The 144,179-nt window shown below is 37.3% G+C and overlaps 7 protein-coding genes across 12 annotated transcripts; 4 read left to right on the top strand and 3 right to left on the bottom strand.

Moving 5' to 3' along the window:
• The first annotated feature begins 42,407 nt into the window (after window positions 1-42,407).
• On the top strand, window positions 42,408-64,765 carry LOC124159011 (acetyl-coenzyme A synthetase). Its single transcript, XM_046534491.1, has 12 exons — window positions 42,408-42,591; window positions 43,234-43,764; window positions 43,898-44,093; window positions 44,175-44,301; window positions 46,253-46,407; window positions 51,677-51,792; window positions 53,432-53,624; window positions 56,094-56,227; window positions 59,602-59,791; window positions 61,143-61,332; window positions 62,587-62,832; window positions 63,734-64,765. Exons 2-12 carry the CDS (start codon window positions 43,463-43,465, stop codon window positions 63,940-63,942), a joined length of 2,058 nt encoding a protein of 685 aa, XP_046390447.1. The 5' UTR covers window positions 42,408-42,591; window positions 43,234-43,462; the 3' UTR covers window positions 63,943-64,765.
• Window positions 64,766-65,150: 385 nt separating this feature from the next.
• On the top strand, window positions 65,151-67,513 carry LOC124159012. Its single transcript, XM_046534492.1, has 3 exons — window positions 65,151-65,572; window positions 65,963-66,187; window positions 66,526-67,513. The coding sequence occupies exons 1-3, from the start codon at window positions 65,426-65,428 to the stop codon at window positions 66,916-66,918; spliced, it is 765 nt and encodes a 254-aa protein (XP_046390448.1). The 5' UTR covers window positions 65,151-65,425; the 3' UTR covers window positions 66,919-67,513.
• Window positions 67,514-67,632: 119 nt separating this feature from the next.
• LOC124159709 (putative nuclease HARBI1) lies at window positions 67,633-68,999 on the bottom strand. Its single transcript, XM_046535620.1, has 2 exons — window positions 68,553-68,999; window positions 67,633-68,436 (listed from the first exon to the last, which is right to left on the bottom strand). The coding sequence occupies exons 1-2, from the start codon at window positions 68,997-68,999 to the stop codon at window positions 67,633-67,635; spliced, it is 1,251 nt and encodes a 416-aa protein (XP_046391576.1).
• Window positions 69,000-70,450: 1,451 nt separating this feature from the next.
• LOC124159008 (telomere length and silencing protein 1 homolog) lies at window positions 70,451-76,107 on the bottom strand. Of its 2 annotated transcripts, none has more exons than XM_046534488.1 (6): window positions 76,084-76,107; window positions 74,574-74,688; window positions 74,227-74,375; window positions 73,874-74,095; window positions 70,856-70,989; window positions 70,451-70,769 (listed from the first exon to the last, which is right to left on the bottom strand). In XM_046534488.1, the coding sequence occupies exons 2-6, from the start codon at window positions 74,670-74,672 to the stop codon at window positions 70,594-70,596; spliced, it is 780 nt and encodes a 259-aa protein (XP_046390444.1). In that variant the 5' UTR covers window positions 74,673-74,688; window positions 76,084-76,107; the 3' UTR covers window positions 70,451-70,593. The 2 variants fall into 2 exon arrangements, with proteins under 2 accessions (XP_046390444.1, XP_046390443.1); XM_046534487.1 differs by lacking the exon at window positions 76,084-76,107 and adding an exon at window positions 75,063-75,325.
• On the top strand, window positions 75,420-111,346 carry LOC124159006 (ankyrin repeat domain-containing protein 11). 3 transcript variants are annotated; one of them, XM_046534482.1, is made up of 10 exons: window positions 75,420-75,506; window positions 76,048-76,193; window positions 94,497-94,709; window positions 99,289-99,431; window positions 102,105-102,234; window positions 105,102-105,210; window positions 105,508-107,275; window positions 107,925-108,137; window positions 108,218-108,469; window positions 110,375-111,346. In XM_046534482.1, the coding sequence occupies exons 2-10, from the start codon at window positions 76,052-76,054 to the stop codon at window positions 110,552-110,554; spliced, it is 3,150 nt and encodes a 1,049-aa protein (XP_046390438.1). In that variant the 5' UTR covers window positions 75,420-75,506; window positions 76,048-76,051; the 3' UTR covers window positions 110,555-111,346. The 3 variants fall into 3 exon arrangements, with proteins under 3 accessions (XP_046390438.1, XP_046390439.1, XP_046390440.1); XM_046534483.1 differs by lacking the exons at window positions 75,420-75,506; window positions 76,048-76,193; window positions 94,497-94,709; window positions 99,289-99,431; window positions 102,105-102,234 and adding exons at window positions 103,973-104,271; window positions 104,601-104,735; XM_046534484.1 differs by lacking the exons at window positions 75,420-75,506; window positions 76,048-76,193; window positions 94,497-94,709; window positions 99,289-99,431; window positions 102,105-102,234 and adding an exon at window positions 104,742-104,863.
• LOC124159009 (transmembrane protein 70 homolog, mitochondrial) lies at window positions 110,922-123,574 on the bottom strand. Of its 2 annotated transcripts, none has more exons than XM_046534490.1 (3): window positions 123,338-123,574; window positions 122,883-123,254; window positions 110,922-118,162 (listed from the first exon to the last, which is right to left on the bottom strand). In XM_046534490.1, the coding sequence occupies exons 1-3, from the start codon at window positions 123,470-123,472 to the stop codon at window positions 117,926-117,928; spliced, it is 744 nt and encodes a 247-aa protein (XP_046390446.1). In that variant the 5' UTR covers window positions 123,473-123,574; the 3' UTR covers window positions 110,922-117,925. The 2 variants fall into 2 exon arrangements, with proteins under 2 accessions (XP_046390446.1, XP_046390445.1); XM_046534489.1 differs by having other exon boundaries at window positions 122,883-123,257; window positions 123,338-123,573.
• A 78-nt stretch (window positions 123,575-123,652) lies between these two features.
• On the top strand, window positions 123,653-142,106 carry LOC124159007 (tyrosine-protein phosphatase non-receptor type 2). Of its 2 annotated transcripts, XM_046534486.1 has the most exons (10): window positions 123,653-123,842; window positions 124,126-124,287; window positions 124,357-124,491; window positions 126,407-126,540; window positions 129,403-129,628; window positions 131,385-131,537; window positions 134,146-134,395; window positions 137,539-137,695; window positions 138,584-138,697; window positions 141,171-142,106. In XM_046534486.1, exons 1-10 carry the CDS (start codon window positions 123,759-123,761, stop codon window positions 141,202-141,204), a joined length of 1,449 nt encoding a protein of 482 aa, XP_046390442.1. In that variant the 5' UTR covers window positions 123,653-123,758; the 3' UTR covers window positions 141,205-142,106. The 2 variants fall into 2 exon arrangements, with proteins under 2 accessions (XP_046390442.1, XP_046390441.1); XM_046534485.1 differs by having other exon boundaries at window positions 138,584-142,106.
• Window positions 142,107-144,179: the final 2,073 nt, after the last annotated feature.

Genomic DNA, 144,179 nt, shown 5'->3' with positions numbered 1-144,179 from the left:
GCAACAGTCTAAAGTGTACCAGCGCAAGCGTTTTTTTCTCGAAACTCCAGTTTAATCATACCGCCCGTATCCATATGAGATGGAATATTTAAAAAAGACTATTGTTACACCTTTTAAAGGTTTTCATGAGCAGTATTACATATTTAGCTAATAAAGCTTTCGAGCGATGTTTTAGACAAATCCTTTAACATGTCATGTATAAACAATTTAAAACAACCAACATCTGTCGAATCCAATCGTATTTTTGGTATCCACCGGTCTTAGTAGCGTAATTTTCGTTGACATTGAAGTCTAAGTTTAAAAAAGAATTATTTATCCTCACTACATTAGCGGTAGTTGAGAATACTTAAAATCAATTGCAACTTGATTTCAATGTGACTTCATAAATGCTTTAAACATATAGTAGAATGGAGACATATACTTAGTTACATATTAAACACAGACACATAAATCATTAAACACAGACATATTAAACTTACAGTTTACTTCGCCTAATGTGAAATCAGTTCAATCCAACAAAATGGATAATATTCATCAGCTTTGTCGAAAAAATGCTTGGAATTGATAAATCCCTGGCTAACGCTGTTAAATCATAAAGTCCTCTTTATAGCTGGGCTCATTGTCAGATATTGTGTTCTATTGTTTTCGTACGTGCGGTAAGATTCGCATCCCACAGTTCTTCGGTAGCAACGTTTTCGTAGACCTAATTTTGGAACCGGACGACTGCCGATCGAGGAGACGCAAGGACAACCGGGACAACCTCTGTGCTCCGTTTTTTGTCCTTCTTCCTTCATCTGAACCCCTTTCACTTGATCGCAAGGCTTCCGTTACGTTTCGGAGCCGACAATGAGAGCGTTGCTCTTAAGAAATCGTTTAAATTCGACCATAGGCTCAATTGAGATTGGACTCGATTTTCTCCGCGAAACTTTTCTCAGCAGATGCATCCCTAAATTCACCCTCATCCTCTCAAACCTGTCATCCATACCCTTCCCTCATAGCTTATACTCCTTCGACGGTCATGATCAGTTATATTGAGGAATACGCTTTGAAATAAATGCATGCCACGTATTATGAACTGCTGTTTAGTGGGCTTAAATACGCTCTCGGTAAAAGCCAATATGAATGAATTGCGACGAAATATCGGAATCGGAAAAAAATCTTTATGTAAAAAATCTCGATTTTCGGTCCAAAAGAGGATCATTTAAGGTTTTGCGGAATGTCTCAAATTGATTGCAGATTTTACATGTAATACTTGGTTTATTCCAATATCCGCAACCTTTCCGCCATAAGTGGACGGTTGAGCACATTTAATTTTGGAAAAAAGTTAATGATGAATTATACAATAGCGTTCAGAGAACATTCTGAGGTATTCGAGCAAACTTGCAAACAGTGTAATGATTTAACATACGGAGAACTTCGTATATATTAGTAATTTATAATTTATTCTTCATAAATTGAGTGATTTAAAATAGTAACTGAATATTAAAGAGAGGAATACATAATACCTTATGATATGTATAATAGCAATGTAAGTTTTACAGCAAGGTATTACGTACGTTAACATGATTTATTAATTTGCTATTACTTACTGTTCGTCTATCAAAGAAAGTACCCTCAAGCTAATCTTCCTACTAGTTACATTTGGTAGAACATTAATGGTTTTATGTAAAATATTATAAAATATACTAGTAAGTTATACCGGGATCTGTTGAAGGCGTGATGTAAGGTTGATCCGGTCTTGCTTTCATTGTACTACTTTTATTTTGGTTCTGTGTAAATTACCCTCCAGCCTCAGGTGGAAAGGTCATCTTTTCTATTTCGATTTTATCTGACGATGAGATTCAAGAGTCTCGGAAATCGTATCTTGTGACTCATATGATAGATACGCCGTCTGGAAGCTATCCTTCATAGATTGAAAAGAAGTCTACGCGATATTTATCTCTCACTGCCAATATAGGTCCTTATCAAAATCAAGAAACTCCTATCCCAAACAATTTTCCTTCGGAGGTAGAATATGGGATGAGATAAGGACAAAAACATCTCATGGAGGCGTATTATAATCTCAGCTGGTCGCTCTTGATAATGGTTTCCAAACTATGGTTCGAGAAATGTTCCCTACTCACGTTTTGATGTTCTGCAAAGTTCATATGCATGGGATCAAGTTTTACTTTTGCAGGTGGAAAGCCAGTCCATATAAAAAATCTTTTGGTTGCCGTGAAAATTTGTCATTGTGTATTGAACTGGATTTGCTCTGTTCTTGGCCAAATAAAACTTCGATCGCGATTCTTTAAATAGTATTATTATTTATCACTGTATTCACTCCAAATTACCAATCACTTCATCATTCATTACTGACAGTTTGCGTTTGAATGATCCTCAAATTCGCAGTCTTTCAACTAATTTTTCTCAGGTTTTTTAATTTACATAGCGCTACAATTATGATTAGAAATGCGATTGTTTGATACTTAAATTGAGCAAGGCAAAGAATCCGAATGGCTTCAATTGAAATAGCCTCGTCTTCTTGAATCTATTTTATTAAACGGAATATCTAATCTTCTTCTTATATATAAAAATGAATCGCAAAATGTGTTGGTAAGCGCATAACTCAACAACGCCTGGACCAATTTGGCCAATTCTTTTTTTTAAATGTTCGTTGAAGTCCAAGGATGGTTCTTACGGCGAGAAAAAATCGAATAATTGCCGGGAAAACCCTAAAAACAGCCCTTTTCTTTTTCACATACAAACGTTTTCTAATCTAAAATAAAAGAAAGTCGAAAATCGTGTTAGTTATGCCTCGTTCACATTACGATCGTCCGAGCCGTCGTCGGAACTATCGTGCATTCACATTACGATGGTTGAAACCTGTGCTGCTCTCTAGTGCTGACATCTAAAGTGAACGGGAAATTGATGATTAGCAAAGCTGTTGTGGTTTGCATTGACAAGATATCACTGTTTTCAACGTGTATTTACCGAATAATTTTTCTTCCGCCCATATTCTTCCTTCCTAGGACAAATCCATGAAATGTCCATGAAAAAAATTGAGCTTCACGAGCATTTCGTCTTTCTCTTGTCGCTTCCGTTTCCGGTCTCCCAGCGCCTAACCATCGTAAAGTGGCAACGTTCGGAACTACGTCAACTATAGTCAGAACTTGCATTCACACGGCTAGTTCGGTCAACTATCGTTAGGACGACGGCTCGGACGATCGTAATGTGAATGAGGCATTAGAACACTTATAACTCGAGAACGGCTGCACCGATGTCAATGAGATTTGGTTCTTTGGATTCGTCTCAGGCGGGGTTAACATATAGGCTATTAAAAAAAGGATAATTTCACAAAAAAAATTCATCTCTTTCATATGGACATGCTTTTAGGAGTTATAGTAACACAACAATTGATAAGTCGGTCAAAACTACAAATAAAATAATTTGTTTTGTTTTTACCACTTCAATGACTGAATTTCGTAACAAAATAACATTTTAATTACTACATATATTCAAAATATTAATTAAATTGAAATTAAATTAAAAAAAATTAATTCGAGCTAATTGTAAGCCCAGCCGTGGCCCAGCTCGAGTTGACACTTCACTACCGTGTTTGTAAACAAATCTCCAAGCAATTGTTTACAAACGGTAATGTCCGTGTTCCTGTCGACGAATCGAGTAGTTTTAACTCATTTCCTTGGAATTATTGCAAATTATTTTCAGCGGAAGGTGAGCTCATCGACAAAGCGTTCCAGAATATGATTGATCACCAAAAGAATCAAAGATGGTTTATTTAGCGAGCAAGAACGAAGATGTGGATGACTAAAACGAGGTAAATTCAAATAGTTCGTACTCTGCATTGGTTCGAATCTTTTAAATGTGTTACAAACGAAGACGAAATCACCAACTATCTATCTGAATATTTTAAGTCCTTGGACGTACCTGGCTTACCAAGGCACGATTCACAGAAAAAATGTAGTTTCTGTGTTCATGATCTTTCGAAGCATAAACCAACCATAGCTATCCAACGGAACGTGTTTGGTGATTAAAAAAATTGGTAATGAATGTGATTCACGTAACTTTACTCAAAGGAATTTCAAAGGTGAGGAAGTCCTCATTCCGAAGATTCCATGATCTCAATTCATATGCCCTTATGAGCTTAAACGTATTCAATTTCCAATTCGTGTTACATTCGTGATAACGATTAAAAATCGCATGGTCAGTCTTTCAGTTTTTGTGTTGTTTGTGCTCATGTGCTAATGAAAACCCATGATTTTCTCATGGTCAATTTAACGTGCTATGTTCACGAGTCGATAAACCATCCTCTGTATTTCTTCCTTCACCTCAAGTGCGTAGCTAGGATAGGGGGTTTTGGGCGCAGCTAATACTACGGGTCTGTAGGGTATAGAAAACTCGCTAAGGTAAGCGGGAAGTGTGGGGGCACTTCCCCCAGACATTTTTTAAGATAAATGGTTCAAAATAGTGGGTTTTGCGACTGTGTGATTAGTTAAATATGTTTTGTTTGTTAGTCATCCGTCCCCCTAATATTAATAACAAAATCTTTCATAAAAAAACTCTCTTAAGCTCTTGGGGGGGGGGGGGTTTATCCCCAAAACCTCCCCTCGCTGCGTCACTGCTTTGCTTCGCTATATTTATTTAGCTTCATCCGCTTCATCTTGCGCCTGATAACAGAACAAAAACTGTTGTTTCTCAGAAGGTGCTTGACGCAAGACATTAAACCCGAATGTGTAGGGCTCACCGTGGTGCGTTTACGCATGCAGTACGTTTACGCATTGCATTTTTTCCAAACAGAGATACTAAAACTGGCGCGCCTTAAGTCATTTAATAGGAATGCTGCTTCATAGGGGCTTTTCTTTCACGATTTTGAGCATCAGTTAAGCGTCGGTCTGGGGTTGTGTCAACCTGCCCCCTGAATGGGCCAAGTGTATGCAACAGACTTGGACCTAAAAACATTTTTTACATCTAATAGCGCTAATAGCCAACAACTGAATGCGTATAATTTTTATTTCATGAACTGCTTCATTAAACCACAATGCCCAAAATTTCTTAAGCTAAAACGTAAGAAAATTTATTGAAAAAGATCCGCGTAAACGTGCTTCGATCCACCATGTGTAGATTCAAAAAAGAAAATATCTTTCTGACAAGCAATTTTGGTACTCATTTACGTAGTTTTATTGAATTTGTATCCTTATTTTATTATAATAAATTAAACTTGATTAAAAACGATACAGCCGCTCTTGATTTATAACTGGTGTAAGTAAACTGTAAGTTCATTGATTGTTAGGCGGTACGAAGTTCGCCGGGTCAGCTAGTATATAATAAAATCAACAGATTTAGGCGTTACTTGGTGGAACGATGAGATATTCATGGTTAAATAAAAACACAGTACTATTCCACAACCTTATATTTTTGCAGTCTACTAGTTTCAACGTTACAACGTCATTATCAAGACAAACTGAGAAAAGCATACAACATCCAGCCTTATTTATCCAACAATAGTGTGAGGGAAGGAGGAGGGGGGGGGGAACTAAATGAGGAGGAGCATTGAGCATTGTTGGTTGGGCATTGTTGGTTGGATAGGAGGTTCAAAACAAAAAGTATAAAAGTTTGGGGAGGTGGGGTGGGGGCAGGCAGATAAAAGTCAGGTGGTAACGAGGTTAATGAGAAGGGGAGGAGGAAGGATTGTCAAGGAAGAAGTCAGATTTTAAAACAGTAGATAAAAAGTTAGAACATTTGAATACAGTCATATCATTAAAAATTTCGATGTTACGTGCAAGAGTGCATTTGGTGATTTCTAAAATTTCTAAAATGTCCAGTTTTACACTTTTGTCATGTACATGTAAAATTTTAATATTAAAATCACTGTTGTGGCCGGATTCGGACAGGTGTTTAGAAAAGTGGGAAATGGAGTCTTCCAAACGAGCACTTCTTTTGTGTTCATCGACACGAGTTTTAAACTTGCGGCCCGTTTGACCAACGTACACACCGTTGCACTCGTCGCATGTCAGGGCATAGACACCACTTTTGTCTTCAGGATTCACTTTATCCTTGGAGTTAAAAATCACTTTACCAAGGGAGGTCGGGGAGTAAAAACACACTCTGTATTTGTCTTTGGGTATGAGGTTGTGAACACTGTAAGACAGGGGGCCAAGGAAAGGTAATTTGCACCACCGTTTGGGTTCTGTTTTGGGGACCGGCAGCAAACTGGTTAGGGTGGGCGATACTCTTATTCGGGTTTTTTTGGCCAGTAATTTACGGATGAGGTCATCATGATAGCCGTTATTAGAACATATCGATTTAATAACATCAAGTTCCTGGTTGAAACTTGAAGCAGTCATTGGTATACAAAGGAGTCTGTTTAGCATAGAGTTAATGCCTGCAATTTTGTGGGAGTAAGGATGGTTTGAGTCTGCGGGGATAAGTACATCCGTAAAGGTACTTTTCCGGTAGATTGAGAAGTCATGTTTGCCTTCTTTGAGGGAAATCGTAAGATCTAGGAAGTGGATTGAGTCACTTCCAAGTTCAGTTGTAAAATTGATGGATCGATGGAGGGAATTGAGTAGCCCAAGGAAGGAGGCCAGTTGTCTCTTGCTACCGGTCCATAAGCAAATAATGTCATCCACATATCTAAAGTAGTAGCACAAGTTTTTTAAAAGAGGGTGATGAGAGCTGAACAGTTTACTTTCCAGGTTATCCATAAAGATATCAGCCAGGATAGGCGAGAGAGGAGAGCCCATAGAGAGACCGTGGTTATGTCTATAAAACTGGTTATTGAATTGAAAATAATTTTGGTCCATGCACACTGATAATAGTTTTTTGAAGTCACTCACTAAGTCGTCATTGACGGATGATTTTCTGAGCCAATCTAGAGTTATATCTATGGCTTCTTTGGCAGGTACGGAGGTAAAAAGGTTGGAAACATCAAATGATACCAGTTTTCCATTTGGTGGGGGGGTTATTGTTGAAAGACGTTTTGCTAGCTCAGAGGAATTTTCAATGCTGTGCGTAGGCTTGAACCCCGAGAGGGACCGTATGAGTGTATTTTCTCACCTCGAGAAAGGAGACATCTTATTAAAATGAATCCATTGCCACCGAAAATGTACGGCTTACCCAAAACCCACAAGTCTAACGTGCCCATACGCCCTGTGGTTTCCCATTTTTCTGCTCCCTCCCATCTCCTTTCTTCAAAGCTAAACAATATTACTTGATGTAACGTTACCATTGAAAGTAATTCAAATGCCCAAATATTATAAGAAATAAATAAAATGATAAAACTTAGAGCTCAAAAAAGAGAGCTGATGTTTTCCATTTAATTTCTCAGTATGAAGCCGCCCAAAATCAGTGGCTATGAACTCCTGATTAAGTTTATTAAGTATTTTATTATCACAATGAAAAGTAAAGAAACTTTTGTAATCCAACATAAATAATATTTAAAGTATGACCTAGGTTTCGACGTGGCACGTCTGGTACGGCTGCGCAGAAGACAGAGAATTAACAGTCAGACACAAAATTATTTCAAAAAATCTTAAAAACACACCCACGTCTTGCACCCATTCCCCACCTCTTTGGCCGTACTCCTCCCCTGGGAATTCCACCCCTTGCCCCTCTCCTCAGACCGATGAGTTTTTGAGATTAAAAAAAAATAAATTTGAGAGTGACTGTTTATTCTCTGTCCTCTATGCATATGTACCAGACGATGACGTGCCACGTCGAAACCTAGGTCGTACATTCATGTGGAATTACTGAGTTTTCTGTACTTTTCATTATGTCAAGTAGATTACATAAATTCGCGCCTAAAACAACCAATTATTTTATCATCAGTTATATCAGCAAAATTTTTGATAACATCTTCGTCTATCAAATTTAAGAATGTCAAATTCCTCCATTTTCTCTGTTATCTCGCACATGCATATGGTTTTCTCTTAAATGGGAACTCATTGAAAGAAAGTCTCCGGAGCCAATCTCGATCAAATAAATATGCTTCTTGCCCAACCTTTTAGATTTAAAACTATACGACTTGGAGAGTTATTAATAATTTCCTTGAATTATACATGCCCATGCAATCTCGCAACCACTCTGGAAGAGTGAACACGGGGAACCCTTCCAAATCCCTATCAAGATGTCGCCTTACCATTGCGAGAATTCTCTTGGGTAGTGATTTTCTGCATCCAGGGTAAGAAGTAGCGCACTTGCTCTTGGCAAGGAATTTTCCATATGAATTATTCATGTGCTAAAGAAATCAACCAGAAAAGGCCCCGCCTCGCGCACTTTGAAAATCGCAACCTCGGTAAGCGCCTATTTCATAGGTTTCCTGAGAGCTTTATTCGAATGTATCTTTATGAATTACTTTATGGATTTATAAAAAATCATTTCTTTTTCCTGCAATTAAAGAAATCACTGTACAAACTGTGTGAGAAAATGCGCGTGGTCAGATCAGAGCTGGATTTAGATGAAAAGAGAGAGGCCATAGGCTTGGGCATAGGCCACTCATGAGGCCCTTCAACCTCCTATTTTCAAGTTCGTAAATTACCCGAGAGATAAAGAAATATGTACTTCATTTCTGTTATATATATCAATTTGTTAAATGAAACATGTGATCGATACCAACCATTATAAAATATGTGGCATGGATAATAAATAAAAAATGTCGAGAATGTAGAGTGAATGTGGACCCCTCTTAATCATGAGGCCCTAGTTAGCCTATAGGAAAATCCGGCCCTGACTATGATGATCAATTAATTATACACAAGCTCACTTTATGAAATTTTAAATTCTTGTAGAAATAAAACTCAAGAGTGAGTGCTTTGTCCAGTAATGTTACCTTTGACTAATTTAAGATTACCGGGACTAGACACGGTGATATCTTTACGGAGTCACCCGCAATTCACAAATAATGCGAAAAATCCACGGAGAAAACATCATTCGCCTCCTTCATTCTGGTCAATGCGAATGATTTTTTTCTCTTTGGATTTTTCGCACAATGTCACCTTCGCTAAATGAAGAATCTAAACAAAGATGCGGAGCAGTTGCACGAGGTTTTATTAGATATACAGAAAAATTTACTATTTATCACGTGGCGAGCTTGTTTTCTTATGTGCGGAGTGAGAGGGCTGTGGACGTTTCTATCAAACGTCGCAAGTAGTGATCATCCACGTTTCAACCGCGTTTAAAAATAACTTTGAGTAATTTTACGAATTTTCTATGAGTATTCATTCTCAGTATTACCGTTCGAGTTTCAAAACAGGTTCAACGTACCTTTAAAGTAATGCAATAAATGAGGTAAATACCATAAATTGAAGTACTAAAAGACATTGAAGTACTTCATGAAGTACTGTAATATGTGTGAGTGGCACTGTAAGGGTCAAACCCCCCAGGCAATTCACACTGCACATAAAAACTAGTTCTCACTGTACTAAATTGTATATAAATCTATATCTCTAATAACTCCTCGTACAGCTCTACCGCGTCCTTATTTAGATTCTCCATTCAGCAAATGTAAACTTAACAGACAAACAACAAACTCTTGTGTTTAATTTCTGCGAACACTGAAGTGAGAGGGTTGTGAGGTGGTAATGGTTTTACTATTCACTCTTTAAAAGGAATTACTTTCAAATTTACTCCGTCAAGGTCTTTTCGCAAACTTTCAACGCTCGAAAATAAAAATGACTGTGTCGCCTTCAATTCGCTGTTTTCATTGTTTAATGACCTTGGTGTCATTGAAAAGGAGAGCCTTCGTAGCCATGCAGCAGCCTTTTGCATTCGGTGTTGTCGTTTCCCGGGTGCTTAATTACACGCTCAAGCAAGAGGTAGTCGTCGGTCATTCTGAAAGAGAGGCAGGGATCGCTTGATTTTGTAGGTTTTTCGGCGGGTTAGCTGCTCCGCAAGTTATTATTCTGAAAGGCAGTGAACCGCACTGATTATACACAGTAACTTAGGGGTGATACTAAATATTTCAATAGGTGTATGTACAAGGAAAATGGAATGAGCACAAAGAAAAGAGTACTTCGCAGCTCTAAGCTCCCACCTACGAACGAGTTAGCTACTTCGGAATTTTTACAATTCTGCCTATTTCAACTTTGCCGTAGTTCCTCCTTCGGAATCCCTGTACCAAATCCTTTCTCTAACATCGTAACCATTTCTGTGGTGTAAAAAATATTCTTGATAGAAATTAATGGTCGTACTTTTTCTTTTGTATCTATGTGGTGTTGCCTTGTTGTATGTTTGAACATTGGCAATATATCATCAAAATGTGGCTATAAGCCGTAGCAAAAATAAAAATCCTGCGAGGTATAATACTCACTCTCCACTAATTCCTTTTCTTTGTCGTTACCAAATGGTATTTAACTATTGACACCCAAATGTTTCGGGCACCGCTTTGATGGAATTTCTTAAGTTAATGTGGAGGCACGTATCCATGCATTTGGGAGGAGGAGGTTTTAAGTGGAAATTTGATTCATTACTCGATAATAATTTGAGAACATCTGAATATCAGTACTTCGGCCAAAGAATGAAACGTTGAACTACGATGTCATGTCGTCATTCGTTAAAATTAACTTCATAGGTCAACGCTGAGGGCAGATCAATAAGGGTGCCTGGTTTCTTTCCACTCCACCACCAGTCTCGGAAAACTCTTTTCCTCATTCTTCTATTGACAAATCCTTGGCATTATAATTGAAACCCCAAAATCATCAACAAGCAAATTACCGAACTTTATAATTGCCCCAATAATAATTACCCTCTATCAGGAGTCAAACCATTGGCCTCAAGGTAACGAAGTTAATGTGCTGATAAGTACGCTATCAGGATTCACAATTTTCTATGCATTTTGAATCATTTATCGAAGCATCTATGTTTTCTGTGTAATAGCCAAATAAGATCAGGTTCATGATACCCCTATTGACCCAGATGAATTATTTTTATCGTTGCAGTTGATTTGCATTTCTTCGCCGCTGAAGCGGCATTTACCGGAGAATATCACAAACAATCGCTAGACTTTATTCTACTTTCAAGAGTTGGGTCCATTGAAATTTTATTCCTGCATTTTCGTACCCTTCCCCTGTTGTAGTGTGATTTTTCTCCCTTGAGGTCAACATATTGTCTACCATTATGTCATCAAAATTATTTGAAATGCAAAATGCGCAATGCGCTCATTCATGAATATACTCTAGAATTTTTTATCTAGTCCTTAGATTGACCGAGCAACGTACCCACTCCCTACCAAGCTCATCTCTCCTCGGCTCCTCTTCATCCCTTAGAATGCTGGCGCCACACGTTCGGAACGTCTCAACGCTGGGTCATGGCGTGAAAGCATCCCGTTCTCTTTAAGGAAGTAGCTCCGATAGGGAAGTATGCATCATTTCTTTTTTTCGAAATATTCTCTACATGTACCAAGCTCATGGACTCATGGTCACAAAAATTGGCTTTCCGGGATATCTACTCTGGAAATTGAAAATCCCTATTTTTATGCTATACCAGTCTTAGCACAGGAAAGAGGTTTATTTTTTTCTGGATTATATGAGTCATTTTGACGAAAAAACAGTGTCATAATTTATATCTCGATACACCTCCTCGTTACGTTCAGTCGCGTTATTAGTATAATTTAGGATTTGCAATAAACAAATATATGCAAAATTACGCCCTGATGAAGGTTTTAATATAAACCGAAACGTTGGCAAATAACTTTTGCATTATATATGACCTATACTCCAGGAATTTTTTAATCATTAATTAAATGAGGTCAAGATAAGAGAAAAAGAAAATCTAATTATTTAAATCATTTTTCCCGAATCGAATCGTGCAAAACGCGTGCTTACATTCTTAAATGGTCAGTTCGTAGAATTACGTAGTCATTCGAGGTATTGAGTTACTTTTAGCTATCACCTATCCATCAATATGCACTTTTGACTCCTCCTCCCGATTTCTCTCTCCTACTTTACTGTGGGCGTTTTGTGAGGCGAGGAAAAATATTCATTAAAATATTCTACCCGATAAGATATATTTACTTAGAGCATTTTGCGAAGCATCCCAGCTTACCTTCCCTCCCAAGTTTTACTTCCCTTTACAACTCAAGATAATTCTCAAGTATTCTAAGTCCTTTCCCATTTCATTCAATGCATAAATCCTCTTCTCTCCCTTCTTCCTTTCCCGCTGGCTTAACATTCTTCGCCCTGACGCGATCTTAGCTTCACTTACCCGTTGACCACTCACTCCATCCATGCCCTTTTATTTCTCCATGTCTCCTCAAGTTGTTTCCTATCCTCGCTCACCATATCGTCGATCTTCTTCTTCTCCGTCACCTTCCGTATTCACACCCACATTTCGAACGCCCCCAACATTTTCTCGGCCTCAATCACCAGCGTCTACGTTTCCGCAACGTGACGTGCTTTACTCCAGATCAGACTTCCCTTCACTTGCCCTTTCTTACATAAAGATCCTTTCATTAGCTTTTTCTCATCCACAAACGCCTGCTTATTCGACGCAATTATTTTCCTGATGTCCTTAATGTTGACCTCTCTGCGTAATTGATTTACCCAAATATTTGAACAGCTCCACTTGCTATAGTTTCTGCCCGTTTACGTAACTGAATATTAATAAACAAAAATGAAATTCAACCGTCTCAACCGAGGAAATGAAATGTTTGTCCGCCTCATTCGGGTGACCTTTTTCATCCCTACCTTGGAGAATACCCTCGCGAGATTCTAGAAGCAAGGATAGGGCGTCCGCGAACGAGTGAGCTGAAGAAGGGATAAGCGAATTCATGCGATAATGGGCGCGCTCCGTGACGTTCTTTTTTTTCAACGCTACGGGTACATAGGAGTGCTGGAAAGGATGCAGCGACATGTACCCCTTCCAACTTGGCGGAAAAACTGAAAGAACGGGGGCTTTTGTTGCATGGGTGACCTACATCTGTCCCACACCCCACAGGGGCCAGGTCGAGTCCATCTTTAAGAACGTCCGACTTTAAGAACACACATCCCCTTCATATCGGAATCCGCGGGCAGCTAGCTCCTGTGCCAAGAGTTTGAGGGTTTCCGGCTCGAGACCTCGCAAACGAATATCAAACCGCTCCTTCGGATCAAACTTGTCGAGTAGCTCTTTTTCTGGAATTCTCTTCATTTTGAGTGGTCAAAAGATTTTCCTTCCTCTTCAGTCTTAAACGTCGTCTGCTAAAGATTTCAAAATTTCTTGCGAGAGATTATTACATTATCGCATGAATTCGCTTATCCCCTCTTATCCCTCCAGGGCAGAGAGGTTATGATATTTAGAGTAAGCGGAGGGGAATTCAGTTGGGGGTATATTGATCAGGGAAAAGGGAGGAGCGACTATTCTTCGCTATCGTGGGCTGGGTCACTACTTAAGTGGGATGCTTCCAATTTTGTCAGCACTGCAGATGGTGGGTCATCACTCCGATTCCATCTAGGGTTTCCCATCCTTGGTAAGGGCATCATTGTAGAGATACGCGATTATAATTCAGGTGGTCCTGTGCAAATTTTTCTAAGTTTGGTGTATAACTTGCAATGTTTATACTTTTCCTCGATTTGGGCATTGCAAAATTATACTGGAGCTGTAGACTTTCTTTTAATACCCAAAACATTACTATGTCGGGTGGTACACGACCACGCCAAGAAAATGCCATTTCCCTGTAAAGTGGTCCTACTTCCCTCAGAAAACTCCAAATTTCACCGTTGCCGACACTCATGATTTTCATTGATTTTTCGGATTTTGGTAGTCATCTAAATTATATTTTAAATTCCAAGTGGTATAGAGTGAATGCATGTTGAGAACTTCAAGCTTCACCGATGTCGGTGGGCAAAATTTGTGCAGCTCATTATAAAATGATTCTCTTGAAAGTATTTTCCAACGCAAGTCGAATATTGTTCCATAAATTGGACTGGAAATTTGACATTAATTTCCTGAATGATGCAAAATAGAATAATATAAATTTAAGGCATGTGGTTTGAACTTGAGGTTACATTTAAAGAATTCTCTTCATAGTTAAATTGTTTACCATATATTTTATTTACCATAACTAATAAAATCTTATTCGACCGCCAAATAATATAATCTTTGTACCAGTGATTTCGAATTCGATTTGCAAACTTCTTAATATTCGAAATATTAGTAAACTGTTTTTTCTTTCCCTGTGTGAGATTATTTTATGAAATTTTCATGAATCACTCACTGAAAGACAACCTTTACGCATTCCATGGGAAAATTCGTGATAGATACTGAAAGCTTTGTGAGCTGAATTTTGTTTGTAGTGAAAATAAATTTTGCATGTCACTTACTTATTCGTGGCTCGCATAAATCATTAGAAGATCTTGCAAATCATTCGTTTTGCATTCGAATGAATATTTCATCTTCCTTTCGGTGGTGAAAAAAGGATTTTTATATATTCTCTGACAAAGTAAGTGAACGACATGCTAAACTCATGAGTGACGTTTGATTATGATCGGTCCGGCATCTTCAGCTGCAAAATTTCACTGTCCGTAAATCAATGCTCTAGTCTATTTCCATAATAATGACGAAGATGTAAATTCATTATTTCAGTCTTAATTTACACATTTCCATTCAAAATCTTTCACATAGTAATTATCGAGTAAAATTAATGCATATATATTTTCCTGAACTATGAAGAATGATTTGAACTATGAAGATGCATTTGTATTGTGGGAAACAAACGCCGAGTTAAATAATTTTTCTCGACTCATCTGTGCTATTATGAAAGAAAAATTTACTGTATTTTAATAAACGTTCATTGGAAATCAATTTAACCTTGAGTGGTTAATGGTCATTTGACATTTGTTGTTAATTGCTTAGTGGTGAATAAAATTTAAACGGCTAGTACCTTCACTCTTTATCTCTCATTAATATTTATTTATTTAAGAAATTGTTATTAATATTCAATTTTTTCCTCCATGCATTTAATGAGATTCGGCATCCCAACGTTACATGCATCAGAGACAGTGAAGATCATTAATTACCCCAGCTAAGAACCTCATTTTTTCCATCAATTTTGCTTTGAAGGCAAAAATTCTAAATATACTGTTTGGTATGATAATTTTCTCGAAATTCAGTAATATGCGAGCAGTTCACGTAGTTGGTATGTAGATTTCAAGCTTTGAAGTACGTGGGCAACACAGTCCTTCAGAGTCACACGCAACCCGTCTTTATTGAGGTGGGTATATATCCAGTCTCGGCTGTATGAATTAACATTCTCGTTGTTAAACAGGATGACTTCCCATAGCCAAACGCTTTTGGCATCTTTCATTTCGGGCGCAAGCATAATTAATCACGGTCATTGCATTATGGTGGGTTATTGCCTTAGCCACAGTTGACGTAACACACGCCAAGCTAGACCGGATTCGCGGATTACGCATATTGTATCGCTTAACGTTGGCTTTGTCTTAACCAGGCCTTCCTTCTGATGATCAATAATAGTTGTGGATTATTTTTCAGCGGATTACCAAGAAAAATAACGCCTTGTAGATATACGATAATACGATCAACAGTGAGGGTAAGGCGTAGAAAATGTATTGTTGCGGTTAAGTGTAAAGATTACAATGAGGATTCTAAGGACATGGTGACCGGCATGGGGATATCGAGTGCTTGAAAATGTGCCCATAAATAATATGTGACAATAGTAGTCATTTTCTGCGACTTTACTTTGGCGTAAAGAATAACGCTTTAAAATTTGGTACAAATTGTGGCTAAAAAGAATTTACTTTATCTGAAAAAGTAACTGAAAGATATACTGAAGTTTCGACTGTCTTTTTACGATAAAAGTATGATACTTACATAGAATTAGCTCACCTTCATTCTCATTTTCCAATAAATACTCCCGTGATTCCTGATTTAGGATGCAGCTTCCTCTCTGGTTCGTATTTTTCGATTTCAGTCGTCAGTGAGTGCATTGAAGTAAAACCTTGTACGTAAACTTCCCTTATTAGGTTAGATTTATTTTTAGATCGGAAGGCTTTAGATAAATAAAACTTTTTTATCTTTGTTTCAACTCATGTCTTAACTTTGCATCGTTTGGACACTAGAATATCCTCCTTTGGAATGAGGAGCGTGGATCGGATGGAATTTGAGGCCTAGGCCCCGATTCTTACTGTTTTAAAACTTCAAATCGAACTGCAGTTACTTCCAAACAAAAATTGCCCGACGCTACGGATCTTAAATGCTGGTTTGCTCAAATTTTAAGCTTTTTGTGATAAAATAAAACGTTAGGGTTTCGGAATTTGGAACGATCATCTTATCTCGGCCTGACCATAATCCTTCCTGTCGTTAACCCGCCGAACGGGATTTTGGCGAACTGATTCCTGCTCTTTTAAAAATTCAAATGTCATTTAACACCAAGAAAATTAATGGACTTTGCAGATCATACCTACCAGCTATATATAATTCTCAGATTTCGTGATCCATCAGTATTTTATAATCGTCGAAACTATGGATTTTTCAATACCTTATGTGGGCCTAAGGTTGATCTTTCCTGTAGTTTTCCTGTGGTAAGGGAATTTGGGTGCATGGGGGTCCTGATTCCTAATATTTAAAAAATTAAAATTTTTCTGCAATTGCAACAAAACGATAATTACTGGGTTTTCCCCAGTTTCCTGGGTTCATCCTGAATTCAAGCTAAATTTAAATTGACGGCCATTTATGGCGAGCATCTTTCAAATTTTCAATCATCAAGCGTTAGGGTTTCGGAGTATGGAGCATTTATGGCAACTCTTCGGTCCATAGACTTTTAGGTTCAATTGGGTCCCTATACTCCTTTCAATTAATATGCGTAATATGCAACGAGTCGGTCATGTCGGTCGGGAGTGCGGCGAGTATTCATTGATTTCATTCTGCCGTGACTGGACGCCCGCGGCGGGGATCGCCATTCAACTAGGGCGGGTCTATTTGAGGAATGTCATTTATTCTATCCTAGACCTCGCTGGCTAGGACGGGAACTGTGCGCAGGATTGCGGATGAGGCGTGCAGACCTTCTTTTCGACCCCAGAATTCAATGAAGAGTACGACCCACGACATTTCCCATGCTCCGCCTTGGACGCCGCATGAATTTAATCAGAAAAATATAGAATTTCCTCTTTTTTCGGGGAAGCGAAGAATTTTAGGCTTGTTTACAAGTAAAAGCATCTGGGGGGGCGTAATGGAGTAATAAAAAAAGAGTAGTCATTGAAATTGGGTAGTGTTTGGGTACGGTAATTTGCTCCGATGACGCTGCGTTTTGCTGAGATTCCGAGTCATAATTTCTCATTCCAGGGTCAACGCTAGGGATTACACATCTCAGTGACCTCAAATGCTTCATATTACAGGCCCGAATCCTTGAGTTCCAGTTTTTCTTAGTGTAGTTCCTTTTTATTGTTAGTGCTATCAAGAGCAAACTTGAACTACAGCACTACGTCCATCGGATTGTTACAAAAGTTTGTATATTATTTTGTTATGTAGTGGCGGATCCAGGACATGTACAAGGGGGGCTAAGAGGGGTTAAAAATTCCAGCAGTAGTGGGGGTAGGAAAAAAATTATAATTCTTTGTAGTGTAAATTGGATACCTATAGGAGGGGCGATAACCCATAGATCCGCCACTGATATTATGCATTGCTTTATCTGAGCCAAGGCGTTAACAGTTAGTTTCCAAGGTTTCCATTACAGACATTTAAAAGATTATATCATCCCTACGCCACACCACTATTCTCAGCTTTTTATCTTCCGTTTGCCTCCGTAACCTTTACCTTTGACCTACTTGTCCGAGTTAATGAAATGACGTAATTGTTTAATACCTACCCACGTAAATATGATATCCCGGTATGGGTTACAACGATTACAATATTATTTCTTCGCTAGGTCACAATATGCAACATACATAAATTCTAACATCACGGACATTTAATCTAATGACTAATTAGGTGGTATAGAGATATTTATATTTTTAATAAAACCATGCTCAAATGCGCCGATAGTGAATAAATCTATCGCCTCTAAAATCAATTGCAATAGGAATAAATTGGAGTGAACGATTTTCACTTTATATATGAGTGAGCTATTTGTATTCAAATTATATTCATCCTCCTTCCAAAAAAATATTGGATTGTAAGAGAATATTGGCACAATAAATTTTTTTGAGAAGAAAAATATTTGAAAGAGCAGAAGTGATCAAAGGATTCAACACGAAAGCAGTGAGATGAAAGCGGATGGCGGAGGCGGCGACCACACCCTTCAGTTCAAGCGAAGCCAAGCGTATGCATTTCTGGATGCTGAGTTAAATCGTTAAGGTTATGCGGGAGATATTTAAATCTGCTCGGGGAAATATTGTATTTAAACCATTGGTGGCTTTCAATATTCCTGTTTGTTCACTCTCGTTCTTTCCGAATTGCGAGTCTAACTTCCCAAATGTCCCGTTTCGCCGAAAATAGATCGGTTTCGTGACAGGAATAAATCCATGCTTTTGTCGGTGCGATAAGGTTTTATCATTGGCGAATGCGATTGGCTTTGGAGCCTTTTCGTGGCCCCTACGCTTCGTGTCTCGAAATCCTTCCAAGCGCCTAATACATTCCGGTGACGTCGATGTGTGTGTGGCGACCTCGCGATTTTCGGAAAGTTACCTAGAAATACCGCTCGCATGGTTCAAAGTCTTCATTCGAATTGCTATCCACCAACAGTTTTTCTCCTTTAAAATTAGGATATGTTTTGTCCATCCTCACAATCCTATTCATGATCTAATTTAACAACAAATAACAAGCCCCATGGGTCTTTTCTATCTCAACCCATACTTCTTCTAAAGGCCGTTTTACACGGTACACGGAATTGCGCAGTCTGACGCACGTGCGAAGGCGCAATCAAAATTGCGTCGTGTAAAGCGGTGAATTGCTAGAACACATGCGAGAATGCGTGGATGCGAGACGGCAAAATATCCCCTGTTCTAATTTCGTTCATGCATTCGCGCAATTCCACGCCATTTTAGAAATTAATGCAGCTCTAACCTGCGCATTTCCGTGCCCCGTGTAAAACGGCCTTAACCCACCGTGACACAGTTCGTGGAACCTCATTTTCAAGTGTTATCTTCTAGTACTAGCTAAGTGATTCAACCCGAGGTTCGGTTAAGATAGATGAGTATAGAGCTCGTCTCGGACTTAGCCAGGTGTGTGACATTCACGTTTTCAGTGTACGGGAGCCAGTTCTTTTTCTTGAGCTACCTCGCACTCCTAAGATTTTTTTTATCCAAAGGCTTCATCCGGGACCCCCTCAATCAGTATCCCAACATTCTACCTACTGGACTACGCTCGCTCGCTCCCCTTCTAGTATTACTGCTGATGTTTATAAAACAACAGCGTTTCAATCAGAGCCGGCCTTAGGGCGGGGCGACCGGGGCGACTGCCCCGAGCCCCGCGCTTTGGGGGGCCCCGCGTTCGTGAAAAAAATTAAAATATACGATAGTTTGAAAACGCAATTTCAACTATTACTGTATTGTTAAGTCCGTGCTAGACAAAAAATTATATTATGAAAAAGGAATAATAATGCAGTAATTTAAAGTATAAAGCGCGCTTTTAATGTTTATTTTACGTTATAATTTAAAGAATGAATATAATTATAAATTTTATTTGTATTATACTATTTTGAACTCAACTGCGTGATGGTATTATAACCGCGTAATTACGAAGTCTGAATTTGGGAGGGGAACACATACTTAGCCAGAGAGTGATAGGGATTCAAAATGCTCGAGTTTGTAGATGGGGTATAGAGTTTAATATTTTAAGTGAAGGGCCCCGCACTGAAGGTTCGCCCCTAGCCCCGCACCTGCTAGCGCCGTCTCTGTTCATCCGGGACCCCTCAATCAGTATCCCAACTTTCTACCTACTGGACTACGCTCGCTCGCTCCCCTTCTATTATTACTGCTGATGTTTATAGAACAACAGCGTTTCAATAGATGCGAAAACTACGTATTTTTCGCATTCATTTAATCACCGAGGGAGAGTATACTGGTGGCAGAAAATATCGTAAAAATACTCCGATAAATTAGGTTCTTAAAGATCGATTACTAAGCGGGTATGCTAAAATGATGATTCATGAGAGAAGGATGTTAAGGCCGTTTTACACGGTACACGGAATTGCGCAGTCTGACTTACGTGTGAAGGCGCAATCAAAATTGCGTCGTGTAAAGCGGTGAATTGCTAGAACACATGCGAGAATGCGTGGATGCGAGACGGCAAAATAGCCCCTGTTCTAATTTCGTTCATGCATTTGCGCAATTCCACGCCATTTTAGAAATTAATGCAGCTCTAACCTGCGCAATTCCGTGTGCCGTGTAAATCGGCCTTAAAATGGCGTGGAATTGCGCGAATGCATGAACGAAATGAGAACAGGGGCTATTTTGCCGTCTCGCATCCACGCATTCTCGTATTAGCAATTCACCGCTTTACACGACGCAATTTTGATTGCGCCTTCGCACGTACAGCAGACTGCGTAATTCCGTGTACCGTGTAAAACGGCCTTTAGACAAGTGGGGAAGAGGGAGAAAAAGGATGGGATTTACAGGCAATGACATGGAATAGGCCTCATCGGGAAGTGAAGAGAGAAGAGTAATTTTGGAAGGGGCATAGCCAGGGTGATCCGCAAATGCTCCACGCAAACCGGTATGTTCCGTACGGTAACAATCAGGATACTCTCTCGCCGAAATGCAAATAAGATTTGGAGATTTATTGACGCACAACAAATGTAGCTCCAGTGGCGGATACATATGGGGGGCGCATGCGGCGCCCCCCCCCCCCCATGCGAGGCTGCCCACATTGCCGAACCACAAGTGTAATGTTTTATATCATAAGATAGCAATGTCATGAATGTGCGTATAATCATGTTAACTAAAACTATCTTAAATTTTGCATGTAACTTGATTACACAGGTCAACAGTGGTTTTGGTGCCGGAGGTTTTAAAGCTGATTCCAAGTATAATTGGGGTGCTGAATCCAAATATGATATTAGTTTTTTCCTATCAGCTCTAGTTTTCAAGATACTGATATGTTATTACTTACGTAAAAAAATGTTCAATATGATGATATTACATAAATCATAAAACCCATAAAATACAAAGACTTGATTTATTTATAGGAATGCTAAATCACCTACAATTACAATAGTTTTACAATACAATTGAATACAAATAGTAACATTTTTTACTGAGATAAAACAATTTAAAGAAAAAAAGACGTAAAAACGTCACTCAAGACTACGGAAGCTCCTTTTGCGCGATTTTCTTGCGAGCACTTTGTTAAAACAGTCTCGTTTTAAGCACTAGCAGTAATCTGCCATCATTTGTTTATCCCATCTTCCTTGGTAGCAATCCTACATTGCTTTGATTTCCTGGTGAAATCATTCGCCTTGTTTTTCACTTGTGTCGCCTAAATTTTCAAGAAAACAGTCTAAGTGACTGTGTATAGTGAACTTTTATCCTAATATTACATCCAAGTGGTTTAAAGTTAGTGAGCATATTGTTTACCAGCTCAATATAATTTATCTCGCTTGCGATTTCCCAGAAAAAATTTTATTACCTAAACATATGAAAGCCAACTGTTTTTTTCAATCTCATTCAATGGCTTGACAAAAGTAGGATACTTTGTAAGTTGTCTGATTTGTGGCCCATCAAAACTACCAGCTTTAAGTTTTTCTATACTTATCTGCGGTATTTTTATTCTTATGTAGCCGAAGCATGGTCCATCCTTGTCAAGAACCTTTACAAATTGCTTCATTAAGCCTAGTTTAACATGAAGGGGCGGTAAGGTTATTTCTCCCGTTCACCAAAGACTCAGCAATAATGTTTTTACCCAATAATTAAGTTTTCTCTCTTTGACCACTCCTTCTTAATCCAGTGGTTTGTCTGTCCCTGCTAGCACAGAGGCACCAGAAACAAGGATATTTTGTGTTGCTAAATTGCTGCCCAAGAAGAAAGTTCACCAATTTAAATCTACACAAATCATTTAGCGATGTCCCTAGTATTTTATCTTCTGTAAGGCCAATACTATTGTATCATATTCTTCTTTCATTTCAGTTGAATGAGCGATTGGTATTGAGCCAAACATGTTAACATTGTGAAGAACACATTTTAAACTACGCTTGGAGCTATCAATGAACAAACGCCAATCACTAGCTTCATATTGCGGTAGTCCCATTCTTTTCAGAAGACCTCTAACGTCTAAACAAAATGTAAGATTGTCTTCTTGAGTAAAGTGGGGTAACAGATCCTTTTCAATTGTGGGATAAAAATTAATTTTTGTACCTTGTTCCATTAAATTCTTTTCATGCATCCTTGAAGCTTGTAGTTCAGATGCTTCCTTCGGTAATTTCAATTCTCTAACAAGGTCACTTAGTTCATCTTGATTAAATAGTTGAGGATTTGTTGATACTGCCTCGTAGTCACTGTCACTGTCGTCCATAGAATCAGGAATTTGTTCACATGGCTCATATTTATCCTCACATACACCTCGTAATGTCTGAAATATTAGGATCGGGATTTCTTCTGAATGGGGTACCGGGTGTCTAGCTGAAGGCAAATCTGTATATTTCCATTTGTGGCGATTGTTTCGATTAATTCCCGAAACATTTACCATACAAAAATAACAGTCGTCAATATGGTTTGTAGGTTCTCTCCAAACCATTGTCACACCAAACTTTAAACTTTTCCTTTTTCCTGTAGTTCAATACCGCTGATGTTCTGTACATGTTTTACACACAACATGCGGTGCCTACTTTTTACCTTGGTCACCAAGCTGAACACCAAAATATCCTAGATGCACATTTCACAAAGCCTGTAATGTTTTTCCTATTTTCTTTTAAAGTATATTCCCCACAAATGTAACAAAACACATCGCAATAATTTACACAGCTTCTTCGAATTGAGCTCATTTTTAGAGGCTGCTTTACAAAAACTTTGAGAATTTGACCATTTGTTTTCGAAAATCCCCTTACTGCTTACTTACTCCCACTTCTCCATTTTCAAAGACACTCTCTCTTTACCCTATCCCCCCTTTTTTACTCTTCTCCACTTATCTGTGATTCTTCCCACGTGTCGTTATTCTACAGTTATGACTAGGGTCCTTTTCCACCGTGGGTTTCCCACATCCCTTAGTTGTATCTTTTCCCACTGCCTCCGCTCTGTACGCCTGTCTCCCCCTTCTTCAAAAACGCCAAATCCTCCCCAACCCCTTTCTAAAAAGTATACAGGTGATTTTCAAAGTAAATACTGCAGAGTGATTATGAATTAGTTTATTTATAGATTGATTAAAATTTGAAAAATATTTTCTAAAATATATCAAAAATTTGAAAGAATATAATCATAAAATGCGCCGTATCTAAAAAAGTAGAGCTGTTACATAAAAACGGATATCATATTTGGATTCAGCACCACTAATATTGTTAATATCAGCTCAAAAACTCCCGGCACCAAAAAAAAAGTTTTTTTTTGTTGGCCTGTGTTATTTTTCATTACAATAAAAGTATGGGTAGCTCAAAATATCCTTTTCACTCCCCCCCCACCCCTTTTGAGTTTTTTCTGTGTCCATTACTGTGTAGCTCAAGTCAATGTTCCAAATAAGGGAGGAAAATAGAAATTTATACCAATTCTTTGGAATAATTCATTTTCATAGATGAATGATAACACAGACCAACAATGAAAAAACTTTTTTACTGAAAATACCTTATTCTTATGTTTTTAAAGTTGCTTAATCCAAATATGATGGTTTTAAAGTTGTATCACCCACCATTCATTCACATTTTACAGTTAAATTTATGAAATCAAGCAATATGTTTAGAATTTAACAACTTTTTTATATTCATGGTGAAATAAAAACACAGTACTAGTCCACAACCTTATATTTTTGCAGTCTACTAGTTTCAACGTTTACACCGTCATTATCAAGACTAACTTTTTTATAGTTTAATAAAATTGAACAAATAGGTCTAATGAACGAAGATAATGGGAATTACTGTTGGTACTTCACCGAGAAGTTCAGAAAGCGATTCATCGCAGAAAAGGCTACACAAGAAGCTTCAAGGAAAAAAGGGAAATGAAATGTAGACCTATTCCAGTTGACAAGTGAACCCTGTATTATCACGCTGTAGTAAATACAAACAATTTTATGATATAACACAGTGTTTCATTGATTTCCCTGTATACTGCATAGGGTTATTAGACTAAATATTAAATACATATTGCTTGGGAACTATGGGTGATACAAAAAAGCTAAGGCCAGATTTGGATTCGGCACTTGAAAATCCATAAAGATCAGCTATTAAAATAAAAAAAGTTTTCAAACAAAATTTTTTGTTGCCCTGTGTAATTTTACTTCATTGGTGGACTTGATTCGATCATACGATTGAACTGTTGGAAAGGCGATGCTTAGTGAGGACATTTTCGAGGCTATGTTCATTCGAACTTTTTCTTTTTGTGTGCAGTCACCCACCACCAATATAAATCATTCCCCCGTGTTACCTCCGTCACATGCTTCGATTTCACCCTTCCGTTCACTGCCCCTCTGCAGTTCCGCCCGTGTCCTTGACCCTCATATTTGCCTTTCCATTTTGGTTTCGGCGTTATCTCTGACAGTAATCTCTAATAGAATCATTCGATACTTGGAAACTAATCACGAACAGCCTCGAGTGGAAAAGTGAGAGGTAAGCCGCGATAATGTCCAACAGTAATTTTGCTGTACATGCAATGCTAAAAACTTGGATTGCAACAAGTTAATTTGAGAATTTTAGGAATGATATTTTCTTAATTTGCACGATTGAAGCGATTCTTGAATTTATTCGACTGCACGATTGAAGCGATTTTTAAAGTATAAAAATTATTATTGTCGAACGAATTATCGCTTTGCTGTGATAAAGCTGCTTATCCCATCTATCTTGCGATACCCATTCATCTCATACACCTCATATTCACGTAAATTCCGGAATTCTGACGTCATTCTGACGTCGTTCGAGGGGGGAAAAAATTCCCTCCGCTCTTTAGAATATCGGCATTTTCTCCTTTCCCCACCGAAAGGAATGACGTTGTGGCACTCATTTATCTCATTTGGATTTTCTTGCTCTGCGTCATTCAACGTGATATTGGGGCGACTTTTATAGGCGAGAAATTATTTTATATGAAAGACTCGGAAGCTATCGGTGCAAATAAGCTCCTGTAGCTCGCATTGGGTGAGGTGATGTTTTCCTTTAATTGATAGTCGAGGAAACAGTGTGTTTGCGGATATTTATGAGAAATTAAGTTTATTTTAGATCTTTTGATCGCGAATGTACGTTGCACAGCTTTTGGATTTTTGGAGCGCCTAGTTTTGTAGCTAGATAGTTGATCTCTTGAATCTTTACGATATGATCATCGTAATTCTGCGATCAGTGTGCATTTCAATTAGCAATGGATCAGGGATGTATAAAAACTGTTTCGTTGGGTGCTTTTTCTGCATAAATAAGTGCAAAAAATATTTTCCACCCAACAGGCCGTAATATTTTTAACCCTTTCAAACCCAGAGCTTTTTCTGGGAGAAATCAAATTTCAAGATTTTTCATTCTGAAAACTTGAAATTTTTACACTCAATGATAATTATCCTGGCAGCTTAATATTTCGTCATTAAAATTTACACTACAAAATAATATTTAGTTTAGATATCTCCTAAAAAGAGCTGGAAGTTAAAGCATTTTTGATGTTGCTTAGAAGTAATATTGGGTTATAAAGGGTTGACAATGACAAAATACCTACGAATTAATTATTCCAATAAATACAAAGTCTCTTTGAAGCATTTCTTGGTGAAAGTTAAATAATTTTAATGTCCTGTTAGAAGGAGGACAAACTAACTTTAATGAAGCTAACTTCCTCAAATTTGGCGTATCGGTTAGTCACTACCCGATAGTGTCGTAATCCTAGGATTGGTGTAATTTAGCCCTCCATTCCTACATATCCCGAGTATCTTCATTTAGTTCTTCGAGGCTTTTCTTTCTCGTTCTCGAGCTGAGAATATGCTTATCTTAAAACCGTAAAAGTAACTTTTGCCGGCCGGAATGAGAGCACAGAGCCAATCAACCACGCGCTTTACTCTCTTAGTCATAGAAGCGGTCGTCGACTTTTTCCCATGGGCCCAAGATTCAAATGAAGAATTCGGAGACAGAGAATTCAAGGGAGATGATTGAGAATGATTCTGACAACTCTGTCTAACCACGGCAATAGCGTTTGTTTTTATGTCGTTAATTTAAATTGGAAATTTCATTATTATTATTTTTGAGTTCAAACGCAGAAAAATACGAATAAGAATTTAAATAAAATTTATTTTAAGTATTTTAATTGCTAACTTTTCCATTTTTCTTTTAAAAACTGAATCTTTATCAAGGTTTCAATGATGGCCTAGGCCAATGATGGTGACGGCATAGCCACCTTGAGCGCTCCATTTTCCCTAAATATATGTATATTTACTCGAGGCTTGAACAAGCCGATCATCCCGGCCGGTTCGTTTCCATGCCAACCCATCTCCCTCCGTTTTTTGTAATCTTCTTTTCATTATTTCATCCCCGCGATATTCCCTCGCGATCTGCAATCGCATGTGCTCGCCGTTGCATTGAGGTTGGATTGCTGTCGTCACCTACTTCTGCCCCCCCAAGGGAGGGCGGGAGGGGGACAGGAGCCAACAGCCTTCGCCGTGGAAGCGTGATCGAGCGCGCTTGACCTTCAGAAAAACGTGGGTCGGCCGTCCGGGTGCTCTAGTAGTAGCTAGCAGCTTCGGCGACATGTCGGCTGCTAAGGGAGTTATCACTCGCGTAGCCCGCGAACCTCGAATGATTCGCCTTTCCCCTCCCTTGCGTCTCACAGAAGGCTGCCTTGCAGGCAGTGGCGGGATGCCGATAGGCCGTCGTTGCCCGACCCGCGGTGGAGTAATGCAGTACAACCTCTTCATCACGTTTATAACGCAATGTCAGCGGCCCGAGCCCCCTCAAAAATTCGTTTTGGGTGCGAGGAAAAAATGTGTTAGCCTTATAGATTTTCCCCGGAGTGTCCAGATATTGAGATTCGAGTTATCAGGGTTCTAATGTTGATCATATAACTCTTCTAAAATGCTGAAAAAACTTAAAACATACTACTTATAAATTTTTCAGGGGCAAGATCCTCGGTTTGGGCCCCCCAATAGTTTTTGTGAGTCTGCATCCCTGCGAAATGCCTCCTTTTTTAATGTAAGGGTTCTGCCTTTAATAGTAGGATGTGCTATGTACTAGAGTATGTCCCAATTGGGGAAAGGTTTTAGTCAGTAATAAGTAAAAGCTACTTCACTCCGTAAATGGTCGGCCTCAGTGGCGGTGGTGTAAAGTCCTCGCCTGCCAAATCGTAGGTCGCAGGTTCGAATCCCGCCTGGGTAGGTGGTCCCTATCCAGGGCATGGATGTTTGTGTCGTGCATTGTTCATCCTCCATTGTTAAGTCCTCTATGTGCTGTCTACGGAGAAGTTGGAAATAAATAAATGAATAGATCTAATTGGAGGATTACTTACAATACCGGTAAATAATCATTTGCGGGTTACGGCACGATATGCTGTAAGTTCTTATATTTTTTAATGAGACATTGCCCATTTTTTTCGCTGAACGTATTATCCCACGGCGACTTTTCTTGTATTATGCAGCATTATCAATTTGATATTGAAAATACATCGAGTTAGCATGGTAAACGTCTCCGATGCTCGGCCGTAGCAAATCGGAGTGGGAGATTACTTGCTTGGTGGTGAAAACCGGCTGATATTCTAGCAGTTTCTTGCGACTATAACATATAATACAGCTTTAATGGACCATAGAAAGCTATTTTTTTTAAACGTAAGGCAGCTCATGTGGACACCAGTTTTTAGCAGTCAATGACCACTCGCGTGACTTGGTTGGAACGATGACTGACGAGCACCGAAATATGTTTTAAACTAGGCAGAAAATTATTTTTGGGAAATCACTCTAGCAATTAATACTTTTTTAATGGTTAACAGTAAAAATCGAACAGAGTCATAATGAAACACAAAATAATGCATTAGACAATAAGAGTTAATCTCTCCCACCTCCCGAATTACAACATGCCATTGGGATATAATGCTAATATTTATGAAATCTGTAAAATGCCATGTCTTTTGTCCATTTATAACGTTTGCCTGCGATTAAAAATAAATTGTCTCAAAAATGAAGCCATAAATATTTATATGATACACATGTGGTCAAAAGACCGATCGTGGCTTTGTAGGTAGAATCAAGTTTTTTTTTAAAGAATAGTCTTCAATTATCTCGATTCCGGTCGACATCAGTATATTATCGTCCGGGGCCGCCCATGCAGTGGCGGATACAGATGGGGGGCGCAGGGGGCGCGCGCCCCCCCTTGCGGGTCCGCCGGTATTGCCGAACATAGCGGAACCACAATTGTAACTTTTTTATATCATAAGATGGCATTGTCTTTTACATGTTTATAATCACTTTCAAATAAAATTTTTATATACTTTGCCTGTGACTTGATCATCTCTTATTATGATAAAAGTAAAGACAACTCAAGATATGTTGCGCCCCCCCCTTGAGTTTTTTCTGTATCCGCCGCTGCGCCCATGAGAGGCATTTCATATCCTTTGGCAATGCTGGCATTCCCATGTGTTCTGCCCCCTCTACAATGCCCCCCTCACAGAAGATACCCACTTCAGATCTGTTATTTAAGGCATGTTATGAATTATATGGCTTGCATAACTAAAGTACTATAGTCACAGATCCTGATGTTATGCAATTTCTAGAGGGTGGTTTAGCCCCAACATGAAGTACTTGCAAGGAATAATATGGAAATTTACTTTCTTAACTTAAGAAAGTATACTGATAAGATGATAAAGAAGAAGTATAGTAAATTTTATTAGCAAACAGAGGGGATATTGCCTGCAGAATAATCAAGACTGCACGCAAGATGGATATCTCTTTTGTGTGTGTACTCAGATGCAGATACAAATTCTTTGCAAGCAGATGAGTCGAGGCACATTGGTTCTTCGCCTGCTTACCTCAGTTACTTAAATATTGAAAAAAATGCGAAGTAGCAGTTGACACAGGTGCTGAAGCAGTAGGAATAAGCGATAGACTCCTATGACGATGCTGGTCATCAATTTTCGACGGTCGATTTTCACCTCCCACGGTTTTTGGTCTTCAATTATCTCGATTCCAGTCGACATCAGTATACTATCGTCAGGGGTCGTCCACGAGAGGCATTTCATATCCTTTGGCAATGGTGGCATTCACATGTGTTCTGCCCCCCCCCCCCCTTCAATGGAGGAGTTGATTCTACCCCTTCACCCACTAGGCGGCCGTGCTATTCACAATCGGTTGACCCCGAGAATTAGCTGTACATAGACAACCTGTTCTATCACGGGTATAGTCTTCGGACACCCCGTACAAGAATATTCGAAGTCCGACGAGGCCCAGGGAAAAGAACCGGGCCTACTACGCAGAATTTGTTAATTTTACACTCCCGTGTCTTAGTCTGGGGTGACCTCTACCCTTACTAATCGAAATTAACCTTCAGATTGCATCAGTAAGTGAGTACAACAGCCCGTGGACCATAGAAAAACTGCTTATCATCGACCGCCTAGATGAAAGTATCAAAATGATCTTTGATGGTAGCCTCCTTTATCGTTCCATCGATCTAGTCTAGTTAAACATCGATCCGGACAGCTTTTAATGTGTTGTGACCCGTGACAATCGAATGGCTCGATGGGGTTCAGGAGGCTAGCTGACTTGCAGATAGGAAACGAGATAGCCGGCCGCTGTGGTGTCATGCGGTAGTACCTCCGAATTGTCTCCGGGCGGTCCAGAGGCGAGATCACGACCGCACTTCCATGGGGATGAATCTGCGGCTGAAATCGGCGAGGGGGAGAGTGAGTGTGTGGAGCACGTGAAGCGGCGAAGGAGGATGATTCGTTTTGCAACGAAAGACATGACCGAAGGTCGGGAGTGAATCGTAAGATTTTCCCGCCCCGTACACTCTCATTCTCACCAATGGTGCGGATATCTTCCGATGATAAGTTGCACTGATCGCCGGGGTGGTGTCAATGGGAATGATTTATGAGTGCAAAGAGGGTTACGATTGGTAAAAATCCTTCATTTTCATGAGAATAGATTTAGACTTTTTGGAAATATTTTTTTACTGATTTTTTCCGCACGTTGAATTGCATGACAATTATAGGACGATTTTAATCGATTAAAAGAAACGGAATGAAACGGAAAATGTTAATTTAATTTTGTGGATTGAAAAATTTATTTGTAAGGATCAATTAATGATGAAGACATCCCTGTCAACTTCATATATGTAATTATTAATCCATGAACTACATTTATACAGTGTAGATTGGCTATGGAGGACGCCAATAAAATATTTAAGCAAGAAAATAAAATGATTTAACATTAGTAGGTATCAAAATGGCACGTGTTATATCATTGTGAGTTCACCTGAGCAGTTTATTGATGAGCTATTGCTCACTTCCAGCCTACGCTCTTCGCTACTGATAATTTCCATTAAGTCATCGTGGGTGCATCTCCCACGCAAGCCTATCTAATGAACTGCAATGTATTTAATTCCTCTAATTTCATGAAGAGCTGCATTTTGCGCGGCCCACATTATAATGCGTTGAATCGGTAAATTATTTTCATCACAAAATTAATTAAGAAAATAAATATCGGATATCTCAAAAAATGTATCCTGTGATATAAATACGCCACTGCACAAAATTAGGGGGAAATGTTTGAGCTGCATATTTTGGCTTGTATTTGTCAATCTGAAAAACATCGTTCAATGTATGAGGAATAATTTTACAGCATGGAGTGATTATATTTTGTTTTTAGCATTGTGAGGGAAACCGAATTCTTTAGGTTATTAACTACTTCCTGCTTCAATCAAGTTCATGAATGCGAATATGCGTTGAAATTTTCATAAATCCCAAGGCTCAACTAATGTTACTTTTCTTCTTGCTATGCTCTAGAAGTGTCGTCTATGTATTCGCAATGTTTGTAAATGAAAGCATTTATTAATGTCAATTCAGCCATATTATTTTGAATAGTCAAAAAGACAAAAATTGACAAAGGTAAAAACTGGATTTTGTGGAAATTTTTGAAATAGGTGTATATTCGAAGTTTTTTGGTGAATGTCTTGTCAATGAGGTGGTACCAACGATGACTTCACATTTCCTTAACGTGAGAGTCCCTCCTCCTCCCTTGAAAACCTTTTCCGATGAACCTAAATAGACATCCCGCAAATTAGTACCCAACCTCAACCCCTCCCCCATTCCTGCTTCTATATTTTACCCCACTTACACCCAGGGCCGGCCCTAGCAGGTGCTGGGCTAGGGGCGAACCGTCAGTGCGGGGCCCTTCACTTAAAATATTAAACTCTATACCCCATCTGCAAACTGGAGCATTTTGAATCCCTACCACTCTCTGCCTAAGCATGTGTTCCCCTCCCAAATTCAGACTTCGTAATTACGCCGTCATGATACCATCACGCAGTTGAGTTCAAAATAGTACAAGACAAATAAAATTTATAATTATATTTATTCATAAAATTATAACGTAAAATAAACATAAAAAGCGCGCTTTTTCAATAGGTACGTATTTTTATAAGTTAGATTATGAAAGTTAATTAGTTGTAAGCCTAAAGCAATTACTGTAAAATGAAAAAAGATAATATTATTTTTTGTCTAGCACGGACTTAACAATACAGTGATAGTTGAAATTGCGTTTTCAAAACTATCGTATATTTTATTTTATTTTTTTCACGAACGTGGGGCCCCCCAAAGCGCGGGGCCCGGTCGCCCCGCCCTAAGGCCGGCCCTGCCTACACCTACCCTCAACATAAATACCAGACTTGCTGCTCCTTAGGTTAGACAGCTCTTGATAATGATGCGTAAGCATTGAAACCGGTCGAGGAAGAATAAAAAAGTGTGGAAAAATACTACTGCTGTTTCAATTATCACTTTGCAATGAATAAACGAATGTTGAATATGCTAGTTAGTACCTTGAGGAAAACAAGGGGAAATGAGAATCAACGGAAAATTTATTTCAGTCCTTTAGTTTTGAGGAGAGGAAATATTGCGAGAGCGCCCTTGAATTTTCAATCACATTGAAAGGAAAGCTACTGCAAGGACTTGTTTATTCTTCTAAATCAATCGCACCGTTAAGTTTATAAAAGGAGTAACTAATAACTTCAACTAATATTTAACAACTAATTAACTAACCAATAAATAATTAACAAACTAACTAATGAACTAGCGAACTAATAACTAATTTTATCCATTACGCTTATTTTCGCCTTTCAAAATTTTTCTTTCAAATTAAATGCTTATTTATTTATTCACCATTGCATGGATTTTTAGGGAATTATCCAGCTCATCAGTATTGTTACCTTCATTTTATATGCTCCACGAAGTTCACAGAGGGCAGTTTCTCAAACGAACCAATCGTAATTAAGTATTTTTTTCAGTTACTGAAATGGGAGCAGACCTGCAAGTATTCGGAAATATTTTTATCTTCCATGAAAAAGTGACCGTAATCTCTTTTCGTTTGGTCAGGGGAATTAACTTGTACCGGATCGCATGATCCTGGCAAATTCCAGTGCGTTAATGCAATTACACCTTTGAAATTCGGCGACATGCTTTCGACAGCATATGTCACAGTTGCTTTTCTTTCCACAAGTTCAGTGTGTCAAAGATTATTCCTGATTCAATCAATCATGAAAGGCTATGGGTATGCTGGTCGCAAAAAAAATCCTGACCATCCCGTGAACCCGAATCAATTCATTCCTAGGGAGTGCTATTCCAAAATTAATGTTTCGGATGGTGTCAACATAAAGGCGACAGGTGAAGTTGAGCATGAGGGAGTTACAAATTACAATGACTTCGAACCTATCGTGGGGAAAACATCTAAGAAATATTTTATGAAGCTAGGATTCGTCAAGCGTGTTGCGGTATGATTTTCGGATGAGAAAATGAAAAAGAGGTGCTATTTCGGGCTCGTCCAGCCACATGTTGAATATGAGGTGAGCTTATGAGATCCCGCGCAGAAAGATTTAAACCTTGAACTGAATAAATACAAAGGAATGCTTCGCGATTCGTCAAAATCTGCTTCAGGCGTACCGAAAGCATTACACAGACATTTCTGAGCGACATCATACTGGAACCCCGCTATATTTCCACGTCCGACAAAAACGAATAATGAAGAGAGATATTTTGCTTAACGGATAGGTAAGGGAATTCGTTTTTCTCCCAAAAAAAAAACAAATTTTTGATAAATGCTATGCGGAATTTAGAAAGTGTTTCCTTTTTATTCCTTTTTATTTGTTAACGGCTGGTGTTCTGACACCCCCCGCCCATTGAGGCGGCTTGTGGAGTAGTATGTAGATGTAGATATCCCTGGGTTCCCAAGACTACCGTTGAAGGTCAAAATGCAGTCTAAGCTTTACCATCGCTATTGCTTGATTAGTACATCCAGAAGCAGTGAAGTCGTTCTCCTAGGAAAGTTTAGTGAAAGCATTGCTTCTGGAGCTACTAGCCTTGTTTGTTGTGAAATGCCAGTTGTTTTGTTTCAGCAGGAAACGCATTTGGCGGAAAGATAAGCTTTCCTCCTGGAATAGAAATCGTTGCGGTTATGGAGGGATCTGCTGGAAATGCGTAGACCTTGGACATTTACTAATTTTATCTACGTCATCGCCCGCTTTTTGCGAAATTCTCGAGCTTTCCCGTTTCTCCCTATCCTAGGAGACTTGACCGTTTTACTCTCATTATCGCAATCTCCTACCTATCCGCCTCTGCCTTGTTGACTTAAATGTGCGAACACTTTCAGCGAAAACTCGTGGTATTTGACCGTTTGAAATTTATTTACTATTTCATTCATTACATTTTCAGTTTAATTTGGAGCAAGATTTCGTTTGCTTAAAACTTCGCAGTTCTATTATTCCATTTTTATCATGGATTATTATGATTCTATGCCTTTTTTTTCTTATACTGGTAACATACTATATTCCTCGCGAAACGGCGCGGGCGGTCTCTATCGGGGCAAGCATTGTAATATGTGCCTCAGTATGGCCCAGAAAAATGGACCAGCTTCGAGTAATTATTTCTTCCACCCTTTAAATCCAAGGATATTTCCAACACCTATAGATTATTCATGAATTGCAGAATCCTCTCTCTGTAGTATTTCCTATCCTGAATTTTAATCCTTAATTGAGCATCTTCCGCCACATTCGCCCATCGTAATAAATTTTTATGTCCACCCTTACACGAAGACCATTGAGTACTTATATTTTAATATTATATATATAATATAATAATATCATAAAAAACCCTAGGATGGGCAGTATCAGAACACACAATAAAGAATAGAAACTCACACTCACTAAATAACTAAATTTTCGGTGGCATTACCACCTTCCTCGGAGTTAGGTAAATATAATATATAATATAACTTCATTCCATTTACATTCAAATATATTACATTAGAACATACTTAAATAATTATGGAATATATAGGTACCCCTTATTGAATGGTTATGGGGCTACCATCTTAAACTTTTTACGTAGGTCTAGTGCTAGCACACATGAGAAGTAAAATTTCTTTGCATACAGTTATTTGTTCTCTTGCCGATTGCATTCATTATTACAAAATTTATTTCAAATATTTGCACAAGGATAACTATTTTTCTTTTATAAACGCATAATTACATACATAGAATATACAATATACCTTTTATTGTAAACTTTTTAAGCCACCTTTCTTAGTGCAATCATTTTGCATCCAGCGGTAAAAAACAACATAGCATTTTCTTTGTATTTGTCTGCAATTCCAAGTTATCTATTTTTAAACTTTCTTGGGTCTCTTTTTCTTGAATATACCTATCCCTCCTGTTTAAACTCCAATTATATCTTAGGTAATAAATTTTCAATTCATCTCATCCGTATGCGTATCTTGTTTTGCCCAATTTATTGCCTAAGCTTTCTCACATGATAAAATAATTGTATTCCTAGGTTTTAAAAGAAAAAAAATCTTGGTAATTTCCTATCTTCTTGTCCATCGCTTCCCAACCGATAATACGTGTACACCTTGGGGGTACGTGACGAACCAGTCGAGGGTACGCCGAAAATAATCGGTAATGGCGGACGCCGGGAACTATACATCTCTTAACCAGGAAATATGTATGCCTATTATATGGGGTATTTCTAACAAAGTTTCTATTTATACAATTATTTATAACTAAAAGTGTCACCTACCCGTAGTGAAATTATCTAATAAAATGTGCACGCTACATTTTTGGAGGTACAATATTAGTTGCATATATATGGAGGGGTAAGGGAGGAAAAAAGGTTTGGAACCACTGTTCTAGTTGGTTTTAATTGCTAAAATGTCTGATATCACTCCACTCGGTATTGACTGATGATATGTTTTCGAAAACTCAGACAAGCTAGCGGTGAGTGCTAGTTCTGGCTGCCAACGAGAAGTTATCTTCTCTATCTACATCTACATCTACACAATACCCCGCAAGCCTTCTAAAAGGCGTGTGGCAGGGGGTGTTAGGACACCAGCAGTTCTTCTGCTACATCCCCATTTGTACATCCTATTAGGTATCCTAGAGCCTGAATAATGCTCCTTACTATCACCCACGTGCCGAATCATTCCCCATAATTTATCATTCCTCTCCCTCCAGGAATTAGGCTCTGTTCCGCAATAGGCCCTACACTTATTCATGCGCCACGGGCTCCCGGCCCGTTTTGTAACCTCTCTTTGATTTCATGTCGACTGTCTGAATTGATTGTGCTTCGTCTCAGCGGTGACAGAGGTCGCATTTCATCCAAATTCATGAATTGTGAAACGGTACGCAACCAGTTACGGGTTACGTAATGGGAATTTTTTCATTCGAATTACGGGGAGACAAAGCAAACTACTCGGTTCCCTCGTCCTATCTCATGGATGAACTTTTCATGATTTGTTTATTTCTGAGGCTTTAAGAATTGCTTTTCCAACACCCTGGTCAAAAAAATGCATGAGTCGTCTTTTCAGCATTTCTTAACCAAAAGAATCCAGGGTTGTAAGGAGTTTTTAGGCCCATTATCACATATTTTCACTTTTTAAGGACTTCGATTGCTGTTTGAAAATGTATTGGGTTTGCATAATATTTGAAGTAAAACATAGCGCATCATTTCATTTTGGAAATATGCTTACAATGAGACTCTTAAGTTACAAATCATCGACAAATGCCAGAAAATAATAGAATAATTAAATTCAATGCTGTCAGGCGAACGTGATGGAACGCCATGATAGTGCCGAACGAATTCAAGGCATCATCAGCAGGCCGTAAATGGCATTGAGGCTTGATGATGATACTTTGTATTGAAACTAGCCGCATCAATAAATACTTATGGGATTTCTTTCCTTGTCTTGCCTTTCCTTTCTACACTATCTATATAGTGATTAAATATTATGGCTTATCCAAAATAAGTTATGTTTGTGGTCCCATTATCTTGGGATGATAGTGAAGAGTCGTACACTAAGGTTCAAGGTCGCAAGATTTTACTCAATAGGCGTTTAATTTCACACGCTGCTAAAGCTAGATTTTGGAATGTTTTTTTAGGTGGTATAAATCCCTATAGTGGTCTAAATCACAAACATCGTCTAAATGAATGCGTGAATACCCAAATGAAATAATTCTAGCGCAACTGATGTGGTACTGATGAATTATATCAAGGGCATTTATAAGTTGGGGCCGGGCCCCCACGATACAAGGAGAATATTTTAGCGTTTGCCCGCAGCTTAGAGCTGTCATAGTACTTCCTGTCCATCAACTAGTGCTATCTTACTTCCTTCAGTTTTTTCAATTTCAAATTTATTTTACTTATGAAATATCATGGCTTGAACTTATTTAAAATTCATTAACATAACCTAACAATGACCTTACCCACACTCCTTAAAGATATACTTATTATACGCTACTGAATTATATGCTATGACATGGCCTAATCCTCAACTTCTAGTTCAGTAGAGAGTGATAAAAATCTACGCATCTGTTTTTGAGGAACACAAATATTCCTTAAGTCTGCATCAAACACTGCGCAATAAAAAATCACCTGGCGGCAAATTATGACTTGAAATGTAAAATAATCGCTAGAGAAAATCTGCGGGAAAGATCCGAGCAGGATTCTGCGAAAGTTTTGGCAAGTGGTCAAGCAGACTTGCCTGACCGTACCTCGGGGAAGCTGATACCTTATTGCCGCTTAAATGCTCACCTGTTGGATTCCTATCCTGAAGAGTGGCAGCAATACGATGAATGGAAAAGACCTCGAAATTTTTCAAGGGCGTACGGCTTGCACTACGTCGAGTCATTTGCTCAGCATGGGTTTGTATCGTAAAGCGTGAGGTCCCTAATGATAAATTAAGTTTTTTTTACGGAAATGATTGCGCAGGGGAAGTTAAATTCGATTTTTAAAATTGAATGTCTTCGATTAGCTTTTTCATTAGAAATTTTTAAACGTCAAGAATCAATGTAATACAATGTATTTTCGCCGAGGTGATCCAATCTAATTAATTGAATGTGACTGCCAGGATTTTTATTATAATCGATTTATTTAAATGATCAACTCTATTTTGCCGCTAGATCTAGCTTAGAAACTCTGTATGTTGTCGGCTTATTACTTTCTGCTCATTTTTTGCTGAAATCTAAGGAAAAATTCTTACGCACAGCATTTAGCATATGTAATCATGTAATTTAATTGGTCAAATCAGATTATTCTAGTTGAACAGAGTTATACGCAATGAAAGAGGCAAAAAGAATCTCTATATGGCTATGAATGGATGGACTGTTTTTTCCTTTTCTATTTTTTTAAATATCGCATTAAGTTTCACAATTGCCAATGTTGTAATTATGTGAATCATCAAACCACCAAGATATATAGAATAGTTTGAGGCGACAAGCGTCCAATAGCAACGATCTTTTTCTTCACTTTGACACCCTTTACTGACTTTTTACCTGCTATTGTTTCTCTAACTGGTTTGGCAGCTAAATCTCAATCCATGTTTAAAATTTTTGAATTCTTAGTATGAAATTTATGAGTGTACACCTTGTTCTTCAACGTATCAGAGGAATTGGGTTACTGAATGGCTTACTGGTGTTGATTAGGGCTTTGGGCTGCATAAATTCATTAGTGAAGGCTGGGACAATGTAACTCTTTAAAATCCACTCTCATTAATTCTTAAACCCGATGGGATTGCTTACAAATATGAAAATCCCAAGGAGACACGAGGTTGGTAAAAGAGCGAACTTGAACTAGTTATTTAGTCAGTTCAAGCGTAGCATACGTTGCAAGGTTGGTAAACGGAAGAAAATACGTAGGTAAAGACAACGGTTAATACTGATTGCACGAATACGTATATCACGGTGCTTATTGTTTTAAAGTAAGGCTGGTCCACGGAAAAAAAACAAAATTTTCTCTTTTCTTCCACTGATAGAATCGGAAAGCCCAGACGACATATATCATCAAGCTTTCTAAAAAACTACCGAATGTTACAGCAGATTTGTTGAGAAACGAAGACCTGAGTGCAAGAAACATATAATTACCAAGTTTTGATTATGATATTTCCACCAGCGCATGAAGCCTCATCTCCCCTTTATTAACAGAAATTTCTACTTTCAATAATAAGGTCCAAATAAGTTCCGTATGCATTACCTTAATCTTACGTTCTACACTCGAAGTGCATAGAGTGAAAAAAAAACGTTATTTTCTTCTGACATTTCTCTAAAATTCACCTTTGGTTGTTATCTAATTCTTGCATCTAGTCTTAATGCTGCCCGATGCACGGCAATAAGGAGCCTTCAATTCTGAAAAAAAATCCAAAATTCATTAAAATATTTGTCTATCGTGTAGATTCGATCTCTTTTTGAGACTCAATATCCGCTTCCTCTCTCAATGTAGGCAATAAGTGAACATTTATTTCCTCTCCCGTGCGTTTCCTTCAGTCTCAAACCCTCTGGAGTTACTTCTCTATGCGACCTTTGTCCACTTACCCCACCTCCTACCAGTTCTGATACCTCAAACTTCCCTCTCCGATCTTACCTTAAACTTCCTGTTATATTTCCCACCCTATATTTTGTATTTCTTTCAATTTTTGCTGTCAATACTCATGGTAGGCGCGGAATTTGGTGCGACTCTAAGACTGCAATGAAGACTGTTTATTCCACAGAATTTTATAGCTTTGATTGGATCCATTACAACCATTTCTGGTTCTGATTAACAAAAATATTAGAAATCGGTCGATTGAATGTTATAAAATTCATTGAAATAAACAAGTTATTATTACTGTATACATATGGCATAATAATGACTCTAAAGTGTAATGAAATGGGTAATCTACAAACTTAAATTATTTTTCTCCGGCTTTTATCGATTTTCCTGCTGTAAATTCATTGATTTCAAACGTGCGTTGAAATTCCATCTCAGAATTAAAGTCCATCTGAGGAATTACACGAGAAATTAAACCATGCTGTGATACAAATCAGTTTTCCCTACCTATTGAGGTGGTATGAGTATCATGTAAGCTAGCAACTACGTGGTAATCGTGGAGTGGATTATCAGCAGTCTCTCTGCGTCCGTTTCGTTCCGCTGTTTTTAATATTTCACCCCGACAACCTTGTGGTTTTTTCAAAGGCCTGAGAATGGTCGGTGAGGTGCTCACTTTTGCAGATGAAGGTCAACGAGCGGAGAACAAGTTACTGGTTTTCAAAAGCTCAAGAGTAAAGGGAAATTATCCTTTCGCAAGCCTCTGGAATCTGTTACGTCTGCTTTGGGCGACTTCCACTGCCTAGGATGATCTCTCATACAGTATGAGAGGTGTGTAGCAACAATTACGATTATTGCGTGAATTTCCACGTGCGGTCGCCTAAAGTGAGCTTTTCGAATCGCGGCAATGGAGTAGTCGTGAAACTAGATTTGTCGGTAATTTTTAATCGAAAATTTCCGATTTGTAGCCTGTAAATCTTCGCGAAGGAAAATTCCCTCTCTGCTTCCTTAGAAATTTCCATCTTTTAGTTTTAATACAACCCTGCCTAGTGTTGTTTCCGCGCATTTGGAAATATTTTCAGAATGCTTTATATCAGAGGCGTAGCTACGATTTTGAAATGGGGTGAGGGGGTTTACCGGATATTTCAGGGTCCTTTCGGGGAGTATGGAAAACAACCCAGGGCAAAGAGGGGTCCTCCCCCGGGAAATTTTTTATGCTAAAAACTCGATGTTTAGGACTCAAAAACAGTAATTTTGTACGAGTATTTATTAAAAGTTATTTATTGAGGCCATCTTACTCGTTTTTTCCTCCTCTTTAAAAGGCTCAAGTGGGGTTTGAACTCGGAAACTCCCTCGTGGTTATGCCACTGCTATATATGAATATATTAGTTACATTTTATTTCCGTACTATTTGGCACATCTTCACGATAATGAAGACTGTTTAGTAAAAAAGTTGGCAGAGATACCTATCTTATTTTCCGCATTATTTCTCATAGAAGTGAAATCGGTTTATTAATTTATTTTGATGATATGTAGTCAGAATATTTCTCCAGGGGGCTTCTTAGCATGAGGGAAGGGACTGGGAAAAGTTGGTGTCGAACAGTGACGGATTTAGGGGGGAGCAGGTCACGGGGGTCATGACCTCCAATTTTTTTGGGGGGATTTATTACAAATTTTATTTATCTACGGAGGAATGATGAAATGCATATTACGCGATGACTAGCAGAAGAGCTCCTCTGTGTTTCGCATTCCGCAGCTATTTTACTGCCTTGCAGGGAACAACTGGGAGCAACTTGTTCCTTCCAAGAAACTGGCTGCAATGAATTAGGTACACCAGACACGAAAGTGCCAGATAAAACACCGGAACACCAGAAGTTTTACATATCTTCTCATTCTCATACGAATGGTTAGCTATAAGAACCAATATCGTTAGCTTCTACGCCATTATCGGTAAGTAGGTAGGTGGTAAGTGGTCTAGCAACTAAGCGCTAGCGAAAGGTATCCTCTGAAATTCAGCGGGAATAAATGTAAAGAATTATACGCAATTAGTCTCTTACAGTGCATTCCAATAGTTGGCCCTCGTTCGGGGTCCATTTAGTACATTGCGATACGTAACTCCACCATATTTTGAATTCCCCGTCTTAAATGATTTGCTGTGGAAGACGAATAACTTAGGTACCTATTCAGATTACATGAATCCTTTTAGCTTCATTCAGAAGTTAACACAACTGGTTAAACGTGGCTTTTCGCTTAGCATAATCATAACTGTATTTTATTACGAAAACAGTCACAGTTGGCCGGAAAATTTTTAATGGCATGACAAACATTGAACTTGAATATTCTACGAATATATAACTTATTTTGGGAGTAATATTATTATTGATTTATCGTAGATAGGAAAGCTTTCATTCGCCTTCGAGGGTTTCATTAAAACTTACGATCAACGAATCTAGCTTAATAAGTTTCGCTTCTCAACCCACCAAATGTCAATGCTCGCGCATTTCCGGCAAACGTACCTTGTCCTCCTTTTTCCGCTTCCGTTTAATTCTGGATCTTGTCTTTTCTCGTAAGAAATATTTCATACGCTGGAATAGATCAGCACCTTTATTGTGGCAAAAAGACGGTGAAATACCTCGTTGGTATAGGCACGCTACCTGTCTACAAGGATATCTTCTTTTCAAAGACGAGTATTTCTTCTTTTCGCAGCAGAAGATGCGTACGATGGTAATCAGTGAAAAATGCTTGAGGGTATGTTGTCTGTTTCATTAAAAGATAGTTCTTGTCAATGAAATGCATTCTTCTAAAACTTTCCTTCGTACAAGACATGCAGAAATTCATTGCTTCAAACTCTGCATGCAAATATTAATATGTGACTCAAAATTGCACCTATAATGACATTCTGGTCACCACAAGACTCGAGATATTACTACTTCCGATAAAGATGAATCTTTTCACTTCTCAAAGCCGGTCCTTTTTTATTTTTTTAATTTTTATTTTTTTCAGAACATAGGTAGGTTTCTTACCCTAGCCTTTGGCAATTCTATTTATGTTCAGCTCTTAGGAATTGCAAAGTAAGGAGGACATTTGATGGTGGAAAGAAGATTTCATTTGTAAGTATTTATTGCAAAATGCGTTCGCCAAAATTAGCTGCAATATTTTCTTTTACATTTACATGCTCGTTGCTTATGAGCGTAATGCTCACCTCATATGCTGCGCCCCGCTCCTATTTCCTACTCGTCATTTCCTTGATGACTATTCATGTCTTTGCGTACGCCTTGAGGAAATTTTCCGGAAACGTAACTAGAGAGCCAGGAGACACCGAGTTGTGAGAGTATGAGTATCATAGAACTCAAGAACCTGAAGCGAGCAAGTATATGATGCATTCGGAGTGCACTGGATTATAATCCATCCAACTCTTCGAAGAATTAAAGTTGTGTTCGAAAGGTTTTCAAGCGTACAGGAACATTTCGCTTCACTTGATCGTAGCTATCCGAAACGTCTTTCAATCCGTTCCATCTTTTCCAATCTGGTAAGCTTTTATTATGCATTTCATGTAGTTTATTTTTGCATGCATTACTTTTAGAGCTTTTTCAATGCATGAAAATTTTAGTATTCCCGAATTCTTTGCTTTTCACTTTTTCATGCATTACTTTTAGAGACTTATTTTCAATTTATGAAAATTTCGGCATGTCTGAATTCTTTTCTTCGTCTATTAGCAATAATTTTTTTGACGAAACCAGTCTCCTTTTCTCCGATAAAAAATTAATGAAAATATAAGTCCCAACCAAAGGCGGATCTCAGTCGAATCGATTAATAGCGCCGACGTTTACCATAATCCTTCATAATTTGCATCAATTATTAACGGCGCTGATTAGGCACTTGATGGCTTCATTCATATTGTAATTTACCAAACTACGTCTCTAAAATATAACAGGTTCAAATTAAAATATCAAAACAAAGAAATTGTGATAAATTCAATCGGTTTATGTTTCATTTGCTGTTTCAAAGAATGAATTCTGATTTTTAGTACCTTCATTGGTTTTTCGGAACTTCATTTTGAATTGATACAGCCTTATTTTTCCTAATTATGAAGAAACTTTTCATGTGGAATACTTTCTACGAAATACCAATAATTTACTAATACAGAGTTTTATTCTTCATTATATTTCAGATGCTGAGAGGTACCATTCATATCACCCGCCATAACTGCATTCAGAGTCCTCTGCCGAGGGAAAAGCTTACTGACTTCGAAAGGAATATATACAGACTTGCGCGGCATTATCGATTAGTCTTACTGTGTCGCTGGATGGGTTAAACTCTTTTAGGTTAGGTCTTACGTTGGTGACACTTCAAATATTCAGAAACTTGTTGTGTAGTGAAATAGATTTAACTCTCCGAAAATGGCGAATCAAGTGTACAAACCCAATCCGGCAATGAAACCATCCCCTCACCTCGGATCAATGAAGGAATACGAGAAAATGTACAAAAGGTCAATCGAATCACCGGAGGAGTTTTGGCAGGACATAGCGAAACAGTTCCACTGGGAGACACCACCAACAGGAAAGTTCTGTTCTTACAATTTCGATGTCACCAAAGGGCCGATCTCAATCAAGTGGATGGAAGGAGCAACGACCAATATTTGCTACAATCTTCTGGATAGAAACGTTCGGAAGGGAATGGGGGACAAAATAGCATTTTATTGGTAAGTCGCTGCATGGATTCGTGTCACGATCTCGTGTTTTTACTGATGTTTCTTTGAGTTCGTTGTGTTAGGCATCAAATTTCATCCATGAACTAAAGTAATGGCAATAACTTTTACTCAATTCCTCTGGTAGGGCAGGAAATGACCCAGAAGACTACAGCAGATTGACCTATAAAAAGCTACTCATCCAAGTTTGCAAATTTGCTAATGTCCTCAAAGAAAAAGGTGTCACTAAAGGAGATAGGGTAGCCATATACATGCCAATGATTCTGGAGACAGTGGTGGCAATGCTTGCTTGTGCACGAATAGGAGCCGTTCACTCTGTTGTGGTATGCTTATTCGTCATATTTGGAATCTATTGAGCTCTAACAATTGGTCTAACATGAGTGTAATCTTATGTATGTGAACAGTTTGCAGGATTTTCTTCTGATTCTTTGGCGGAGAGATTGATTGACGCCAAAGCTAAAGTGCTCGTCACAGCTGATGGTGTTTGGAGAGGAGAGAAATTGTTGTGCCTGAAGGAAATATGCGATGCTGGTAAAATTACTTTCCCCCTTGTAGTGTGTAATTATTTGTGATAGAGCTTGAGGTATCTCTTCTTATTTTTAGTGAAGGATATCATTGGAAACTCATTTAAGAAAATGTAACACACAGTGATATTCAAAATGACATGTACTTGATAAGATGAAGCCACAATTGAAAGAAACAGTCAAGAATGGCTGGCCAACAAAAAATCCTAAAATGCATTCATTTTAGGATAGAACTTGTGGCCTTCCTCAATTTATCTACTTCCACTAAGTTAAGGCTGTAGCCTTTAGATACCAATAATAATGAATCTTGCCTTCCAATTAGTCAGGACTTGGAGGGTGATTGAATATTACTGAATGCTTCAGTCTTTCTCACTTGCCCAACCACCCTAAAAACTCTGGCTGACTGTTCTGTGGGGCAGGAAAATCCATGATGTATGAAATTCAAGTTCCTTCTTATGTTTATGGAAAAACCTACCTACCATAGCTTATGCTTGGTGTTAAAATCTTAAAAAGATCTTTCTAAGCCAGTTTTAATTGGAAAGAGTTTTAATTGGAAAAATTTTTATCCTTTATTTCACATATTCCTGAACCTTCGGAATGAATGTTTCTCGCATCTGTGCTTATATGTGTAAATTATTGCTGATCATATTCACATTGTATTATTTAAAGTTGGTATATTTACATTGATTAATGGTGAAGCACTGTTGCTTACTGGGTTCAGTATTCTGTTATTGGTCAAAGGCTCTTGTGTTCAAATTATGGACAAAGGCTTTGGATGCCTTTAAAAAATATTCACAGTGTTCTAGAATTTTGGTTCTGTGATCCTGAATGCGAGAAAATTTGATTTGAGAAAAGTTTGGTTTGGATAAGTGAGGGAGAACTCACCCCAGAATAAGCGATAGGCATGCAATCTTCATAAAGGGGGAGCAGTTCCTTTCCCTGGGAAAACCTGCACTTTGAGGATTTATGTTTTAGGGGGATTTTCAGGATCGTAAGTTTTAGCCCAGGACTTGAATCTATGACCATTTGATAAGTGACCAAGCACTTGACGTACTAGGCCATAGTGACAGGCAAGTCCATAAATTACGTGAGGTGATTTTGGCAATTTTTAGACCCCACCTCCCCCAAAGAAAAATATCCCGAGAAGTGGCTTTATCCCCGCCCTCTAATCTCACCTGAGATTGTTCAAAATTCTTTTTTTTCTGGGTAAATACATTAATCAATGTTTCATTGCCTTGACTTTAATAATTAAAAAAACAATTTTTTAAATTATTCCTAACAGATAAACTCGTTTTCAGCATTTCAACCCAGTTTTCTCACAATTTTAAACTGTTTCGTGTGAAAAAAAATTACGGTTTACTTTCCAGGACCCCACCCTTCCCCCCCCAGGTGACATTGGGTGAGAATCGGCTTGACCACCTCCCCCCTAAATGCCTCACATAATTAATGGTTTCCCCCTTATTGGTACATGTTCATGACCATAAGTAGGAGTTTTGTTGGGGGGCAAAGATCAGTTTGCCGCCCCTTCCCGTGGTCCCCCTCCCTGCCACTAAAATATAATACGTCTGTAAGCTATTTTTTTGAGATGTGGTTGTTGAAATTACACACTGTATTTTTTCTCTTTAGAAGTTTCACTAATATTATTTCTTAATAATTTATAAATCAATAATTATTGTTAAATTATTTAATCAGAAAAATTAAATAACTTTTCAAAGTTTGTCACCCCCTGAAACCTGCCGCCCGAAGCAGGGGCTCCCTCTGCCCCGCCCTAGTTCCGGCCCTGCACCTGTGAACTATTTGATGTCATCCAATGAATTTATTTCAATTGTGTGTGCAATTATTTGGATTTGATTATTCTATTAATTATTTATCCTTTGTTCATTGACAATCTCCAACTACACTTTCAATTAATTTTGTTATTACTTCAACTATTATGTATGCATTTATTTTCTTGATAGCCATGGATAGGAGTAAAAAACTGGGTCATGAGGTGGAAAGCTGTATTTTGGTGAAGCACTTGCCAAGACTAAGTGCTTTTCAGTCAAGGGATGGAGATGGCAAAGTGAATGATGCTGAAAAATCGCCTGAGAAAAGGAAGGCTTACGATTACCAGGTCAGCATATATACTTCTATATTATTCGTGTCATTGAGAATATCTGATTTCCTCAATTTAAAAGTCACACCCTGTATAATATTACTCGAGACTGCTCTAGTGCTTCATGAAATCATTCATATGTCATATCTTTTCCCATTTTAATGTTACATATATCTTGTCTTTTTTCATTTTGACATCCACTTTATTTTAAATGATCATTTTAATGAGTGATTGCTTAAGCATTTGATGTGTTGGAACATTAATTAGCCATTTACCACCAAATCCATTTTCTACTAAATTATCTATCAATGATGTATGATTTTACACTTTCCCGGCAAACAGAATAAATAAACTTTTCTCAAGTTTCTACGTGGGTAAAAAATTCTATGAGTGCCAATAATTTCAATTTTTTTTATAAGGCGCTCTTAGAATTTCTCAAGGCCGCCACACACGGTGAATGATCATGCTTAATGATCACGTGATCATTCGCAGGATAATTCGATCAAAATAGAACATATTCTAATTTTCACTGGATGATCATGTGCACGAAGGTTCATTCGCGAATTTTTCCGTTGTACATGGCAAATGACTTCATTTGCATGATTATTAATCATGTATAGCAGGCTTTATCCTCACGGAAACCCCAGAAAAGTTTATTTACCAATCAATTGTCACCTAAACAGGGCCGTAGCCCCCCCTCCCAGCAGACAGGTATAAAAAGCATACATTACTGGGGAGTGGGATGTAATGAATACAAATGTAGAATGCTTGCAGTTCAAATCCTAAACCCACCTGAATTTAGTCAACCCACCTACATCACCGACAGTGGCATTACAGCACTAACGGCAAAAGAATGCCCATGTTTACTTAGGGATGGTGATTTTATATATATGGCTGATTTATTAGGAGTGATAAATTATTTTGTGACTGTAGTAATGACAAAGCTACATCTTTTAGACCTTAAGTAATTCTGCAAATGTTGAGTTTTAGATTAAAACTTTTCTTAGAATGTAATGATTTATGATATATTAGTATGATATCTTTCTGTAGCTCTCATATTTGTTCTGTGTTAGTTTCATACTGTCACTCGTTATTTTGCATTAGGAATAATGAATAACTCAGTTTCAGAAACATATTTATTTAGTGACTGTTCTTCAACTGTAGCAAATATGGTTTTTACTACTATGTATCTTCATAGTATATGTTTTACTGTTTGTAAAATAATGTTAGTTGTACATATTGTGACGGAACACGACATCACATATAGGGTAGGAAGGAGATCGAGCAAAGGAATGATCACGCCAGAGAAATCATTCTTTAACATATTACACATATATTTTCACCTTCCAAAAAAAACACACAAAAAATACCCTGATGATAATGATTACAATGAAACAATAGATTTTTACCCTCCAAAAACACACAAAAAATACCCTGATGATGATGATTACAATGAAACAATATATTTTACTTTCCAAAAACACACAAAAAATACCCTGATGATAATGATACTACTTTTCTTCAACGAACAGTACTTGAAAATTAAAACTAATTGAATCTTGAATGACAGTGAGAGATTATTGCAAATGAGTTCTTCTTCATAACACGAAGAAAATATGAGAGCATTTATCGCGCACTTGGGGAACACTTTCACGTAGGATTGGAAAGTTTCACTTTGGGAAAAAAAAGGACTGGGGCGTGGTGTGCTTACGCTTCCGTTTTTCCGGTGAGGATAACTTGTAGAGGAACTCTGCAAGAACAAACATCTACTTGCGTTTGTTCATTCGTGGCAAGTCCTCTTTTCTTCCGCTCAAACCGGCGTCGACGTCATCCACTGCCAAAATGGCCCTTTCCCACTTTCCTTCCTATTGTAGGTGTTCTCTCCTCTGCGTCCGCGACCAACTGGGCATGAATCACCCTACAGTGCTCATTCACAACTCACTGTCTCACTTTTTCTCTCTCCCGTCACCTGGGAACGTTTCCCTATATATCCGTCGTCACCTACCCATAATCCCAACGACTTGACGTCGTCTGCACTCGGCACTGGCAGAGCCGACGTAGTGGCCACTATTTGAACTAAGCGAACAACATACACTAAATTTTTTAATACAATGATGAATGAATCAAATATTGCTACAGAACATATTCTTTTATTTTATTTTATTTCTTTTTTTTATCCCCTGCTCGAGTCATCACATAGCCCCCCAGCGTGAATGAATTTCTTTTCCGGGGTGATGCGGTCCGGATGAGAAATGAGTTCACGCTTACGTGAGCAAAGAAAAAAAAAAGAAATTGCCAATTTGGCAAAAAAAAATAAAGAAAAACATTATTATTGTCTGGTTGACTATAATGAGCATTGTTACCGCTCATAGTCATTGCTGATTCGACTGATTGATCATACAAACCCAGTAATACTAATAATCGATCAAGCAATAGGTTTTCGACCGATTTTAACAAGTTTTGTACATTCGGAGGAAATTGTCATATCAATGCGTGGAGGATTTCTGGCCCGTTCAACGGTGGCGAGCACAAGCGTGCTTGAGCTAATTTCTCCGTGGCAAACTGCTTCATGGTACCCGAAGAACCCCTGAAATATCTACCCGTGATCACCTTCATACGGTAACTGTACTGCGTATCCGCATCCCAATAATTAGCCAAGAATTTCTTTTTGAATTCTTTTAGCGTAGCAGGGAATGGTAACAGCGTGTCTCCCCAAGTCTTCGCGTTCCCAGCCAACATTTGACATAACAAACGTGATTGCAAGGTTGAAGGCACAGTTACCAGTGAAAAGTAATTTTCCACTTCCTTGATAAACGCTATAGGGTGATCAGTAATATTGGCTGAAAAGGTAGGTAACGATATGGATTGTGCTGAAACGGTTGGGGTTACAGAGACCGTTTCTTTCGCTTTTAATGTGGCGATTTCAACCTCTAGCGATTTTAAACGATCTTCATGCACCTCAGCATTATTATCATTTGAACGCTCCATATTTTCCGTCATTACCTTTAGGTTTTCCACTTCAATTCGAACTAACCCTAAGCAATCGTCACGAACATTTTGAGCCATTGTAGTTATTTTTCGCGTGCATTTGGTTTCAACTTCTTTTAGTTTGTCATTAATTCGCGCAACTTCAGAACAGAAATTGTCATGAATATTTTTTATTTCCACTTGCACCTGTCGGATCGATTCATTACTGGATTTTAATTCCTGTCGTATCGATTCATTATTTGATTTTAACTCTTGTCGCAATGTTTCATTACTTGACTGCATTTTGTCATTACTCGTTTTTATCTCTTGTCGCATTGTTTCATTACTTGTTTTCAATTCTTGCATTATGGACAAAAGAGTCCTTATGGTAACGTGTTGGGATGCCGTTTGACTGGTTTCGTTTTCGCCGTCGCCTACTCCATAAGTGATATTGGATTCACTAACCTCCGCACCGGGCGTGCTCAATAGCATGCCCTTGAATGGGCTCGTGAGTTCATCAGTTTCGGAATGCTCGCTTCGTACATCGGAATCGTCGGTGTCATTCCTGACCTCACGATATTGAGTAAAAGCAGACGATTTATTATCGGATCCCTCCATAGCTAAGTCTAATTGTCATATCTAAAGAATATGAAGTGAAAAGAATTATGAATTCGGTAAGCCGAACACACCGTAAAACTAAAATATAACTTCGCGAATACAATCAACATAAGAAAAAGAAACAAGGGACTGCACTTCGCATTACTCAATTCACACAAAAAAAACCGGTGAAGCGTTTCAAACATTCACAAACTCTCTGAACGAAATGAATTTTGACTTTCGAGAAAAAAAACGTTTTTTCACTTTTTATCGGGTCGCGGGGTCTCGAGTGATCTATAGATGGTGACATACAAAATGAACATAAACGGACGCGATATGCACCATTGAGTTAAATAACGTAGTAAGCACCTTAACAATCGAGCCGCGAGTTGGGCGCCATTTTATATGTGACGGAACACGACATCACATATAGGGTAGGAAGGAGATCGAGCAAAGGAATGATCACGCCAGAGAAATCATTCTTTAACATATTACACATATATTTTCACCTTCCAAAAAAAACACACAAAAAATACCCTGATGATAATGATTACAATGAAACAATAGATTTTTACCCTCCAAAAACACACAAAAAATACCCTGATGATGATGATTACAATGAAACAATATATTTTACTTTCCAAAAACACACAAAAAATACCCTGATGATAATGATACTACTTTTCTTCAACGAACAGTACTTGAAAATTAAAACTAATTGAATCTTGAATGACAGTGAGAGATTATTGCAAATGAGTTCTTCTTCATAACACGAAGAAAATATGAGAGCATTTATCGCGCACTTGGGGAACACTTTCACGTAGGATTGGAAAGTTTCACTTTGGGAAAAAAAAGGACTGGGGCGTGGTGTGCTTACGCTTCCGTTTTTCCGGTGAGGATAACTTGTAGAGGAACTCTGCAAGAACAAACATCTACTTGCGTTTGTTCATTCGTGGCAAGTCCTCTTTTCTTCCGCTCAAACCGGCGTCGACGTCATCCACTGCCAAAATGGCCCTTTCCCACTTTCCTTCCTATTGTAGGTGTTCTCTCCTCTGCGTCCGCGACCAACTGGGCATGAATCACCCTGCAGTGCTCATTCACAACTCACTGTCTCACTTTTTCTCTCTCCCGTCACCTGGGGACGTTTCCCTATATATCCGTCGTCACCTACCCATAATCCCAACCACTTGACGTCGTCTGCACTCGGCACTGGCAGAGCCGACGTAGTGGCCACTATTTGAACTAAGCGAACAACATACACTAAATTTTTTAATACAATGATGAATGAATCAAATATTGCTACAGAACATATTCTTTTATTTTATTTTATTTCTTTTTTTTATCCCCTGCTCGAGTCATCACAATATATAGATACATATAGTGTCTTAGTATAGCACCAAAAGCATATGGATACAATTTTCTGGTCATAATTATATCATTCTTGGCTGAAAGCATTTTCAACCACAGAGCACCAACAGAATCTAATAAATTATTTTTGCTGATAAAAACTAAAAAAGAAAATAAGTTTTAATACCTTTTTGCAATGTTTTGTGAATATGAACTATACTGTGTTGCTTATATTATCTATTAGCAATCAAAATGACATATGGTCACTTAGAGTTTTTAAATACTCTGAAATTGAAAAAATCATATACACATATCAAAGTATTACGTAACGATTCAATCTTATTGATTTTTATTTTTGCTGGCTTTTATGTTGTAGGTTCCATGGAATGAAGACAGAGATTGTTGGTGGGATGATGAAATGGACGATGCATCTTCATCATGTTATCCTGTGTGGGTTTCAGCAGAGGATCCCCTCTTCCTCCTCTACACCAGGTACAGTCATTTGAATTCTCGAAAACAGAAGGAATTTCATAATTTTATTGATTAAAACCAGTGGCAGATACAGAGAGGGGCTAGGGATGACTCTATTCTCCCTCCCCCTTGGGTATCCAATTTACACTAGGTGAAATTGTATCTTTTTTAGTTGTCAAAAATATATCTACATCTACATATGTACTACCTTGCAAGCCACCTAAAAGGTGTGTGGCAGGAGGTGTTAGGACACCAGCCGTTTACACATAAAAAGGAAATGCTCTTACGAAATTACTCTTAGCATTTATTAAAGTCCTTTCTGGTTCGGGGGAAAACGAATTCCCTTATCTATCAGCTAAATATCTCTCTTAATTTATTGCATCTGTCAGACCAGGTACTTAACTTCATCTGTTGCCTTTATGTTAATACCATCCATAGCATAAACATGGTTATAGTTGGACAAACTCTGCAAAAATATACCGCAGTGCATTTGCTCAGAGTGATCACTAATTTCACGGTAGACAGCGTCGTCAGCAAATAAGCGTATTTTACTGCTAATTTGGAAGTAGAGGTCAATAATTTATATAATGAACAAAAGGGTTTACGATTACGCCTGCGGAACACCTGATGTCACTTTAACGACATCAGATCTAATTCCATCAAGTACTACTTTTTGTTTACAATCACTCAAAAAGTCGAATTGAAGAGGAGGATCCCCTAAAACTCAAACACCCCTCACTTTACCCCCTAGTGTCTATCCTGGATCTGCCGCTGATTAAGATATAAGGTCTGTTGTTAATGAAGGCTTAATTACATAAATTTATGTGAAATACCCACAGTTGAGAAATTCCTCCAAAGTTAACTGAAATCCCCGTTAAAGTTGAAGTTAATCTTTGAAAAATTTACCTATCTAAGGTAAAAGTCACTGTTCTGAAAATATAGTTTAAAATTGAAAGTTGTCTTTGTCTTGATGCATTATTCCTTCTATTTTTTTAATCGTTGAATTAAGTATCCAAGCTAGATTAGGCTCACTTTAAGAGTGTAATTTGGCATGAATTAATCTTGATGTGTTGTTTTTTTTTTTTTGGATGCTTTAGAAATCTGTCCTAAAATCTAAAAATTGGCTATCTGCTTTGTCAAAAAGTAGAAATATAAATTTGGTATTAATAGGCCATTTCCATTTGTTTCAAGTCATGAATTATCAATCATGGTACATACAAAGCTCCATCACTGCCATTAACTGAAACTTGACGTGGTTGTAGCTATAGTGGAGAAGAAGTTCAGATTTTTAACCCCAATAACGATTTCTGGCTACAGTCTTGAGACTTTTTATGTGAAAGCATTGTGAAATTATTATGATGTCTATTCAAAATTGAATTTCAATTTAAATTAGTTAAGTGAGAAAAAGTTGTCGGAAATTACTTTCTGTATTATTGCCTTATCAGGATTGGTGAACACAAAGAAAATTCCTCACTCTTAATCCGTAACCTTGGGTTTGAATCCCATCTGAGAATATTTATTATGCAAAAAATTCACATATAATTCTTAGCTGAATATAATGCTGACTAGAGTAAGTGCTGTGTAAGTTCTCCTAATCTGTTAATAAGTTTTTGGAGGCTGTTCAATTTTTAATTTGATTCATGTTATAATTCTTATGCAGTGGCTCAACTGGGAAGCCCAAAGGAGTTGTGCATACTACTGGTGGATACTTAATATATGCTGCAACTACTTTCAAATATGTTTTTGACTACCATCCTGGCGATGTTTATTGGTGCACTGCTGACGTTGGATGGATTACTGGCCACACATATGTTGTCTATGGACCCCTTGCAAATGGAGCCACTTCTGTGTTGGTTAGTGTCGTATGAAGTTTTTAAGTAGTCAGAAAAAAACAATTATGTTTTGATTCAAATTAATGTATGTACATAATTCTTACACGTAATATTTTTGTTGAGTTTATATCCTTTTTTAACCAGCTCAACAAGATCTAATTTATGACTTCATCTGCATCACTTGTCTACTGATACCATAATTTCTAATGCTTTTTCATAATTGGTATATGCTCATTAGGGTGGTCATTATTTTTAAAGTTTTCGAATTTCTTTAGGGACGCCCCCCAGTTTTGTTCAACTTGGTAAGAAAATAAATCATTTTTGCAATCGGATGCAGGGAGCACTTTGACATAAGATTTAGATATGGGGAATAACCACTGCTACTAAGCCTGTTTTGGTAATAAACGGTGATAAATTTAACATTCAAAGTTATATTTAGGGAGTTTAAAGTTCATCTAAAGAATTTTATGCTTTAACGACGAGTGAAAATGATCAACAAAAATTGAGAGTATGCAACCCGCGTGCCACCAAATGTGTCTGACTGGGGTGGTGCGCGCTCACTGTCAGTGCGATATCTCCGGAACCAATGGGCAGACGTGAAAGAAATTTGAGCCGATACTCTGCAAATGTCTAATGAGTCATTATAAAAGACAAAAAAGTGATTGAATAGTCCGAGAGTGACATCATCTTCAGTTATGTCTGAAAAACACCCAAAAATACCAAAATTTCTTAACTTTAAGTGCAATGCGGCACGTTTTCCCGGCATCCGATTGCGAAAATTATTTTCATGATTTATTTTCTCACGAAATGGAGCAAAACTTGGGGGCATCTCAAAAGAAATTCGAAAATTTCAAAAATAAGGACCACCCTAATGCTCATGGAATAGCTATTTTATTGAGACGTTAAAATTTTTGACAAAGGGTTGTCAAAGAAGCGAGTCTTCTATTTGGAAACTGTGAAATCTAGATAAAATACACATCACATTAGATGATATTATGCATTACCATTTGTCATGAAAATATTTAATCATGTTTTTGAAGTCAATTTGTATATGAAAATTTTCTTGTGCATCAACCACATTCATTTTCTCATTTCACCAGGCAGTTCTCAAATTGCCTTATACATATTTCTATCAATTTTTTCCGATTGTGTTCCATTTTAATAATGAGCATGGATACATAATTATCGTAATGTTAATGGGCATTTGATTTTTGATTGGTGGGAAAAAAATAAAAGATTGTTTGGGATCGGTATGAAAATAAGGATACCCAACGCCCTCAAAATTTTAAAATTTCAATGCAATCGGTAGTAGATAAAAAGAATGGTTTTCATAAAAATACATCCCTGCTGAGTTTTTAACTCTTGAAAACCAAAATTTTTTGATGGTTGGCATGATCTAGCATTTTTGGCTCTCCATCAAAAATAGGAAAGGGAGGTGACTCAATGCACTGGTCAGGTACATTTGGAAACCCTACCATAAATTTAATAATTAAAACTACAAAAATATGCTTATTTACTTGAGTTACCTTTTTTTTGATTGATTAATTTTTTTCAATAATTCTGACTAAATCATACTTTATTTTGACCCCAGAACAAAAATTTGTGGATGTAAAATTCTTTTTGACTTTACAATTCATGATTAGATTCCTTTAAAGATTAACTTCATAATCAGTTGAGGCTTTACCTCCATTCCATATTACTATGTGGTGCACTAGCTCCCAAATCAAAATCTAAAAATGAGCTGAATCTTTTATTGAGTGATATTCACACCATGATGAATGGGGAATACAGGAAAAATAAATGCTAGGAAAGAGGTAGATTTTACGTATAGTTAGAGTTTTGGCTTCTCCTGAGCAGGTTCTTGATTTAATTCAGGAGTTTAGGTTAGGATTTGTGTGACAATTCAAACTCCTTCTCGGGTGTTTTATAGAAAAATCACTTGGTGTAATTTGCACTTACAGAACTGATCAAAGAATTGGCAGTTAATGATTAAATTAAGGTCCTTGGGAGCAACTGCATATGCATTTTTATTTTCGATTGTTGAATTTCTGCAGCAAGCCTTGAAATATTTGCATCGAGGGGATTTTGTCTCGGTAGCTTTATATTCAAACACATTTTTTCTGATTTCTAATACTCTTTGACCTTGAGCATTAATATTTTAATTTTGTCTTCCTGTATCAAGTAAGTTGTAATGAATTCCATTTGTTTTTCTTATGCCCAATGGTCTGATGTTCGAGAACATTTCTTTTTGAAAGGGCTCATTTAACCGTGATTATTTTTTATTTCATCAACATCGCTCTAAATGATTTCCTTTCATATTTTTTATGAGGTTATACTACATGCACATTTACTAAATTAATATTTGACATAGGATAGATGCATAGTTTAAGGTTTCTTTCCATTTCTTGAAGACATTTTAAATGCAGTTTTTACAGCTCCATGACTGGCTTACCTTTTTTACTGCTTTTACATGAAGGCTTTTCGTTTCAGTTTGAGGGCCTTCCATTCCACCCACACAATGGACGATACTGGGAGATAGTCGAGCAATATAATGTGAACCAGTTTTACACTGCTCCAACTGCAATAAGGGCACTGATGAAGTTTGGAGATGGGCCGGTGAAAAAGTAATTTGCTATTCCTTGCACATATAGGTTATCCAAACATCAGACATCTTCATCATAATCCAAACTTGCATGCTGGATGTAACAATTCTCTTTATTTATGCTTAACTCTTGAAATAATATCAGACATATGGGCCGCAAATTTGAGCGAACAAGATTTATTTTTCAACTGTGAATTTTAACTTCCATCCACTGTCGTTTCTTTGGACATAACTATTCATTCATTCATACCATACAGTCATTACTTTGGAAATAAACTTCACATTCAGTTACAAACAAAAAATGTCTGAAATAAAGAACAGTAAGCTATTCCTTAGGCATTGATAGGTATTATAGGTATTAGAATGTTAGTTCAAATAATATTTATGCGTACATATTCAATTCATGATTGGAAAAGAATTTTTGTTCATTCTTCCATTAATACCACCTGCATATTTTAGTATAATTTATTATCATTAAGGTAAACCTGTCACACTGTTTAAATCAAGTTTGGTACATGCATATTAACTATTTGTGCCATGTACCCAAGACTCTGAATTTTCTTTTCCCCCCACAGGATGTAATGTTTTTTATCGGCTACTAATAACTATTTTTGAGACAACTTAATTGTTTAATCTTCCATCTTGTTGTAGATGTACTTGTCAGACCTGATGATTGCAGTTTAAACAAGTCATATACTGGAGCAGTATATCCTTTATATAGGTCTTTTAAAAAATTAAAATTGGAAAAAAAAATATTTTCTAATTTTCAAGTGAACTAATTGGCCTTCCAATTGCCTTCGATGACATTTTTTATACAGTTCTTCCATTCATAAGATGCTGAAGAAAGGACTAGGAACTTGTAATCTACAGCCATTTTCATGATGCTACATATATACTTCATCTTATTTCCTTTCTTAGCATCATTAAGTAGTTGTGCGTGTTGTTTGGCTTCTGTTTTCATTCCTTTTTGGGCTTGTTTATTGATGTTTATTCATGTCCTCCAATCATTCCTTACATTTGTTTCATTGAAAATTTTATTCAGAGAAATGTCAAAAGTTTGATGTTGTCTTGGCTTGTCTGGTAAATAATTATGTGCTTACTATGTCATCATGAGATGTCTTTATTCAGTTTCCTGTCTTCTTCTATTAGATCATATGCTTCATGTCTGGTTGGTGTAGTTTTTTGACGGACTCTCTTCCCTGACTTTATTCAATCCTTTTGCTCTGCCTGCATCAGCTATCTGGCCACGATCCTGTGTGGTAACTTGCACATTGCACGACTCTGTTTACTCAGGATCAATTTTTTTCAGGGGAGGAAATGAATTAAGTGGGGATTAACTCATACAGGAAAGCTGTAGGCACCTGCAAGTACTGGAAAATACTGGAAAGTACTGAAAAGTACTGGAAAGTCGAGTAGTTGGTAATTGACTCAAGTGTTTCGAGTAGTATTACAAATGTCGAGTCAAGTAGTTTCGGCTATTGAGCTACCGAGGCCAGTAGGTTCAGAAATCTGCCGACAGGAAGCATTATCATAAAACTCATGTAATAATATCGTTTTTAAAGTCGATAAGTCATTCTAATGCATTGGCCTGGGAGTTTCAGCTTGCTGCATACACTATAGTTGTTGATAAGGGCGCCGAATATGTACCTATTCGTCAGCCGTGGCGGCCGACCGTCTTCCGACCCAGCGGCGTATTCCGAATAATCAGAGTGAACCTCTGCGTTGTACTAACTTTACTGTGCAATACTGTGATACCCTACCCCACTTCCTTAACTCAAACGCTGGGAGAATATGTAAGAATTTTTTAGATTTCTAGGAATAAACATGTGACTTTTCGGCTTTAGGGAGCAGGTTTTTCCCTGTTTGACGTCATAAATATGTAGTGCCATCATTTTGCCTATTTGAATATTACTTACGTCTGATGTAGATTTTCGTTTATTCCTCTGGTGCGTTTTGTTTTCGTTCCTGAGCAAACAAAACAAGAATTCCTAAGGTACATCAAACAAAGTGAGAATTTAAGAAAAAAAAATTTGGTCACTATGGCTAAAGCTAAGTTCTGTAGTTCGTTCGAATTGTCCAGTTAAATTCCGTGAAGATTCAAGATCCTCAAAAATTGTTGACATAATTTTTAATAAAAATTCCTAAAGTTCTCAAATATAGAAATTTTGTAAACAAAGTACTTGTCCAGCCACATGAGTAGCGAAAGACAATTTTCTGCTGGCAGTAATGCTGTAACATGGAGACGTCAAAACCTGCTGACTAAGCATGTAGAACAATTGACTTATCTGCATGAGAATTTGAAAAGATCAAATGTTACGTGATTCATTTACGTATATAATCTTTATTACAGTGGTGCAAATGCTTTTATTCAGGGCTCTTACTAGCTGTTTGGATACATTTATAAATAAATTAAGGTTAGTTCATTTCAATTGTACTTATGGAACTGTTCAAGACACATCAATTTTCATTCATCTCCTAATTCTAACGCAATCACCGTCAACATTTCTCATTATCTTTTTCTTTTTGCATCAACCTAAGCATTCAGAATAGCCAAATTCTCAAGGGGATTAGAAAAATGTGAATAAGTTAGTGCATACATGGTCATATTGATAGATCCAGAAATGACCAAACTCTACTCGATACTTGCGAGTAGTTTTCAACTTGACTCGATACCAGACTCGAGATCAAAAAGCACTATTCGCACATCCCTAGAAAGCATATATAGTAACAAAGCATTCCTCAAAATATAATTATCTTGAGCCCATGTTATACTCCAACTTTAAAGGAGGTGTTTAGCGATCATTTATTCTATCCACCACAAATAAAATCACTTCATTTGTCGTAGCTTCTTGCTTAGTTATTTACACCATTGCTTGTACCATCTCTCCACCTTCATTATCTTCTGACTGCGTTTGCTCAATGTTTAGAATACTCACTGACTGGCTGAATGACAGTATCAAGAATTGGAAGAGGGATGGGATTGCATTATTTTCCTTGATTTACTCAGAAATCAATAAAATAACAATTTAAACTATACATAGTTAGAGGTTCTAAAAAAATAATGCCAGTCAGACTTATCCATTATAGTTTATTCCACATCATGCTTGCAGTACTTTTATCCATAGTTCTGCTACTGATGGCATAATGAGTTATAGATTATGTTCGGGAATCATAACCACTTCTTTTCTAAATCTACTCACGATAATACCAGGAAGTAGGAAGATTATCGTGCACCTAGAAGTTCTGTGTTCACTTATAATCGCAGTACCTGTAGTCTCTCCTTTGTATATGTCATTTGTTTCCTCTATGTTTGTCACTTTTTAGTTGTTTCTGTGTAGATTTGTTGATGTCAATGTAGCAAAATGATGTTCATTATTTTTTTTCTGCATTTAATAGGTATAAATTGGATTCATTGAGGGTTCTTGGTTCAGTTGGTGAGCCAATTAATGCAGAGGCATGGCTATGGTATTACAATGTAGTGGGTGGAGGAAAGTGTTCCATTGTTGATACATTTTGGCAGACAGAAACTGGAGGCCATGTTTTGACCCCTCTACCTGGTTGTACACCGATGAAACCCGGATCTGCCGTAAGTCATCATTCAGTTATCCTAAATATATTTGGATTTGGTGACTTCCCACATTATCATATGATGGATATTTGAACATAATCATTGAAATTCACAATGTAATGGAAAGTAACTCAATTTTGCCATTCATGCCAGGGTTGGATCAAAGTATACAACAGATTGTTTCTTCTTTCACTGAATGGTTGAGGCCTTTACATTGTATAATACCATTTTACATTGTAAGATTCTATTACAAATAATTTATAACGAGCAAGGTTTTTATTTCCCTAACTTTTGTTTTCTTCACTTTGGATGCCGTGAACTCAATAAATATGGATGAAAAATCCATTTCTCAAATGAGTTGTATGTGGTATTTCATTCTGAAAAAATTGTGGAGCATAAAAAAATGGGATTTGTGTCTTGTTTGAAAGCAAATTATTTTCACGAGAAAAGTCATTTTTTATAATCCTTGAATGGCCTTGAAGAGCACTTGCATTGTTTTAAAGTTTAACTATGGTTGAGTACTCTTGATGCTTTATAATTATATTAAAAAAGTTATTATAAAATTTTCATTCTGAAAAAATTGTGGAGCCTAAAAAAATGAGATTAGTGTCTTGTTTGAAAGCAAATTATTTTCCTGAGAGAAGTGATTTTTTATAATCCTTGAATGGCCTTGAAGAGCACTTGCATTGTTTTAAAGTTTAACTATGGTTGAGTACTCTTGATGCTTTATAATTCTATTAAAAAAGTTATCGTAAAAAGATAACGCTGTTTTTTTTGTTGTTTATCGGAAGAAAAAATTTGAAAAGTCACTTCAGTGTAGCAAAATGTAGCTCTTCATTACAAAACCTTGTTATGACTAGATAAATAAGGCCCTTAAGCAACTATTCTAATGCAAAATGAATATAGTAATTTATAGGGTGGAAAAATTCCACATAGGTTAACTGACTGAAATTCAAATCCAGATCACACGAATTTGCCCCAGGTTTTGTACTTCTTGACCATCCAAAACATCTTCTTCCTCTGCGGAGATTCGTTGGCTTTAGAGGGCAAGATGGTGTATGCCTCCATACACACAATGCCACAAGGCACATAGTATTTTTTTATGTTAACAACTACATTCCCGTGTCTAAAGCCAGAACTTTGAAAGGGGTTATTCAAGCAGTATACCTTTACCGATTTACTTGCAAGTGCATGTAAAATATGAAAATTTTTCAGAATAAAAGTATTTTCCTTGACAGGGATTAGAATCAGTATCCCCCAAAATTGTGTCAGCCAGGCAGCACTTGATGTTCTGCATGGTTTACGACTTAAATGTAAATAATAGTGTTCATTTATGTAACCTTTTGTTGTTCATAATGATATTTTTCAGACTTTTCCATTCTTTGGAGTTTTACCAGTGCTTTTGGATGAAAAAGGAAAGGAGATAGAGGGTCCAGGAGAAGGATATTTAGTGTTCAGGCGGCCATGGCCAGGCATAATGCGAACTATAAATGGAAATCACCAGCGTTTTGAAGCCACTTATTTTCAGAAGTTTCCTGGATTCTATACGTCTGGTGACGGTAAGTTGGTTCGTTAACCCATTTACGGCCAGCGTTGCGAAAACGCAACATTATTGAGAAATGCAAAAAAATTATTTCAATTGAATTTTATTCATATAGAATTCGCTTTTTTCGTTAAAAGTAAGTTTAAACTGATTTTTAGGGAGATTATAATGACAGTTCATAAGTATTTTGATATTTAAAAAATACTCAAAATGTGTCAATTTTCAAGTCACCTGTTACGCAAGATAAATAATTTTTCCTAAGAGTAACTATTCCATTTATGAAGTTTTTTTATTCGTTCATATGTACGACGAAATTTCAATTAATAGATTTTACAGCTTATATTTCGTTAGGAAGTCAACATTAAGCGAAAATCGGATCGGGAAACCAATGTTGCGTTTTCGCAACGTTGGCCGAATCCAGTATCTATAGGTGGTTATGCAACCCGAATTACCATATATTGCCGTCATTTTCAGAAGTTTCCTGGATTCTATGCATCTGGTGACGGTAAATCGGTTAATTAATTTAGTAAATGTGAAATTTGAGAGTGCTGTCAGAAATGTTTGTATAAGTGATTGAAACCTGAATCTTTGTCTAAAGGCGTGTATAGTCTGCTGACAATGTTTCCTACCACTTATGTAGTTCATTCAGGCATTGATTTTTCCTCTGAAAGTAATAGCATCGTGTTTTTAATGTGGATTGATACAGTTCTCATTTCAATGTGTTTTTATCCTATTCTAAGTTCCCCATGTTTTCTTGAATGTCAGCTGTGAATAGTGTGAAAGACCCTACTTCATTGCAGAAATTTATTATCATGATTGGTATGCAATACCAATGAGGAATATTAGTAGTTATTCAGAGCGAACGTGAGAAGGGAGCCAGACTGGGGTGCCTAGCAAAATACACTTTGTGAACCTATCCTTAAATCGTAAATTACTTTTTTAATAATAATATGTAAAGTGTGGGGCCCAATGTAGTCCAACATTTGCAGTTTTGGAATTTACTGGTTTCTGCTACTATTGTTATGCTCATTGTTTGTAGCTGACTTAGAAAAATTTTATGATTGTCCTGGAAATAAAATTCTTAAATTCATTTCATATTCTAATACCTAAAGAACCTTATCGTTAGGGGTATCATAAGGTGATGCAAAAAGTTTCCAATAATTTTGCACGCTGAAGGTAAATTTTACAAAGGCACATTCTAAATTTTCATGATGAATAATAAGTGTAAGATAGTTGAGATAATAAATGAATGAATTCATAATCATGCCAGGTGCTCGAAGGGATGAAGATGGATACCTCTGGATCACAGGACGTATGGATGACATGCTGAATGTATCTGGTCATTTGCTGAGTACAGCAGAAGTTGAAGGAGCCCTTAGTGAGCATCCTTCAGTATCAGAAGCAGCAGTTGTGGCCCGCCCTCATCCCGTCAAGGGGGAGTGCCTTCATTGCTTCATTTCAACTAAGGATGGTGTGCAGTTCAGCCCTAAATTGGTTGATGATCTTCGTAAAAAAGGTAACTGAATATGAACTATCCTTATAAGTCCCCATGAAGGTAAGAAGAGAGTTTCTTTTAGTATCATTCCGTTTCTTTAGGTCTTCAATCAATGATCCAGCACTTGCTATAAAATTTTTCTAGGGATGGGTCAGTTCCCCTCCTTTTGGTTTGGGTTAGGTTCTTGGTTCCAAGTACTTTTCTTTTATAGGATAATGTTAATTTCTACCCAAGCATCATCTAATTAGTAACATTATCAGGCATGAGACTGCTATATTTTTAAAATATGAGAGAATCTGGATTGCATATAGTAAAAAACAGAATAGAAAAGTAAGTTACTCATGAATGGAAAAAAGGAAATAAATTACTCTTGTCGAAAAATTCCTTATCCCTACGAGATGAGAAGGTATTCTCATCAACATATCAATGTGTCCAAAGCATGCTATTGCAGTTTTTATGGTTAAACCAAAAAATATTGATGAGGAAGATAAAATTTCCTTTTCCTTACAATCATAAGCTTAATCACAAGTTTCTGTCATTGCTCATTAATTTGAAGTTACATTTATTTAAAGTACTACATCCATTTAAGTTGATTATTTTATAGACCCTAGTTTTTGGTTTTTATGCTTCTTGAGTAAAATAACAGTGCTGAGTTAATGACATGAAAAACCTATAGTGTAGGATTGTTTGAAAAATGTGTAGTCTCTAAAGAATAAAGAAATCAGTCAACATTAAAATTAAATGGATGTGAATAAGTGTATTAACAAGCTGATGGATGGATGACTCTCCACATTGGTGTTAACCAAATGGAAATATATTTATGGTTTAATGCAACATGGATGTTAAGATTAGCTTCAAGTACACCTTACACAAGAGAGCCATTTTTTTAATAAAACATCATGAATGCAATATTCTTTCGCAGTTCGGGAAAAGATTGGTCCATTTGCTGCTCCTGAATATATCCAGCATGCTCCAGCACTCCCTAAGACACGATCTGGCAAGATAGTAAGGCGGATACTCAAAAAAGTTGCTCTAAATGACAGAAGCTTGGGAGATATTTCAACTCTAGCAGATGAGAGTATCATAGAAAATTTATTTGCCAACCTTCCAGGAAAAGATCTGAAGACATAAACTACTTTTAACTAAACTGTATAGTTATGTACCATTAATGTATCAGTCATTCCATAGTAACCAAGCATCCCTTATGTTCATTTTACGTTGATACCCCTTGCACTATGCCTACTGCGCAAGCTCAAAACCATTCTTTATTCAGCAATAACAAATATAATGTGTGGCTGTTTAGTTTATTTGACAATTTATTGATTTAAGGCACCGAAATAAGCCTTCATGCATGCATTTTGTTATCGAAATGCAAACTGTCCAAAAAAATTTAAGTGATGAAAATACATATCATAAGTTACTTGTGAGTGTGATCACTGATATATGCAATCATTGATGTAAATGAAAGATGTCAATGTGTCCTTAAGCCAATGTATTATAATTGCACATTTGCACAACTGTACCTAATGCACAATGTTGAAAATCTGTGATGTCGTCAGGGCTTTCATATTAAGCCTATTTTTTTGTAGTTCCTAAGACCATAAGATTTTTATGTGACTGTTAGCTTCCTTTTTGGAAGGCATAGCTTTAAGATATTTGTTATAAAATTCAAAGTATTTTAATGTTATTTTGCTGCAGCAAATGGTCTGCATTCCTGTGTGCACCACCTCATGTTTGTACAGATGTTTTTTAAAGCACTTGTAAAATGTTTATGTATATGAGCACTTGTTCATATTTGTTGGCATATATATATATCAATGAAAAATATTTATTTTAATTGAAATTTGTTTTCTGTTTTTAGAAAGTCTGATATTTTTTAAATTAATATGAGTGACTTAGTTTAATCTCATTCTCAGAGGATGTGACAAATAAATAGCTGCTGATTAATCCAAAAGTACACTTTACATTTTTAACATCCACTTAATTTCCAACATTTAAACCTAACAAGTTCAGAGGTATGCCCAAGGGGAAAATTTCGAGAACTATGATGTAAGGCCCACTAAACACGTTCAGTTTGGCCTCAAGGCCTGGACTGTACAGTCCCGGACTGAAGGCAGAAATGACAGTGTGTGGCGATTCCTTGAGGTGGATCTTCGGCCAGATGGGAATCCAAAGGGGTCCGGCCTCAAGGCCAAGCGAATTTTAGGCCGGACCTCATTGTTTTCCCATCCGGTCGACAATCTGCCTCAAGGTATCGCCACACACAGTCAGTTCTGCCTTCAGTCCGGGACTGTACAGTCCAGACCTTGAGGCCAAACTGAACGTATGGTAGGCCTAAAGGGGGTTTCACACTGTCAAATTCTCGTCAAATTACGTTCGAGACTCGTTGAACAATCTTTATCGAATCTATATGACGTCATGTCAATCGTCATGACTGCGGACATTTGGTCTTGAATGCTCTTGAATCACTTCGTTTCCATCAAATTCGTCTTGTCTTGAACGGTTCTAATTTCTATTGAATCTCGAATGGTATTGAAGCGTTTCGACCAATCAGTGAACGATACATAACTTTCCGAGCCTTGCCAACGCGACCTTGGAGATAACTATTGACATCATGGCCGTTTGGGAGAGGAACGCTGTGGAAGCCCTCATTACTTTTTACGAGGAAAAAAGGTGTTTGTACGAAGTAAGCTCCCCAGATTATCACTTGAAGCAGAAGAGAAGTTCGGCGCTGCAAGACATAGCCACTAATTTGTTGCCTGTAAGTAAAATTATAATTATAATTGTTTTGGTTAACCTTGACCTATACCTACCTCGTGAAGATATTAACTAATGCAATATTTATATAAATATATATCACGTATATATTATATGTGATATCGGAATGCTTCGATAATTGTCGTGATAATATTTTGTACGTTTATTTCCTTAAAATTATAATTTCATTCACAAATATACATTTCTGGAGCTAGGGCTTGTTTCGTTCAAATGGTGTTGGATATGCTTTTATTTAGATAAGTGGTGGTCCCGTAGTGGCCTTTATATTGAGTTTTTTGTAATACGAGGTTTCAATGAATCCTACAAAGAATTATTTTGTGGTTACCGCCGATATGGTCTTTTAAAATATATGTGTACTCGATACTCCCAACAGTTTCGACCTGGTACCACATCGGAGGACGTGAAAACGAAGATAAATGGCCTCCGCACACAATACATGGCTGAAAAAAACAAATTAATCAGGTCGAAGAAGAGTGGAGCAGGAGTGGAAGAGGTTTTAAGGCCAAAATTGTGGTGCTACAACAATTTAAGTTTCCTTGAAAGGCATACGGCACCCAGGAAGAGCGTATCAAACTTGGATCCCGTGGAGCTTAACAAGGTATGCCGATGACACTTGCAAATAAATTCGTCTTTATTACGTATAATTTGTTTTGCTGGAATGTGCATTGTTTGCTTCTGGCATGAAGTAATAACATGAAAAGTCAAATTCAAGGGGCATGTTTGGAACGAGTCTATTGTTTGAGATCGTCCATTGACTCCGTTATTTACCATTGTTGATCATCTATTTTGGTTTACTGTTTACGGAAATTTGTGATCTTACGTTGAGTGCCCACTTCAACGCAGTTACTTCTGCGATATTTATGTTTTAGCTACACTTGAATTCACGAAGGGACTTCTTTGCACTTCTGAACATTACATTATTTTTTTTGTCTGTAGGAAACGCCCATTGAAATACAATCAGGAGAGTTATCAGATGTCATGGCAGAAGAGCAGCATGAAATTGGTACCATCCTAGTCCCCTTACTCAGTGAAGAGTCCACCTCTGCCAGCGCTGACCACTGCAACATCTCCTCAAGAAGCGGGTCATCAAGAGGAGTACCGACCCCCAAGAGGAGAAGGACTGAGGAAGCAGACATAACTACCTTCCTCTCAACGGCTTCGTCAGCCCTTGAGCAAGGGACACTGCGGAAAAACACAAAATTTGAAAATTTCGGCCTATTTGTAGGGCAAGAAATTGCCGATATTAGTGACGAAAAAAAACAGAAAGCTGCAATGCAGAAAATTTTTGATATAGTAATGAAAGCTAAAGATGATGAGAATGAAAGTTAACTATTTTTGTATGTTTTTTATTTTATAATTTTAATTTACATTTTGTTACGTTGAATTTGATTGTAAAATAATTGTTAATTATATAATTTTCTTGGTGGAATCACTGTTGTTTGGTCATTTCTTCAACCCTCAATGGCCATTAGTTAAAAAATCTTGAGTATATTGCATGATTTAAGAATTTGTTTCTACTATCATACCAAATAATCGTATAACATCAGGTAGTACGTAAGCTATATTAGTTGTTCAATTATTATTATTATTCAATTTCTGACAAGGTTGCAAACTAACTTAATTTGAAGAAGTTCTGGAATAAACTTTGGTTTCTGAATCTTAACTTATAGCATTTTAGCCAATAATCCTTCTATTTCCATGCGATGCAAGGACGCAAATGAGTGCTCTCCTTCTTAACACGATTCATTCCAGCAATTTCCTATTTATTAACCATAGGTAGATAAACCATCATCATAGATTTTTTAATATTGGTTCATTATGGCATAGTAGGCCACTATCACACAAAAAAGTCTTGATTTGGTTCAAATATAAAAAGCTTTATAGCGCAAGAAGGTTGTGAGTCATCAATAAAGCCAATAGCACAAATGAAAAGTGGAATAATTTTTCATAGAACTGCAGGAATATTACAATCTTTACTACCACAAAAATCACCAATAACAAAAGGGGGAATGAAATAGAGGAATTCATTAGCACTACCACAACCTACATGCCATTTCCCAATGGTAGTATTCCATCAGTCACAAAATATTCGCAAAATTCATCCCTAATAGCTCTCGCATCGTTATTGTGCCTATTTCCACCCTGTCTTACCAATTGACCGTCAAGTATTGGGCCCTCCCTCCACACTCCAGGAATTACCCTTCCTTCACTCATCACTCTATCTACCAGACCTTGAGGCAAGTAATTAGCGTCCTTCTTTGATCTCAAAAAGTTGTGTAGTACTATACAGGCTAGTGTCACAATTTCCACTTTTTCAACAGAGAGATTGATACAGTTTAATAGTATTCTGAAGCGGTTCGCTAAAATACCGAAAGCATTCTCTGATGTCCGCCTTGCCCGGCTAAGGCGATAATTAAAATTTCTCTTCTGCAAACTCAGTCCCCTATCTGGATATGGTTTCATTATGTTATATGGTAGAGGAAAAGCATCATCTGCCACAATCACATGAGGGACACCGAGTACACGGCCAGGCAAAGCTATGTTCGGGGGTATATGCAAAGAATTTTGGCGCAGTGCCTCAGCAAGGGTGCTCTCACGAAAAACACCGCCATCACTCACTCTACCATTCACCCCGACATCGATGTATAAAAATTTATATCTGGCATCTACTAATGCTAACAGCACAATACTGTGTGAGCCTTTATAATTGAAATAGAAAGACCCGTCTGCTCTTGAGGATCTAAAATGTATATACTTCCCATCAAGAGCACCAATGCAATTGGGAAAATTCCATTTTTCCTGAAATTCCCTTGCTATTTCCTCCCATTCATCAACACTTCTCGGCATCTGAAATGAAAGATAATACATTAAAAATTCAAATCGAGGAATGCTATACTTATGTTCATATTAAATGGAGTATATTGTACAAATTTTATCTAATTGGCTCGTTTCAAACAACTTACCTTCAAGAAATTCTGTTTCAGAACTTCATAAATAGCTCTGCATACTTGAGGTACAAAGAGAGAAATAGTATTGTGAGCAATCCTCGTGGAGTACTGTAGACTTTTGTAAGACTCCCCAGTGGCTAAAAATCTCAGAGTCACCACCAACCTATGTTTTGCCGAGATACATTCCCGTAAAATTGTGTCTCTTTTAGATATGAGAGGCGACACCAACTCCAGTAACTCTCTAAAATTGTTGTTATCCATCCGGAGGAAGTTGGTGAAAGATTCCGGATCCTCCGTTTCCAATTCCCGGTACAGCAAGTTCATGCTACCAGCGGCATACCTCCGGCTTAGCCATTCTCTTGACCAAAGCCTTCGACGATTTCTCCTCCGACCTTGCAGTACTGCTGCCACTACTCCTACGCAAAATGCTACTCTTGCTATATTTGCGTTGTCATTATCCATCGTCGGACGCAAAACCAGATTTAATAATTGTAATGGTGTATCAAATGATGATATCAAAACGTTGTTATGAGTACGGGTTTCTACGCGCTTTATCAGAGAATAGAACGCTATACGTTTTTCCTTTGTCGATCATGTTGACTATCGGTATTCAAGTCAATTCAAGCTTTCTGGAACAGTCTGAAAGAACGTTCAACTCGATTCAATGTGTGTTGAACAATCACTCTTGAAAGACCGTCTCGAATGGTCTTGAATCTTCATTTAGCGTTCAAGACGACTTGTTCAACGTTCCTTGTTCAAGACATCTCGAATAGTGTGAAAGAGGCTTAAGGCTCTCCGGCCAAAGTGCGCAGTTCTGGCCTCAAGGCCGGGCCTTGTGCGGAACGTGTATGGTTGGCCTTATTTATTTTATACAGTACTATTAAGCAAGCTTTCCTCTCCAGTGAAGTGCAGCTTGTGGAAAATTTAAGAGTCAACCAAGTTTAGATGAAAGCTATGGAATGAGTTAAATTATAAAATCGCACATCAAAAAGCATAGCCAAAATTTACATGCAGAAGAGGTCCATTATAAACAGCAGAGCTTAAAGGAATCCACCATGAGCAATCAATTACATTTCAATCAGCTGAGATGAGCAAACATTTAAACAGGTATTTTTCTTAGGACCATATCTTGGATAATAAACAGGGCAACATTGCCATCAAATTAGACAAGCCAGCATTATAATCCATTGTGGAAGAGAAACTTCCTTTTGCATTGAATAATTTGCTTCCTGGGATGAAATAATTCATGTATACACACCTATTCCCAGTAAAACCAGAGAGGTAAACTTCCGTTACTACAAACCTATTGAAAATTCAAGATAAGGTTCATGAATCTTGAAATTTGTGGACCAACTTCACAGAATATTCAATCAGGAATGACTAAAAACTCTTGTTATTAGTTGTATGTAATAACATGAGTCCAAGCGAGAAGCTTAAATGTTTAGTGGGTAAATTTTCAAAACAACAATGGGATTTTTCCAGTATAAAATTGCTGTGTGGCTGCTCAGTGAGAATGTACACTGCTTTTTCAGGACACTATTTTTGACCACTGTATGCCAGAACAATAGTCGCTATGAGACTAGAGTTCAAAAAGTTATGCTATTTAAAATTGATAGGATTGTTGACCGGAGATGATAATGAGATCATTCCTTCAACTTCCTGTTTAATTTCATAAAGTTCCCCACAATAACGTGCCGATGATCACAGGAAATACCACTCACTTGCCATTACGATCTAAAAGGAATCTATAAGACTCAAAGCAATCTGTAAAAAACTATTGGACAACTTCAGAAAACATAACAATTAATAAAAATTAAAATTAAGTGCCTCGAAGCAATCCATTTAATACAATATTACTATAAGTAAATGAGATGGAGTAGAGCATACTCAACTTAGAAAGTAAAATATCCTTATTCTGAGTGACTTATGTACAATTTTATTTATAAAATATTTTTATATAATTTACAAGAAAAAGCCATACTTATCATGGTAAACAATTATTACATGAAAAATTGATCATGTTAAAAAATGCATGGATATTCCCACAAGGAACATATCAATACCTCCTAAACTGCTTTTTAAATTTCTCATAATGATAATCATCTGTAGCCTTTTCACCTGCTACCCTTACTCTCCTGGGTCTATCCAAAGGTTCTGATCCAACTACAACCAACTTTTTGGGATCTACGTTCTTTGACTTCTTAGCTGGAGGCCCTGACTCTTCAATATTAACTGTAAGGAAAGCATTCATAACAGTGAAAAGGCACAGTAATCCTTAATATTATCAAATGAAAAGTATTTCAACATGTCATACTTACATCTGTTATGCTGAACAAAATTAACAGCCATATTTGTCGGAACAAATTGTGATGGTCCATCCTTCTTGCTATGCCTTTCCCAAAGCAATTTCAATTTAGCTTCTTCCGTGGCCTCAATATTCCTGATTTTTGCACTATAAGAGAACAAAAAAAATTTCAAGCAGCTAAATAAAAATAACTGAATTTATAGGCCATAAAATGCACATTATCAATAAAGGAATACAGAGATGCTCTTCAAATGAAAACATATCCTAACTTAGCTTTGAAAAGTGCTAACTTAGCTGTTGTTTTGCAATTAATAAATACCCAATCTGACATTAATACAGTGGAACCTCGTTAAAGCGAGTACGGGCTATAGCGACACCCCCGCTATAACGAGAGATAGCCGATGCACCGTCAATTGACCCTATAATAAGCGTGTTAAAAAATTCGTTTTTGCGAGACCCTTTCGGCGTTGGCTCTCGCCATAGCGAGGGTTTCACCGCCGGAAGACTTTCATCAAGACTCCTTAACCTCTGTAATTGCTAGCGATCTGTTAGAAATGAAGTTAATGGAGTGCTCAGTCTTAAATTTATGTGGTAAACTGTCGTTCGATAAATATAATGATTGACGAAACAATGCTTTGCACGATTTTTATTCAGTGCGGTGCTTATAAATTGTTTGAATAGTCAGTCGTTATTTGAGTAAGGAAATTTAGTGATGCAAAAAAACATCGCCTTTCGTCTGGATTTATGCTTACGTTTATCGGATAGATGTTAATCTGTCGCCGCACCACTCCTGTTCCTGTATATCTGTTCGCAACAGGTATATTGGCTATTATTTGCTCCACCTCCGGTTAAGCGACAATTCGCTATAGCGAGTGTTTATTAGTGTACCGTGGGGTGTCGTTATATCGAGGTTGCACTGTACTAGGCTGGAGTGCTGCAGTTTGGACTGTTCCAAAGGTGACAGGCTAGAGCTATGTTAGCAGACAATATTACTTGGGATTGCCCACACCGCTGAGGAGTTCGCTACCTCCAGTGGACACCATTTTCAAGAGCAAAATTTTCCTGTGCTCACAAACTTAGTTTCCTGATTGGTTACTATGTTGTGTTTACTAAGCATCAAGCTCCACACCTAAACCTGAAACTCTTTTCAAACAAGCACAGTGTTACGTTGTTCCCTTGGAATCAGCATGGCATTAACCCAAACTTAGCATGAATACATCAGCGTTAGCCTGTATGAACGCACACATTGTCTCACACAAATTTCACAGCTGATATTTCTATCCTAAAGTGTCATTTGTAAGCCACCAAGACCTAACCAAAAAGAGAGCATGTCTCCATGAAAATAAAACATCTAACCTAAAATTTGCTCCATTATAACTTATTTCACAATTTCATATGAGCAATTATCATTTTTACCAAACTTTAATACACAAGCAGGTTTTGCAAGTAACGCAAATAACTGGAGAACTATAACAATAGATTTTGGAAAACTTACTCCTGAAAGGCCACAAATCTATGCATTAGAAAAATCAATGATGTTAATGTTTATATCATCTATCTGAGAAAAGGGTCCATGGTGTAATTAAAATCTCTTTAACTATACACTCTCCCATCTGAAAATGACATACAAGAGGTAACTTACTTGTATACATGCATCACACAATGAAAAGACCACTAATTTTGAAATCCACTCTGGAAAACAGTAGTGCAAAGTCAGACAGTGCAATAACAGGGTTCATACCAACTTTCCGTTTTCAATTCCCCTGACTTCCTGTCAGAGTCTTTTGAATTTCCCTGACTTTATACCAGTGGCAAAGCACTCAAAATATAGTGATTTTATGAACAAATGAAGCAATGGGAGAAGTGTGTTCAGAAAATAATAGTAATTTTAGTTTTATGAAAAAATATATACATATTTATCCGTCTACATAATGTCGTCCCCTTCAAAATAGTTCCCATTAGATATTATGCACTTGTGCCAGTGCTTCTTCAAATCCTCAAAACACTTTCCAAACTTGATCCTTTGGGATAACCTTTAACTCTGTCAGTGATTTGTTTTAATGCCATTTATGCTTGTTAAACAAGGGCTCTTTAAGGACCTCTATATTTTTTGGGATTAGGAAAACGTCAGAGTCGTGCCTGCAGAATATGGAAGCTGGGTTACAGAATTGTTTTGGCTAGAAATTCACCAACAAACAATGAAGTGTTAGTCGAAAATTGCCAAGCTCATAAAAACAAGCCTAACCTCAGAGGCTGCCACAGACAAAGTCAAAGGCATGAAATAGATCCTTATTAATTAGACACCACTACTTTATTGAATGGGGGGTGGGATGTGGTGGCACTATTAAAGCAAAACGATCTCATGGTGACTCCTAAACAATTGTTTCTTATGCAAAAAAAAGGGTAAAGCAGGTATATAAATTGCATTTGATTTCACCTGTACCTAAATTTTATGAGCAAGATTATTGGCTTTTTAGCATCACTAATTTTCCTAACAGTTCATCAAGGCTGTAACCAGTGGAAGCAGTAAGCACCATGTAAGAAGCAGCTTATTTTGAAGCAAGGGGAGCGTATTCACAGGCTCAACCTTTCTTGAAATTTTGGGGGTGAATACGTAGTTATATTAAAATGTACTCCCCACCAAATAAAATTTCTTTTCCTTCCCCTCAAAAAAAAATCTGGAGCCAGCCAAATATAGCAACTCTCAAATTTACTTTTGAACTATTACCATGAATAAATTCTCTAATGTCATTGGAAACTCTTGACAAAAAATTCATGGGATAAAAGGGGTCCTAGGGATAGGAATGCATCCTGACCATCACCTTGAAAATTTCTAATGCCTGTGGCACATTCTAGCGTGAGAGGAATCCAATGTATTGAAATCAACCGTTGGGTTAAATTGTGGAGGTAGTGAGTTAGATTTAAAACCTTTATGCAAATAACATATAGCAGTCAATTCTATGATTGGGAGAGACTGACAGTAACAATGATGAACACAAATAATCAAATTATTTTAGTGCTCACAACTTACTCAATTCCAAGATCTACTTCTGGGATTCCACTCAACATCTGATTAGAAAGCATTTCCTCTGAGCGCTGGGTGGAAGAAGCTCTTAGGTGGTCAGGGACAGACTGTAAGGCAGCCTCTTCCGGAGAAAGATATTTTGAGGCTTCATTAACCACAACTTCACCTTCCCCAGAGGATTTTTTCTGACCCTTACGTTTGGACAGCTGTTCTTCAATGTACTTCATCCTTTAATACAAATAACTAGAGTTATTTAACACAGCTGTAGGAAACATTGGAATAGATTTGAAACCTCCATTCCAACACAACTAGGAATATATGGTTTAATCATCAATTGAGAGAGGAAAATTTTTACTTGCATTTCTTCGTCTTCATCCCGGGTATTGGTTTCGGCAGAAAACTGAGTGCCAATTCCTGTATCGTATGCATCGTCATTACGTTTAATCTTTCCACTCTTAAGAGCTCCCATGTCAATCATACCCCCAGTTTTGGTTTTAAATGGGTCATTCTGGAATATAGGCCGGAGTATAAATGGTCAACACAGGAAAAACCTATTACAGCAACGATAAGGCAACAACTTTTTCACAATGAATAGCAGACTGACATCCTTAAACTTCTCTAATATATGAAACAAATTCTAGAAGTACCACATTGTTTCCTTTTCCACCATCCATTTAATCGTAATAAAAAGAATAACTGCACTTACAACAGATATTTCCTCCTCCACAGATACTTTTTTCCCCAATGCTAAGCCCACTATGCTGACACCATTCGGTCTTCTCCGGAGTTTCTGCAGGGATTTCATTTCTTCCAATTTTGCCCTTTAACGAGCAATGAAAGATTAACCAAGCAAGCTCTTATGAACACTGACAGAACCTTTAACGTGACATAAGTATCGGTATCGAAATAAAAGCCATAAAATATAATATTAAGTTCTGCAACTAAATCCTTCCAAAATCAAGTGATATTCGCATTGAATTTATGATACCCAGGTTCACTTATTGAAATACAATGAAATTGTCAACACTACACAAATATATAGCCGTTAAATCAATTATAATCATTTCAACACGTTTGTGAATGGGCAAAATCTAGAAATATAATTGTCCGAGTTCATGGTCGCTCCATGTCAACAACTATTGACATGGAATATCTACCACCCAACAATTAATAACAGTGATGAACACCAAAATACCTCACATCCTCCTCGTTCTCCTCCGTTTCTTCTTCGTCAGATGAAACTTCACGTTTCCGAAAAGGTTTCTTGAATGACTTCTTTTTAAAAGTCACTTTCTCTTCCTCACTCATTTCTACTCCAATGTTACTGAAGAAAACTATCCCTGATTCACGACGCAATTAAAAATATAGAATTTCAAGAGAAATACGAATACAACAAAATATGTGACACCAAATAAATAAATACGTGGTGTTTCACTTCATCCGCATAACCTAGACAAAAACAATAGAGCGAGATCTTAAATTTCTCATAACGCAAACAAGCGCGCGGAATCATGGGTATCATATTGAAGTTTACTTCGCGCGAGAAATCAAAACAAGCTGAGTGAACCGAGGAGGAAGTGAAAAACTGACTATCGATCCGTGTTGTTTTGGTGTTTGTCGGATTTATTGAACATTTTAGGTAAGTATAGTTAAATTTTAGGTGTATGATAACAATTACTAGAGAACTATGCAGCTTTAATTCAGAAATAACGAGGAAACCATTCATAAATACTTTAATCTCACTACCGGGCTGCCATGTTGAATTTCGTCAATGGGTGGTAGTTGATATTTAGCTGTATTTACGTCGTTTATTGAAACTTTGACTAGATTCTGGTATTTTACGATTATTTTTAACATCACTGGCTTGTATTCATAAGGTTCTAATGACATTCATGCGACCTCGGGGTTCGGTGCCCTATTTGTTGACATTCACTATACCTTGTGTATGATTACGGAGGTCCATATATACTTTGGCCTTACTCTTAATTGCTATGAATTTAAGAGCACTAAACTTTCGATTATTAAAGGTAAGTGATAGGAATGTTTAACGTTATTATTTATGAGTATCTTAATGTAACATGAACTTTTCACTCAAAGTTTCCGCTTCGTTGAGTGTGGCAAGCGCTTGTTATATTTTCTAAATTCACGTTTAATCATTTTATGATTGTTAATGTTTTCAGGCATATGGCAAGGGGTGATGTAAATGGAATGCTTACCGTTGCTGGCCGCCCTAAGAGCCTTGGGGGCTCGCCTAGATCAGCAGCTCCAGTGTCGGAACGTCAGCAGCTGGCACTGGTGATGCAGATGACAGGAAATGGACAGTCAGGTATAAAATTATTAATTCTTAGTTTAATCACATGACTGAGTGGTAATGATTATTTGGATTGTGGCACAAACTTTTTGTGCGTATAGATAGCGATTCATCCGCCAAGCCCACGATATTTACGCCCCTAAAATGTAGATTATTAATGTGCTTTGTGTCGACGTGGAGATCGACAACCGTACTTTATTAACCAAGGTTATTGTAAGTCATTATTCCCGGTTTTCTCTCGAGTGGTTATTGGGATGTATTTGTTATTTGACCTCCGGTCACTAGTTGTTTTACTCTATTTCAAGAGATGGAGCCTCGGTGGAAAAGCAAGTTTCTACTCTGAAGTAATAGAGTTACTTGCAATCCTAGTATCGTTTAGTATGAAATCAAGGCAATCTTTTTATATTTCTCGTGAAGAAAGTGTGTTTATTCGTTGCTCAATACTGTTTCTGCCGTTGGGCGCATATTTGTAGCCTGGAGTACTTTTCTTATTTTTACGTAGTTGCTAAGTTTAAAGTGGTGGTTATGTTTCACCTTTTTATTTTATTTCATTTCCGTAAGTATCAGAATTATTACCGCGGTATTTATTGTACCATACGTCATACTCCCGGTTTCAATGTAAAAAATTAACGCGTTCTCAACGCATAATGAACACGATTCGTTTGGCCGCAATGTTCATAAATGACGTAAAAACTGTATGCTGACCATTCAGTTGCGAAAAATTCCTCGGAAGTTGCATTCGAAGCACAAAATAGTCGCTGAGGCAATGTGTTTCGTACTGTAGTTCGCCTATGGCTGGCATATTTGAAGATTAGGTTTTGCTGTTGATGGTGACGATATAATGCTGTATTCGCTTCGAAAAACTGTGTTTTATACCTTAAGAATCAATGTTTATTTGTGCCATAGTCTTTCATAATTGTTATAATACGCCCTGTTCTTATGCTTTAAGTGGCGAACTGCTTCTCTCCTAATCGCATATCGTACCACCTCCAGCGTATTGCGTCGTAATATTTCACGCCTGGCCCTAAATTGTATATCACTGCCATTCACTCCGTGTTGTGACCCTAAGCCATTGCCAAATGTTATTTTTACCAGGACTGTTGTCTCTTCACCTTTGTGTACGTAAAATTACGATTTTCGAAATTGTTTTAATAAAATTTACTGCTATCTTCATAAGACCACATTTCCAGGACACGCCGAAATCCTACTAATTTGTAGACCATTATAATCACTCGTCTGCCAGCCTGAATAACTATTTCTTCACTCTTTATAATGACATAGTAGATGTCTTGGCTCGCAATGATTTTTCTTAGTGTTTCTTGTGAGCATTAAATTATACTTCCGTTGAGATCATCATCAGCAGCAACGATCCGAGTATCATGTCTGCATGTCTTATGTTTGTTGCCGGTGAATTAATTGCTGTGTTCGCATTGATAAAATACGTTAGGTACATGTGGTGAGGTTACGATTCCTTGTTTTTGTCAAGGCTTCTGTTTTTTTTTTCGGGTTCTACGTGATGCTTTCATCGAAATGTAGTAGTTGCTTCCCTTGCACCTCTGGTAATTGGTGTACTATCTGTCATAAAATCCAGACCTAGTAATTTGTTTATCATTGCTGTCCTAAATTGTTCAGCGTTGGAATTAAAATATGGAATACTTCATTGTCTGAAAAATATTCTTCTGAACAGCGTAGGCACAGTTAAAGTTACTTCATTTGATCCAATGAAGCTTGGTTATCTCTTTATTTTTTACTCAATAGAAATTTTAATATGTACTTACTTCTATGCTCGGTGGCATTTCAGTCTATGTTTACGCAATGTTAAGTCTTAAAGAAGATATGATTTGAGGATAGAAAGTTTGTCTGTCAGCAGAAAAGAATATGAACTAAGCATAGTTTTTCAAGCACTGTGTGTACAACATCATGAGTTATGTTCAGAAGCATTTCCTTAAGCATTTATGTGGGGCTAAGGGTAATACAAGCAAGTAATTGCAAATGCTATTGACCTCAATGTTAATCTGTTTACTTGGTGTTGTCCTCATTCAATGGATTTTGATCCTCATTAATAAATAGGATATTTATTCGTCTCTTATCTTTCTACCTAGCTGATAAGCTTAATTTCATCCTACAGCTTCTGTATGCAATTTGTGTTGGATGGTTAATTTTATCAGCCTCTTTGATGTGGTTAGTCAATTTATAATCACCCCTTAGGGTTAAGTATTGTTTAATTTTCTCATTCATTCCCCGGCTGTTTTCCTACTCAGCTATATGGCTGTTATGATGAGTTGGTGTCTTAATACTTAGAATTTATCAAAAGATTCAGATGTCACCTCTAGGTTGTGTGGTCTTTTCTCTGTTCTTCAGCTTTCTCAAAACTTCTCTTTTTAGAAATTGCCAATCCTTTTTTGAAAAATTGGTGTCTTTACATTGTCTTTCCAAATTGAAAATAACACCATACGTTTCTTGGTATGCGACCTTTTCATGGGCTAAAACTGCGTACGGTATCATTTAATTTCCATTCTTATGGTGATTTGCATTTTATATGAGAACCAGTGAATACTGAACACATTTGAGCTATTGACATAACCACTAGCTACTCCACTAAAGGTTATGGAGAAGAAATTAAGCTCCCGAAGTCCCTCCTTATGGCTTAATTCCTATAAGGTTGGGGAAAGCATGAGTTGCCTAAAATTTATTTTTAATTGACTTATGGGTATCTAACTGAAGTATTTATTTGTATACATTCACATCATGGTGGTTGAAAAAAAACAATGATGCAGATCTCTGTATGTGTTTTGCTATTGAAAATAAAGTTATCTACATCAATGTATAGATGGTTAGGATATCATCATCTGTGAATTGACCTTTCCTAAATTTTTGTGATGACTCTCGAATTCATATTTGCACATTTAAACACAGGGAAACTGCTTGTAATGACCTACTTTTTGTGTCCTCTCGGGTATGCTTGTATGATTTATTCATAAAATGAAGTTTTCAATCCACATTTGTTTCTTTATGTATTATGCTCTTCAATTAATTTTTGTCATATTAGACTAGAACAAGCTACATACGTTTGGAAAATTTCATCACAATAGTACATTTCTGTTTGCATTGAATGTAATAAGTCCCAGCTCACCTTGGGGGAAGTAAGTATTCTGATATACCAACAATATTTCAGCCGTGATAAACTCATTAAAATTCAAAATTTCATAATGCACCTGTATCCACATCTTTCATCCATGGTGATCAGGATAAACAAAATTTACCATTCAATCTGGCTTCAGACAAAGCCTGCTGTATGCAACACAAAACAAATGCTGATATTTTGAAAGAAATGTACTGAGAAGAGAAAGTACTCATCGTGTAACCAATTTCAGTCCATTTACTGCACATGATGGCTATGTTGATGCGGGGGTTTCCCGTCTCTCGTTGTAAATTACTTATACGTACTATCATTGATTGTATTCATTTTCCTCATCCCATTCTGCTCCAGAATTATGTTAAGCCCAGCATAAGGATTTATTTTTCTTACATAACACTGTTAAATTTTTAGATGTAGGCTTTTTCCCAATGAGATCAATTCTTAATAGCATAGTATTGTTTGCCTTAGGGGCACACTAGACCTCAAGAATATGATGACATAAGAAATCATATATCATAGTACCATTAATTATCAGGTTTGTAATAATAAGAGCTTGTGAAGGAAGTAGTTCGCACTGGAAGAGTTATCAAAGCATACTGTCGTGAGAAGTTTCATTCAATCCTTCATTTAATGGCGTGTAATTAAGACCAATTGTGCAGAATTGTTACTCATTTTGGTTGAGTAGGGTGGATTGAAACCCATAGTCGGCGTTAGCTTACTGTTGACGATGGGACCGAGCCGTTGGGCTACCTTCAAATAGAGGTAGTGCCGTACTTAGTGTTCTCCTTAAAGCACTCCAGAATGATGCGGCAGTCCATTAGAGAATGTCTCCGGGATTAGAACGTGGGCTCTCCGGATGGGAGGACAACCCTCGTCACCGCTCCTGCTCGATACCGCTATGTATGAATATATCCGTTTTCCCGCTTCGTGTAACTCCACCTAGAGGTGTTCCACTAGACTTCTTCGTCAACCGTAAAATTAGATGGCGGCGGGATCCAAAGGTTATTTTGTGCAGTATTACGGCAGCCTCCACGTCGATGATTTTTGCGGCACGGATCGTAGCTAACATCAAATAATAAGTGTACATCTTTCAATGAGTAAATTTAGAGAGATTCACGGTGTTATTTTGAGAAGACTGGGCGTCGCGTCTTGAACCAGTTTTCAGTGCTGGCGGTGAACCGATCCACCCGTATTGAATGAAGCATTACATAAATGGAACTACTAATTCGATATTGGTGGTACCATGGTTACATAGACGGAAAGATCATCAGAATCATAAAAGATGCCTTCTATCGGTGATGGTGAAAGTAGTTGCCCCAGTCGGATGAGTAATTATTAATGGCCTGATCTTCATAAGTTGTCTCTTGTTAACTAGTTGCATTTAACGCACGTAGTTGTATGTCTAAGGTATGAATTAAAAAAAATGGAGTTGTTCCCCGTTGGGCTCGGGTTCAAATCTCGGCGGTCGCAGAGAATTTTTCAGAGACTGCCTGATCCCTGCTTGAATGTTGTGTGGAGGACATTTCAAGCGCAACACTCCGTCCGTCGGATGGGACGTTAAGCCGTGGTCCCCTTGGGGCTTTCGTCAAGAGCACGCTAATGCCGACGCCGGGTTTCTCTCCACCCTTCCTTCCCTTCCCTCATGGCGCAAATGTCCTCAGCTGTCGGTCGCCTCCACCAAATACCATACCATGTAGCTGATTTTTTCCTCTGTAAGTACTGAAGTCATGGAACCTGAGATACTGCGCGTATTTCATGGGAAGTATCTATGCTTACCAAATATTTTGTTGTCTAGCGATCGTGCAAAAATCACGTTACCGTGCTTGGAGGTTTCTTAACCCTTCACCACGGTTACCTTAAGTTAGTTTGAGTGAAACCATCTACTCCTCATGCGTAACGCGCCGTAATTTTATAGGCTGCCCCTCCTCTCGCTAGTAGTCCCTCTCCTTCTTACAACCTCAGTAATATCATGTCTGAATCAGGTTCATCAAGTGAAAATGATAGTGGTGTCCATTTCCGACTATAATCTTAAAACAATCATCCTTTTCACACCATCAGTATTATTTGTATATGGTGTTTTGCAATATTTTTAATGACTATCCGCAATGCTAGTATTTAAATCAATATTGATATATCTTCGGTTTCATATAACGTCAGTTCGGTGGATCTGGGAAGAACTTCAGTTTTCCATCAGGTTCGCGCGTGGCGAACTTCCGGGTAGGACGTCGCTTCCGCGGCATGATAAGTAATTCTAGGAAAGAAATCCGGTTTAAGCGGCGAACGATACGTGAAATATATTGAGTTTACGCAGTTTATGGCCCTGTGAGTCCTGTTTAGGTAATGACCCGAGTCCGTCGTTCACAATTTTCACTTTTCTTCATAGAACATCTTTTTACACTTGCCCTCTTTATCTTCACAAAATTATCATGGTATTTTGTTTTCGAGTGAACTGTTGCTTCGCGTCAGTAATCTCTTTTGTCTCTTTGAGCATAACCAACATAACTATGATCGTAGGAACTCCGACGCAGCTTCAGCTTTGCATAGACCTGCTTCATCCAGAGTCATTATCCTTCTTGCCTCACCTCTGCAGAAAATCATGCTCTACTTATGCCTACCTTTTAATGATGTTCCCTTGCTTTTCTCGTCCAATGGCGGAACGCCCTTCTTTTCTCGACTATTAACTTAATTATATCCTTGGTTCTACTACTCGACCACCGCTAATTATTTTTCCTGAGTGTTGAATTTACTCGTTCCTGTGCCGTAGTAAGAAAACTTTTTCCATGCTGTATTTTTCCGACTATTATCGTATTATTATTTCATTTCCTTAGTCCTGCTTTTTAACTCGGTAGATTCGCGTCTTATTGGTTGGTATTTGTTTTCATCGTCCATTTAGTGGTATTTTTATTTGAAAAACGTTTTTTTCGCCATTGGTTACGTAGGCTCCAAATACCTATATTTTCACGAGACATCAATGGGGTTTACCTCATTTGAATAATAAAATTCCAAATTAAAGTCTCAATATTTTCATTCTTGAAATATTTGACAGCTATTTTACTAGCGGGCTGTACGAAATTTTTTCGCGGGCCGCGAATCTCCGACCTCAACTCTGCTGCGTTATAACTTTGGCATGTGTATTTTTAGAGTGCATTTGATAAGTTGAGTTGAGGTTTAATGGGTTATTTTTGTGTTCTCCTCATTTTCAAAGATCTCTTAGCCTCAATCCATTAGAATTGGATGAGATCCCTAAGAGTTCATCCCTTGTGTCTTCTTAATATTCGGCACCTCTTTAACATGGTTACATTATTTGGAGAGAGACCCACAATCCATGAACTATTAATTTAAGTACATCGTAGCAGTAGGGTTATCAACTTTGTGGGCATCGGAGCCAGTGGCGTGGCCAAGGGGTCCGGACCCCCACCCCCCCCATCCCACCCGAAATATAAAACAATTATTTTCCTTAATGAAAGAAAACAAAATAATGAAAAATTATGAATTTACAAAATATTTATTTAACAAATTAAATTTTTTCGATTATGAAAAGTGTTTTAATTAGTTTAAAACTCATTATTTAGCACCTGTTTTCCAAAAATTTCCTCCCCTGGTTTTGGACCCCCCCCCCCCCCCCCCCAAACGAAATCCCTGACGCCACTGATTGGAGCTGCGCCGCTGGATGTTGTCCAGTCTCTTAAGTTTGCCAGTACAGTCAGTAGAACCCATTGATTATCGTAGATACTAGCATCGGACGTGGCATAATTAAGGATAATAAGATACTAGCATAATTAAGCCGGTTTTACGATTGTTAGTTATTTTACATTTTATTTATTCACGCCCATGATGCAAACTTCCTCCTTCCGCGGTATATTTAGCGGTTTGGAGGCGATTTGAAGGAAATTCTGCCAACTACTTAATTTGTTTTTAGCTGCATTTTGTTGTGTCTTTCTTTCCAAGGTATCTATGTATTCGTAAAAGTCGGTTTATTTTACCTGTATGAATCCACCGAGTATAGTGATACCGTCGTTGCAGAAATAAATTATTTAGAAATCACTTCAAACAACATTCTAATTGGTTGCTTCTGCGAGTGCTGGTTGGTATTACGATTTTTCATTACTAAAGCTTCATTTACTGAATTTACCACGTACCACTTACAGTATGCAAATATGATATATGGAAGATTTACAATCATAACATAGGTGTATTAAAAATGACTGAAGTTTTTTATTATATTTCGCGTTGCTTTTATTTTCGTGATAACTACGCGTCATTGGTCGATTTAGATTTTTCCATTTTATTTCCTCTGTCCCTTGTATGGGAAAATTTCAGCATGCGTGTTGGCCACCTTTAGATCTTCCCCTTTAGGATTCCGCAGAGCTGAACTAAGCGCCGGTACGCGATTACAGGAATTTCTCAAAATGTACATGTTTCTAGTGTCAATTTTGTGTTGATAGTAGAGTTTTATAGAAAGGGTGATCATTTTCAGTGAGAAAATTGTGAAGACTATGTATGTACGGCATGCAACCAAAGAAGAAATTGCGATTTCTTAGAAAACATTATGAACATGATAAAATTTCATGTAATTTTAAAGGAAGTATCGATAAATCCCCAAATATTTCTGCACTCACAAACGTCTTATCCTTTTAATCCGTATCTGCTCCGCACCACCAACTCCTTCACCAAATCAAGACTTTCTTCCCTTCCCTTGAGCCTCCCGTCAATGGCTGTATTTGTTGTGATATTACTCCCATAAACTTTCTTCCCACTTTACCGGTACATCATTGCTATTATTTCCGGCAGTTTTGTTGGTTAGTTGCAGGGAGGAAGAGGAAGATATTTTTTTGTTAAAGATATTCTCCTCCATCACAGCATGCACTTCTGGAATGGTCATGCTGACAAAATTTGCTCTCTACTTATTTGCAAGGAGATCTATGACAAATTGCCGAGTCACTTGTTAGTTTGAATTCACTATTTCCCTCCTTTTGTTAGCCCTTCTTATTCAAAACTGTACTATCAATTCAGTTTTTTACCTCTTCAAAATGACCTGAAGATGTTTAAAACCGGTAGAGCCTTGATAAAACTTGGAGGAATGTGGTCTCTATCGTTTTCTTGTTCAGTTCTAATATTTTCTCATCATTGAATTTATCATTGACCATATTGATCGTTGAAACTGTGTTATTTTTCTCTCGTTTGTGACGTATTGCATCTCTGGATCTTACTGCGTCGTTGTCTCTGGCGGTAAATTTGTCTTATAATTAGCGTTAAAAATTTTTTTTAGTGTGGTAATGAGGAGCAAAGTTTAGTGTATTTTTAAGTATATAACTGTCGCTTGAGAACGTTAAAGTTGTCTCATCCGTGATTTTAATAGTAAGTTAGATTTTCGTTAGATATTGCGCCGATGACTTTAGACTGGATTCTATTTTAACGGAGTGTAGAACTCGAGCCCAAAGATTTTTATTTAATCTGTCGCAAATTTCTCTCCTTTGTCAAAGGGTTTCTCGATAGTGAGACGTGCAATGGGGGAATAGCCAATGGATGATTTTAAATAGTTGTACTCCACTGACCTTCAGAGAAAAGTCCCCATCTTTGCGGTGTATACTTTACACATTAATGAAGAAGTGCTGCTGTTTGTTAGACGTGTATATTATGATTGTATTGGTATTTTGCATAGCAGTTGGTGGTTTTTATCTTTATTGAACATTTTAATGTTCTTGTGGAGTAAATTGACTTGTCGAATGTGCACTAAAGTATCCATTTTTTGTGACATGACAGTTTTGGTGAACGTTGTCCAACTTTCGGAATAACTAAGCCTCCGTCATTTGCGGTCTTCATTTATTGAAAATTGCCTCGAATATCAGATTGCTGATTAGATTCTGTCATAAGCAGGTTTAAATTTAATTTGTTGTGATTTATTTAAATGCTGAACGTGGCCAAAGAAAGTCGTTTTACCAGATACTTTCTTCCACTCTCAGGTTCAGGCCTCGCTTTTTGTGTTTTCGCTCAATAATACTAATCAGTATTATCTACCATCAAATGAGTCACTTGTCACTCATATAGCCGGATTAGATGTAGGCAAAATATTGTCATGACAGAAGAAGTGGAATAATTGCTCATAAAAGAGAAATTCTTTTCAGGCTGTGAATTCAACGTATGAAAATCTGCAAATTGTTCAGTCAAGTCCCTAGTTGAAATCTTTACGTGCCTGTTCATGACATATGGCGATGCTGAAAAGGCATTGCGTCACGATTTCTTTTGGGAATCAGAATATTCCTGAGTATAATAATGATTATTATCCTGTGACCTTTGTCTCACCGGCAATTCTTACTCGTAGCCATATTCTTCTGCACTAGTTATGTCGGTTATTCTTGGGCCACGAAAGAGAAGAATGCGCGGCGTGACACGGTCGCAAAACGAAAGTGAGGGCTGTAGAAAGATATCAAATCACAATTATTACAACCCATGCGTTCGAAGATTTTTTTTCCTTTTCCATCAGCTATTTGAGAAAGATTGAGCACATTCTGCGTTTTGGGCGATGTTTCACTGTTAATCGTTCAGCGCGCATTGTTTGTGTTTGATCCATGAACCTTGAATGGAAGTAGACTAAGCATTACGTCATGAAAGTGAAGGAGAGATGGGTCACGTACTGGGTGCTGATTGCCACCGTAGACCTTAAAGACAGAGTGCAACGTCATGAAAACAAGGAAGGATAACGTCAAAGAACCCGAATTGATAGGTCTGCGATCTTTTCACACCCGTAGTTAGGCGTGGACGCGGATTTGGGTTTAGGACACCGCGAAAGTTTAGCCGCCCAGTTCTTGGTTTGTTTATGTAACCAAAAGAAATGACGTTTGGGATTTAAAATTTGTTGAATCTTGTACATTAATGAAAATTTACTGATTATAAATGTATTCCAATAAATGCAGATCACACGTTGGAAAAGGACCTGTTAGGGGTTGAGTGGCGGTTTTTCGGTCACGTGATTTAAGGGAGGATTGTAAATAGATAAAGAGTATTTGAGGCCTAAGGAAGGATAATTTTGTTAAAGTTAAACTACGAATGGATTTCTTGGCAAAAAGATTTTTGAGAAATGAAGAGGCAGAATTGGAGTATATGAGTGAGACATTTATATTGGCTTCACCGTCCGCCTATACTTGGGCTCTAGGCAACGCAGTCTACTTCTATTCAAGGTCTATGTGGTTTTATCTTCTGTCAAGATCAAACGTAGTTCCTCCCCGAAATCCTCACAGGTAACTTTCCGTAGCCCTCCGAGGCACGAATTTTCCCCTGCTTTGCCGAGTCCGGAAGGCCCACGCTGTCTCACCAACGCTCCTCTCCTTCCCGGGAAGGAATGGACTGGGGGGGAATATCGCCCGCCCTTTTCGGGCGTCATCCGCGGGTGGGCTTCCGAATTAATCTTGTATGCTCGTCTTTAAAAGGGCGGAGGGGTGGAAGCGGTCCCTTTACCCTCCGCGTCCCCCCTCTCTGCACACCATTCCCCGCCGATCCCTCCCGTGCCCCGGCCAGCCCACTGGGGGATGTCTCTCGTATTGATTTCTTAGCCTCCGCCTCTGCTCCCCAACTTGCCCTCCCTCCCCTTTATTCTATACTCTTCTGTTTTGGGACGCGCGATGCTCGGTCGCGATGTTTGTTTTGAATCGTTGCGTGAGCGGTATCGTGCTTAAAGTACGCTGGTTATGTTATATCTGGAAGCAATTGTTACTTGTAATTAATTTGCTGTGGCCATCTACTCTTGAATCGTCTTCCTTGTTGCCCCTTCCTTAGTTTTTCCACTGTTTTGTACGGCCTGATGTTTGGTAACAATTTTCTCGTCCTGATGTTGATTACCTTGTAATGTAGCCAATTTAATGTGCGCAATGAATGGCATTTTAAACGGATAGCTAGTTTTTTATATTTCTTCTTGAGAAACCCCGCTTGCTCTTGAGACATTTCATGATTTTCCCGTTTTGGGCCGCTCGAAGTCCTGACTCTGATATCGGGTCGCCATATTTGTTATGAATCGTAACTTAAGGAGTAGCGTGCTTGAAGCACGATTAAATTATTTTGCTGGGAGTTCTTTTTTCGTTTTGAACTATTTCACATTTTTCTGCATTTACAGTCCCAGCTCCGTCTTTTGATTTACCCTTTTTTTGAACCGTCTGTTATTTTGGCTCAGTAATTTGGTTTTGCTTTTCATATGCAACGTAATTTGGCTAATATTGTATGCGCATTAAAAATAATTAAATCAAGTACTTATTGCAAGTTGTTTTAATACTTCTCGAGAAATATTCTCTCCTCCCCACCCCTTCCTCTCTCGCTTTCCTTCTTTTTTTGAGCGCGCGATGGTAGAGCGGGTCGCCATGTTTGTTTTTTATCTTAAATTTTACGGCATTTGCTTTAAGTACGTATTCATTTCTACTGCAAGGAAAAATATTTTGTTTCTGCACATGTGATATTGTTGTCTGCTGTTACTGTCTCTCCTTTTCCTTTTTCCTCTCTTTTGAATCACCTGACATTTTGGTGAAAATATCGGGTCCTGATTATCATCTACTGCATCTAAGTGACCAATCTTGTATGCACTTCAGAAATTATTGAAACTGTTCAGCAATTCTTTTAAAGTGTTGTTGCTGTTATTCCCGGAGTTCCTACAATACTTATTAGAATTTATTTTTTTATTTTATTCAAACATTTTCAGGTAGAAATCCCCAATTGGTATTTCAAAACAGTGGTATCACTTCATTGCCACGAAAAAGTAGTCCTCGGGATTTGGGCTCGTGTAAACATTCAAATGTTGCCTCGAATGTTTCATTCATTTAATGAAATCGAGAAATAATCCCATTTTGCTGTGCAGTGAGTGTTGTGTTTGGTGGCTAGATTCAGATTTTAAAATGAAAAACTGCGTCACCCATCTTTAAGATCAAAGAATATCAATTTTGAAGTGTTTTTGATGCTTTCCCGGCGAACAATATTGGTAAAGATTTCTCGGGTTTCACTCCGAGTGAAGTTTTCCATCTTTTCCTCCAACGTTGGACGAGCGACTCGCTCATCGTCCTCGAGGATCCAGGAAAACAAGTAGAAAGAATCCTCTGTGAATCTCTGTATCCCTGATGACGATGACTGAGTCCCTCGTGGAAATGGCGTGAAAATCGAGTGATCTTCACTGATAATATCAGTCTTGTTATTTATCAACTTTGGAGAATTTGTTGGCTTCTTATCAGTGATTGAGAGCTTCTCTCTGTTTACAACTTGTGTTAGTTCGCGGCGTTCACTGAAACCTGAAGTGCAGGGTTTGGCAACTTAAAAGTCATAATAGAGCAGTTAAGCTACCCGCTACGAGAATTGATTATTTATTATAACTGTCGTAACTCGCCGCTCGTATTGCGCGATTATGACTCCTGATCTACCCATCCGAATCATTATGTGCAGGCATATCTTTTACTTGCAGGCACTTGTCTTTAGATTCATTCCCTTCGGATATCGCACTTGGCATTTTAATGGTAGGTGGTCAAGTGTCTTTCTGCTGTAGAGTTTGTTCGTCACTGGTTGTTTTGCAGGCCGGATTCGTTGGTTAAACGAAGAGAGATATTTGCGACGGGTGCAACATGTATACCGCGAATGGTGAAGACGTAGTAGCAGGATTCGTTTGGAGTGGCCCGTGGTAGTAGGCACCGCTGGCCGGATTCGTCTGGGTTCATTTTGCTACGACCGGGAGTTCGATGTTTGAACAAATAGGTAATGTTTTTGTTATTATTGAAGGTATTCTACCAATTAATGCTGGTCTAAATTGGCAATATTGCGAATAATCCCGCTGTTTTCCTGCCCCTAATTGAACTTCCATCTACAAATCCCCATTCTCCTTCATTCTATCTGATAGCATTTTTACTTCGTCCCCATGCCATAAAGTAGCCATTAGGTTTTTTATAGCCTTTAGATGCACTTCGGAAACAGAATAGCCAATTAACTTTTAGGTATGTCTGATAACTATTTGCCTCCTAAGATAGTGACGACGTAGTTGCAGGTTTCGCTTGAGCACCCGTGGTTGTAGGCATCGCAGGCCAGATACGTCTGGGTTCATTTTGCTACGAGCGAAACGTATTCTGCTTTCTCGATGGCTGAGCAACGTGCAATCATTATGAAGTGGTAATTAAGTTTTATGTGTTGCTTACAGATACACTACGGGAATAAATTAATCAAGTAACCTACACCTTTATATGTTGTTTCATTCCTTCTTGTTATTTTAACGGCGTTTTTGTAGGGTTCTGTCGGATCAGCCCATGGTTTGTGAAGGTACCAGTGGAAGCTACCCCCCCGTACCTTCAGAACAGACCGTTCTGGGTCCTCCCTCATTTTTCTCGGTTTTATACCGCTCGTGTCGATGGGGTCGGGCAGATGTTTTGAAAATGCTCTACCCTCCCCCCTCCCCTGTCCTTCCCGCCATCCCTCTCTCTCCCACCCAGATACACTTTTGTTTCCACCAATGGTATCCTTTATTTTTGCGTGGTTCCGAGGAGGAATGTTGGTGGTGAAATTTTCCTCCTGCGTCACGGCGCCCGTGCGATCGATTGGCTTCAGGGCGGGGGATTTTAAAGTGACGAAACTCGGTTCGTCAATTTCAGGGGGATGGTTTCAAGCCGTGTGCCCACTCGCATCTCGCTGGTATCTTCTCTATGATGGAAAGACTTCGCGATTAACCTAGTCTCAACTTCTCTAGCCCCTCTTTATGTGTTAGTGTTTTTGCCCAAAAATCTTTATCTGCGTCAACTTTTAGTTAATTTCCATATATATGTATAAGCTTTTTTAAGCTTAAGGAAGTATTCCGGTATAATATGTCGTTTTTATGATTTTTTTATATCATTCGTCGCATACGTAGTGCTTTAGATTTGTTCCTAGGTATGAGCATGCGTGGAAAATTGCGCCCGAAAATGTTTGAGGCCTAATTAAAGAAAAAACGATTTATTTTTTAAATATTCGCTGCATACGAAGCGTATTTTGTTGAGTTGCAGGTAATAATGAACAGGTGTTTCTTAAATATATAGACGCTCTCCGGAAGTAGTATATATCCAATTACCTTAAACAATAAACAATATTTTTAATGACTACGGTTGCACGACTTCATTGGTTTCAATATAATGAGAAATATACAATCTCAAGGGAAGTTTACAATTAAATTATCAATTTTTTCTTGTGATTTATGGCATATCAGCGAAGGATAAAGGATATAAGTTTTACAGTTTTTAAAGGAGAGGGTTTCTTCCTTCCTTTCTCTTAATGTTCCGTGAGCAGATAAGATTTTTCAATTATGATATATGCGTCTTGCATAATGAACCATTTTGGTATTACGGAACATGGATATTAGAAAAAAATGTGACTATTTTGCATCTATTTCCGAAATTTGCAGCAAAAATTAGTTATTCCATATAAATTATCAATATTTTTGTTGTTAATTTTTGGTGACCTTTACGTAGAATTTCTTTTATTGGGTTTATGTGATGATTTAGAAAATTTGTACAGAACTTCATATAGTTTACAAAAATGACCTTGTTGAGCATTTTGTAAAATGTAATATATATCTCATGTAAGTACTCAATTAGGTATATTTTTTATGGTTAGGCGTTGTATTAACACAATAGTAGATTTTACCTACGTCTTAAGTGCGACTCTCTAAAATATTGAATTAATTGTCAATTAATTAAGTCTCTATTTTCAAAGAATTTCATAGAGCATGTATCTGCACCGCTTATAAAGCATGCTCTCCAAGGGATTTTTTTTCATAATAGCGCTATGCGAATCCATGCGTTTGCAAATTGTCGACAAATGTTATTCTTTTATGTAAGCTAAATTACCTCTATTGAAGTCCAAATATGCGCTGAGTTTTGTGAAAAGATGTGTAGCAGTATCGAAACATGATTTTTTGCAATAAAATCTATCGCAGGTTTCCCGTATTCCATTTTTCTTTATGGCGACTGGCCAGTATTCACTTGTTCGAACGCCTCTAGCAAGTTTTTCCTTCCTCGGGAAAGGGGAAACAATTAATGTGACAAATCTATTTCCGTTGTGTGGTTTACCATTGGTAAATTGAATCAAGTTCGACCCTCTTGTCCCTTCACATTTTGCCTTCTCCTTTGGAAAAAAATGGAATATTTTGTTTGAAGTTTGGTTATATTTAGATTGTAATAAAGTGAATGGTTAAATTATTTTGTCTTGTACGGACGGGTATTCAATTATCCTTGTGTTTCGTTATTTTGTCTGAGAAGCCTTCATTCTCAAATCCTAATTGGCCTGCCTTTTATCTTAGATGATGTTTTACTAATTTTATGGTATCAGGTCGTGTAATGTTTTGGCTATAATATGTGGAATGATATCGACTAATGCCCGCCGATAATCATTGAATCTTATATTATCATCTATAGGTTTTAAAATATATCGCTAATTGTTGCTATTAATGCAAAAGAATACCGTTCCTTTTTCAGGTGAGAAATTGCTTTCAAGCTTATATGGGAAAAAGTGATGGAAAAGAAAATCAAGAGTTTAAAAATAGTAAAGTGCGTTAGCATGCCTTCTGCTTTTTCTGAGAGATGGAAGCACAAATTCCTTGGTCTCACAGGGTTTTTTTTGCACATGTTCCGTCCGGTTTTGATCACGAGAACGTTTTGGGTGTAGCAAAGGTTTTTTTGGAATCCTCGAATCTTAATCTATAGCCATTTTCTGTGTAAATCAAGTAATTTCACTTAAAGCACTAATGTAAATTAAAATCATTTTAGTTGATTTAGCTCTTTCAATGTTGTGAGCTCCTTTTCAACAATTAACGATATTTAAAGTTAACCCTTAACTGCATTAATTTCTAAATACGTGCCAAAAAATTATCTTGAAAAATATTTCGGGAAACGCTCCGAAATTACTACATGTTAATAACTTTTTCTGCTATTCTTTAATTTAAGGAAAATTTTAATATATATCACACATGATACGTATTCCAGAAACAACATATGTTGTAGGCAACTTTTCATTAAATGGTCATGTATCACATATGACACCCATACTCATTGAAAACCTCTCATTTGCACCCGTTTCTTTACTAATTATAAATCATTCACACTTAGAGATGTTACTCGGGTAAATCCTCTTGCTCGTTTCTCATGCGGGAAGCTGACTTCCTTCAACATAATTAGAAGCTGATCGCCTTTGGCACCTGCTGACTGCTTCGAGAACCACTAAGTATAACAACGGGGTGTATCGCATCTGATACACCATGCGTTGGAGAGGAAGAATTGTGCCCTTCAGAAATAACCGGCAATGAGTACGGTGTATCATTCATGATACAAAATGCAGGAAAGGGTTGAAATTTTCGTTTAATAAAATTGGTGGAAGGAAAGAGTTACTGCGTTACAACCTGTCTCCTGTTGGTTGGCAGGAGATTTTTAAACTTTTTTTCCTCCGAAGCGGGTAGTCATACATTTTCCGTTATATCGCGCGTTGCATTGTAGGGAGGTTTCAACGAAAGTCTAACGGCGCCCCATGATTCTTTCCGCTCGGTCGTTGTTTTGAAAATTATACTTTACTTGCCTACCGATCCGCAGAAAAATAATTGGCCCCTTTTGATCGTCTTTGTAATCAACAAGCGATTCAAATAATTGTCCATTTTTTATTTCGTTCTTCATTTTGAGAATTTCAACCGCGAAGATGTTTCTGATGATAAATTATCATGGAATAAAGGCTCTTAAAATTTCAAAAATGTTTATATTTGATTAAATCCATGTGTATGGACGCAATTTTCTTTCACTAGGATTCATCTTGGGGATAAACTAACAATGTCAATCTGAACATTATTGTTGGCTTAATTTGAGGTTTCCTATCAGCGTTACGACTTCCTTCACGGGGGATATAACGAGCTTCGCAACGAAATAATTTCCTTATTTAAGTAAATTAACCGTATATTTCTTTGTATAAATAGTGGCTGTTTTTTCCATACGATTAGGAATATGTACTTGTTTTCTCTAGGGCCTGGAAACTTGGGCGAAGACTATGTATCGGCATGGGGATGTGACACTGACTCCTATTCTCCTTAGGGTTTGTGCAATACTTACCTTTCAGCTGATAATGCAACTTGGGTTGATATATTTTAAGCTAAGGTTCTTAAGCTAAGCTAAAGCTTTAACCTTCCTTTTACTCCGAAAATAAACATACTGTAGATAGCTTCTAGTTTTTCTCACCTACTCGTATCATTGTCTTGGCCTATTGATCTCCATGCTGATAACGGTTGTCTTTTTGCGTCGTGATGATTGTGAAATGCATAAGTTTCTTTAAGGATTTTGTATCGTATCTTTGCTGTTGTGTTCTGAAAACGAACAAAATCGGGCGAGGCAGCTTTGGTGACCACATCAATGAAAAGAGGAAAGATATTGGTTAAAGTTAATTTATTTAGTACGTCTTTGTTAAGTTTTTGATTCTCCATTAGTGTGAGTCCTCTTTAGGCCGCAAAGCGTCGAAGATTTCGCGTGTAGCGTATAACCCGTTGTTCTAGTTTTTATAAACACTGAATATTTATTCTTTCTCTAATTTTTACGGTTCACATTTTATAATATGTTCAATGTATTTGCTATCCACTCATATAGTTTTCACTTTGGATACGGTAGCGCTACTTTCGATTTGCAAATGATGTTCCAATTGGTGTGTTTGATGGATTTGGATGAAGTCCGTTGATAGAAATAGCTATCCTCTCTTATTTTTGAGTTTATCGAGATTACGACTCCATGTGGAGTTTACGGAAATTTCTTTAATATTTCGAAAATATTAATTTTTGACGTTGTGTAACAAAATTATTTTCTTGAAAAGTTACAGACTAATGCAATTTCCTTCTGGAAATCGGATATTGGCCTCCTTATTCCCGCCAATATATATCTTTGTATATATGTATATATTCTGAGGTAACAGCGTTGATTATTCTTCGTTAAAACTTTTGTCGGTGATCTTCGTGGTGATTAAAAAAAAACATGTTAGGCTATATCCCGACCAATGGTTGTTGCTTTCTCAAGGGAATCTTCTTCCTTGAGATTCTCTTGAATAAGCGACAGGCATCGGTCGGAAAACGTTGGGGTCACCCAAACATTAACGCGGCTTAATAGCCTAAAAAGTTTTTTTTTTCGCCATTACAACGTTGATGTTTCATATTTGTTGGCATCTTGCTCTTACAGGCAATGGTTCACCGAGTCGATCATCGTCTGGCTCCGCTTCGCCGTCGCACTGTCAGCAGTCTCACGGGACTCCGACTTCGTCTCGCGGCGGAACATGCTGGCGGAACGAGCGGGGAGAGACGTCGCTCCACATCGCGGCCATCAGGGGTGACCTCCGGCACGTCCAGAGGCTGCTGTCTCAGGGCGCAGATCCCAATTGCACCGACTTTGCTGGTAATTACTGGTTCTCAATGTTCCGTATATTTCTTAATGGAGTCATCCCTTTTTCCCTAAATATCCTAGGTTAAATGAATGAGGTGAGGAATATTCGATCATTGGTGTTTTTCCCATAGAATAGAATCCTACGTAATCGAGATACTTAATATGTATAATTAATATTATAATTTGAGGTGTTCCCTAGGGTAAGGCGGGTTGCATGAAGCGTATTGCGAATCTCAGTCTGTCTCCCCTTCTCAAATGGAATTTTATTCCGCTCTAATTAGCATTCTCTTATTATCTATTATTTTATCTATAAATACTCTTCTCTTCCTCCCCCTTGCCCATCTGACTTTCCTCCAACACGGTTTTAATTATTTCCTCCCCAAGTACTCCCTTCATCCAGACACTCTGCCTCCTCCATATCTCAAAAAGCTTCCTCTACATGCCCACATCTCGAACGCTTCTGTTCTCTCATTCTCTTTCCTCCGCGTCCAAGTTTTCGCGCCGTTAATGCTACACTTCAGGTCAGACTCTTCGCTAGACTTTTCTTAAAACTCGAACGAGGCGATCCCTCATCCTCTCTCTCCCATTCATGAACGCTTCCCTCTCTAATTCATCTTTCTTCCATTTTTCTCAACTGCTCAATGTATTATATCCTGGTTTTAAGGCCTTGGTACTAAAATAGATGTCATTACAGTCAGACGGAGTATTACTATTCGTCTTGGAAAAAGAATAGTTGAATTCCCATTTGGGAAAACATGATTTTCTGCTACGCTGTTTTGTAACTGAAAATCCCAAAATATTCTAGGTCCCAACCATTGCTTCGCCCCACCATTCGGTACTTAGTAGCTGTTTTTCTACGCTACCCAAGTCTTCCCAAGCGGTGCATCGCTCGAGTTTAAGGAATTCCGCAATATCGATCACGAATTCATAATATTTCTCTATCCCAAACACTCCCGATGGAGTTTTACTGGAAAAGACTAAGAAAATCTATAGCATAATATATTATCATTATTACAAACCAATTTTTGTCTAAATTTCTTTTTTTTTTTGCCTGTAGAAATTCATTTTTGCATTCTTAACCGTCGAAAATCACCCTATACTCGTTATCTTTTACTCACCGAATGAGTATTTCGAGTTTTGCATAGCTTCATAGTGTAGCATTGTGTCTTTTCGAGTTTGCATTGTGTTTTCTAATCTTGAATTGTGAGCTTCACAAGTTTCGTCAACCAAATTGAAGCTCGTTCGTATCGTTTTTTAATGTGATATCGTTTGTGTACAAAACATTCAGTCTTGTTGTTTGTCCTATGTGTCTTTCTTAAAATTAATCGTGATTAATTGCGGTCAGGGAAATCCCATAAGAGCTTAGCTGACTTAACTTTCTCATGTCGCTCCGATGATATCCGCAGTTTGTGATCGCGCTGTACATACTCGAGTTTCGCAATGCCTCGAGGCCTTGAATTGTGAGGTGAAGTACGTTAATACGTTACTATTAGTATAATGTTGAAGCAGCCATTCAGTGCGTTGTTGGCTATGGAGAAGTTTAAAAAACATGACCATCAGAAGAAAAATCGGAAGAAGTTCCTCTCTCATTTATACACTCAGATTCCTTTCCTCCATCTTTTCCATCACAATACCTTTCTTTTCACTTTCTCCTCACAAAAATTGTGATTTACCGTATGTTGTCATATCTCGCATTCTTTCATCCAAACATGCCGATTTTAGATGCTTTTAATATGTAATCTAAGCTACTACTGAATGTAATCGCGGGACATTATCCGAGTCATTAATCATGCGGACTCCCGTCATTCATATATCAAGTTCAGTTTCGCATACTTAATTAATACTGCGGAAACCATGAAAATGTTGATGTTCACGATCTCATGTATGCTCTTGTGAAACATCAGCGAATGATTGGAAGCGTATAATATTTCCTTGTTTCACATCATCATCATCATTAGTCAACAATCCTATGATTGGTTTGACGCTGCCCTCCATGTCTTTCTCCTATCCGATGCGGATTCTTTATTGTGGTGAGATCGAGCGAACGAGGAAGTAGAGGTGAGGAGGCGCATCTCACCTGGGAGGTCACGTGTCTGCCCAATCTCTCGGAATGTGACCGGCGTGTATTGAATCAGTGGCGGAAGTGACCGATGACTGCAATAGGGCCAGTTGTTGAGGAAATACGTGATGATGCGGCCCATTTGGGTCGATTAACAGTGCATGGGTGGGGTTTCTCGGAATATAAGATGCCGACGTGCGAATCCTCGTCTCCGTTATGCGAGACTGCTTTCCCGCTCATGCAATAATCTAATGGAACAGCGCTTGGAAATAACCGCGTTCCCTTTTATTCATGACTTTTGAATATAATCATCGCGAGCTGGATGCCATATTTTTCGGATTTCTCTAAGTTTGTAAATGTTACGAAACTACCTACTGCGATCAGTGGCGTAGCGAGGTCGGAGGTGTCCGAACCCCTCCCCCCCCCCTCCCCGAAGTATGAAAACACCTTTCGTGTCACTTCATAAAAGAAGACAAAATATTGAAAAATAATCAAGATTTACTAAAGATTTCTTTAACAAATTAAGTATGTTCGATTATAAAAATGTTAAAATTAGTTTGTAACCCTCTACTTAGTAGTACCCTGTTTTTCATAAAATTTTTCCCCCGTGGTTTTGGACCCCCCATGAAAGAAATTCCTGGCTTACCCTCTGACTGCGATGAAGTTCTTGATATTATTCGCATTCTTCTTATTATGCAATTTTACTTAATATTACTGTAATATTAGGATAAATTAAGAACTGAAGCTGAAATAAACAAGGAATAGAAATTTATTAGATAGTCAAAAGATCGAAACTTCATGAACGGTTTTACGGTTAGAGAACCTTCAATTACGATAAAACTGTAGGGCATCAATCATATTTAAGATATGAATGATCATACTTTTACCATATTGAATTTTATTCATACATGGATTTAGAGAAAGGAATATTTCGATTTCCCAATACTTTTTCGTGTCTCTTTCTGTATCTTTTTGCACCCATCTGCCGTTCCAATCATTCCTTTATATTCCTTTTTGCTCGTCGTGGTATTTCATTTTACCCTTTCGTTGCCCATTCAGACATTTTCCAGTTTCATAGATTCTTTACATAGATTCCAATCAATTTTACTTGCCATACTGTTACACTCCCCAAAAATGAGGCTCCTCCAAACCTCTGTGCTAAACCTTGCTATAAAAACTCTCGTTTTCATTCACGCTTTTTCCCAACTGAATTATCCATCCAGTCTCGTTATTAATTCGCTTACGTTCATACGTAACCGAATGGTTCCCCAAAATGTAAAATGTTTTTTCTTGTCACCTAATATGTATTCTTATTTTCTAAACTATCATTTTATTAAGTCTCGATAGTTAGGTTTATTGACATGTGTTTTCAAGTTATTGATTTAGTGGGAAATTACGTTGGACAGTTTTGGTGTAAATTTAAATATGTTTCATGGAATAAAATGCCCTGGAATGAGGTTTATTACCAGATCTGGCCTCCTCTGCTATTTTCGTTATAATTTAATGCTGATGTCCAGCGAGATGTGCTACATACGAGAGGCGTTTATGCAAAAATCGCTTTAAAGTATTAGACATAATATATGCAACAGGAAAGACGAATGGTTATGTTCAGTAAATTTACCGCTTAATGTAGTAATGTGCCCAGTGATTTTTGCTGTCACCTTCATTAATGCATCATATATTCGTCTTCTCCCTTTGTGTTGTGTGTATGGCGGGAAGGTTTGTCAAACTTCATCGACGAAGAAAAAAATTCGTTCCTCGCCAAGGTTCAGTGCTCCTCTCCATGCCGCAGCTATGACGATTCTTTGAAACCTTTCACTTTTCCATTGTATTCGGCGATTCCCAAATTAAGGCCGTAATTGGACGATGTTTGGGTTTCTTGCCTTAAATATTTATCCAAGGACGATCTAGTAGATTTTTGTAAATTAGGTTTTTCTGAACCATATCGTCGAAGCAACGTTTACTGAATACGATCCAAATAGATACTATTGTCGCGAAACTTTTATCTTAAAAGCTAAATATCCATGCTGTTCCGTCTTGGTTCTATGGTCTCAAAGTACAGAATCAGGTCCCCGATCGAACACAACATCAACCCAAATTATCTTGTACGCACCTGATTGTCAAACTCATTTGGGAACTGTAAATGCGGTGGAATGTATTTTATTTTCATCAACCTACAGCTATCCAACCTAATAACGCATTTAGTCAATTCCAAATTCAATTGATGAAATTGGCCAGTGATGCCTTTTCAACCACATTTAAGACAAATCCGATATGCGAGACGCTTCACTTAACGGAGATAACTTAAGAATAGGAATGCGTATTTATAGTTTAAGAAAATATTTCCCGACAGAAGACTCACCAGCCGTTCACATAACTCATTTATGTAGAATCATTATTTTTGTAGTTCTGCGTGGGTGAAATATCCAGTGTATCATTTTTGGGTATTCGTATTAGTATGGAGGATAGTTTTAACCATGTAATCGCTGATTTCACTTTGCCTTTTAATGCTGAATAAATCTCTTCTACCAGGATGGACACCTCTGCACGAGGCCTGCAACCGCGGCTGGGAGAACGTCGCGAGGTGTCTCATAAACGCCGGCGCCTCCGTGGACGCCCGCGGCCTGGATGACGAGACTCCGCTTCATGATGCATCAGTCAACGGACACGCGAACGTAAGTTTCCAGAAACCACCCAGACCTCACCATTAGCCATGAAATGTGGGACATCCGTGAGCGTTTTTATTTCATAGCCATCATTGATGGAAAGAGTGATGAGGAACATGTTCCTATACCCTGTTGTGCGGCTTTAATCAGTACATTATGAACGTGAAATTACCTCAGGGATTTATCAGTTTTACCTCTTTGATTGACGACTAACCTTAACATTTTTATGCGTATACGCTCTTGCTATTGTTTATAAATATTGAAAATAATATTTGATCGATGTTCCACCTTAGGTTAAATTACCCTTAATGCTTGTGCTTTCTTATTGCTTAGGCCTGACGGTGACACAACGTGTTGAAACGCGGGTCGTAATAAATTTTCTTGCGTAGTGTAATTCGTAGTTTGTTTTTTCATCTAATGTCTTGGCTTAATAAACGATTGAGAACCGTAAGAGAAATATAAACATGATTGCAGTGCCTAATTGCTTGTGAGCGTCATTTGGAGCCGTAGTTCGGCTCAATTATGTTGATTTCGTGATTTTTCACCCCGTAGAAAATGGTTATTTAAGAGCCATGTTGTGTACATTTCCGAGATTCGTCATCAGGCACTCTCTTTCAGGTTATTGAATCCATTTAAAATATCAAAGGTAAGCAAGCTGACATCTCTTAAGATCATAAAATAAGTTCCTTATTTTATTAAAGTCACTGTTTTATTTATATGTCGAATTTTTGCGGGCAATATTAGAAAATTAAAATTGTTTTCTGGAATAATTCCTGCCTCTTTTGTGATTTAGATTGTTTTTCCTTGCGACGTTAAGGTTCGATAAGAGTTGAAAATTATATTTACATTATGACTTAGGCCGTAGTTTTTGCATGAGCAGGAATTATAATTTTACAGAATGACATCATAGAAATTAGCCAAATAGATAATTTAAAGTATCGGTCACTATTCCTCACCTATACCTATGTACCTTAAACTTTTACTGCGGGTGCAGTCCTTCAGATAACATATTTCTTCTTTGGTAATAACCTTTTTCGGAATGAAATTTGGGAAAAAAATTTGTAGAGCATTAAATTTAAATAGGAAAATTGCCTTAATTTAGGAACTTTATTTTTATTGGTGAATAATGTTGAGGAAATTTTATTGGGTCTTCCACCGGAAAATTTTTTACACTTACCGACCTTACGGAGTCAAAGTTGACTCTGCCATTTCTACTTTTTTGGTAATCGAATCAAATTATGTATTGTTTTATTATTTTGAAGTATTGTTCATACGTGAAGGCATTTGCTCCTCAGGCTAGAATTAATGGTGGCGATAGCAGACACGGTGTTTGTGTCCTCCGTTCGTTAGAGCAGGGGCGAAGCTAAGAATTAAGGCTGGGAGGGATTTAGGTGCAACTAAAACCGGGGTGTGTGGAAGTATGGAATACCCAACAGGATAAGAGGTATGTGCTAGGTTAATAAATTGCGGAATTTTAAGATAAATGGTTCAAAAATGGTGAGTTTTACGGCTTTCTGAGGGATATTTTATTAATCCTTACACTATTCTATTAGTAATATCAATCCAATTAAGTAAAATGGATTAAACTTAAAAATTTCTCTGAGCTCTGGGGGGGTCTTTATCCCCCAAACCCCTCCCCCTCGCTGCGCCACTGCGTTAGAGGTCCAGTGAGACAGTCTAAGATTTGTCGGTGTAGCAGTAAAGGTCGATGACATAATAAAGAGGTGTGAAGGGTGCGTTTGCATACCTTGAAGCTCTAAGCTAGGTATCATCGGGTTCATTTCAAGTTGTCGTCTTGTCTTCAAAGTTATTTGAGTGTTCCTGAATCCGGAGTGCTGCCGTCCGGAAGGTTTTGGTTTTTTTGATATGAAGAAAGTTCGCTGATTCAGGGTTAAAGTACAATAGAAGAAAGGGTTGAAACATTTAAAATCCGTTTGGAGAGAGCGCGTGAGGCGGGATTGAATTATTCTAACAATGTGTTTACGAAGAGATGAGGAACGGAGTTTACGTTGAAGGCCTTGGTACACGCAGTACTTTTCGATGGATTTGGATTGGTCCAGGAACAGCCACCCGCATCTTTTTTGGGCTGTCCTGGACGGTAGGCAATTAGATCGTTTTTATGACATTCAAATATTTTAGTGAAACTTGTGGAATTGTCAGGGGGAATATGAGTGACTTACCGAAGAGGATAGTGGAGACCTAAGATTTTCATATAATTACTTTTCATCCACCCTGCTATTTAACAATCTTTTGTCGTATTAATTTTTCCATCATGTATCATAAGTAGCCTCATTTCATATCAATGTTAAAATCGTTTTAGGGGTTTTTGGTGGTGCTAAAATGAAAATCAATGGAAATTTTCCCATATATGCTGGCGTGTGCTCGAAACACCGTGTCGCAAATAGCGGACTTCTTGATTTGCCTGAGTGGAGTATTATTGGCGTTGGATAAATTATTGTTAACCATTTGTTGGTGTTGGCTTTTACTGTTGACAGTTTGAACTTATGTTTGTTAGGTTCAGGTAAGGTAGGCTTAGAATTAAAATCTGCTGCTGTATCCATGTATCCGTAACGTCTCTCATAAAATCGTATTGTCTGAATGGAGTTTGCTGATGTAATACTAGCTTGTTATTTTTCTTCCTTAAAATGAGCATGAGAGCGTCCACGAAATATTACTTTTCAGCTGGTGAGACTTCTCATTCAGCGTGGAGCTAATACTACTTTGAGGAATAAGAGAGGAAAAACGGCGGCGGATGTGGCTGCACCGCGGGTTGCATCAGTTTTCGCTGAAAATTTGGATTCCACTAGTGCAGGTAATTGTTTTTTATAATTGAATTTGTTTTTTTTCCCTTGTGGAAAATTCACGCACCCAATTTTTTTTAACATTATTGGAAATGTTTTGATTTACTATAACTCACCTTAATTTTTTACTCTTTAAGGAATTTTTGTGCTTATTATTATTATTATAAATTAAAAATTTAATGGAACGGGGGCATAAGGCATTTTTTTCAGTGTTCTTGATCTTTCTCATAGACTAATGTTGGGAGAATACCGCGTTGACTTTTGGAATATCCTTAGATGAATCAGCGCAAATAATAAAAACCTAGTCCCTACCTTCCGGGACCGCTAGAGAGACGGGCTAATTGTAAGTCCTGGGAGAAAAGAGTGGTGTTACTCGAACAGTATGCGGACCCTCCTAACTTACTTATCCCAACAATGTCAATTGCGCCTTTTAAATCACACAATACCTTTCCAACAGTCTTTCAATCGCGATATTTACGTTACTTGTAAAGAGAGATCTGTAGTGCTATTTATTATAACATGGTGTAAAATTATTTCTCGATGCGTTATAAATATCATTTCGCATAGTAATGCCTATATTGAAGTTAACGCTTGCAATTTTCCACGGGTATAAACTGTTTATTACCAAAAAGTTTTAGGGTACAGAATGGTTCAAAAACCTTGAAGATGTTTTAGTTACATCTAAAGCTAGGTCGGATAAAAATTTGTAATCGTGGAAAATTGAAATTGTTTATTTCAATACGGAAAAATTCCACTCCTTCTCGTTTTGTTCTTCTGATTTTACAAGTATATAATGATTAATTTAAAGAATGCGTATTTGAAGGACGTGCTGAAGCAAGTTTGATAATCGGCTATGGAATCATGTCGAATATGGAATCTTTGTTTTTTTAATATAATTTATCACTGGAAGGAAGCAATAAAAGCATCCGATTATCTTTCCTTCGGTGCCACTCTTCATCGCTGGCTGTTACGCTTGCTTTCGCCTATTTTTTATCTTATTGTCAACGTTAATGAGCTTAACGTTCCATTTAAAGCTTTCGCTGGGTTCAAAATAATTTTGTTCGAGAAAGTCAGTAAAACAATTCAATGGTATTTCGTCGTCAGTAGTCCACCACAAACCATAATTATGGTTATTTTTCCCCATTCTGAGCCTCTGATGTGATGGCAGGAAAATCAAGTTAATGTTATTTGTCATCGTTGCGTTGATCTATATTTATTTTACTCTCGACATTTTTGTGCCAGCGTAAATTGTGGCAACTAAAAATTAAATTGGAAAAAAATCTATTTTTTATTATTTTCGTCTAAATACCCGATGCGACTCGAATTTTTAGGGATCGCAAATGAATCACTAGCGTGCACTGGGATAATATGCGATAATAACGCATAATATGCGTGTAATTTCTTTTCAGGAATTGAAAAATGTAATTACTCCGACCGGGTATTTCTTTTTTTTGATTGGTCACGTAAACAACAGGTATATGGACGTTTTCCCTGTGCGATTGGTGGAATCTCTCCTCAAATGAGTTAGGACCACGCCTTCCTGAAATTTCAAGGAGATATGTTCTTGCTGTACACCATTCTTTACTCGTAAATTATTCTTTAGAGACCACATTTTTGTAAAATTTGTGTCATGAAATATTATTTTGATATTATAAAGCTTTCTTATTCAAGTTTTTAAATTTTATTCTAATTTTATATTCTCCGGTTGAGGGGGCTACTGTCGCATCAGCATGGCGCTGAGGCGTTCCAGCGTACGTTCATCCAGGCAACAGCGCCTGATAGTCGTGTGCCGACTGCGGGTGTGAGTGCGTAGTCGCTGTGACGGTTAGGTTTCATGATTGAGGAAGTTTTTGTGGCTATTATTTTGAATTTGAGCTCCCTGTCGTTAGTGAATGTTTAAAATACATGTATCACTATGATTTGAGGTTTGTGTTGCTGTAATATATCCAAGTTTCGTAAATCATCATGATGTTTGGTGTCTTGCGATTCTGGACTCCAATAATCGTTTGGTGCTACCTTGGTTTGACTTCTCTTCAAAATTGACAATGGTAAGGTTAGATTTTTCAATTTTCGCAGATTAACTGTTGAATTTCGCGATCATTACAATCGTTCAAAAGGACTATAAAGTCCTCATTTACGAGCTAATGCATGAGTGTCAGTTAAATTATGGGATATGTAATTACTTTTTGCAATGTATTCTTCAAGATTGTCAATGCCACATGAATTATGTAAGGACTTCTATTTATGAATGTGCATCATACGCCAGGTGTTTGTTGATGATCGAATTGCATTTGCTTCATATTGATGTTTCTGGCATGGAATTTAGCAACACTTAATATTATGCTTATGTCATAAATATGTTTTCGCTGCTTCACAGATTTGAATGGAATTGGTTTTAACAAAACTGAACCCAGCGATAAACTTATTGGATCCCTCCACTTCAGTTGTGCATCTTTCTACGAGGCCTGTGGTGCCCCCTGTGAAATGCGTAGAACACCACCTCAAAACAAAGGTGACCGATTCCCGAATGTCGATGAGGGAATTATCAATGGTTGAAGTTACAATTTGTGTTCACTAGCGTACGTTGTCTTTAATTGTTTATTACGTGTGAATGCTTGGTGTGGCTCATCAGTCAGTTAAGTAGGTGAAATATTTAGTAATATATTGATGGAATGCTTAACTGTATTAGTGGATGATGCGTTCATTGAACCCGTTCCATTTTATTTTTTGTTTTATTAATAGCCATTATAGCTATTTAATCATTATATCTGATATCATATGAATTTTCAGCCGATGTGATTTTTTTTCCTCGCAATGTTAAGATAATAATTACATATCATTCTCGGAAATTAATTTTATTCGTATTTTTTTTCTTCAGTGGACAAGCTTGCCTCACCTAGGGTTACGTTGAGACTACACCAAGTGAAAACTAGGGATGAGAAAAAGCCTTCCCAATCAAAACCAGAAGTTCCGCCCAATGACTCCAGGTAAGTGTTTATCTTATTCAGAATTGGGTCTCAAAATCTTTTTATTCGAAATTTCTTTACAAACTATATTATAAATTCCTTGAATGTCAATTATCCATTTACTACAATTTTTAGTTTTAGAAAGATGTATATCTCTGTATATCCTTCGCACTTGAATTTTGTGAACTCTCACCTGGGAAAAACAATGTGTGCATTTATGGGTTGATGTATGAGGCTCTCATGAGGGAATCATTTTTGGAATGATATTATAGCAATTTATTGAGGTTTAATCAGTTCCTTCGTATTATTATCTTTCAGAGTGCAATTCAGTGTGAAAATGGACTCTAGTTCAAATAAGGTTGATGATATCTATGAATTCAAAAGTAACAAAGATGCAAATGCTGCTCGTGGCACTGGCACTGGAGCAGATGCTGATAAATCTGCTACCCCTTCAAAGGTCAGCAAAGAGTCCGATATTAGAGAATCTCATGCATCTGGAGGAAGTTCAGATCAGCATTCAACTGAATCAAATACAAGGGAGGAAAAACTGAAGTCAGTGGAGGTGGAACTTGGCAAGCGAAGTCATGCTGACACAAATGATGGTGAAGATGGCGATGATGAGACCCGACGTAAGAAGCGAAGAGAAGACAGGCCCGAGAGTAGCAAAGAGATCAGCCGGAATTCTGGCCCATCAGGGCGTCCAACTGGAAGGGGTATCATTGCAGACAGGTGTCCAAAAGGTGGAGGAATGACAAATAAAGGTGGTGGGACCTCTGCTACATCAAGTGGAAAGTCCAGTGGTGGAAGTGGTGGCTCATCTGGAGGTAATACCCCCACCGATCGTAAGAGTCCAAATGCCACATCATCTCCTGGGGCCAGTCCAAGACCTGCTAGAGTCAGTACGGAGAGTGGGGAGAGTGAGGGGGAAGATGGGAGGAGAGGGGAGGGTGGAGCTGGGGCAGGTGGCCCAAAGGTTCCCCCTCTAAAAATTGTCATCCCTCAGCAGAATTCTGGTGGTGCTGAAGGTGGTGACCAAGGGGGGCGGAATAATGGTAAGAATGGTGGAGCAAGGCACCACCACCACCATCCTGCCTTGCCCTATGTGGTCTCTTCTGGAGGAGGGGGTGAGACTGAGAGGGCAGAGAATCCATCTTCGTCTGCATCCAACAGCTCCGGAGCAGTAGTAGCCACAACAAATAGCCAGCCCTCAAGTGCACCTTCTTCCAATGACTGCAACACGGCAAATAGGGAAAATATGGCATTAAACAGTCTCCAAGGATCGAAAGGTGATGAAAAGAAAGATGCTGCCACTCTGTCGGAGGAGAGGTCACAGAGAGTCCTTCGAAGTTCACATCGTATGGCAAACATGCACTCAACCATCCCGATGCCTCAGAATTCTGTGCCTCAAATCCCAACATCATCAGCTGTACCAACTGTGTCTGCAGCTCCTGCGGTGACATCAGCTCCTGCAACTTTGACGTCAACTGTCCCAGCAGGCACCACTGTCACCACCTCCAATTTGTCACCTTCAAATCCTTCAGAGCCTGCGGCTGAACTTGCTCCATCAGCATCTACCTCTCCTGCATTGAGCAGTGGGACTTCTTGCCCTGTGAAAACAGAAGAGAAAGCCCCTCCTTCAGCTCCTCCTGCAGCTCCAAATGTTGGGCAAAGCACCAATTGTAGCAGTGAAGAACCACCGCAAGCCCAGCAACCAGCAATTTTGCAACAGCAACAGCAGCAACAACAACAACAACAACAGCAGCAGCAGCAACAACAACAACAGCAACAATCACAGCAACAAGCACCTCAAGGCCAGCAGTCGCAGTCCCAAACACAGCCAATGCCACAGGTACCTACATCCATGCCCCAGTCACAACTATCTACACCAGTGCAGCAACAGCAGCAGCCACAGCAGCAACAGCAGTCCTCTGCATCCACTGTTGATGTCCATCCTCGTAAAAGAAAACTGAAAAAGGAGTCAAATGATGTGTCAATGGATGTTCCATCTGGTACTGTCAACGAAGTTCACCCTCATGATCAGCCAATTACCAACTGTTATGAGCTTTTCCTCAACATTCGTAAGCAGGTTGGTAACTTTTTATTTCTTGTGTTACTTAGTGTTATCGTTATCTCCGGGATAGGGATCTCATTCATTATTAAATGCCCACTTGACCCCATTAACTGTATTTTAGTATCACTCTTTGGTTTAGCATCTCCAATTGTTATAAGTAATATTTTATTGTTGGAAAAAATTAAGGAAATGGTTTTAACTTGGTAATTTTCCCCTAAGCATTTTAATGGGTTTTCTCTTTCTTTTATCTATCTACCTTGAATCACTATGTTTATTGATGGTGAATGTTTCTTGTGTCATATAAGTAGAAGTTTTATTTTTTAATTTGAATGAGTGTCAAAAGCTATTTTTGTTCATAGAGGTGGTTCAAGTCCAGAAGTTGATGTCGATTGATCTGAAACCATCATACTTTAAGCCTGTGTTACATGGTTTTTTCACTTCTTTTCCAATCCAGTTATCTTGAACTGCTCTTTATGCCAAATCCATCCTCCATTTCTGTACTAACCATCAATATCCTTAAAATAGCTAAGATAAGATTTTTAAGACAAGATTTTTTATTATTTAGGTTCAAATAGGAAAAATGAACCCTGTCAGTTTACATATTAAAGACTGTGTTTTTGAGAAATATACTTTGTTTTTGTCATTGTTTGTGATTTTATTTTAGATTGAACGCCGCCGCAAAGGATTATTTCCAGTACAGCCCAAACCTCCACAAGGTTTCAAGGATTACCTCATGAATAGATGTACTTATGTGCTTGCGGGAAATGCTACTTCAAGATTGTCAGTGCCCATTACTCCCCCTCCCCAGTCCTTAGCTGCTCCTATGAAAGAACTTTTCCAGGAGCAGGAGAAGGAACGCTACAGGTTGCGCATGCAGGTAATATTCCTATGCTTGTTTGTTTTGGTGGTATTGCTATGCAATTATGGGTATGTTCTTATTTTGTTTTATTTTTACAGCATGTGATTGAGAAGGAGAAATTAGTTTTATCAGTGGAGCAAGAAATCTTGCGTGTCCATGGACGGGCTGCCAGAGCGTTAGCCAACCAAGCACTTCCTTTTTCAGCATGTACTATTTTGAAGGATGAAGAAGTGTATAATGTGATAACACCTGAGCAAGAAGAGAAAGATAGAAATGCGAGATCTCGTTATAATGGACGATTGTTTTTATCTTGGCTCCAGGATGTTGATGACAAATGGGAAAAGATTAAGGTGAGGAATTCATCATTCAATTATTTTTAAGCATAAAATTACTTGTTCTCAATATCTAAATCATACTTAATTTGGGTATTTTAATGTTACCAAAATTTCTCATTTCTTTGGCTAAGGAAAAAATGGAATTGAATAAAAGTAATATTTACTTATATTCTTGCTATAATATTTGCATGAGTTACAGTTACTAAATGGAAAATGAAAAAAGGAAAATATTTGCTGGAAATAGGGAGGAGTAGTTTTTGTTCTTTGGATCCACTGGTATTTGAGCTTGAAGCTGAAATCATTACTGAAACTAAAAGGAGGAGGTTCATAAATGATTTAAACTAGATTTTAAATTCTTACTGGCTGAGAATGAAGGCCTCATAATAAAGCCTGATGAAGTATTATTTACTTGCTTTTAATGGACAAATTAATGAGTCAACCAGAAAAAAGATCGTTACAGCATTTAAATGTAAATACACCATCTAAATATAGAGTCATGACTGGCAAATCATCCGTAATACTTGGCACATTCATGAGTTCAGCACTATGTTTACCTGCCATATGAAGCAGCCATACCAGTTAAATGAATTATTGAATAATTCATTAAACCTGAGCTTACAATACGATTGATTAGGTAAATGATATGCATGAATGGAATTTTGTCTTATCCGTCTCTAGGTAATTCTTTTCAGTGGCATTGGAAGCATGTATTCTCCATATTTTTAGGGGTTACAGCATTATCTATCACTTAAATTTGCAACTTTAATGATGTGATAGATCCAATCACTTGTCAGATAATTTGGCATGTTATTCAAGTAGTTTTCATAACAGCCCAACAAAAACGACAGCTTTTGAAAGCCAAGCATTGAAATGGTAACACTTAATTAAGAATGAGAACTGTGGAGCTAGGTGATGATCAAGTTTTAACTAATGTAGTAAACTAATCCAATTATATTTGTTATTTATTTAGAGAATTTTCAGTAATGTAAATTTAATGTGATCAAAAATCACTTAAAATATTTTGCATTTACCAGTACTATACACAATGAAATATCTTGTCATTTGGCTTATTACTATAGCAGCAGCAGAGGAAGTCTCTATGTATGTGGGCCTATCTCGGTTAACATGCGCAATTTGTAAGGTTTCAAAAGGATGGAGTGATGAAGTGTCAGTTAAATTTATGTGCAGCATATTGGTCAAATCTAATCCATGTAGGTTAAGCATATTAGCAACCTCATCACCTGCAGGAGGGTCTATCTCTATCCAAGCACAAGTAACTTTTTCAAAGCGAGGTGGAGATGTATAGCTCAATGTATAATTAGTAGCCACGAGGCCCAGCAATGGTGTGAGCGTGGTGTATTCCCCTACTGCAGTGGCTTCCCATAGGTATCACTCATCCTTTCTCCCATTGGAAGATGACTGTGCCTGGTGCATTGCCACCTTTAAGAAGATCCAAGAAGTTAAGGAAATATATTGGAATTATGTCAGCTCATGGTCCACCATTGAGGCCCTAGCTGTCTGAACAAGGACCTGCAGATTCAGATCCACATCAAATGCTTTAATTTTTGTCACCTTATTTTTGAGGTATCAGTTGAATGTATTATGCTGTTTTTATGTTAGGATAACTGACAGTTGCAGACAAAATCTGTCTTAGAAGTTAATCCATTATAGAATTTGGTGGCAAAAGAAGTACCCTTTGGTGAAAGTACTCTTTAGTCTTGATATATGGAAGGGCTTCAGTGTGGAACTTAAAACTCAAAAGCATATTCTTTGGTACCTTCCAAACTGAAAAAGAATGCTTCAGTTTTATTGGCTAAAACTATTTTTAATGTTTTTCTCATTTACTTTTTCACAGTTTTCCCAGTTTTCATTTCTGGAGTTTTTCGTTACAATAATTTCATCTTGTGTGCATATTTACAGGAGTCTATGTTACTGCGTCATCATAATGAGGCTGAATCATTGCATGCTGTGCAAAAAATGGATTGGGAATGGAAATTGAAGGAACTAGGATTGTGTGAGGCGAAGATAAAGCCTGTAATTGAAGAGCACCATGTGCCAATGGTCCACGTCAGTGATGACTTCGATCTTCTTCCGGCTTGAGGAAATGAAGTGTATGCTCTGTAAAAACTGCTGTCTGCTCATAGTGAGGAAATGCATCACCTGCCAAAATAACATCTTCAGATAAGCACCACACTTTGACGTCTTTCGATATTCTTGTGAAGAGTATCTGTGCAGAATAGGTTCTATTACAAGGCACATACTTTTATTCAAAAGGTTAATAATTTAGTATCAGTAAGATGAATTATTATTCCAATTTATTTATTACTTGTATTGTGGTCTCAATTCATCCCTATCCTGGGAGGTCATTTCTTCCATTAATAATTTTATGCATCTAAACATTCACAGTTAATCTTGTTTCCAGTGGTCATGTATGTAATTATTATTGCTGTTATTTTTGTGTAAATTGTGCGTATGGCTTATGCAATACTGACTAGACCATGTGGAAATATGTTCTTATTGTACCAGTTCTTGTAATAGTGTGCCCTCTAAGGCTTCCCTGGACAATAGTGTTTTCTCTGTTTTAAGTCTTTGTGCCTTGAAAGGTGTGGTTTTCAAATCCTTTTTAACAACTTACATATATAGGCAGCATCATAGTGAAGATAACTGGGTGAGAATAAGTTGGTTGGATAGGTAAATATCCATTATTGGGAAGCTGACATAATCATGCAAAGTAATTAATGTGATATTAGTAATGTAACTATTTTTCAGGAACTTGTAGGAATCTTTTCATACAAGCTCACTTCTCATTTGTTTCAATTATAATGGTATGAAATCCTGTAAAAAGTGTACATATATGCATATATCAGCTATATAAAAGATTTTAACAAAGTGCCTTTGATCAATAAATTTTATTCAGTTACTTAGGGTTGGTGATTCATGTGGATCATATCTATTTAAGGGTAATGGTTTGCTCTAGCTCCTGATGGTGTTTTGTGCTTTTCCATTTTTGTGTATTTGATCTAGTTTCATCACTCTCTGCAAGGGACAAACATGTTTGTCTGTTTAGTAACATTGTGAGAAGGGATTCATAGTATCAAAAATCGTACTTCGTTGCTCATACAAATGAAGAGGCAAGATATGTATGTCATCATGTTAAGTAGTTGAGTAATGGTAGTTTTAAAGCAGGAGTGTGATCATTTATTATTTTATTTCTTGGGTTGACATTTCAGGATACATCATAACTGCTTACCCAAGAACTTATGGACCGTTTGGTTCATATCACAGTTTGATTAGGGAGCTTAAGTAGAGTTTACATTATCCAATCAGTAGGGAAAGTTGAAAGAAAAGGGTTCTTCATTCTTAGATCACAAAGTTTGCACAGGTATTGTTATTAGGTAACGCTAATGTGTGAAATTGGGATGTTTTAGGTTCAAATAGCATTGATAATCATACCTCACCACCTCTTTTTTTTCTACTTTATTAAAAATGTTCACGAACAGCAATATTGCCTATTTACAGTGGCCCAATACAAAACAAAACTATAAATAATATAAAAATATGCAACAGAGAATCTGAACAATTACATAGTCATAAAATGTATAAGAAGTGATGCTATTGATCATCAGAGAGGTGAGATAGAGCCAAGTTTGTGAACATGTTCAGGGATACAGGAGGTAATCAATGCTCTGAGGAAGGGAATTAAGAGAGAGGAGTAAAAAAGTGAATGCATGGAGAAAAAAATTGAATGGAGCATTGAATGTGTGATAATCAGAGAACTGGTACATGAAAGAGGAAGTTTGTGCTTGCAAGGCAAGAGGGAACTTGGAAATTTAGAAAAAAGAGGAGCTCGGGACAGTCTGTGATAAAGTTTAGGATGTTGTAGATTAATTAAAGTCACTTTAAAGACATAGAAAAGTAACCTTGTGAATGGAGAGGTAATGAGAATGGTGTTTGTGGGCATATCGTACATGTGAGGCACTCTATATTTAACTATACTTGCCAAGAAGTGTGTTATAGATTGAAAGGCAGCGGGATTTGACAGAGTTGACATCACCCAAATGGGAGAGCAATGTGTTATCATGAGAAGAATTAATGAAGAGAAATAAGAACGAAGAGCTTGAAGTTGTTTAATGTCTGAGTTTTGTTAAAGCAGGGCTAAGAGGGAGATTGCTTTGGATTTAAAGAATTTAAATAGAATTACTGAAGTGCATTGCTAACAGTAGAGCATTTCATTTTTCACAGGAAGATAAATTATATTTAGTGCTGTTAACCAATATTTGTGTTTCAGATGATATAATCAGATTTAATACATAGGTTTTACTACTTCTCCTGAGTGCAAGTACTCCATGGAGAATAATTGGACCGCTCCCGTATCATCGCCTCTGCTGTGCACATTTATCACAACAGATTAACAAATAGGGATTGTGTGTTTCACACAAATCGTACGCTGACAGCCTTCCTCTGAATATAAGTGATAGGGCAATTTGCAGGTGGTTGGACATTTTGTATGTCATGATAGTATGACCCAACAGTGGGTCACACTTTACTTTCAGTCACATCAAATGGGTTTCCATGTGTACTACATACCAAAGTAGTGAAATTTGCCAAAAAAATTATTTGACTTTAATCCTGATAGAAAGTGGGTAGTTAAAGTGAAAAGTTACTTTTCTGAAAAAGCAACTTATTTAAGATAAAGTAACTTTCACTCTAAAATTTATATTTTCAGTTGTTTTGTCACCAGTGTTATGCTTGTGAATATGTCTTTCTGCATCTGCAATTAAGGTTCCTCCTGGCTATTTGAAGTTGGTTGATGCTTAATATAAGAAAGCATCTATCTTAGACAACATTTCTTGCTTAACTATTCTGCATTCTTGTTTCCCGTTTTATTTTCCCGTCTGGACAACCTTGGTGACCAAATTCAAACCGGCATTCGACAAAATTAAATGAATTTAAGATGGAAATTAACTTTTAAAAAATAGTACATTTAAATTAAATAGTTAACTGCCTTTTCAACTATTGATTTTTACTGATAATTCCTTATTTCCCAACTATGGTATGGACTCACCCAGCTATATGTCCCTAACTTCTCATTGTGCTAAATGGCAACGGCCACAAGTGAAGGAAAGTACCACCAGTGGGTCACCTTCAAGGTCATCTCAAATCTTCTGAGACATAGGTAATTGGCTAAGTTAAGTAAAAGTGACAGGTGTTGTGACTTACAGGTGTATCACTCTTCAAGATAATTCTCTTGAACTTAAAATATTTCAGGCTAAATTTGGTAATGAGAAGAAAATATTTTTTGGAGATCAACAGAATCAATGCATATTTATGTTAACCTTCAGCAATTCCAAGGAATGCTACTAAATGTGGAAGAGCTCATACTCCCATTAAGTGAGGTCTAATGAAATTCTAAATGCATTTACTCCCTATACAACATCACAATTTAAGTTGGCGCAACATGGCATACTGTGCTACTCATTCCTGGTAGCAGTTCAGGGGAGGCGCAACAACTAGGTTTGGTTCTAGGCATGATATCCGGATACTGAAAACAAATACCTTATCAATATTCACGAAGGAAAGAATCCATTGCGGAATGTTGAGCACGAGAATAAGTTTTAGTGGATACTTCGCACCCGCAGTATCAATGCCGGAGTCTATTATTGTATATAAGATGTATTTTGGATATCTTTTCTTTGAAGATTCTTCCCCAGCACCTTGAGGTCTGCATATGTAGTTATACAGGAACTGACGGGGAACATAGAATCCTAAAATGTAGTGCATTAACATAAGAAAAAAATCTTATTCTTGGCTTGTAAGACAATGCAAGACCTTCATGGGAGGGCTTGGTTTTAAGGAACAATGTGGATCACTGGAGAATACATGCTAGAGTGAAGAAGGGGTTCTGGAGTATATCCATAGTGCTTCTTGACATTGCTACGCAAAATAATTGACTCCTTGTAAGAATGCAAGGTCCAATCCATTTTAGGTCTGGTTCCATAAAGGCCGACCTGAATCTCTATGTGTCAACACCTCAACTGTGTGTCATTCACTCTCAATTGAAAAATTCTTTTGAAGTACTTAGAATCAAATATTAGAAAGTCATCCATTTTGATAAAATGCACAAGTACGGAGGAGAGAATGTTAAAACTCTCTGCCCAAATTAAAAATATATCATAGGACTTGACGCTAATTACTTTCAAGAATATTATTAATGTATTACTTTTACCATGTTGAATAGAGCAATGATTTTTCATGTTGCTACGAAAGTCAAGTAATATAATTCATTGTTCATACAGTAGACTCTCCTTATTACGTTCAACTATCAATGAGAAAGCACCTACACAAAGCCAAGGAATGGGTTAGTAGATTAACAGTTGACATTTCGTAAACATTATATATGAACAAATTAAACATGAGTTAAAGTATCATAAACATCCATTAACGTCAGTATCATCCTTAACCATCCAGTATCGTAAACTTCCATAGAGCACATTGTAACCAAAATACCATAAATGAAGTCGCAATTAAAATTAATAGTAGATAAGTCATAAAAAAATATTACATATATAGCAATTGATATTTAGAGGTGCCTAAAATAAAACAATGTTTACAATGGAGGAGTATAGAACGACAGAAAATAACGAAATAAATACTAATAAGAAAAAAGAATCAATTCATCTTCTTTTCTAAAGTGGTTTTCGAGGAAAATCATTAAGTTAGTTATTATGAAAAAAGTTGCTCACAAAAAGTTAAAATCTACTGGTCTTCCTCCTTACCTACAAGATTTTCGTGACCTGAGAAAACAGTGCAAGGATCTAGCTTATGTGTATCTACAAGTTTACATAAGGAAAGTTGAAAATACCATTCCTCATGACAATAAATCCTTTTGGTCACATGTCAATAGCCTTAAAAAATCTCCTGCCATTCCATCCAGTCTCATCTTCGACTCAAGAGAGGCTATGAATGTAGATGAAAAGCATGAGTTCTTCTCACCAGTACTCAGCAATGCTAATATACCTATTCCTGAATTCGATTTTGGCTGGAACATGACTATCTCCAACTGTGTCATCACTCCGGGAAATGTTCAACGTAGACTACAATCTCTTGATCCCAAGAAAGGACCTGGAACTAATGACAACCCTCCAGTGGTGTTGAAGTACTGTGCACCTGTCCTGGCTCCTCATCTTGCAGTCATATTTTCATCTCTGCTCTCTCAAGGAATTTTCCCATCTCACTCAAAAATGCCTTATGTACTGTCTTCAAGTCCGGCAATCGTGGCATTGTATGTAACTACAGACCGATTGTCATCCAATCATCCATTGCCAAGGTGTATGAAAGTATTATTTTAGACCATCTCTACTTCAACCTGTGTAAGTGCATCTCCCCATGGCTTCCTCCGACACCGTTCAACTATTTCTAACTTGCTTGAGTTCCTTGAGTACACCCTATCTGCTATCAGTGATTCTGGCCAGGTTGTTTGCATATATGTACTTAGATCTTTCCAAAGCCTTCGATAAGGTTCGTCTTAGCCTTTTAATATCTTAGTTGGCAGGATATGGTGTGCATGGTTCCTTGTTGGCATGGCTGGATTGCTACTTGCGTGACAGGACACTGATAGTTAAATGTGATGGATCAACATCTAAGCCATTTCACGTTTTATCTGGCGTGCCCCAGGGATCGCATCTAGGCCCTCTTCTTTTCAATTTATTCTTTAATGATATTGATAAAGCAATTAACTCACGCTTCCTCATGTTTGCTGATGACATCAAAATATTTGGTAATGTCTCCTCACCCTTAGAACCCAGTAATCTTCAACTCTCCCTCACTAACATTGCCAACTGGTGTGGCATTATTGCAGTGGAACTTAAAGCTCAGAAATGTGTTGTAATGTCTTTCAAACGAGGCCTTGGAGTTGTCCAGCAAGACTACACTCTGTACACCACTGTTTTGAAAAGAGTTAATAAGTTTAAGGATCTTGGAGTCCTTATGTCGCCTTCACTCAGTCCCTCTGACCACATTTCTCATAAAGTTGCACGTTCTGACTCTCTTCTGGGATTCATATTTAGATCCACGGTGAACTTCAGCTTTCCTTTCCCCATGATCAAGCTGTACAAGTCCTTGGTATGCCCGATAGTGGAGTATGGGTCTGTCATCTGGTCTCCCTACCAGCCCAACCACACTCGTCAGCTTCAAGACCTACAAAAGAAATTCGTAAGAATGCTTGGTGTCCGACTTGGTTATACATACGTTCCGTACTACACCAGTCATCGATTTGGAGAGTCGTTTATATCTCCTCCCCCTTCAACTGCAGTGCCAACATGCTGACATAATTCTACTATTTAATTGGTGAATGGCCTCATCGAGTCTGGTACTCTTGGGTGGTATGGACTTGCCAGTGCCAAGGGGTCTTTGTTCAATGACCATCTTTTGCTGAAGGTTCTCTTCTACGTACTATGCCTATCAGAGTGGGCTCTCCCAACTTCTTAGAACAGGTAGTGCTGCTGCTACGTACTGGGATTTCTTTAATGAATCTCCAGCTTCATTCAGAAGAAAAGTGGGGATGATTTCAGAGTTTGGTCCATATTTGATTTTGTATACATTTTTTTAAATATTTACTTGTTATACATGTAATTTTTGTTCTAGTTGTTGTTACTTTCAAAATAGTTGAATTTTTGTGAAATGATGCTATCCGTGGAAATGAATAAAAAAATAAGTGAAAGGGAAGTCAGGAGAAATAAGTGAAGAAGTTAAGATAAAAATGACATGCATAGGAGAAAATAAGGAAAAATTCCAGAAATAATGGCAGCTAAAAGCAGAGTTCAGGCAGTATCAAGGTGACAAAAGAGGAATCTGTAATTTATAGAGAAGCCAGGGAAAAATTAGGCAGGAGACCCAAGATATTAACCAAAAGAAATCTGAAAATAAGGAAGGAGACTGACTCCAAGCCCATACTTGCAGCCATGGGCTGAAGCCAGAAATCCCCAGTGATCGATAGGTGTAGCCTTTAAGGATAATAAAAGAAAGAAGTATAAAAACCTCCATAGCTAAAATTGTTGGTCTGAAAAATAATGTAAATGTATTGAGACTGGAGCATGGACATTGACATAGTAAATTGGGGCCAATACATCTTTATAAAGCTCTAAATATTGGGCTTGCTGATACAAAAGTTAATTTCTAATTAAAATAAAGGGTTAAACTACTTTAACGATTGAAAGAAGTGTTTTCATATATGCATTGTATAGTAATAACCATTTATCCTGTCAGCAAGGAGGTAAGCCCTTAAGTGTTTGTCTAATAGCAAGAGATTATTGGATTTGTTTTAAATAAGAAAGAAAAACATGACCAGGAGGAGGTGACATCATGATAATAATTAAATGACAGCACCATTTTTTTAAACATATTTCCTTAAAAAATATGCACTTGCACACAACAATACAGCTTAACTTACATACTTATATTTTACAACAGACATCACAACATCTTATTCTTATCTTTAACAAGTTTCTCTGCAAGGTCTTCCCTTTTATCAGTAGCAGCATCTTTTTTTAGTAAGAAGTCTATTGGTTTATCATAACCCATCAACTTTCCATAGTGATTTGGGTCGTCAAACATTCTAGGGTCCACAAACAATGGACAGCCTTTCACTTTAAAAGAGGTGAACATTCCAGGGACATCAGGGACAACTACTTCTTCGGCTTTAAAATTCACCTGAAAATAACATTTTTGAAGATTTATTCTGTGAACGGACATGATATAAATATAATTATGAACTTTTCTGTGAAATAATGACATGAGATGGAAGAACCACATTGCACAAACATGGCCTTGCCTCATTTTGCTCATTGTGTGTGTGAAGTGTCCTTGGAGTATTCCAAAATTTATGCACCCAAAGCCACAGTTTACCATTTAAAAATTTAGGAGCCAGTAAATAAATAAAAACAAGAGAACACAGGTGTGTACATATAATTCCCAAATATTGTTACACTTTCAATGTTTAAATTCCGCTTTGACCATTATTATTGTTATATATGATGAAATATACTCATTTGTTCATTCACAAAATGCAATAAGCCTAGTCATACATCACTGTAAATTCATCCAGTTTTTAGGCGAGGATTTAAGGAATTCGACATGACAACTTTACCAATCACTCTTAGCTGTACCCATTCTTACAAATGCCAAGCTCCATCTTCTTCAGCAAGGTAAAAAGGCCATTATTTGTCATTTTATACCTGAACTCTGTTCTCTTTTTTCCTTACCTACCTCTTGCCACTTATCAAACTAGCCAGAATTCCCTCACCCCTCATTAGACACACCATCCATATATATATATACCATATCATCCACCAAGTCTATTACCTCTCTTTCATTCCCATCCATGACTTCATTTACTATGCCTACATCTATATCTCAGAGGCCTAGCCTATTCTAATTCTCCTTTCTAAGCTACTGTGCTTTGATTCCTTTAACAAAATCCTTCCCATCAGATTATTTATTGATCTTAGTTAACCTCCAAGTAAGCTCCTCTCCGCAAGTCATCCTTCTGAAAGTTCCAAAATAAAACTGCTTTCCTGAATTTCTCTACCAATGCCTATTTAAGTGGGTGGTGATGATAAAGAATAGTGTGAGAGGCTGAAAGAATATCCTAAATGATTTCAGTTAAACATTTACTATGCATGCAAATTTAATCATCCATTTAATGTTTCCCAGATATCAGGCCAAAAAGACATTTTACCAAATTTCTACTCAGCTTGTTTTCTGAAGGGGTTTGGAGCTTGGGTATCTTAGAAGTCTTGCTGTTTAATTGCTACAAAACCAAATAATGCATGTACAAATGCCCCTCTGCAACTTCTTTTTCCTGATTCTTGAAAAATGGCCCGTAGGCGGCTAGTCAGGAATGATACATTAAATGATGAATCCAAATCAAGGAAGAAGACTGATAATGAAAAAGACTTAACTGATTTGTGAATGAAAAACTTTGCTGTTTCTACAATTTTGAAATTGTAGAAACAGCAAAGTTTTTCATTCACAAATCAGTAAGATGGATTTCTACAACGTGTGTACTATTCAGTGCATCAAAGAGACTTAAGATAAAAATCAATTGTAAATGAACTGTTATTCTTTACGTGACCTCATGATGAATATATATGGATTATTCTTAAGTGGCCAATGGGCTAGAATACCTACTTGGATTCCTTGAGCTTCACCATTCACATCTATACCATAATTCTTACACCATTCACTAAGGACATCAACCAGTGCCTGCAAGTCTTCTGTCAACAAACTCATCATTATCAAATTGGTAGTGAGCCTATTAAATTCCACCTCTATTCTCCCAATCAATCTCCATTATATAGACCTGTTAATTCTCCTCTTGACATCTCCTGAACATACTGATGGTATGCAAAGATGACAACTGTGATTCTCTCCATACACTAACAAAACATTTGTCACCCTGATTCTCCGTTGGCTTCCTTACTTGGACAGTCTGATCTATGAGGACCTTAAAAATGAGTTTTGAAATATCTGTGTGAAGAAGGGGCGCAGCTAGCAATTAAGACTAGGGGGGGTTTTAGGCACAACTAATACTTAAGGGTGTGGGGTTATTGCATACCCACCAGGGAAAGCAGGAGTTGCGGGGATCATCCTCCAGAAAATTTAAAGAATAATTGTTCAAAATGGTAAGTTTTACGGCTTTCTGAGGGATATATGATTAATCCCAACACTATTCTATAAGTAATACTGATCCAAATATGTAAAATGGATTAAACTTTAAAATTTCTCCTGAGCTCTGGGGGGGGGGGGGGTTTATCCCCCAAAACGCTCACCTCGCTGTGCCACTGGTGAGAAGTGTCCACCAGTAAAAGGAGTCCAATGATAAAGTGGTTTCACAGTACTCCCCTAACCTTCCTACTTCAGTCATCATCACTACGATTACACTTTCACTTATCTTACCTAAATCTAAGCTCATTAGGACTCAATCCAGGGGTGGATCCAGGATTTTTTTTGGGGGGCACAAGGCAAATGATCTTCTCATACTTGAGATTTAAAACAAGACACAACAATAGGGTAGTTTCCTTCATCAAAGAAAACAAAATGCATTGATTGCTATTCGTTGCCCAAAATTAGGGTTTTCATAATATACAAATCATTTGGTTTTAGAAATCCCAGTTTAAATGAATAGCAATGGTCAATTTTAACCTCGTTTGAAAAAGACCAGATTGGCACCCATGCGATTCCACTCCACGTGACATCACAGGGACCTAGTTTCTACATGAGAGGATAGGAGTTTTACATCGTCTGAGATTACCAATGCATCCATGAATCACAGAGCTCAGGGAAACATCTCTTAATAATCACTTATTAAAATTGTCTAAGGTCGGAAAGTTTCCTTTGTTTGATAAGGTAGTAATAATCGATATTTAAGCCAAGCACTACCTGCTAGCAGGGTACTCAGCTACATGCTAGCAGCCTGCGTCGTGTCAGCGCTCAAGCCTTGCCTCAAGGTCACCTCACAGGGCGGCAGCGGGAACCGGAAATACGTCACACGGACTTTTTCGCATCATTCCTACTTAGCCGTCGCGTTTTCGCGCGCTTGAAAATTTTCATTTTTTGTTTAATCGCGAAAAATAGATATCGTCATTCGAAAATCTAAGAGCGTGAAATGCCTACTCCAGGAGTAATAATCTTTCGATTTAGGCAATAAAAAAAATAATAGGAAACCACCCTATCACTGTACGGAATATTCTCTTTATCTTACCATGAAAGTTATTAATGTGGAATTTAATGACTGAGGCTTCGTAATACGCAAAAAACAAAACAAACATAAAGAAAACCATATTGAAAAATTTACATGATTTTTAAGAATCTGGAGGGGGCATGTGACCCCCCCTAAATCTGCCTATGACTCAAATAGTTATTAACTTTAACGTCTGATAGTGTATTTATATTCCCGAACACCACAAAGGCTCAATGTGGACCCTTAAGGAGTAGACTACCCATTCCACAGCGTCCTCATTATTTTAAATTCAGAATGATGAAGTTTTAATGATTAAGAATTCTTCGAAATATGAGTACATATTAGGCTTGAAAATATCAAAGCATTTAACTTTTTCTATTTCATTACACAATGAGTATATTACTGGATCTTACATCACTGATAGTCAACCGCAACAGAAAAATATCTCATTACATAAGGATTCGGATCTAATTTCTTTGGCATATTTCTGACAGGCAAGTCATTAAAATTTTGACTTTTTATGATATAATGTTAATTTAAGATGATTATGGTCATACCAAAATAATCAGCGGTGAGTGTCCATAGCCAAAAACTACAATGAAGATGTTGAAATAAGAGGCAAAACATAATCTAACTATTGGGCAACCTCAATGCCTGAGGCTGGGTCTTCTATTGAATTCCGTAAGCAGGAACATAACTATGGGGGGATGAAGGGATGTATTCCCCCCAAGGCTGTAGCAAGTCGGGGGATCAAGGAGGATTGATCCCTCCCCCCCCGAAATGAAAAAAATTAAATAGATACTTTATTCTCGCTTGATGCTCACACGACGATATTATGTAGCGGCTCGGGGACATCTAGTAGTCCAATGCGACTTAAGTCAATAATTATATAAGCGAATTTGTAGGTGCAGTGTGTGTAGTTGTAGTGCAGTGTGTGAAATAATAGTGCTGTGAATTAGTAGAGAGGTGAATGAGCCTCCTGAGGACCGCAGAATTGACATCGACACCGAGGAGTTAATTCATTTGGTCGCAGCAAAAAAAAGCTAAAGGCAAAATTCAATTTTATAATAATATTTTTATATTTTCCTTTAAGGGTTTATAATAAATATGTATATTTAACTGTACAAGCTTTTCTATTTATCTTATAAAAATAATTCTATGTATGTCTACTATCCCATAAACCCCCCACGAAAATATTTTCTGGCTACGGCCTTGATTCCCCTCCCCCCCCCCCCCCCCCCCCCAAGCCTCAGAGAAATAAAAATAATATTTTAAAATCTTGCCTGGATTTGATACATAATAACTGCATCTGCAAAAGTTAAATTTTAAGTGCCAAAATGATGTAAAATGCACTTTCAGGCATATTATTTTTCAAAATGATTATGAATTTCCAGTTTCCTGGGGGCAGTAGCCCCCACTAACTCCCTTAGCCCCCCTAAAGCATGTTCATGTAATTCTCATAATCCTAACTGTCCATAAGGCTAGGATAATGAGAATTACATGTTTTGTAAGATAATACGCCAGATAGGCATTTGAAGAACCTCATCCAATGGGAACCGAAGGCTCACACCACAATATTTGCATCATTTTATTAGATAATGTAACGGACTATTATGCGCCAAATAAAGTCGAAATACATCGCATTTGAAGTAAGCAATTAGGAAAAAAAGGAAATGCATTTTGACTAACCTTCTTCACCCTGAGGAAAAACGTCAGCAAACTAGCAGTATAAACTCCCGTCTCTGCGTTGTAATGAAGATCTGTCACATATTTTTTTGTAATTGAGTGAAGAAGAACAGGTGTGACGAAGGTGAAAAAACCAACAAATGTTGCAACACCAATGAGAACGCCGGTGCCTCCCAATTCTGAGGCATGATTGTACAATATTGGCTGGGCAGCAAGACCAGTTAGGCTTGAGCAAAGGGAGAATATTTTCACCATTCTTATTTGCGGTGTCAGATTTCCATAGTAAACAAGAGTGTCTTTCCCTCCTCCTGCCGAACTATATGATACTGAGAACCTATGCCAAAGGTTCTTTCTTTGAGAAACCTCAACAGATCCCTTCTGGAACACAAGAGGTATTTGGGATTTGAATAACGCTGTATCGTTTCATTTCCAAATTAAATACCATGATATTAACCTACCTTGCAGGAAAATCCCCAGTATGTAGCAGACGGAGCAGCAGTTCTCAAAATACAACTATCTCTCAACAGGAACCAATGCCCTATAGCCGGAGAGAACACACCTCCTGGCTTCAAATTACGAAGGACCTTAAGCATTTTAAGTTAAGGGTTAAAAACACAACAGATTACAGCATGATCTAGATGCGCTTCTTTCAATATTTATATTTCCTGCGAATCCTTGGTTTCCTCCCCCTCAGAGAAACAGCAGCGCACGAAAAGAGTATCGTACCTATTTTGTTTATTGACGAGTTAGCAACTGTAGATGTCAGGTCTGTACATCATTAAAGTCGGACGTGTTACAACAACTTCCCGAAAGAGTACATTCGTGTTTATTTTCGTTTGAAGTGATCAAGGTTATTAATGAGTTCCTCAAGTGAATAAGATGAACAAAGATACATCAATGCGTAATGTAGAAACTGAATTCAAGGAAATAGATTCAATTGGAGGTTGGGCTCATGTATTTCAGGTGCGAATTTACTTTAAATTACCGTGGACAATTGAACATCGGTTCAAGTTCAAGGACAAAGGAAATCATTATATTGTTATCAGAATTTTGAATTTCTTATTTATCCTTATTAAATATTCATCCATGCTCTTAAAATCTGAATTCATAGCTTCCCTGTGGAAGCACTTGCTTTGCTGCGTTCATGTTTCGGTTAAGAATAAGTCTGAGTGTGCAGCCTATTGTTGAAAGTTGATGGCATGTTTTCCTTGTCTTTGGTTTAATTGATATATCTGGTAAATTTTAGCGTATCCGGAATGAGTGCAACAACTACGACTACACATTCATTGAAGCCAAGAAACTCCAAAACAAGAACTTGAACAGATACAGAGATGTTAGCCCCTATGATCACAGCAGAGTCGTCCTTAAGAAGGGCCCCTGCGATTATATCAATGCCAGCCTCATCAAAGTAAGTTATATACTCGTCATTTTGTTACTTTTTAATGGAACTGTAGTAAAATGAATGCTCTCCTGACAGATGGAAAAGGCCCACCGGCAATACATCTTGACACAAGGTCCACTGCCTCAGACTGTTGGTCATTTTTGGATCATGGTATGGGAGCAGAATTGCAAAGCCGTCCTCATGCTCAACCGGGTTATTGAGAAGGATCAGGTGCGTATGGAGACTCGAAGATCTGAGTGGAGTTCTTTTGAGTTTTTGCTCGGAGGTGATTTTTTGAATGACTAGTTTAAAATTTTATTTATTTTTGAGTTCATTATTTTTACTCCTAATCGATTTGTGTAGATGTTCATTAATCCAAATGCCGCATCACTCGTTCTTTCATAATTGTGAATTTACTGATAGTGACATTGGTCAAAATTATTTTTCGTTGACTGAAATTTACAGTTTCAGCGATTGCCACCTCACTATTTGAAATTTACAATAGAAATAAAAGAGGCCTATTTCTAGTTGGTCTTTCAGAAAGTTACTAGAAGGTGGTTGTTATCTCCCTTCATTCCTTCGGCAAATTTGATGCCATGACTTGGGTATGGGGAGAATACCCTATTGAAGTGGATTGTTTTGGACTTGTAGCCATGCATTTATATATATAATACCTTTACTATTTAACACAAAGATACAATAAAGATTAGCTAATAAAAAAATTTAAAATTTGATTATATTAAAAAAAAATACAATAAACAAATCTACCAATGACACCCCTATATACACCCCAGGTGCCTAATTGATTGAGGCACAAGGATGTTTTTTTCATATAAGTCTGAGAAATGGAAAATATGAATTGAGATTTTCTTTCTGACTTTCATCATTATTAACCGTGATCTTGAGCTTTAATTAATATATCATTATTGTAGTGGGCCATATGTGAGATACTGATCTCTTGAGAAAATATATGGGTATATTTTGTTATCATTGATAAGAAGCGTTTAGAAGACTAGGGTGTCTCATCTTCAACAAAGTGATTCGAGTGTTTTTATTGCAGGGCTTTGGCACACTAGTTTTTACGGAAGAATTTCATAATTAGCATATCTCTAATTTCATATTGTGAAATAATATTGAAAGAATATTGCAATTTAACAGCATAAAAATTAACAAATAGGGTTTTTATCTGAATGTGTATTTTTGGTACCCTGTATACTACAACAGCCAAAGCAGGCAACAATAGGAGAGTGAATCAGCAATGTTGAGGTGATATTTTGATCATTAGTTTGTGTTCGGTCTTCAAGTTTATATGAGCCACTTAGGGCTGGGGTGGTTTTGTAGATGTTTAGGTAAAGTATTCAGATAATTTTGTAATTCATGTGGTGGGTTGCATGATTCTTGGAAGAGTTTGAGGTTGTTAGTATAAACTTAGCCTCTATTAACTTAGGTTTTAACTAAGTTTTTTGTGGGCTTACAACTCTAAATACTTGAGCACGCAGAGTGTGGATTCAATCCTCAATCATTTCAGATGTATGCATTGGCAAAGTTGATAACAATCCCTATTCATGATATTTACTGTATGTACTTATTTATGTATAAGTGATGTTGTGTCAAATTTCTCGCCAAGTCTTTTTTTGTTATTTGACATAAGTCATTAATCCTATTTTCAGTGACCCTATTATTATAATTGTTGAATTGGTAAGGCCTTACTCTTACGTACCATGATTGGCAATGCTCATTATGTGTATTTAGCCTAGATTTCCCAAGAAATTTGCTTCTTTATTTGTTGCTTTACGATTATTGTTTCTTCGTGTTCATTCAAATCAGTTTTTCCAGTAATGTAATTCCATGGGATCGTAGGAATGAGATAACATCCATAATAATTATTGCTGAAATATTTCTCTGGAGTTTGAGGAGTAGTTGTGAGTGAGAGAAAAATATTTATATGCTTAATAATAATAAATTGTTTTATTGCTCCAAAAAAGAAAAAAAAAATACTCACTTAAGAATGTCAGCCAAGTTTCCTGAAAGTGATGCATTCGTTTCACTCATCCTTATCCATGCTATTTGTTTGGTAATATTTAGCTATATGTATGTAGGAATTCAACTTAAATTGCTGAAAAAGTATCTCTTTTTTTCCTTAAAGGTCAAGTGTCACCAATATTGGCCTCTTGGAGGTACCTGTGATTCTGATAATGTGATGATAATGAATGATGTCGGCTTAAAAATAGAGTATGTTTCTGAGACACACTCATCATACTATACTACAAGAATATTAAGGTATGTATTCAATTGACAAACTTCCTGGTAAGTACCTGGAAAATTGTCTTTTTTTTAATCTGGGAAACTAAAACATTTTTTGTGTTTATCGTCTGTCACTGTGTTAAATGCTGTTGAGTGAACATTTTGTGCCATCTAAATCCTGTCTAAGGAACATTTATTCGTGGCCAAAACTGCTTGAAGTCCTTTACCCATGTTTGCAGTTATAATTCCTAGGAAAATTATTGTAACTCATTTAAGTATCTTGTTGATCATGGAAAACATTCTTCCTTTTGTCATTAGCATCTTCTTTGCGTAGAGAAGGCGTGATGACAGAATAGTTTCTAATAAATGTCATATGAGCCTTAATTTGCATATTCTATCCCACAAGGTTTTGACCCTATTCAGCTTTGCTTCATTTTGGTAATAACAATGAAGTCTAATCTACCTTCTTCCTATCATAAGGTTGTGCCCTCTATTGAACATTCTGTATTCGTTATTATCCACTCTTCCAATTTTGCTTTATCTACACTATTTAGGTAATTGCTCTAAACCCTTCCCACATCTTAATACGTACTTCCTCCGCAATCGCCAGTTTTTTTGCATAGTTCATAACTTAGGTCAGTAGTGCATATCATTTTCAGGTTTCGTATCACTTGCCTGATTCACCAACACCAATTGTATCCCAATTCCAGTTCTTTTTATGGATTTTGTAAAAGCTTATGTATTATGAGTTGGAGTGGTTAGCCTCATGCTCAACCTCTCACCTGGAAGAAGAGGGTCTTGTTGTTTGGTGTATTCCCTATTACCTGTGCGCCTTGAGAGGCCATACCATGAGCTTATTCTCTCATGAGCATTGCACTTGGGTTTGCTCAAGCATACATGCTCCCTCATCATGTCAAGATGGATGGATGACTATGGAGGCAATTACTATATCCAAAATATTATTACTGACTCTACTTATAGGAGAAAAGAATGTCATTCTCATGGAAATTATCGAAAATATTCAAACTTGTGTTCTCTTCATAACTAAGCAGTGAATTAATTCCCTTTTACAGTGTGCTGTATATTTCCAATGTTACTGTGAGCTTGTGCAAAACCTGTGATAATCTTTTCTGTTGAAATCTGTGATAGTAGCTCTGGACTTTATTTCACATTGATTCATATATGTTTTCAAGTTAATTTACTGTGTTTTATTAATAGTTGTAGTAACAATGAGCACAGAATCATCAATCATGCTTGAGGAAATCCATATTACATTTTCTCTCCCTGAATGTAATCTTTTGTTGGGTATTTTTAGTCAATTGTTTTGATAACTAAATATTTATGGCAGAAGCATGATAGTCTTAAATGTTCATGATCAATCAACTGATTTCGTACGGGGAGAAGTATTGCCTAACTTAATGGGAGATATGACTACCTTTCTCTATTTCGTGAGAGAGAAACTGGCTTGTTATAAGACCTCTTGAAGAAAGTTTACTACATATAACGTAGCTGATGCAGAATAAATCAATGCTATGTTTTCCTTATCTGGCAAGCACACTATGTATTCTTCATCTGCCAGTTTTTATTTTGTCATCAAACTAATTCACCACTTGATTTGTTGAGCATTAATTTAGGTGTTTAAGTTGATTTTACTGCAGAGTTGTGTAAATTAAACCTACTGGCAATTTTCCAAAAACAATATTCACACTACTGGTTTCAAAACATGTCATTAAATACCCTGGAGGGAACAAGTGGACAGAAGACTTAGGGGCTAGAGAGAAACTTGTTTCCCTTTTGGGTATATAAAGTTTAGAGATGAAAAAAAAACATTACAAAAATACAGCAGGCTCCCAATTATCCGGCTGCAGTTTATCTGTGTTGCAGATTATCCGTACATGAGTTTACAGTCCTTAGATGTTTGCCGTGATCTTTAAAAAAAAAATTGGACGCACAAGCATCAGGATATTTGCATTTCAAAGCAAGGCTACACCGTGCTTATTATTTCCATTTGGATCCCATTTGTAAAATAGAATTATTTACTTTACTTGATGACAAGGAATGTATTGTTTACTTGGACGTCAAACTTCATCCTTTGTGTGACTATGTTGGTTTCCGCGGTGTTCAGGTTCCAATTTCTCCATGTTTCCGGTGCAACCGTGTAGGTTTGTTGGTGACGACAACAGTTTCGCTGGCACTGCTGCCACCGTCTTCAGGTCGAAGATGATGCCGGTCCACGATTTTTGTCCTCCTTATATAGGGGGTCAGTCCCGCCAGTTGTGGCTGCCGCTCTCGTATTGGTCCGCCTAATGAGCCTCCTCCAATGGGCATCCAGATGGTAGCCGTCGTCTCTGTTAAAATTGTCCGTCCGGGCTATCTCAATGGATTCGCGGATGAGTTTGGGAAAATATCTGCCTTCTTTCACTATTATCTTGGCGTCGCCGAACTTAATGTCATGTCCCGGGGTCCAGGCGTGCTCCGATATGGCAGACAGCTGGAATTGCCTGTTTTTCGTTGCCCTTCAGTGCTCTTGCATCCGTATCTTGAGTGAACGGCAAGTCTCACCGATGTACGCTTTTCCAAACGAGCAAGGGACCTTGTAAACACCTTCATGAAGGTCGTGCTGTAGTCTGTCTTTGGCTGTGGGCAGCAAGTCACCAATTTTTGTCGTACAGTTAAACCTGGTGGTGACGCCGTGCTTTTTTCATCCTTGGTGTTCATAAAATTGCACCTGTGTGCTAGTCACTTGTTTCATGCAGAGCTTACTAATTATTTGTTGCGACATATTTGTGCTGTATTTTAAATTGGATATGCTTATCCACAGTTTAAATACTATGCTTATGTAGATTTATAGCTTTTGCATGTGATCTTCTTGTCAATTTTATTTTTTTAATTTTCTAGGTTGACTGATTTGGATACCCAAGAGAGTAGAGAGATCTTCCATTTCCATTATACCACTTGGCCTGATTTCGGAGTTCCTCAAAGCCCAACCGCATTCCTTAAATTTCTAATGGTTGTCAGGGAAAGTGGAGCTTTAGACGAAAATGTTGGGCCTCCAGTTGTGCATTGCTCCGCTGGAATTGGTCGATCAGGCACATTCTGTCTGGTTGATTCCTGTCTAGTTTTGGTGAGAACTAATTGAATTAGTTGGTAGTTATATCATCTACAGTTTGTAATGGTTCCTCTTGAAATAGCTTAAACTAGAATTTGAAACCTTTGTTCTTAGTGTTTTTAAGATGTATTTTTCGTCTGTCATTCTTTGGAAGGTTTAGTTGATTAGCAAGTTTACAGAATGATATTCATGTTTTGATATGTGTTCGGGGACATTAGCCATGGTTTTTTGTTGTGAATAACTTGTTTTTTATTGACCAACTTGTTTTTCTAATATATATTCCTTGTTATGTTAGATGAAATTGACAACTTTTTACCCTTGATTTTTCATGTTGTTAACAACTGATTTGGGACATTGTCTTTCTTATGCAGTGTGTATAAAACTGGTTAAAGTGTGTTCTGTGGTATGGAGGTATGCTCAGATTCTGCATTAATGTTCTAATTAATTTGACTGTCATATCTTTAGTTGTCCTTTTATATGTTCATGAAAATTTATGCAATGCATGAAAGTCTCACACCTTCCCTGCCTAACAAAAAATCTGTAATTGTCAGCATTTAGCTTTGTTTCAGGCAATATTAAGCACATCATATATGATTAAAGGCTAACAAACAGATGCTAAGTTGCTCTTGAGATTGGTTTTAATGTGAATGACATAGAATTGTCCTCGTATTTTCAATGTCCCCTATAATATCTGGTCACCTCTCAGAATTGGACCCAAATTAAAATTAAAGCTAGTCATCTCAGATCAGATACTAACTATTGATATTGCTCTATAGTTAAGGATTTAAAAAAGTAAAGAATATCATGAAGAGGCATGAAATGTTTTATCAGGTTTTTATTTTGTCTTTATATATTTCAAACCAAGTGCATTGTAATTGTATGAAATTGATCTTTTATTTATTACATTCTATAAACAATTTTAATAAAATATTTTCCGTGATCTCAGAAAGATTGGGTAAGGGAAGTTTTGTTACTGTGCAGTGATAACAACGTGTGGAAAAATCTCTCTGTGATCTCTCGGCAAGGAATTAAAAAAGGACTTCCTGTGTCCAGACGGAAGAAGGTCCTAAGGGCATTCGCATATTAAAGGAGGCTGTTGTATTCAGCGTCCAGGCAAGAGCACGGTTGGGTTGGGCCTTTAGTTGGCTCTGAATTTTGCAAACGATAGGTGACGTCATAACAGATATCACTTTTCATTGCTGCGTTTACATTTACGGCGTCTGTCGTGTACGATAATTTTTGGTGATTGTCTTATTGTTGGCTTATTAACGGACCGTGAATTTGACAACATTGAGACTGAGAACCTGATAAAATCGTGAAAACTTGAAAAAAAATGTGAAAACCTCGAAAAAAACGTGAATTTGGTTATTAAGGTAGAGTGGGAACCCTGAATAAATTGAGGTACAACTTGGGTGAGGTTATTAGCCCAGGCAAGGTCTCAAGCAGAGAAGAAGAAACATTGGCTGCTTCAGTGGTGGGAAATCAAAAATGTATCATACTCTTTTGCCTATGGTCCTTCTCCCCCCCCCCCCCCACCCTCCCCCCCAAGTTTTCACACTGACCTATTCAAGTAATTTTGTATTCAATTGACTGACCTGGATGCAGCACATAATAGACTAGGTGAAATCAAAGCTTTTGGCTCTTCTTACTTCAGCCAAGTTTAAGTTAGTAGTTGTGATTATTTCTTATGGTTCATAATTACTTATATTAATATAGTAATACTTTTCAGGCCCTTGGCTGATACTTTACTGTTTTTTTATAATTATTGCAGATTGAAGAAAATGGTATGAACACTGTAAATGTGATAGACATTCTTTTAGAGATGAGGAAATCTCGCATGGGATTGATTCAGACTCCTGATCAGCTGCGTTTTTCCTATCTTGCTGTAATTGAGGGTGCCAAGAAATTCTTGGATAAAGACACGGTAAGTTTATTAATTAGATTCATCTATGTTTGTGTGACTAAGAATTATTTTTCATTCTAGTTATTATACAAAAAAACAGTCAACAACAATCCTAAAAATTTTGGTGCTCAAGGAAATATTCAACAGTAAATTTGATGCTTATTTCCAAGGAGTAATATTAAAAGTTTAACTGAGAAAACTATTAAGTAACTTATAAAATAATTTATAATAATGGTTTAATGTGAAAATAATTTTCTCAATGTGAGCCTTGAACTCAAGGTATGTTACTCTTACTTGTGGTACTGTAGAATTCTTGTATGATAAATATTGATAAATATCCATTTCTGCTCTTGCCATAATCAACATGCAGCATGTATTGTCTTTTTCGATGTGTGAGAGTGAAGAAAAATTGAGTAGCTGAAATCATTGTCAATAATATTATAAGCATTCAGTTTTTTAAGTTTTTTTTAAAATATGGTAGCAATTATCCTCACCAAAATTATTATCGTAACTATTGAGCTATTGCAATGAGTACGATAAGTGTACCAGTGAACTATTGTGTCCTTCTTCACGTAAAATAATAAACTTACAGTAAATATGCTCACTTTAATGAGGCTTGTGCCATAAACAATTTTAAATTGCCGTATTCAAAAAAATGATACTTTTCTCTTTATATTAACCAGATGCGGGAAAGTATGTTGGTTTTTATTTAAATCAGGGAAGGATGGATCCAGGATTTTGTTCCGATCCTGATCGGATCCTTGATTTTTGGAGCCGGATCTTTGGATATTTTCAGATCCAAATACATTTACAAATTCCTGCTATAAAACAAAGTAATTATTAAAGTTTCTTTTGGATACATACAATCAAAGGAATGCTTTTTAGATTTACATGCATTTTTATATTTTTACTGTTTAAAAATTAATTTAATAAGCTTTTAAATTATTTTTTGAAAACGATAAAATCTTTGCGCGCTCAGGATCTAAACTGTTACGCTTGCATTTGGAAATGAAAATAGGTTTCAATCTTCGAGTGCACCATTAACTGAATTTTAATATTCCTCCAATAAGTTTCCCCCGATTTTTTGTCATTTTCTCATCGCATAATTACTTGTGTTTCACCCGCTAATGGTTCAGATGTGGAGAGGTGAATTTTGCACTTCCTCACGATAATTTCATGTCACATAGCACGCTTATGGTTCTTTTTATGTCAATAAAAATGTATCTACGCAACGGAAGACATTTTTATCGGTATACCAATATATTAAATTGCGACTGCACAATCTGCAACACAATTAAAACCGTTTAGAACAACATTAGTGTCATGTGTGAAGAGTTGCGGGGACAAGATGAGACGATCGCTCAGCGAGAGGAAAGGGTGGGCAGTAGAAGTGTGTAAAGGATAGTTGGAGGGGAAGGAGCGCACTTTCAAGCCATGAGGCTACGAATGACAGAGTCAAGGACAAACATGTCAGATCTTGCTATTTTGTGACGTCGTGGCCTTCAAAGCAAAGCTAGGCAACCTATGAGATATATACAGTTGGCGTTTCCAGGCCGTATTTTCTTGTCTGATGGTACTGATGCCACCCCTGTTTCTTTGAAAATCATGCTGTTTGGACATTGTTGAATATTGTTATAATCTTGTTGTAACTAAAAAAACTTTGTTTCAATCAATTTGAGCTTAAAAAAACTCTAAACATGTTAGAAATGCAATGCATTTGGTCTCATTCTTTTATGAATCTTGTGCACGTCATCCAATTGGAGAAAACTATCGAGATATCTTCAGGTCCAGTAAGTCACTCACCTAGCATTTGTTCTCCAGAAACAGAGAATTGAAGAAGGTAAGATGAAAAAGGTCAGTGGGTTAGATGGGGTAGGGATGAAACACGCTTCCATTTTTCTTGTGTAACTTGATTTTTCCCTTCAAAGATAATGATGTATGGACTGTGTGGTCTCGGAAAGGAAAAAAAAGAGACATGGGGTAATAGGGCCGAGGGGTTTTTTTTTTTTTTTTTTTAACTGCGATGAGTCACTTTTGACGTGGTTGTTATCCTATGGCGTTGAGATTCTCCCAATGGTCGTTCAATCTCTTTGAAAGAGTCACACTATGTGCCTGTTGTACTTGGCCTTAAAATTTCTGCAGCTGAAATCAAGTGGCACTACTCAATTTCCGCTGCTGAAATTAAGTTGCACAACTTCTGCGATAGCTTTTAAACAAAATGGTACATGAGTAGGACAAGCATGGCTGTGCGAAGGTAGGATCAAAACTCTCTCCACTCTCTCGTAATGAATGCTGCATTCACTGAAGCATAACTTAAAAATTTTGGATCCAGATCCGATGCCTTCAATGAATTTGGATCCGAAGCATCCGATGAAGAGCAATATCCACGGATATATGGATCCAATCCGACCATCCTTAATTCATTTAATTTTGCTTAAAAAGAAGGAAGTAATAGAAGTTGTAATCTTTTGGTGTGTTAATTATTCAAGGTGGTATTTTAATAGCATGGATTTGGAAATTTTAATTTTAACAGCATCTCAAATAGCTGCTTTCATTACTATGAACTTGTACTGTTTTTATAAGATCAAGAATACTAACATGGGGCTGGTATTTACATTTTTATGTTTAGATTGAAAGGGCATGGGTTGAACTAGAATTAGCAGAGCCGAAGGAGAAAGCTGAGTGTGAAGCTCTTATGTCCAAGGAAAACCACAGAGACCTGTCCATGGATAAACCAAATGGGAATTCATCGGATGAAGAGGTTGCTGATGACGATGATGATGAAGCTCCTCCTTTACCACCTCCACGTGGTGATTCTTTGGCTCGGTCTGGAATAACAATAGAAAATCAGCAGGTGAACAGCATCACGGCTAATCATGGTATGTGTCTGAAAAATAGTTAATGCTTATATTGCATGTGTTGGCTTAATGAGTCCTGTTACAAAAGTTTTAGTTTAATTTATTGGAGAGCGCTTAGAAATGTGAGGCATTAGTTTAAATTTAAGCCACAATGATCTTCAAGCCTCTCTTGAGATTGCTAAGTCATCACCCAAGAAAAGAAAACTTAATATTTCTTTTGTGATTAATTTTCACTGACCCTGAGTTTGAGTGAGTCTGATGATTCTTGACTAAATATGCACTACAGGCGGTCCCCGACTTTCGTACACAATGCGTTCCCGAAAACTTGTACGAAAGTCGAATTGTACGAAAGTCGAACCATTGACTTCCATACTAATTAGGGGTTACGTTCCAAAAGAGCGGAATTTACGTACTAAAACCTTTTTTTCACGGAATTCATTTCAATTGACTTAATTTTAATAATATATTAATAAAACTCCTCAAATCATCTAATTTATTTCGAAAACACGCAGAAAATGCAAATATAAGTTTAAAAAACAAGAACTCCGTTGGCTATCGAGTGAAACTTCCTCTTGGCGTTTAAGTTGACATTCCACTTATTACGTCCACTATATATAAAAGGACATATCAAGTAGCATAAAAAAATGTATTCGTTGAACCCGCACTCTGGATACCTTTTAATTTTTACACCAAAATTCGATATTTGGCAGGTGACATTCGTGATCGCGTATATTCCGCATGTTATTCAAAAAAGACAAAATACAAACGAAATTCGGGTGATATTTCGTGCAATATCGTTGCTGAAGGTTTACATGAATTAAACAGCACTCAAACGAAAAAACACAATTAGAAAGAAGGTCTTACTATAGTTTTATTGAAAGCTATTCGATGATGTCTAGTCAACTTCTTTTGAAAAATATCTTCAATGAAGGCTTTCCTCTTCTCTTGATAAAGGAGCCTATAGCAGGCAGACGTCTCTCTCCCAAATAAATCACCTAGATCAGAGTCAATTACCAACTATTTCCTTCATTATATACGTTCATATTGTTCGCATATACTGCCGATACTGCAATTTGAAACAATTGAATGTTGGGATGCGCAATAAACATAGCGGGAATTTTAAAAAAATTACGGACCAGCATCCGAAAGTCCGAATTTAGCGTACGAAAGTCGAGTAAAAGGTGTCAATTTTGAACGTACGAAAGTGCGAATTGTACGAAAGTCGAGTGTACGAAAGTCGAGGACCACCTGTATATCTATTCAAATATTTAGAAATCGTTTATAAATGTTATAAAAGTGCAAAAATACAGCCGTAGAGGACAGCAAGATATTATTCTGCATTCATCTAAATCATGCTGTATCTCGCTAAGGTTTCCTTTCATATGTACTTAAATGGGTGTGTGCAATATGAATTATCTTACTGTAGGGGGAAGAAATTTTGTCGTTTGAGATTTTCGCCATGCATGATAAATTAATGTTCTGTTCACTTCAGGCGTTCCTGCAAAATGCTGATTTTAGTCTGCTATCGTAAAATGCTTGCTCATTAAATAAATCTTTTATAGATACTTCTATGTATGTGAATAAATAACATCTAAGTTATATAACAACTGTATTGTATTGCTGCTTTGCTTCAACAGTTATTGGATTTGTTGTTTTTAGTGACATTTGGGAAATTGTGATACAGTGAAAATATAATTTAATTTTCTTGCAGAAAGCACTACAAATGTTCTAGTTCAAATTTCAACTATGGCATAGCAAATCAATAGATTCAATTCTACTTTCTCTGTTGAATGGAGTAGCGGCTTAATCTATGGCTTGATTGGTTCCGAAAATCTGATTATAATCATTGCAGCATTTGCAGTACAGCAGACTCCAGATTTTCCAGCTGCGGTTCATCTGTGTTGCAGTTTATCCGTGCATGAGTTTTACGCTTCTTCAATGTTTTCCGCAATCTTAATAAAAAAATTAATCAGATGCAAAAGCATCAGGAAATTTGCATTTCAATGCAAGGCAACTCCAGGCTTATTATTTCCATTAGAATCCTCTTCATAAAAAGGAATTATTTTATTTACTTTTTGGTAAGGAATGTTTCGAGTGTACTTGGACGTCTGCTCTAGCATGCAGACGATAATCAGCGGCGAGGAAAAAAACTCTTGATTAATGTTAGAAGATTCTTCAATGGTGAACCAATCGCAAATTAAGAGAAATGTTGTCTATGATCTATAAATGTACATTTCATATCGCAAATGTGCAATTATTACATTGGCCTTGCATTCAGTTGAATACGGTCTTAAGGAGCCGGAGATTTCGTTGCACTCGGACATATTTATGCCAAGACTATTCAAGGTCAAACTAGCAGAAGTGAAGGGAGAAGGGAAAGTGGAACTAGAGAAAGCATGAGTCATAGCCAGGCACTTGCTTGCGTAGCAAAATTGCCAGAAGTCCTGGTTTTGTATAACTGCTGCTGTGCAATGGGATGATCACGTGGCCATTACCTTCACGGAAGCTCCTTGTTCGTGTTTTCTAAACAATGCAGTATGCGATCGCGTTCAGTGATGGCGGAACCGCATCCCACAGAAATTGCATTCCGGGTAACCTGCGCGAGACGTGACTGCACAGTGTGGTGCCTGACAATGTAGTTTCCGACGTCACGCAGCAGTTTTGAAGCATTCCTGCAAACCAATTTTCTGAATACATGATCTTGCAGACATGGGTGTGCAGTTTTCAGAAACTAGGTATTTCATGGAGCAGTGGAAAAAAGAGTACAATCATGTTTTTTCAGCTAAAAAGATTGCGGTCGGCAAAAGATAGCCGTGAATGATTCCGGAAAGCAACCTAAAAGTACAGAAAATGTGCATAAAGACATAATAATAAATTGTGTGATATACATGAAAAATGCTTGAGATTAAAGTGAATGTTTGGATTAATCATGTTTTCCGATTTTTCGTGCCGCCTCTCCCTATCATCAGCCGGAATAGTCTGGAGTATGCTGTATTTTATTATCATGCTCACCATGTATACCCTTGGTCTAAGGCTGTGTTGTCAGCTAGTCCCTAATGAGTTTCCTTGTGTCAATTCCACTGCAATCAAACATTTAAATTGGCACATTCATCAAACTTTGACATGGCATGCTAAAGAAATTGCTCTAATTGTCATCTGAATAGGTCCTCTTCCTCCTCTACCACCTGATCGGCCCCTTCCCAGTGAACCTCCAGGTGAGTCTGTTCCTGGTGCTGAGAAAGATGACAGCTCAGATGATGAACCAGTGGATGCTATCCATGCTAACAACCTTGATGGAGATGCCTTAATACCAGATAAGAGGTGAGAAAATAGCTAAGTTATGCATATAAAAGTGTACGAGGCTTTACATGGTGGAAATAATTAATGCCGATTACAAATAAAATGGAGGGTAAAACTTTCCATTTAATATATATTTTAGAGAGTTGATACAGTAGACCCTCGTTATTATGAAGTAATGGGCCTTTTGTCGGGACCAACGAGTTGCTTCGTAATAACGAGAACTTCATTATAACGTTGCTAGTATTAACGAGAGTCTACTGTAGTGCCATTACCTCCCAAAACCTTGGTGAGTGACCTTTTACTTGTTTTTTAATCTATTATGTGGAAAGTTACACCCATATTTTTATTTGAAATGGATTTATCTTATAATTTTATTTTTGCTCTGGTTTTTATTCTTTGTGCTCCTTGCCTTTTTTATTGTATTATTGCCAATTTATGGGGGTTGTCTGCTTCATTATGGAGTACAGTTTGTGGGTTAGGGTGTGCTATTCATCATGCTCCAAAAATTTCATCATCTCTTCATTCCTGCTCAATAAAAACTCTGCATTCCCTGTTGTTGCTTCTGAGTAGTTTTCAGGGATAAATTGACAGTCTGTCAAACTTGGTGGTCTGGTCTTTGGTAGAAAAAGAAGAATCTAGAGCTGCAGGTTCAAATTTCAAGGTTGAGTTGTTGTACGTTGTAATTCTAAGTACTCATTAGAAATGGCCTGAAATCAAAATTATGCAGTTGTGGCATGTGTAGGATTTCCTTTTTTGTATACTTTGGGAATTTCCTGAATCATTTATTCCATGCATTATTTTCACCCAAAAGTAATCTCTCTCCATGGAATAGAGTTCAGTGTGTATAGTTTTTATGACATAAGGTTTGTCTTTTTTGTCAAAATTAATGCCAACTTCTAAATTTTACAGTGGAGCTGCACGACGTCGCCGGGAACGTCAGGAGCGAAAGGAGAAAACTGAGGAGAAAGTCAAAGAAATGAAGAGGAAGCTGAAGGATGCAGAGGCGTGGCAAGGCTGGAAGAGGTCCTTAATTAGAACATTCACTTGGGTTACTGTGGGTGCTGTAATTGTGGGTGGGGGAGTAATATATTTCAGGCACTTCTGGCAATGAAAAAATTAAGATTTGAAAGGCTTCCCTATGGGAGGGTTGACAAGTGAAGTTTGAGGGAATGAATATGAATCAGCCTATAATATTTTCTCCTCTTCTTGGTTGTCACTTGTTTCTCCAGACTGTTAATGAAAACCTAGATGTAAAGATAAGTTCCTTGTCTTTTATTGTGTTAATGTACTAAAGGGAATGTTGTTCGATGATGGTATTGAGGACTTCCCATGTGATATATTCAAGCATATGCAGCATAACTACAGTAATTTGCAGTATTTTAAATATTTGGTTTTCATATCTCTCTTAGTTTTTTAATATTATTGAATTTTATGCTGGTTCGTTGTCTGTGGACATTTTTGTTTAGTCTAAAATGCATAAATTATAAAATTTGCCTAGCTCTAAGTAACAGTTGGCTATTCATGCATTTTTCTGAGATGGCTTTTTTCTGTATTGTTGCTACTCGTAATAGGTAGTAATCCTTTTGACAGTCTTGCAAGCTGAGCTTTGAAGCTGTGCTATGCATATTCTCACACACTGTATTTTTTGTTGAACTTTTCTTCACCTTTATTTTAATGCAAAAGCTCCTCATGCCAAAGATTTTCTGCAACTTCAAGTTTGTCACTTTCTTTAGATCATACAATTTCTCGTATACTTATGAACATTCCCACAACATGATGCTATAGTATTCGTTCGAGTATGAAGATGAAATTAGGTCCAAGTTTTAAGGTAAGGCCTGTGCTCAAGGTTCATTATAGCATTCTATCCTCATAGACGGGAAGACTAAAATTAACTCTGCTCTTTGAAGGAGAATCCTGTTCAAGTTGAGACATTGACTGAATAGTATTAATGTATGAGAACTGGTAAGGCAACAATGTAAATGATGTCACTGCCATAGATCTTGAATTAGCAGTTTTTGTCCAAAAAAGTTCTTGAATCAGTTACATTTACACTTTCATTGTAATTTGTAAAATGCAGATTCATGGTATAATTATTTTCGATACTCTTTGGGGAATTTTTGTCCTACCGATTCGTATTTCAACTTGTCAAATAGAGGAGTTCAAAACTAGTCTTACTTTGATAACTTTGTCTTACTTTCTGTCTGTGAATCTCATAAATGAAGGCGGGTACCTGATAATGATTATAAATTTGGAACAATTGATTGATGTACTTTCATATTTTCATTTGTAAGCTTGAAAGTATGACATGTTTTTTCTTTAATTTGTGTAAATAGGTGAATATTTGAAACTTGGAGGCTATTCCCTCCTGCAAGTGTATTTGATTCATGAAATTGAGCCAGTCATCCCTCATGGATTATCAATGAATATTAACTTGAGGGCTGGAAAAAATATTAGAAAGTGTGATTCCCTCAAGTACCCTCCCCCCAGTATAAGGGTGCAACTTTCTATCATGAGGAATATGAGCTTAATTTTGCTGAAGCCAGTTCTCGTAGATGAATTGGCTGATGTGTTTTTTAATTGATGAACTTTTAAATAATGCGGTGACCTTGTCCCATATACAGTTTAACTCTGCACTTTCCTGATGGAAGTGAAAATATAGACTTAGTGAAAGGTGCTTTCCAATTGCAGAGCAGAAAGACATGGCCCTCAATTGAATTATTGGTTATTGGCACTAGAAATATGTTGAAGTGCCTCTCTTTGAGTGTCTATATGGTATACTTGCATAAGTTTTTTCCTCTGCAGCCATCGCAGTGCTCAAGAAAACATATGACACTCGACAATACATTAACTTTGTACTATGCTTTTTATCTTGATTCACTGAAGAATGCATATTACCTCTCTATCTCCTATCCTAACATGCATTTTACCCCATGTGGAGATAATGTATTTTTGTAAAAAGCTGAGTAGCACCTCTTAATATTTCTTCTGAGGTCAGTTTTTATATCTGATCATCGCAAGAGAATGGCATTCATTATCATTGAGAAGTAATGTAGGATTTGTAATACTGAAAATTTGGTAAATGTTCTGATATAACTTGATTGTTTAGGTCAGTTTATGATAACTTTTTGATGGCTTATGAATTGTTGGTATCACTGACATTGTAACACTTAATTTAACAAGTGTAATTGTGCATAATGGATGTGATGGTTGCAATGTATTTTTGTCAAATTTAACAACACCCATGGCAGTAGAATACAGAATTAACCATAATTCTAAGCTTGTGAGCATGAACAAGTGTGAAAGTGAAATGTTCATAACCTACGTAAATGTGCCCAAATTTTGCATATGTTGTATCTGTATTTAAGAGATGTGTGACTGCTCGTGTCTTAGTAAAGATTTTTAAGAACGAATTTATTTGGAATTTTGATGAATTAAAATGTAGTTGCCCTCTGCTGGCGTTGCTTTGTCGGTACATCCTAGCTATATTCTCTTTCAGATTGAGCAAAAAGCAGAAGCAGTCTCGGGATTAGCACTGCTAGTGAGAACCACTCTTAACACCCTGTACATGATCTGTCAAATGTTTTACATGGCTGATCTTACTGGAGGGCATATGTAGTGATTCGGTGAGGGCCGTGGAACTTCCTCTTGTGGAAATGATGTGATGCTGCATGAGTTATCCTATGTTTTGTGCCAGGCACTGGAGAAAACACAAAATGGCACCATTCCGCATCTGTGAATATATATTCTGCCTTTGGGTATATGTTTGCCCTACAAAATAGACATGTAAATATTTTGTTGTGCAGTGTGCAATTGCAAATTACAATTTGACCAGCTGTGGACTTATTAGTAAATTTATTTCTATTTGATGCCTTTATATATCACTCAGGCTCAGAAAAAATATTAGATTGTTTTAATACTATTGCTCAGTTGTTAAGTTATGAAACCAGGGATGGTCTCTATTATTGGATTGCTCTCCACTTTCCAAACTATTCTTATAGGGGCAGTCAGTGAAAGACCTCAGTGTTCCATAATGTGAATTTTATAATGCAGAAGTTTTATATATGATTTAAAACAATCTCTAGTTTTTCAAGGCATTTTGATTAATCTAAACCTTCATTTTCGAAGAAATGATTTTTTGGCTGTTTGAGCTCCAGCAACTGAATATTGTTGCACTGATTTTTGTGGGAGTGCCTAATATGTATGTCTTCATGATAGAGATTTGTTACAATTTTCACGTCAAAATCATTCCTGTGGAGGAGCATCACAATTTTGTTTTCCTAATCTGTACAATTGGTTTTGTCTTTCAATTTTCATCTGTGTAAATGTGAATTTGAAAGATAACCATAACTTTCACCTGAAATAGTGATTAGAACTGTGAGCATCATTTGTAGACCGTTTTGTCAATCATAATAAAACTTCTATTGAGGTAGAAGTGGAAAGTGCTTTATTTGATTACTAAATTTTATGGACTTATTGATTTTTCCAGGAATTAATTTCTACGTACATACATCTATGGGATTTGTTCAACAAAACCTGTTCCTTCTCGACTAAGCATATTTAAAAAATTGTTTTCATAATTTATTTAGTGTACATGTGATCATCATATGAGTAAGCTTTGTGATAACATAAAATGGTTTCACCTTCCAGATAGGAATATTTTTGTTCATTTCCTATCACATTTTTTAATTGTTTCTTCCGTAGGAAACACAGATTTTAATATATATTTTATGATTTTGATTATAATATAGTTGGTCTTACCATCGAAAGATGCTGCTTGTAATCGTCAACTTAACCCTATATTTTTTCCCTCTGTATCTTCTTTCTTGTAGTCTATTTTGTGTGACCTATTTGCCTCATGATCTTCCTCGCTGGGCTTCGCATACAAATTTTTATGTACATAGTTGTTTATCCCGTTTTATTAAGTTTTACATTCAGCTATGCATTTAAATGTGTTACTCCACCTATTCAAATCCAATATTCTTCTTAATCAACCTGTTAATGTTCTCCCTCATTTCTTACCCATCTGATGAGCGCTTAAGAGCTGTGCATTTGGTTTGACATCGGTTTTACTCAATGACATCACCAGGAAATCTCAATTCTGGAAATGATAAGGAAATATTAATATTTGAAGGTTTCATTCCCAAGTATCAACAGCTGACATTGTCTTATGTACATTTTAGTCAACTGAAGTAATCATCCATTGGAGAAAAATTGCTTTACCTAATTATTAAAACCCTGAAAGGTTCTCAGTTTTTTTATCTTTCTATAAATTTACTCTCTCATTCAGAGATTCTACCAGTTAGTTGTTAAGGATAGAGCTCACCCTAGGCTAAGCCTCCAACATATATTGGGCAAAAAACCAGAACCTTCCAATTTCTGGTTGAGTGCTCTACCAGAACCATGATTTCGGTGGCACAGAAAACTTTCTTTGCTTGGGGAAAATTGGTTGCATAAATCCCCTACCAAAAACACAGGAGAAAACTCGATAGCTCAGTGGTTGGAGCATCTGCACAGAAAGCAGAAGTTCCATGGTTCAAATCACAGTCGAGGTGAAATTTTTCCATGTGTTTTCAGTCATCATTCCATCTTCATGCCACTGCTGTGTCATTTTCATGTATTTATGTTCCTGTTTCAACTTCTATCTCTCAATTATGCTTTTACAGAATATATTTTTTCTTAAAGACTAAATTTACAGCATTGAAAAATTGTAGAATTATTTGGGTGATAGCTCATCTGGAAAATGTACAAGAAAGTTTGCAAATTTTATTAAAATAGGAAATTAGAGACACAGCCATGAAAAAATTTCATTGCTGTAAAAGTGAAATAGCTGTGATATTTTGTCGTACACATTGATGTAATTTTTTGTTTGAACTTAACCCATTTAGCTGATTATCAATGTGATAATTTTGTGATCTTGCTATAATTGAGCTAATTTAGTAGTAGCCAGACCAAAAAATTAGTAGAAAAGTAGACTATAAATATCGTAGTTATTTCTCTTGTGATTTTGCTTAAATTCATCAAATATTTGACGGTATATTTTTGATTTAATTTCCTTCAGATGATACATTAAAAGTGTTTAATTTCTGTTATTCTGTAGTCTCTATTAATTAAAATTTAGTTTATTTTTGATGGAATTAAGTCATTTGTAAAGAAATTAATATTCGGTAAAAAAACAACTGACATCTGGATTATCCATCATTTGATCAACCATATGTTGGATCCACCTATCACTACTATAGTCAGTCGCCCCACTAACACTGCTCTTCCTGCACTGTCCTCAACTCTCCTTTTCCTGCCCTTCCCCGGAAAGCCTAATGGTTGGTTAATGGAATAGGTGCTAACCAACCATAGTGTAAAAGCTAAAAAAATGATGATTATCTCTTTTGACTACATTTCCTCTTCCAATAGGATAAAGTTTTAATGTATTGCGAATTAGTATGGAAAATTCATTAAATTTTAGCTTGATATTTAGGGTTTTGGGGGATAAACCCACCCCCCCCCCCCC

This window comes from Ischnura elegans, chromosome 5, assembly GCF_921293095.1.
Source record: "Ischnura elegans chromosome 5, ioIscEleg1.1, whole genome shotgun sequence".
Taxonomy (NCBI): domain Eukaryota; kingdom Metazoa; phylum Arthropoda; class Insecta; order Odonata; family Coenagrionidae; genus Ischnura; species Ischnura elegans.
The sequence above is the reverse complement of the archived record's forward strand: the minus strand, read 5'-3'. Positions and strand labels throughout refer to the sequence as shown.

Excerpts from the sequence above, each read along its gene's own strand:
- LOC124159011 (XM_046534491.1), top strand. The coding sequence starts at position 43,463 with ATGGCGAATCAAGTGTACAAACCCAATCCGGCAATGAAACCATCCCCT. Across the intron at positions 59,792-61,142 it reads CGATGAAACCCGGATCTGCC|ACTTTTCCATTCTTTGGAGT; the intron begins GTAAGTCATCAT and ends GATATTTTTCAG. Across the intron at positions 62,833-63,733 it reads TGATGATCTTCGTAAAAAAG|TTCGGGAAAAGATTGGTCCA; the intron begins GTAACTGAATAT and ends ATTCTTTCGCAG.
- LOC124159012 (XM_046534492.1), top strand. The coding sequence starts at position 65,426 with ATGGCCGTTTGGGAGAGGAACGCTGTGGAAGCCCTCATTACTTTTTAC. Across the intron at positions 65,573-65,962 it reads TAGCCACTAATTTGTTGCCT|TTTCGACCTGGTACCACATC; the intron begins GTAAGTAAAATT and ends TACTCCCAACAG. Across the intron at positions 66,188-66,525 it reads ATCCCGTGGAGCTTAACAAG|GAAACGCCCATTGAAATACA; the intron begins GTATGCCGATGA and ends TTTTGTCTGTAG.
- LOC124159709 (XM_046535620.1), bottom strand. The coding sequence starts at position 68,999 with ATGGATAATGACAACGCAAATATAGCAAGAGTAGCATTTTGCGTAGGA. Across the intron at positions 68,437-68,552 it reads TGAAACAGAATTTCTTGAAG|ATGCCGAGAAGTGTTGATGA; the intron begins GTAAGTTGTTTG and ends CTTTCATTTCAG.
- LOC124159008 (XM_046534487.1), bottom strand. The coding sequence starts at position 75,175 with ATGAGTGAGGAAGAGAAAGTGACTTTTAAAAAGAAGTCATTCAAGAAA. Across the intron at positions 74,689-75,062 it reads GAGAACGAGGAGGATGTGAG|GGCAAAATTGGAAGAAATGA; the intron begins GTATTTTGGTGT and ends TGCTCGTTAAAG. Across the intron at positions 70,770-70,855 it reads TTTTGTTCAGCATAACAGAT|TTAATATTGAAGAGTCAGGG; the intron begins GTAAGTATGACA and ends CTTTCCTTACAG.
- LOC124159006 (XM_046534482.1), top strand. The coding sequence starts at position 76,052 with ATGGCAAGGGGTGATGTAAATGGAATGCTTACCGTTGCTGGCCGCCCT. Across the intron at positions 107,276-107,924 it reads TCCTCAACATTCGTAAGCAG|ATTGAACGCCGCCGCAAAGG; the intron begins GTTGGTAACTTT and ends ATTTTATTTTAG. Across the intron at positions 108,470-110,374 it reads ACAAATGGGAAAAGATTAAG|GAGTCTATGTTACTGCGTCA; the intron begins GTGAGGAATTCA and ends GCATATTTACAG.
- LOC124159009 (XM_046534489.1), bottom strand. The coding sequence starts at position 123,472 with ATGCTTAAGGTCCTTCGTAATTTGAAGCCAGGAGGTGTGTTCTCTCCG. Across the intron at positions 123,258-123,337 it reads ACTGGGGATTTTCCTGCAAG|AAGGGATCTGTTGAGGTTTC; the intron begins GTAGGTTAATAT and ends CTTGTGTTCCAG. Across the intron at positions 118,163-122,882 it reads TTTTCCTCAGGGTGAAGAAG|GTGAATTTTAAAGCCGAAGA; the intron begins GTTAGTCAAAAT and ends TGTTATTTTCAG.
- LOC124159007 (XM_046534485.1), top strand. The coding sequence starts at position 123,759 with ATGAACAAAGATACATCAATGCGTAATGTAGAAACTGAATTCAAGGAA. Across the intron at positions 131,538-134,145 it reads AATTCTTGGATAAAGACACG|ATTGAAAGGGCATGGGTTGA; the intron begins GTAAGTTTATTA and ends TTTTATGTTTAG. Across the intron at positions 134,396-137,538 it reads CAGCATCACGGCTAATCATG|GTCCTCTTCCTCCTCTACCA; the intron begins GTATGTGTCTGA and ends TCATCTGAATAG.